We start from the raw sequence: 116,350 nt of genomic DNA on the forward strand, positions 1-116,350 counted from the left end.
ACTGTGAGCTGGTAACTTACCACTACAGGTTGTTCAGGTATTATACACTCCTGTGAGGACATACGATATGCTATTGGAGTCAGAACAGTACCTGTACCATGTGTTTGTATGGGTGCGTATCTAACCCTTGTACCATATTGGGTGAGAATGGTGCAATCTGCGCTGGCCAGTACAAGTTTTCACTTTAAAACCTTGCATGAAAGTTTACATAATCTTGCTCCTACCACATTTCCCTTGATGTTTTTGTGGACTTGGAAGTTGATGTTTTCTGCTTTAGACTTAACAGAAAACTAATGTGATTGAATATTCTTACTGTTTTTGTTCATCTTATTAGATACTCTGGTCAATTTATATTCATCCTTAAAAGGCCTAACAGATGTTTTATTACTTTAAAAGCTGTCTCTTGTGGGAATAAATTCAGCTAAAATATGGAGTACAACTTTAACTGATCGACACTCTACTGAATTCTAAAACATAGCATTGATGGGAAGGAGGTGCATCAGTGGGACCTCCGTCTTTTATTTGTTTATGTTGTCCAAAAGAAGAGAACCAAATAATAGGAAATGCATGAGATTGCAACTTTTTTTTTTTGTTGTTGTTGTACAAAAGCAGAGAACAAAATAGGAAATGCTTGAGTCCACCTGGTCACCTGTAACAAGCATTTTGTCCTAAGAAATGTCTCCCTGTTTTGCAGGCTTATCCTTGACATATCTTGGCTTATACCTAATGAATGGACATGGACAGCCTGCCCTGCTCTACTTGGTTCCCTGTACCTTAGGTAATGAACGGAATCTACTTGTTCTGGTTGTGAATATTTAAATCCTCCATTGATCTATTATGATGTCGTTCATGAATGATATCCATTTCTGGGGTTAAATTATCAGGTGTTGCTGTTATTTTGGGTGGGATAAGAGGAGAACTAAATGATCTTTGGAACTTAAGAGAGAAACATTCTGATACCAGTCCTGCTGGAGATGTTTAAGCACTACTCTGCTGAATCTCATGACAGATGTCCATCAAGCTTCATCAACATACTGATGCCATCATCTCAGCAGAAACTGCTGGAGAACTGCACTCCTTGCTACAGATTATTAGATCTGACAGAGACGAGAAAGAGTCAGGAAGCTTGTTGCTCAAAAGATGTAGCAAAGTTTGGGAACAACTTCTCCATCCTTGATAACAAGCTAATCATCATCCAATTGCTTCATCTCTTTTTTGCCATCACATGTGATGTGGTTTTAATCTTGTAATTTCACAATCGGATTGGCATTTGTGATGTTCATGTAGACAATTTGTACCATCATTGTATTTATAATATCCATCAGGTAACTTGTTGAAAGATCTTTTGTTTCTTTTTTCTACCTGGGCGCTTTCTCATCAGTTCTGCTCCTCTAATAAAAATCAATACTTCCATTTCTGACAGTCAACTGTACCTCCCCATCTGCTGAAGAACAAATTGGTCTTCAGGACTGTCAAGATGAATACCTCTTCTTCTCTTGCACTGGCAGACCATCACAATTCGATGAAGGTTTCAAATAATGCCCTCCATTGTTTCTTATTGCTTGTTGTTGCTCGAGTTACTTAACAATATCTTTTATAAACTCATTGCCATTGTCAAGATGATCATATAATAAGATCGTACAACTTTATTGAGAATTAACTCGCTCACATGACAATCATAAGTGTTTTAGAGGATTACACATGCTATAAGATACCAAGAACAGATATGGAAACACAGGACTTATTCCCACGCTACAAGATACCCAGAGCAGATATGCAAATCTGCGATGTCCTAGATAGGTAGGTGTAGGTGAACCTATATGAAATAAGGGACCGTTGCTTTCTTCTCAGAAGGCAATGGGCTCGACTAGCAATGATGTGATATGATCTTTCATTGTATCCAAAGCATGCGTGTATGAATCATACTTTCTGTATATGGTTTCCATCATTCGTGCGAGGTTGATGATCCGCATGATCAAAGACGTTGGCATGGCAGCCATATGAAGACACTCATGGTTCAGAATTTTCCATTCGTCTTCGATCATCCCCAGTAGCTTCTCACATGCCTCCTGCACTGAAGTGCCATGCTCTTTAACGTAGCACTGGACAGCCGATGAGACATGCTTCCTCTCTTGTTCAAACTACATGATTTAGAAAAGAACGTATAACTAAAACAATTATACAAAACAACCTAGAAAATGGGCAAACTAAGACCAACATCCTGGGGCTTGGCTTATAAACAAGGCATGTTCCAGCTGTGTTTAATTAGCATGCAAAAAAAGATCATGCCTGGTGTTCAGCTCAAGTACCAGCTTGCTCAAAGTGGATTGCAAGCTGAACTTGAATCCTTATAACTGACCTTGGCCTAAGCTCAGGTCAAGCTGCAGCACTCTGTATACCAAGATGATCAAGGTTAAATAGCTCAACTCATTAGCAGCCGAGAATGGCTTAGGTAAAACATTATTACCTCATTGGATACAACATCATCCAGGAGCCGGCAGATCATGGATATAGCCTTTATGATTCTTGGGAAGCTTGTAACCCAATCGAATGCCTCCTTCGTTGCTTCTTCTCCCATACCAACAAAAGAAGCGCATGATAGTATAGCATAGCAACAGGAGATCAGTGAAACATTCAGATATTCTTTAAGAGGTGGCTCGTAACCTTCATCCCTCCATTTGGCTTCTTCAAAATAAGCCCTCGATAATTTTTTGAGCTGCATCAGATTCAAATCTCAACAAAACTATGCAAATCCTACTATGTTCTCTGAGCCCAAACAGTAATAATGCACTTTCCAAGAATGACATGAAAAATGAAATAGCTAACGTTGATGGTGATTTAGTAGATATATATTTAGAGAAGGAAGATTAATAGTCGACTCAGATTCGAGATGCATGTTATCATGAGTTGTTTTTTTTTTTGACAAAAATTATTCCAAAAAAAAAGAGCTTGATGATATGATAAGGTAGTTATCGTACTGATTCTTTAAGATAGTCCACTCTATATGAGTTTCCCTCCTCTGCGAGATCGTCCTCAAATTCCTTGAATGTGTTATATAGATTAAGGAAAAGGAGTTTAAAGAACTCCTCTAGCTGATCCGCTGCCTCTATGTCCCATCTGCATGCGGGTACATCTACTGTAGTTAGCTTTTATGTCATATACTATGTTTATTGTCTATTCAACTTCCAAAGGTTTCTTTTGAAAAAACAAAAAAAAAAAAAAAAAAAAATCAAGTGCTGATAGGAGATGCTCAAACCTTTGGATTACTTCAGTAAATGTCTGGAGTTCCTCTACCGTTCCATAATTATCATAGATATCATCCATGATTGAGAGTAAAGCGATGAACTTTGTCATATAAATTCGAGCTCGAGAATAATGAGGCTCAAAATATACCCCAAGAATCCAAAAATAACACTCGACTACTCTGTCCCTGCTGAAGGTTAGCTTTTTCGCAAGGCCAAGTGCTTTCCACCACCTATATGAGATGCACAAGGTGTGCCAAATTTATTTTAAATAAAAATGCAACCTCAATAAAATCAAAGTGCCACAAAAATGCATTATGTACGATTGATGTAGGGAGGAAATACTTAAGTTGGTACAATATTACATACAAGTAACATAGTAAAGACTTAAGAGACTTCATCAAAAATAGATAAATGAATGAATGAATCTAATCAGCAACCTGATGTTCGTAACTTGACAGATGGAAACTTACATGGAGATGCTCCTGACTTCTTCTCTATGAATTGATTGCAGCACATGAAAATCCAACTTTGCGAGCTCCAGTACCACATTAATTCGGCTCTCATCTTCTTGGTAAATGGAGATATAATTCTTTGCCTCTAACCTCCCCATTCTCCTATGTAAAGGCACCTCAAGGGCATCTAATACTCGTGTTGCAAGAGGTGTTCTCATCTGCCTTTCCATGGACTTGAGATGTACTTTTGCAAAATTAAGTGCTTCATCCAATACATCATCTTCTAGGGTGCCAAGATAAGCAGCTTCATATAGGCTTAACAAACCCTTCACATCATTTCTTAAGGTAGCATTGAAACCCCCTTCAACTTCTTTGAACTTGATAAAAATATCTACATAAAGTTTGTGCATCTTATGTGAGGAAACATAAAAGAAGAACAACAAAAATAACTGAAAATTGCTTACTTGTGGATATGTTATAGCCATGCTGTCTCAAGAGTCGAAAACGAAGGGCAACAGCATGCAAATCTTCACCCTCAATATGGGCATGATATATTTGGCTTAGTATCTCATCTATCTCCTTTTCAAAGTGATATGCCACTCCCAGGCGTTGAAGTGCATCAATTAATTCCATCTCTTGCAAGTGATCATTAGCATTTTTTAGCAAGTTCTTTACTTCCTCTTTTAGCTCTCCTATCCTCTTTCCAATACATGCCTCTGATTTCTGCAAATATACACTCAATATTATGAAGAGATAAATAAAGTTACAGCATTGATCTTGGAAAGTGCACGTTGGTCATTGATGGATTGTTTCTCTGTGTAAATTGGTCTTTGTCCTTCCTTCTACATGCAGCCTCCGTTAGTAGGTTTTGTTTCTAATTCAAAATTATTCATTCAAACAAAGTTGCATTTTTCCAAGGAAAATAAGAATATATTAAGAGTTATATATATATATATGGGTTTTTTTTTTCATAGATACTCTTCTAAATATCGAATTTTACACGAATATCCTTCCAAAATTGATATTTGTATGTATACCCTCGTAAAACTCTATTATTGTACAAATACTTGCAATCGGTTGTTCTAACGGTATTAAGAAAAAGCATATTTATATTAAAAAAAATAAAGTAAAATTTTAAAATTATGCTATTGCCCCTGTATTTTTTTTTGCTATCGGGATCGCGATCTATTTGCATGTCTACCCACTAAGGATATTTTAGTCATTTTAATTTGAAACCATTAATTTTTTAACGTTATTAGATAGCATGGGTAGATATGCAAAAATAAAAATAAAAAAAAGTAGAATGACAAAGCAAGTGTTTGACAAGGGTATACGTACAAATATCAATTTTGGAAGGATATTCATACAAAATTCGATATTTAGGAGGGTATTCATGCAAAAAACCCTATATATATATATATTAGCTTTCTTGAGAAATTTTAGAGTTTACACTCTTGCTCCCTCTCTAAGATATGAGAGTAAATATAAACGGTTTAGGATCTTTGTATCACTTTTGAGAGTCCAGATAAAATTACAAAGAAAAAAGAATAGAATTAATTGACTGTCAGATCCTTGAGAGAGTCCCAAATCCTGATCAATAATAGAATATAAAATATCATGTCATGTGATTGCATGCGAGATGATTAGAACTCTAGGTGATGGTGGATCGCCCAGAGTTCACTTTATATATTGTATGCTAGAAGTTTTAAATTAGGCAAGATAGCAAAAAATATATGCAAACAATTGACTCGTCAAGTTTGATTTGTTGAGGATGTCCGTATATAGCACATATTCAGCTTACATGAAAATTGCATGAAAATTTTTAAATAGATACGCAGATTCCAACACATATTCAGCTTACATATTTGGTGGCACATATTTGGTGGCACCTTACCTCTGAAGAGAGAAATCTGACTCATGACAGTGGCACTCCTACGTACCTTTGTTGGCGACTCTCATAGATGCTGATATATATAATAAAACACACAAAATTTATATGAACTCCCTAGCATAGAAATTTGCATCAATTGAAAAAACATCAACAGGACGAGGTTGAAACAAAAACATTTTTCAGCGTGTGTCTGCCTGTTACGAGGTTCAAAGGACAAACATCTGTGTGGAGGAGAAAGAGGTAAGCTGAAGCTTCGAGAGTAATGGATAATTTTCAATGAAGTAATCACCCCAAACGGTAGGGTGGTAGTTTGCAAGGCAACGAATGGTTTCATCACCACTGCATGGCACTGAAGAATGCTGTGCAGAGCCGTGGGCTTCCATCACGCTGCTCGATATATAGAATAGAAATAGGAAGTGATGATCTTGGGTGAGGGAACCCTCTTTGACCTCTATAGCTATAGCTGGTGAGATGGGTTGCGGGGCATTATAAGGAGGTACAGATGGAACCAATGGTTGGTTTATTTGTGATGGACCTATCCTGAGGAAGTTGTTCTGAAAACCTGATGGACCACCTTGATGCTGAATAGGTTCATTCTGCTTGTATGAGAAATTTGGGTGGAATATATTATCAGGGTGGTAAACTGGGCTGAACGAGTTAGGAGTGGGCTTCTTAAAGGCAATATATGAATTTAGAGCATTTGCTTGCTCGATCTTTATGGTGGGCAGAATAGGGCAGCACTCCACTAGATGCTCCGGACTGTTACACAAGACACACAAACTATATAACTCGTGATCCACTTTCATGACGGGATTTGATTCTTTATATGACCCTGAACTAGTGGACACAGTGAAAGCATCAAACTTTTTGCCTAAATTGTTTACTCCAGTCACCAGATTGAATATAACATTTTTGAAATCTGGGTCTGCTTTCATTTCATAATTACCTGGTTTTCTAGATCCGAACTCATCTCTATTTATTTCCTCACCATAGCTACTCCAATTTTGGGCATTTTCAGCTAAGTCAACAAGAAATTCATAGGCTTGATCTGGGGTTTGGTTCATGAACCTACCTTTGTGCATGGACTCGATCATGTTTCTATGTGCCGAAGGTAGTCCTTTGTAAAAGAAATGTACTAGATCAGCCTTGTCAAGCCCATGGTGCAGGCACTTGACCAAAAAATCATGGAATCTTTTCCAAAGTTGGAAAAATTCCTCCTCAGATTTTCCATCAACTGAAAAAACATCAACACGAGGTTGAAAAAAAAAAACATTCTCCAGCGTTTGTCTGTTACGAAGTTCAGAGGACAAACATCTGTAGCGTAAAGGAGAAAGAGGTAACCTGAAGGTTCGAAAGTAATGGATAGTTTTCAATGAAGTAATCACCCCAAACAGTAGGGTGGTAGTTTGCAAGGCAGCGAATGGTTCCATCGCCATTGCATGGCACTGAAGAATGCTGTGTAGATCCGTGGGCTTCCATCGCCATGCTGCTCGATATATGGAATAGAACTAGTAGGCGAAGATCTTGGATAAGGCTGGGGAACCAAGCAAGGGGTATATATAATAATTTATAGCGGTACATACCTACCGCCATCACGCTCTGGAGAACTGTTGGCTTATGGGAAATGGAAGACACGATGCGAGAGTCTCGTCTTCTTTTCCATTAAAAAAATGAGAGCCTCACCGATATGCGACGTTGGCGGCCTGGGGTTTTCAATGCAATAATTAATGGAATCGATTTGTACATGATATAATCATGCATGCACCATGGGACTACCTTCCTCTCCTTTTTTTTTTCTTTTTTTTTCCCCCCCTTGTCATGGCCTTTGGAACGACTCTCTCCCTCTCATGCACAATAATAGCTGACATGGATGAAATTAGAGTTCTTTTGAAGGATCATCAATTTCTCAAGATAGGAAAAGGAGATTAGCGAGGTTGGATTTCTTCTATCCTATAAAAATTGCTTCCATTTAAACTCTACCTTAATTTTAAGATTTAGACGTGGCAACCAGGAAGTAATGAAAAGTACACTTTTTTTTAAGATTATGTATTCCTACTCCAATTAATTAATGAGTAGGAATGAGTGATGCCAATAACCGTTGCTGGATCTCCCTCCAGCATAACAGCTCTAGCCTGCAGAACCCGCCAAGCATAACCCAGGCTAGCCCAAGCCGCCCTCAACTCAGCCCCAGGGACTGAGGTGTTGAAGATCTGGCAACCATCAGTTGCAATTACTCTAGAGTCCGGACCTCTGATAATAAGGCCGATACTATTTCTCCTACCACCATTCAGTATACATCCATCGAAATTGACATTGAGGAAACTCGAAGGTGGGGGCTCTCAAGTGAAAAGCACCGTATGAGATGCTTCATGAGCAGAAGTAGAGCTACAGATGTCTCGAGTTATCAAAGGTACATCCAACAGATGTACTGAGCAATCTCAGCCACCAGGAACTGGGGCCGCTCCACAACGAAACTCGGCGGAGGACAACCCTCACCAAATGTCCATGCGTTTCTGGACAACTAGACCGGATGAGCCATATAGGTCATCTCAATAGCCTCCTGTCAGGTCCGCAGGGCAACAGCCCACTGTCTGAGCACATGCAGAAAATATGTTGAGTGATACCAAACATCCGGTGGAGTCGTGGCAAGCCTCCAGATTCTCCTTGCATGCTGGCACTGGAATAGAGTGTGATCCACAGACTTATCTATCTGACACTCTGGGTGAATGTCTAGGCCCCTCCTACTCAGCATGAACAGTAGGGTGGTGGCGTGCAAGGAAACGAATGGTTCCATCATTGCCGCATGTCACTGAAGAACGGCGCGTAGAACAATGGGCTTCCATCGTACGGCTCTCTATATGGAATAGAACTAGTTAGTGAAGATCTAAGATAAGGGTGTAACATAAAGCGAGGGGGCATATGCAATAAATTATAGTGGCATGTACCTACCAACCATTATCTTCTAGGAAAATATTGGATTGTCATAAATGGAAGATAAAACACGAGAAGTCTCATCACTTCTCGTCAGCAACTTGGGGGAAAAAATGATAACCATATATTATGAAGCATGCTATCCTCGAGAAAGGAGGGCCACACGTATGGACATGCTGAGTTGGGGGACCGGGGCTTTCGTACACGATTTAACCATGCATGCACTATAATTTCAGAGCACTCCAACATTGGCTGAAAGCTGCAATCTTAATGACATATGGGTGATATAAACTAAGTATTGGTTTTTGATGAGGTTACGTTAGCTTATTTTTATGCTATAGGAGTAACTCCCTTTAGCTTTTTTTCCCCTCTTTTCCTTGCCATGGCCTTGAAGGCTAGAAAAAAACTCTCTCTCTCTCTCTCTCTCTCTCTCTCTCTCACACACACAAAAATGGCTGACACAGATGAAAATAGAGTTATTTTGATAGAGCATTCTCTGGAGATAAGAAAAGGAGATCAGCACGGTTGGATTTCTTCCATCCTATAAAAATTGCCTCCATTTAAACTTTTCCTTAAATTTAGGATTTAGTAGCAACCTAATCTATAAAGTTACAAAAAGTGGATTTTTTTTTTTTTATCATCAAGAACCAAATAATTCAAAGCTTCCATTTTAATGGATAGTTTTCAATGAAGTAATCACCCAAACAGTAGGGTGGTAGTTTGCAAGGCAGCGAATGGTTCCATCGCCATTACATGGCACTGAAGAATATAGAACTAGTAAGTGAAGATCTTGGGTAAGGTCGGGGCACCAAGCAAGGGGCATATGCGATAACTTATAGTGGCACATACCTATCGGCCATCACTCTCTCGAAAATGGAAGACAAATATGAGAAGTCTCATCAACTTTTTTCCCCAAAATGGAAAATGGAAAATGTGTTGGGCCTCACTCGGAGGGGAGCTGGTGGGATGGGACTTTTATTAATTAGATGGAGTGAATTTCCCATAATGCCTCTACATTCTCTTATAGTGGCGGGGCGGGGCACCAAGCAAGGGGTATATATGTTAACTTATAGTGGCACATACGTATCGGCCATCACTCTCTGGAAAATGGAAGACAAATATAAGAAGTCTCATCAACTTTTGCCCCAAAAAAGGGAGCCTCACGTACATGCTATGTTGGAGGGCTGGGGTTTTGAATGCAATAATTGATTTGATTTACAGAACAAACTGCAATCTTCATGACGCATGGGTGCCATAAATTATAATTATTGGTTTTTGATGACGTTATGTTGTCTTGTTACGCTATGGGGACTACCTCCCCCTACTTTTTAGTTCATAACCATCCCATTCCTACTATTGGTAAGATGAGTTTTTTTTTTTTTTTTAAATTTAGAAGATGGCTTACTCAGCAACAGTTTTACATTGGTTATGTATATTGTCACGCCCCGAACCCAGCACCCGGGTCCGGAACACGACCGGCCGCATGAGCCCTAGAGCAGTGCCCTAAAGATCATGCAAGGCCTATGATTAACCAAAAATTCCAATAAATCCACAATTAATCTAGTAATTCAAATAGAGCAGTCCGACATGTCCCAATAAACAAATTAGTTCAATTACAAGATCTTCAAATGTTCATCGACATCAAAGAAGGATAAACAAACTAACTAGTTAATGACTCTGATACTTGCACTCTGCGCCCATCCCATCGAAATCTAAGCATCCTGCAACTCTGATAAAATGAAAGAAAAAAAAGGCGATGAGCTTTACAGCCCAGTAAGAATCCCTACACATCCACACCAACACAATAATAATAAAAATCTGAAAACCACGACAAGTCGAAGCACATATTATGAAGTCATAAACCGGCTATCAAAGCTCAAATAATCGATACAAGTATGTACATCAAACATCAATAAAAGTCCAGCCACACAAGAAATATATAGCATATGATAGCTCATAAACCTGTATTATAGTTTCAATATCTTTTCTTCAACTTGATCCAGATTAATTATCTTTCCGACTTTGGGTCAAATCTTGATCACATTTCTCAGCCTGTGGTGGGGCAACCAAATTATCACATTTTCAGCCTGTGGCAGGGCCTGCACATTATAGTTCCACATTTTTAGCCTGTGATGGGGCCTGCCAAAGTATCACATTTTGAGCCTGTGGCGAGGCCTGCACATTATAATTCCACATTTCTAGCCTGTGAGGGGGCCTGCCAAAGTATCATATTTTCAGCCTGTGGCGGGGCCTGCACATTATAGTTCCACATTTCTAGCCTGTGAGGGGGCCTACCAAAGTACCACATTTTTCATCCTGTGATGGGGCCTGCCATAATAACAAGATAAACCCAAAGTCCTTTTTCATACAATCCAGTTTACATCCACACATCAATTCCTTCATATTTATTTTCGGCTTTAAACTAACCACGGTCACGTTTCCAGCCCGTGACGAGGCAACCAATATCACATGGTTAGTTTAGAGCACCACATCCATCAGTCCAATTATATAGGTGTAAGTTATGCACATGCATGCATCCATCATGATACCAACCACAAGCGAATACGATCATAATATCAACCACAAGCCAACATGATCAAAATATAATTTACTATAAAACTATTTTTGATTTATCTGGATTATTGCATATCATACATATCTAAGTATAAAAATATTATATCATGCAGGATTGGCGTACAAGGATCCTTACCTTTGTTAACTCAGATAGACTAATCACCCGCCCTCATGGCCATCTATAAATCCGGATATGCAGAACCCTGCTCGGTGTCCTTTCGTCTGTTAACAGATTGTTCTCCTATATAACCAAGACAATATTAAAAATTATCCGGAGTATCTGACAACCCAAAACCCTCCATTGACCTACGACTATCCAGCAGTCTTTACAAACAATGGTCTCCTCTTATCAAACTAGAGAGAGAAAACTCCAATCTAGAGAGAGAAACTGGAGAGAGAAATAATCCAAGTAGAGGGAGAGGAACTAATAAACAAGAGAGAGAACCTAGGAGAGAGAAGAGAGGAGAGAGAAAACTCTTCCTCCTTCTCAAAACAGGGGGACCGATCCCTCCCTCTCTTCTCGGATCAGGATGGCACAGCCACCAAGGTGCCCATCGTCGGCGACGATGGCCGGCCAGTAATGGCCATCAACTGCGGCACCACCGGCGACAGTGGTCGGCCGGCGGCCAACCAATGAGGGGAAGGAAAGGAGGTGGAATCACGAGGAAGGAGATCTCGGTCCACCTCTTCCCATCCTCTCTAAAACCCTAGAAATCCCTCTCAACCAACCCACAGTCCCGATTCGACCCCCAAGACCATAGATCCGGCCAACCCGGCGGCCGGCAGCGGCAAAATCCGGAGGAGAAAAGCCGAAACAGGGGTTCCCTGTTTTGGACTCTTCTCCGGCGATCTCATCGGCCAAACCCCAACTGGCGCAACCCAAAATATAGCAAAGGATGTGCAAGGAGAGGCACCACACTTACCTCGGTCCGACGGAGTGCTCCGGCGACCCTTTCCGGCGAGAAAATCAGAGGAAACGAGCTCGGATCAAACTCCTCTCTTCTCCCGATTTGTGGATGGTCTTCACCGAAGGAAAGGAGCTTTGGGGCTTCCTCCGCGGTCAGCCGGATCTCGGAACCGTCGCCTCTCCGGCACTCAGTCTCCTCCGGCGAGTCACCCCCTCTAACGCCTCCGCCCCCCCTCCCCTCTCTTCTCGTTTTTTTTTTTCCTCCCACGATCGTGCCTAAGGCACGATTGTAAACGGGTGGATGGGCCCGATCTTTTCGGGCCGGCCCGTCCATCTTTTTTTTTTTTTAGGGGTATTACATACTCTCCCCCTTAAAAAAAATTTCGTCCTCGAAATTAACTTACTTGAAGCCTCAAATTTTAAAAAAATTGCATCCATTATATCATCCCTGAGATTTCAAATAGTCTCCCTCTCGGAGTACCTACCCACAAGATTTTGACATACAAAAATTACAGCATCTCAAAACTTAATCCTTTCTATTTATCACACGTAATAAGTTCTTTTGATCTCCTTCAAAAGAATTCCAACTCCCAACCTTGGATTAAAATGCCATAATTATATCCCAAAGAAATTAATTTCTCTTGATTCTACATAGAGATCATAATTGGCTTAATAGAAATAGGAGAAATCTTTAGTATCAAATACTCTTAATATTCTATAATCAATTTTCTTTTCTTAACTTTGCCTGTGATTAAATGATCAACCTTTATCCTAGGAAAACCGCAAACCTTTTCAAATAGATAGATTAACAATGTCAGAGCTAGGAGTCGAAGAACTATGTTAAATCATTCCAGGCCCAAGCTTAATCACAGAGCTATCAATCCGTTAACGTTAAATTTGAGATGCCCCAAAATTCTTCTTAGAATTATCAAAAATAGGAGAGCCCATAACTACTTCCAGTAGGCAAAGAATCAATGACATTCTCCTCTACTAGAAAACTAACTCAAGTCTTCTATAATAATACCCTTCAGATCAAGGTATTATCATTATTATTATTTTTTTTTAATCGGTTTCAAAATAACTCAAACCACTACACTTCCGTTGCGCACTCTGACCTAACTCATCAAATTCTTTAAAGTCGCAAAATGATTTCTGACCAAAGCATCACTTTGCACCGAGATTAAGAAAATCCAAATTTTAAATTTTCAAGTAGAACTAGAGCAAAACGTCTAGATCTTTTTGTCCTCAATTTATATAGAGTATACTTACCATAACTAACCCCCAATCCTTTAGTCAAGTTTAAGGTCACTACGTGATCTCCACAACCTTTTTAGAATCCAAAATATCTAAGTTTAATTTAAAGGGGGTAATTCTTGTATTCCCTTAGCAATTTAATTAGAAAATCTACATTGATTTTTCTTCCAACAGAATTTACTTCAAATTCAATGGGTTAGAACTGTTGAGCCAATATCACTATGATTAGAAATTAACTCTATCGATCTCCAGATCTTTCTCCACCAAAATTCTTAACATTCATCAGCAATGCTATATATGATAATTCATGTAAGCATCTCATGATCGAAGTCTTTACTCAATATGACATTTATTAGTGGCTTCATCAACAATGACAAAAGATCCCTGCTCAAATCTTAAACCTAGGCTTGAGTTTTAAATTAACACATCAAATAGTCTTCTATAATTATAAGTAAAATCCAGTAACCCAATCCAAACATGAGAATTCAAATAATTAGAATTCCTCCGTCAATATGCATACTCTATGGCCTCAAAATAATCAAATACAGCAATAGAAAATAGACCTATTTGCAATATCCAACATGCCAACACCAGATATAATCCACATACATATTCAACTTCGAAGAACATTCCTTTCAATATTATGAAATCTTCTTAGCTCATTTCAATACTATGAAAGATCTACGTACAAACTCCACTCTAATAATTAGCAAAACCAAAAGTACTATCACATCTATATCCATATCATGTTTGAACTTTCAAGTCACTTACACAACATCTAAACATGACATAACCAATATGCCAAGGCTAACCTTCCTATACTTGCCTTAGGTCTAATCCTCTTTTATCATGATCAAAGACAATTTATCCGGTCCTTGTATACTTGTAGAATATCAAACCCAATACTTACATCATAAGCATTGAATTTAATTCTACTACTTTTGTCATATCCCAAGTGATCATAACCTTAAGCTATAATACATTTTTGTCGCAAACCCAAGTGATCTTAATCTTATGCTTTGGTTCTAATTTTGTCACTAATCCCAATGATCTTAAACCTCAAACACTGATGCCACTTATGCTACAGTCCCCAGTGGTCTTAAACCTTAAACTCTGATTTCATTCCTGTCACAATCCCGAGTGATCTTAAACATATGCTCAAATTCCAATTTTGTCACTATCCCCAATGATCTTAAATGTCAAACTCTAATGCCACTAAGGCCACCGTCCCTAGTGGTCTTAAACCTTAGATTACAATATAATTCCTGTTACAATCTCAGGTGATTATAAACCAAGACTCTGATAGTTTTCCTATCATAATTCCCCACTCACACTCACCTAAATCTAAAGCCTAGGATACTTTACCTTAAGCTCTGATACCACTCTGTCACGCCCCGAACCCAGCACCCGGGTCCGGAACGCGACCGGCCGCATGAGCCCGAGAGCAGTGCCCTAAAGATCATGCAAGGCCTATGATTAACCAAAAATTCCAATAAATCCACAATTAATCTAGTAATTCAAATAGAGCAGTCCGACATGTCCAAATAAACAAATTAGTTCAATTACAAAATCTTCAAATGTTCATCGACATCAAAGAAGGATAAACAAACTAACTAGCTAATGACTCTGATACTTGCACTCTGCGCCCATCCTATCCAAATCTAAGCATCCTGCAACTCTGATAAAATGAAAGAAAAAAAAGGGGATGAGCTTTACAGCCCAGTAAGAATTCCTACACATCCACACCAACACAATAATAATAAAAATCTGAAAACCACGACAAGTCGAAGCACATATTATGAAGTCATAAACCGGCTATCAAAGCTCAAATAATCGATACAAGTATGTACATCAAACATCAATAAAAGTCCAGCCACACAAGAAATATATAGCATATGATAGCTCATAAATCTGTATTATAGTTTCAATGTCTTTTCTTCAACTTGATCCAGATTAATTATCTTTCCGACTTTGGGTCAAATCTTGATCACATTTCTCAGCCTGTGGTGGGGCAACCAAATTATCACATTTTCAGCCTGTGGCAGGGCCTGCACATTATAGTTCCACATTTCTAGCCTGTGATGGGGCCTGCCAAAGTATCACATTTTGAGCCTGTGGCGAGGCCTGCACATTATAATTCCACATTTCTAGCCTGTGAGGGGGCCTGCCAAAGTATCACATTTTCAGCCTGTGGCGGGGCCTGCACATTATAGTTCCACATTTCTAGCCTGTGAGGGGGCCTACCAAAGTACCACATTTTTCAGCCTGTGACGGGGCCTGCTATAATAACAAGATAAACCCAAAGTCCCTTTTCATACAATCCAGTTTACATCCACACATCAATTTCTTTATATTTATTTCCGGCTTTAAACTAACCACGGTCACGTTTCCAGCCCGTGACGAGGCAACCAATATCACATGGTTAGTTTAGAGCACCACATCCATCAGTCCAATTATATAGGTGTAAGTTATGCACATGCATGCATCCATCATGATACCAACCACAAGCGAATACGATCATAATATCAACCACAAGCCAACATGATCAAAATATAATTTACTATAAAACTATTTTTGATTTATCTGGATTATTGCATATCATACATATCTAAGTATAAAAATATTATATCATGCAGGATTGGCGTACAAGGATCCTTACCTTTGTTAACTCAGATAGACTAATCACCCGCCCTCATGGCCATCTATAAATCCGGATATGCAGAACCCTGCTCAGCGTCCTTTCGTCTGTTAACAGATTGTTCTCCTATATAACCAAGACAATATTAAAAATTATCCGGAGTATCTGACAACCCAAAACCCTCTATTGACCTACGACTATCCAGCAGTCTTTACAAACAATGGTCTCCTCTTATCAAACTAGAGAGAGAAAACTCCAATCTAGAGAGAGAAACTGGAGAGAGAAATAATCCAAGTAGAGGGAGAGGAACTAATAAACAAGAGAGAGAACCTAGGAGAGAGAAGAGAGGAGAGAGAAAACTCTTCCTCCTTCTCAAAATAGGGGGACTGATCCCTCCCTCTCTTCTCGGATCAGGATGGCACAGCTACCAAGGTGCCCATCCTCGGCGACGATGGCCGGCCAGTAATGGCCATCAACTGCGGCACCACCGGCGACAGTGGTCGGCCGGCGGCCAACCAACGAGGGGAAGGAAAGGAGGTGGAATCACGAGGAAGGAGATCTCGGTCCACCTCTTTCCATCCCCTCTAAAACCCTAGAAATCCCTCTCAACCAACCCACAGTCCCGATTCGACCCCCAAGACCATAGATTCGGCCAACCCGGCGGCCGGCAGCGGCAAAATTCGGAGGAGAAAAGCTGAAACAGGGGTTCCCTATTTCGGACTCTTCTCCGGCGATCTCATCGGCCAAACCCCAACCGGCGCAACCCAAAATATAGCAAAGGATGTGCAAGGAGAGGCACCACACTTACCTCGGTCCGACGGAGTGCTCCGACGATCCTTTCCGGCGAGAAAATCAGAGGAAACGAGCTCGGATCAAACTCCTCTCTTCTCCCGATTTGTGGATGGTCTTCACCGAAGGAAAGGGGCTTTGGGGCTTCCTCCGCGGTCAGCCGGATCTCGGAACCGTCGCCTCTCCGGCACTCGGTCTCCTCCGGCGAGTCACCCCCTCTAACGCCCCCCCCCTCCCCTCTCTTCTCGTTTTTTTTTTCCTCCCACGATTGTGCCTAGGGCACGATTGTAAATGGGTGGATGGGCCCGATCTTTTCGGGCCGGCCTGTCCATCTTTTTTTTTTAGGGGTATTACATATATGGATCGGATATATAAAAGTTCACAAAAGTTCAAATTGTTATAAGAAAGATAAAATTCTAATGGATTGGAGATGTTAATGAGATGTAGGTCGAAATTCTTTTTAAATAGAGTCCAAATTGGTTTAGGATGTCTAGAAGAAGCCATGTAAATGAACTCATTGGTTTACCCCCATCTGTCTGAATGATTGGTCTCAACTCGGGAGGAAGAACTGGTAATAAGCACAAAACCATCCATTCTGGTTCTACATTTGTTCGAATAAAATGTTTAGCTAATTCCATGCGTCTAACCAAAAAATCCTTTCTTCTTCTAATTTTTCTATCTTCCCATTCATTTCCAGTGGACCCCTCATCTCCTAATTCCTTCCATTCTACCAATGAATTATCTATAATAATTCGCAAATCTGAATCGGATAATTGTTCTCTGATAGCACCTGCTCCTGTAGAGATTTCTCGATTTCGAAATGTCTCGAAGCCTTGAGTAGTAAAAAAAAGTGGGATGCTGTATTTCCGGGATGGGAATTCAATTCAATGAGTAATTCAAAGGAAAAATTCATTTTTTGTGAATTCGGGAACGTAGAATGTCAGAGAAATTCAAATTATGTAACTCCTGTACGATAACGAAAAAGTCCTTCGTCCTACACTCGCTGACTTCACGTCGACCTAAAAAAAAAGTAGTGAACTCCACGTGTCTGCCTTGCCTTCATTTCACTTTTTTGTCTCAGTGAAGGCGGAAGAGAAGAGTAGAGTGAGGGAGACGACATCTACTCTGTTCCGAGGGAACAAAGGCACAGTGGTCGAGTGAATTCATGAAGGGAGAAAGAGGAGACCTTCCGTTTACGCTTCAAAACTACACGTCCACTTCATTGAGTAGTGAGTCGTTGTGACGCAAGTGGATACCACCGAAAAAAGGCTTCGACCTTTGACCACTCAGCCACTTTTTTGGTAGTAGCAAAAGTAGCGGCATAGATAGCCGCAATAGCTGCAGTAGATGCGGGCTACTTGCTCCAGGGTCTACTATTTGAATTCAGTCCTTTCTCCCCCATTTGTTCCTACCCAGTTGTTGATCCATATGTTCAAGAAATATCATGGAATAAGATTTGATCTATTCATGGGGATTCCGTAAATATCCCATTCCAAAAATAGAAAGTTCAAAACAATTGGGACTTTTTCGGAGATTGGATGCAGTTACTAATTCATGATCTGGCATGTACAGAATGAAAACTTCATTCTCGATTCTACGAGAATTTTTATGAAAGCGTTTCATTTGCTTCTCTTCCATAAATTAATATACTCAAAAATTTCACATTTCTATTTTGTCATAAGTAATTCATAAAATTTTTTTAAAGTAAAAAAAAGAATGAATCAATGAAAGGTTGGTCCTTACTGGGAACTTGAGTAAGGAGTAGCTCTTTGTAGGGTAGGGTTTTATCGAACAAAACAAAGTTTAAAAATAATAAAGAACCCCCTTTTTTTTGCTGTAACTACTTGAGCCGGATGAGAGGAAACCTTCACGTCCGATTTTAAAGGGACAAAAATAGATAGAGATGCCCGTAGATTATATATTTAGCTTCTTAATATATTCATAAAGAGAGCAACTAAAGGTATCCTGGTCAGAAAACTTAACAGATGGGGTCTGATATGGGATGTATTTCTTTCATTTAGAATTATAGTGTGTGTACATGTGTGTGTGTATGTATGTATATGTATGTGGATACATATGTTACGTATATGAAAAAGGGTTTCCAGAGTAGTTAAAAATGAATAACCATATCCATGCATGTCTACTCATTAAACATATTAGTATAAAATTTTAAACAATCTCAAATATTCAGTTTAGTAGTTTATAAGCATTATATTATCCTTTTCTTGGTAAAATGAAAGAATTTTATATTTATTCTGAAGATGGCTTACTCAATTGACATTTTTGCATGGGTAAGGTATATATTTGGACAATGTACATAGAAATACAAAATATGTGCTATTATTTATGATAAGACACTAAGGTAATCAATCTGCTAATCACAATGCATGGTGGCCCGGAGCTAGCAAACAGTAGACATATAGATGAGAAAAGCCAATAATTTCATTATAATCTATGAATCGTTTTGTAGTTTTGACTATGAAACTGGTCCTTTCCTGTAATCTTCCACTTTTATCTTAATAAAATTCAGATGGAGCCCTCCCCTTCCTTCCCCTCAAAAAAAAAAAAAAAAAAAAAGACAATGAAACTCTATATTCTTGCTTCTTTTTGGTTCGGCCAAAATTGTTGGATGGTTGCAGTAGCTTTCCCTAGGAAAAATGATAGCGATTCCTTAGCAACTATTAATATAAGATATTAGATTTTCACACATAATAGAGATGCACTATTTAGAGCTTCGTGCTAAATATATCGTGGTTGCTGGCGAGGAGTCTCAGTCACCATGTTTGGCTATATATTACTAGAATTTGGGATTGTCGGTTGGCTCCCCTCTCTTTAGTTAGTATATGCCCAGAAAAATAGAGTTCTTACCATATTTTCCAAAAATATTTTCTTTTGATCACTTCCCCAATACAAATAATTTTTATAGCAAAGAAAAAAAAACCTAGAGGTTAATTTCATAATCTGAAAATTGGAGCTATAATCGTGTTAAGAAAATGCAAAAGTAGCTTAGCCATCTCCATGGGCACTTGTGCTGGGAAATCAAATCTCACCCTCACATTTGCGATTTTTGATTTATTTAGAAGATGGCTTACTCAGTTGACATTTTTGCATGCGTATAAGATATAAGCATCCAAAGATTTGGGTAGATTATTGGATAAATTTATCTCCGGACCATGCACGAAATTTTTAAAATAAATTCCCAAATCACACGGATCCCAACCACATATTCAACCTACACATTTGATGGCACATTTGATTTTAATTAGATTTATCCAAGCCTGTTGACACGTTACCTGTCAAGAGAGAAATCTCGGTGGCACTTCTACTTTTGTTCGCCACTCCTTCTCATAGATGCTGATATAATAAAACACACAACTATATGTATCTTTAACTTAAAATTTATGTTGATATCTGTCAACTCCCTAGCACAGAAATTTGCATCAATTGAGAAAGCATCAATTCAAGGTTGAAAGAAAATCAGTCTCCAATGTTTATCTGTTAAGAGGTTCAGGGGACAAACGTCCATACAGAGGAGGAGAGAGAGGTAACCCGAAAATTCGAAGATAATTATTTTTTTTTATTTTTTTTATATGCTGAAACGTATGTATCATACAGAACGAGTACAGATACGGTCAAAAAGTTGAAAAATAATAGATCTTGGAGCACATCAGGCAACTTCCTCTCCTTAATCCAAAGAGTGTCACCGAAGTGGTTGGTCATATATGAGGCCACCCAATCCATTGCCCAGTTGGCTTCTCGATACACATGCTTCGCGTGAAAGACCTTCCCATCACAGACCATAGTCAGGATATCTCTAAGCAGTGAGTGATGCCAATAACCGTTGCCGAATCTCCCTCTAGCATAATAGCTCTAGCTTGCAGAACCCGCCGAGCATAACCCAGACCAGCATAAGTCGCCCTCAACTCAGCCCCAGGGACCGAGGTATTGAAGATCTGGCAACCATCAGCTGCAGTCACTCTAGAGTCCGGATCCCTGATGATAAGGCCGGCACCACCTCTTCTATTGCCATCTAGTACACATCCGTCGAAATTGACCTTCAGAAAACTCGAAGGTGGGAGCTCTCAGGTGAAGAACACCGTACGTAATGCTCCATGAGCAGAAGTAGAGCTCCAGATGTCTCGAGTTATTGAAGGTCTATCCAATAGATATGACTAAACAATCTCAGCTGCCTGGAGCCGAGCCCGCTACACTTCCGCTGCGCACTCTGATCTAACTCATCAAATTCTCTAAATTCATAAAATGATTTCTGACTAAAGTATCATTTTGCATTGAGACTAAGAAAATCCAAATTTCAATTTTTCAAGTAAAACTAGAGCAAAACCTCTAGATCTTTTTGTCCTCAATTTATATAGAGTGTACTTACCATAACTAACCCCCAATCCTTTAGTCAAGTTTAAGGTCACTACGTGATCTCCACAACCTTCTTAGAATCCAAAATATCTAGGCTTAATTTAAAGGGGGTAATTCTTGTATTCCCTTTGCAATTTAATTAGAAAAGCTACATTGATTTTTCTTCCAACAGAATTTACTTCAAACTCAATGGGTTAGAAGTCATTGAGCCAATACACTATGATTAGAATTTAACTCGATCGATCTCCAGATCTTCCTTCACCAAGATCCTTAACATCCATCAGTAATGCTATATATGATAATTCATGTAAGCATCTCATGACCGAAGTCTCTACTCAATATGACATTTATTAGTTGCTTCATCAACAATGACAAAAGATCCCTGCTCAAATCTTAAACCTAGACTTGAGTTTTAAATTAACGCATCAAATAGTCTTCTACAATTATAAGTAAAATCCAGTAGCCCAATCCAAACATGAGAATTCAAATAATTAGAATTTCCCCATCAATATGCATACTCTATGGCCTCAAGATAATCAAATACATCAATAGGAAATAGACCTATTTGCAATATCCAACATACCAACACCAGATATAATCCACATACATATTCAACTTCGAAGAACATTCCTTTCAATATTATGAAATCTTCTTAGCTCATTCCAATACTATGGAAGATCTACGTACAAACCCCACTCTAATAATTAGCAAAACCAAAAGTACGATCGCATCAAAACCCATATCAAGTTTGAACTTCCAGGTCATTTAAATAACATCTGCACATGATATAACCGATATGCCATTGTTGACCTTTCTACACTTATCTTAGGTCAAACCTCTCTTATCATGATCAAAAACAATTTATATTTCCTTCTACACTCATCGAAAACCAAATCCGATGCATACATTTTATCACAATGCCCAGTGATCTTACACCTTAAGCACTGAATTTAATTGTCATATCCCAAGTGATCATAACCTGAAGCTATGATATATTTCTGTCACGATCCCTAGTGATCTTAAACATATGCTCAGATTCCAACTGGTCACATTTTCCAATAATCTTAAACCTCAAACTTTAATGCCACTAAGGCCACAGTCCCTAGTGGTCTTAAACCTTAGATTATAATATCATTCTTGTTACAATCTCAAGTGATTATAAACCAAATCTCTGATAGTTTTTCTATCATAATTCTCCACTGATACTCACCTGAACATAAACCCTAGGATACCTTAACTTGGCTCTGATACCACTCTGTCACGCCCCGAACCTCGCACCCGGGTCCGGTGCGCGACCGGCCGCATGAGCCCTAGAGCAGTGCCCTAAAGATCATGCAAGGCCTATAATTAACAAAATTCCAATAAATCCACAATTAATCTAATAATTCAAATAGACAAATCCGACATGTCAAAATAAACAAATAGTTCAATTACGAGCTCTACAAATATTCATCGACATCAAAGAAGGACAAACAACTAACTAACTAATGACTCTGGTACTCGCACTCTGCGCCCATCCCATCCAAAACTATGCATCCTGCAACTCTGGTAAGAAAAAGAAAGAAGAAGATGAGGGTGAGCTTTACAGCCCAGTAAGAATCCTTACACATCCATACCAACACGATAATAATATGAATTCGAAAACCACGACAAATCGATGCACATTTTATGAAATCATAAACAGTTTCCATAAGACTCAAATAATCAATATAATTATGAACATCAAGCATCAATAAAAGTCCATAATTATACATCAAACATCAATGAAAGTCTGGCCACATAAGAATGATATAGTATATATATAGCTTATAAATCACTATGACTATTTTCAATGCTTTTTCTTCCCATTCCATGTTAACTTGATCCGGATCAATTATCTTTCCGACTTTGGGCCAAATCTGGGTCACATTTCTCAGCCTGTGGTAGGGCTACCAAATTATCACATTTTCAGCCTGTGGCGGGGCCTGCACATTATAGTTCCACATTTCTAGCCTGTGATGGGGCCTACCAAAGTATCACATTTTTAGCCTGTGGCGGGGCCTGCACATTATAGTTCCACATTTCTAGCCTGTGAGGGGGCCTACCAAAGTATCACATTTTCAGCCTGTGGCAGGGCCTGCACATTATAGTTCCACATTTCTAGCCTGTGAGGGGGCCTACCAAATGATGGGGACATCAGAGCCCTTCATCCAGATGATCCTGAGCCCCCGGATTGAGCCAGACTCGTTTATTTGCATATTTATTTTATTATTTTATTTTTGGGCTTATTTGCATTCTAGGGTTTATTTGTAGTTTATTTTATTTCTGGGCTTATTTGCATTTTAGGGCTTATTTGTGTTATTTGTGGGTTCATTAGGATTTATTTCTGTGTAAGGGGGGTTTATGCAAGTTGTGTATTTGGGCCCTATATATAGGGAACTATTTTCATGATTAGGGTTTAATGAATGATTAAGAATTTCTTTTCCCCCAGATCTTATTCTTCCTCCTCCTCCTCCCCTTCTCTTCTTCCTGTGTCTCTAGAACCTCTTCTTCCTTCTTCCTCTCTTGTTCTTCCTTCTTCTTCTCTTCCCCGCACTGGTGCTGCATCAACTTGGTATCAGAGCAACCGGTTTTGCTTCTATTGCCAAAGCCCCGATCCGTCAACAGTTTTTCTTTCCCTCGGTTACCATCAACAACAAGAACAGACCCCTTCCCTCTGTCAGTCCGCTCACCAAAAAAAAAAAAAAAAAGGATCACTGCCGAGTCTGTGAAGGCCCAGATCGACAGCCATCCGCATCCGACCCCCCCTCTCTCTCGGTCTGTGTCTTCACCAGAGCAAAAAAAAAAAAAAAAAAAAAAGTTCTGCAGCCGAGAGAGAAGAAAGAGCCACAGCCCCTGCACCAGACTCTCCTTCGCGTCTCTCTGACTTGATCCATCAGTCGCCGCCGCTGCCCAGTGAAGGCCCGAGCCCACCGTCGGAGGAGCCAAATCCCACCACCCGTCGCGCCCACGGCCGCCTTCACCCTGCGCACAACGTCAGCAGCGCCACCAGCTCGCCCGCGCCGCCCACGGCCGACCCGTGGCAAACCCGGGAACACCAGCCATCCCCCGCTGCAGGTCACGGAGCCGCAGCCGTGACTGCCGACGCGTCACCGGAAGCGCCGCCGGCCGGAGCCCGTGACCGGCCCCGCCCGCCGCCATAGGTCCCAGAGCCCCGGCCACCGCCATCGCCGTGAAGATCGGAGCCTTCTCCCGAAACCATCGGGAGGTTGAAGAAAACAAACCTAACGGGTAAGATCCAAACCCGTTACCCGTTTTTCTGCTAGCCCGGATCCATTCCAAAAAAAAAAAAAAAAAAATACACGTGCCTTGCACGTGAGGAACTAACGGGTTATCGGAGCGGTTCACGCCCGACAACCCGAATCCGACCGGATCCAAGGTTATAACAACACACGTGATCTCACGTGTCTCAAAAAAAAAAAAAAAAAAAAAGAAGAAGTCGGATCACGTGACCTGCACGTGTTTCCCCTCAAAAAAAAAAAAAAAAATACCAACCTCTGTTCTGCCGAAAAGGAAACCCTAGGGTTTCCACTGTCCCCTTCGCCGCCGTCGCCGAGCTCCGCTTGCAGCGCCGCCTCTGGCCGCTCCGCCTTTCCTCCTCGCCGCCGTCGTGCCACCCCTTCGCCGCCGTCGCCGAGCTCCGCCTGCAGCGCCACCACCAGCCGCTCCGCCTTTCCTCCTCGCCGCCGTCGTGCCAACCCCATTTCCGCCGCCTCGCCGAGTCTGCCGCCGCTCATCTTTCGCGGCAGCCTTCTCTCTGCCGCTCCATCTCTGTTGCGCCACCTCCGCCGGGCTCCGTCTCCACCGAGCCTCGTCCGCCGCCGCCGCCGTGTCCGCCTTCACTGCGACCCGAGGACGTCTTCCGTGAACGACACCGGACCCACGCCATCCTCGCCACCGCCACCCCGAGCACCACCACAGCACCTCCCCGACTTCGGCCGCCATCCCAACCGTCGCCTCCCTCATCTGCTCTCCCCCTTGGCCATCACCGTCGCCTCCCTCATCTGCTCTCCCCCTTGGCCATCCATCTTTCCCGCACGAACCAAGGCCCCAGCCGCTCTTGCTTCTGTACTGGCCCAAGCCCGTGCGCCATCAATTGAGCGCGGCCCAAGCCCAAGCGGCTGCAGGTCCGATCTCAGGCCCAAACCAGATTGTTCTTCAGCCCATTTCAACAGCCCCGGAAGCCTTGTGCTGTAGATGCAGGTCCATAACTCCAGCTAGCTCTGCCCGGCGCCAACTTCGTGTCCGAGACTCCACGAGCAGACGATTCTGGTTGACTGCATCCGCCACAGGTGATAGGTTTCTACTTTTTCTGGCTTGTTCATTTAATTATGTTCTAGTTCTCTTGCATGATAGCCACATTTTGAAAACTTATATTGCTGTTATAATTCAGAACATTGAACCTCTCACTTCCGAACCCGTCCTATTACCCTTTAAATCTTGACATTAAATTAGCACACCCTAGTAACAGGACGTTTCTCAACATTATTCGATCATATTGATTTAGGATCAGAACAACTGTACTACTTGATTGCAATCTAATTTCTTAAATTGAATAATCTTAATCCTTAATTCTGAATAACCGAAGTAAAAATCAGCAACATTTAAATTTAAGCTATTATTGTGAAGACTTGCTGATTTCTGAAATCATAATAGATTGCATTAGTAGGTTGTCCTGCATCAAATCTGGTCCTGCATCATACTTATAAGGGTTTCATTAGTGACACTACATTTCACATCATCACCCAGTGTCATCAGTGCAAGCCAACCTGTAGTGATATGGAGCACTATCTCAATCAACCTAAAACCCCTGTAGCTACCATGAATTCCGACATTTTGAGGTCTCTCTTAGAACAAATCGTTGCCATGCGGGCTGGAAACAAGGAATTCCAACAAGAGATCCGTGAGCTCGTGCAAAATTCTAGGACCCCTAAATCGCCAACCCCTGTTACAGCCCAAACTAAAATCGGTTTGGTCGCACCACCTGTAGTCCTTCCCCACTCTCCTAGGCACCAAACCCAATACTCTAGGTGTCAACAATTCGGCCATATAGCGCCCCAATGTTCCACTAAGACCTACCCGATTACTGAACCAGAAGTTAGGAACCAAGAGGCCGAATATGTCGAAGAAGTCTATGAACCAAATATAGAAGACTATGAAGAAGACTTTGAAGACGAACCTACAGAATTAGACTTTGTCCAAAATGATTCCCAAAGGGAGACTATTGATCTAAGTACAACCAAGCCACTTCACATCACTATTGTGGAAGAGGTAGTGACAGATATTGAGAGCAAGTCACCTGAATTGGCACTTGTAGCTAAAGATACCCATGCAGAGTCCAACCTTGAACATTCCCCAGTAGTAGTTTCTCTTCTAGAGGAGTTTCATGATGCACTCCCTGATGATCTTCCGGATGCACTTTCTCCAATGCATGATATCCAACGCGCAATCGATCTAGTTCCCGGAGCATCTCTGCCCAACCTTCTACATCATAGGCTCAGACCGAATACATATGCTAGGACCTGGAATTTAATGTTACCGACAGTTGAGTTTGCATGTAATAGTTCGGTTAACAAGTCCATAGGTATGAGTCCATTCGAAGTAGTGCATGATTACAAACTTAGGCAACCCATAGACCTGTTTTTCATTTCTCATCAGTATAGAGTCTTTGAGTCTGCACAATCAATTGTATCACATCCAGATTCATTGCATCGAGAAATCAGCAATTGTAGTCACTTTAATAACTTAAAATATAAATCCTTTGCTGATTTACACAGACGTTATAATGAGTTAAGTGAAAGAGATTACATCATGATAAGAATTAGGTTTGAACGACTTTCTTCGGAAACGTTTAAGAAATTGCAAATTTGTAGTGCAGAACAGTTCAAAATCTTAAAGAAAACCAGTTCGAATGCATATGTTGTGGATCTTCCTGATGACTATGGGATTAGTGCGACATTTAATATTGAAGATTTAGTCCCATACAAAAAGATAATATTCCTGCCTTCCGACCCCTTTATTGATATACCTGCCTATGTTGGATACCCTGCCCTATTACCTGCTGTTGAGCCACCACCTCCCAAATTTCATGCACGCAGAGAACAAATAGAACATATATTGGATGAGCAGGTTATTTCAAGCAGGAACGGTGGTTACCAACGTTACCTTGTTCGGTGGAAAGGTCGACCAAAGTCTGATGTGACGTGGATTTCCAAAGCACAGTTGCAGCGCATTGACCCCGATCTTCTGGAGCAGTACGACAGCCGGCCAGACCTGTACTCGACGGGGTCGAGTTTTTCTCACCCGGGAGGAGTTGATGGGGACATCAGAGCCCTTCATCCAGATGATCCTGAGCCCCCGGATTGAGCCAGACTCGTTTATTTGCATATTTATTTTATTATTTTATTTTTGGGCTTATTTGCATTCTAGGGTTTATTTGTAGTTTATTTTATTTCTGGGCTTATTTGCATTTTAGGGCTTATTTGTGTTATTTGTGGGTTCATTAGGATTTATTTCTGTGTAAGGGGGGTTTATGCAAGTTGTGTATTTGGGCCCTATATATAAGAAACTATTTTCATGATTAGGGTTTAATGAATGATTAAGAATTTCTTTTCCCCCAGATCTTATTCTTCCTCCTCCTCCTCCCCTTCTCTTCTTCCTGTGTCTCTAGAACCTCTTCTTCCTTCTTCCTCTTTTGTTCTTCCTTCTTCTTCTCTTCCCCGCACTGGTGCTGCATCACCAAAGTACCACATTTTTAGCCTGTGACGGGGCCTGCCATAATAACAAAATAAACCCAAAGTTCCTTTTCATACAATCCAGTTTACCTCCACACATCAAATCCTTTTTATTTATTTCCGGCTTTAAACTAACCACGGTCACGTTTTCAGCCCGTGACGGGGCAACCAATATCACATGGTTAGTTTAGAGCACCACATCCATCAGTCCAATTATGTAGGTATAGGTTATGCGCATGCATGCATCCATCATGATACCAACCACAAGCAAATACGATCATAATATCAACCACAAGCCAACACGATCAAAATATAATTTAATATAAAACTATTCTTGATTTGTTTGGATCATAGCATATCATACATATCTAAGTATAAAAATATTTTATCATGCAGGATTGGCGTACAAGGATCCTTACAGAAATTGTAGACTGACTCAAATACAGATCTGGATCACAACCTACGAGCTGGGGTGCTGAGTCCCCTGATCAAAACCTCCTGGCACCGCTGACTCTTCCCCTACAACATCAATTATAAATCACAAACTAAATTATTTAATATTTAAATATTCTAAACCATAATTCACATCTACTATGGGGTCCATCACCAGGTCCCCAAACATCTCAATCCCTCCAGATCTAGGGCAGTCGGGGTGGCCCGACTCCCACCTTGTACCATCGGCCTATGTCGTCGCCAGCCGTGGCCGCAGCCATGCCGGCGACGATGGCCGGTCCCGATGAAGAGACCAACATAAAGGAATGATTCCTCTCTCTTCATGGTTGGGAATACATCTCCCTCCCTCAAATCTTTTTGATCCAAGGCCAATAGCCCTGATAGATGTGCCCTCTCCTTCCCCAACCCGACAACACCACTGGTCGAACCATCGCCGGCCGCCACTGTTGCAGTCGCCGGCGATGGTGGCCGGCCAAGAGAGAGAGAAAGAGGTGGTCCCTTCCTCTTCTTCTCCCAAGAACCGGCATGACCTCTTTCCTCCCTTCCCCCCTCCTCCATCATCAACGGCAGACCACTCTAATGGTGGCTCGGCTCCCCCACCCGACGGCAGCCACAGTGGCTCTCACCGTCGTCACCAGTCGGCGGCCAACCGACGAGAGGAAGAGGGAAAGGGGATGGGATCACAAGGGAGAAAGCCTCGGATCCACACTTCCCATCTTCAGTTAACCCTAGAAATTCCTCACGAAAACCTCCCACAGTCCAGATTCAACCCAGCTTCCATGGATCCGGCCAACCCGGCGGCCGGCGGCGGCTACAAAATCCGAAAAAGAGAAGCCGAAACAGGGGTTCCCTGTTTCGAACTCTTCTCCGGCGATCTCACCGGCCAAAAACTTCACCCACGCCGCCCCAAATCCAGGAAATAAAACACAAAGGAAGGAACCATGCTTACCTCGGTCCGGTGGGGGTGTTCCGGCGACCTTTCCGGCGGAAAATCGGAGGAGGAAGACCCTCGGATCCCCAAGCTTCTTCACCCGATTTGTGGGGATCTTCTTGAAGGAAGGAAGAGTTTTAAAGCTTCCTCCACGGTCGGCCGGTTCTCGGCTCCGACGCTCGGTCTCCTCCGACGATCGCCTCTCCCCGGACGCTGCCGCCGCCGCCGCCGCTCTCCCCCTTCCCCTTTTTTTTTTGTGGTGTTACTCCTCCCACGATCCTGCCCTAGGCACGATCGTAAATGGTGGATGGGCCCGGTCTTTTCGGGCCGGCCCATCCACCCCTTTTTTTTTTTTTTTTTTTTTTGGGAGGGGGGGGGGGGGGGTATTACAGTTACCCTCTAGGAAACTATTGGATTGTCATAAATGGAAGATAAAACACGAGAAGTCTCATCACTTCTCGTCAGCAACTTGGGGGATAACCATATATTATGAAGCATGCTATCCTCAAGAAAGGAGTGCCGTATGGACATGCTGAGTTGGGGGACCGGGGGTTTCAATGCAATCTCATCATGCAGTACTTGTCCTACTAAAAAAATCTCCTCCTCCTCCTCCTCGGTGAGGAGTCTCATCATGCAGTACTTGTCATACTAAAAAATTAGGTGGGCTTAGGTGAGGAATCTCAATCATAATGTTTGGACATGTATCCTTGGAATTTGGAATTATTAGTTGGCTCACCTGTGTTTAACAAGGATATGTCGAGAAAAATATAATTCCCACTATATTCTCCAAAAATATTTTCTTTTCTCCTCTCTAGTACTTTTTTTTTTAGAAAAGGAAAAAAAATAGAAGTTAATTCCATTATCTGAATATTGGAGATATAATCATGTTTTTAAAATGCAAAAGGAGCTTAGAAGACACTTGTGTGGGTAGTGATCTTGCATTTGATGGATTATTGTGGCACTCTCATTGTTATTTTTCAAAAAGGAAATGCAAAGAAAACTAATTTGTGCAGATTTAACTAAGACCTGGAGAGAATTTTGTAAAGTTTAAACTATATATATATATATATATATATATATATATATATATATATATATATATATATATATTACCAGCATTGAGCATGTTAGATACATATGATAAGGAGAAAGGAGGATGATTATGATAATAGGATATTTAAAATTTATATAGATAATTCAAATGATAAATACATTATCACTATTGGTTGCTACGGTTTCTTTGTTTATCAATTAAACAAAGACGAGAAAGTGCTCTCTCACATGAAGTCAATAAAAATATACCTAGAGAAATGCCTTTAAAAGCAAATGATAGCTTCTTTTATATTTTAATAAGACATAATCAATTATAAAGAAGATCAAAAAGAAAAATGCAACTCTATTTTGAATTTGAAATCTTCCTATACATTTCAATGTGATATGTATGGTACAATTTTTTTCTCCATTTCTCACAATCTATGAAATGCAATATACATAAGAGTTAAATATGCAAATTTCTATTATACATTAAATAATGAACTATTATGACGATCAAACAAAAACTCCTATCATGAGCACTAGTGTCAATGATACCGGCTTCCACATGGAAAACAAAGAATTTTGCAAATCGTGTAAAAACTCCTGTTATTAATATCGACCCTACACTTTGCCCAGGGTATAGTTTTTTCTTATTTTTCAATTATTTTCAAATTGCAACATAACAATGTAAATTACTTAGAAGGCTTTAATAGCCAAACTTCTATTGCATGTTAAGCAATAAAATTTAATAATGTTGAGCATATTAATGCAAGCATCATTAGTATCTATTGCAGATCAAGCAATAAATTTTTAATGATGACTAGCATATTAATACCAGCATCTATATGACGAATAGAGAACTCCAAAAAAAATAGAATGGTTGAGCAAAAACTCCTACCATTAATATTGTCATCACTGATATCAGTATCCACATGGTAAATGGAGAATTCTATACAAGTTGGGTCTCCATACAGAAACACCATCATCAATATGCCCTACGCGATGCGCAGGACATAACTTTTTCTATTTTTTCCAAATGTTCTTAAAATGCAATACAACAATATAACAAATTATAACAAGTAGGAAACTTCAAACCTAGAATAGCCAGGTGTGGAAGCGAGATCAGCCATTGTCTATACATGGGTTCCCCTCAACATTTAGTAAAGTTAAATATAATGAAATCATATTTTCTTTGAAATCATTGTTCCTTCATGAAGAAATGGTGATTCCACACTTAAATAGGAAATAGCCATTTCAATAAGAATAAAAGTATATTTTGATAATAAACTAGTTAATAATATATTTGACTAAATAATTTTCAATACTTATATTTAAAATAAATAATTTAAAATATATTTAATTAGAAAATATTATTTTACAAAAATAAAGTCACACATAGTGTAATAGTATATTAGTTATTATTTAGAGATTGACTATTTGCTAAATGCTAGCAAATGGGCATTATGCAATGTATATTAAGGATAAATTAACAAAAATAAAAAAAATCAATAAATAATATTAAATACAAAATAAAAAATATTATAAAAATGCTAAAATATATTGAAATAATAAATTTCAATATCAAGTATGAAATAAAAATTTAGTAAAAATATCATAAATACCAAAGAAAATGGAATGAGAATCTTAGAAAATATGTTAATTTAAGATTAACATAGGAATAAAATAGGCACAACATAATATAAGAAGATTATAAATAAAAAATCTAAAATAACAATACGAATTGAAAATAGTGAATATAAAATAGATACTAAATATAAATAAAATAAAAAAACATGCAATCAAAACATAAAATAGAGAATCAAGAGTATATTAAATTATAATAAAAAAATAAAAATAAATTAAAACAAAAAATCAATAAATTGGAAGCTAAAAATATGAATAGAAATAAAGAAAGAATAAAATGAGATAAACTATGAATGATTATAGGCATTATAATATAATGGATGCCAGTTTAAAATTCAGCCAAGATATATGATACAATAGAAGGCTCCGAAAAACTATAACAAACAACATTATAAAATTTAATTCCGTTCCTTAATTAAAGATATACTTAAAAATTAATACAAAATTAATTATATTTTAACATATGACTAGTAAAATTAATACTATATATTTCTTTATTTTGCATCTTTAATTGAGTTTCCAACATAACTAAACAGATAGATGAGCTGCCAAGCATAATCAGTACTAGAGCTCCAAATAAGTTTTCCAACCTAACCATAAATATCACCGACAGCAGATACAAACATAACGACACTAGCAGTGATCAACTCTGGTGAGAATTCAAGTTCAGTCAGCACAGAAAACTATAATCAGGAACACATGTTGCAACCTGGAGAACAAAATCTGCTGACTGAAACACCCTCAGCTCAACTCAACTAAGCCTTGATCTCAAAGTAGTTGGGTTCAGCTACATGGAAAATAAAGTTCACAAAAACCAAAATAATGAGTAAATTTAATAAGACAGATTACTCGTCCTCTTGGCTGCGAAGCCATGCAACCTTGTGGGTGACAACAATGTCAAGTTGTGCAGCGCGCTCCACAAACTCCTCGTGCTTCCTTGTAGAAACATCGTGTGCAATTTCGGCACAGTGAGTGCTAGAACGAATCATGAAGTCAAACATGGTCAGATAAGATTTTTAACTATATCTTGATCGAAGTAGATGCTGAACAACCAATGCATTTGATGTTTACAGGCCATACATTAGTTCAAAATATCACAAGCATAAGTACATGGCAAATGCAAGTAGAAGAAAAAGAAAAGAGGAGATAGAAAAAAACAAACCTGTTGTGCATCACGTAGGATTGTAAGTTCTGTTACATAACAATGGGATGCATGCCTAAAAGTTCAAATGGCAACCATTGTAACCTGCATTTGTGGAACTGAGGATAGATCGACATCAGATGGATTGCACAGGGAAATGCAGTCCATTCTATCCATATGACCATATATTGATGTATGTGGCTCTAAATCCATTTTTTCTTCAAAACAAAGGTCAGTTTAGCCTTCTACAGCTAAAGTCAATTTAGTTTCGAAGGGAAGCATGAGATGGTTATCAGGACAATATAGCTTTCAATTTCTCTAAATTGAGATGTTGCAAATGTTATAAGAGTTGCATGTTCATTTACCTAGCTTGTTATTTTTTATAGGGCAGACCAGTGGATCAATCACAATACAGAAAAAAAAAAATCTCAGTATCACAACTTTCATTCATATGCTTGTGGGTCATAATTTGTGTTTATATATTATAATATGAGAAATTGATAATTTTTTCGATATAGATCATCAGTTATGTGTATATACTGAATTATGTGAATCATCAATTGTGTATAATGTACAATGCTACAAAAATAGGATTTTCTTTTTAAATTTAATATATATTTTCTAAACTATATTCATTTATGATCATATCACCAAGAGAAGGTGACGATGTCGGACCTCATTTTCATCACAAAATCCATAAACATGTCCTTTCCTCTAATTTAGTATAATGAAATTTTGCTCAAAGCCAATGGAATTAGAAAAGGATTCAAGGAAGCTTGGGAAGGGGTGATATTTCAGCAACCTCATGCTTCCATGCTTATTCCCTTTTTCACAGCTGATGTGAAGGCAACCTTGTCGGAATAACAATGGCCAAGATTTATTCCCCCCTGCATAGCCACCTGACAAAATACTATCATGACAAAAAAATCCCCGACTTATCCACCTATCCAAACACCTAACTTTTCCTCTTTTATGGAATAAATCCTATCCCTCCAAGCTTATCCAGCACAAATTTTATTCAGCAGGCGAACACTACCTTTTGCGTTAGGAACAGCCTGTATAAGCGCCATATTAATTGATATTTTTACATGTAACGGCTATTCTAAATTCTGATGGAAATCAAGAAGCATATAAATTTTGTGATATTACCATCTATGTCAGGTTAATATTCCTGCATTATGTATAGAAATCAGCACATTTATTTGCCAGAATCTATGTCAACTAATATATTTTTGTTTAGCTACCAAAAAAAATAAAATAGAAATGTAGGAATATATAGTAATTAAAAAATAAATTTATAATAGAAAATGTAAATAAAAACCAAAGGATACGACCATTTTAACATTTTAGTGGTTCTTCTTTAAAGTTTCGCATATTAAAAGAATTGCAGCAATCATTTTTATAAAATTTGATTGTAGTTAGTCAATTATATATTCAGAAAATCAATATAAATCTATTTCATTCTAGCATACAACTAAATTATACATTAAAATGGACTGCCATTCCCTCTCCATGGGTTCCTACGTTCTGTCTGCTTCTGAAAATTGGAATTGGAATGAGGATTCGAATTCCATTCCCATTTAAATTCTTCAGCATTCATGATGAGATTTAAAATGTTCCTTGGCTGGAGTAGGTCACCAACTCTACCGGAAGCCATGACAAAGGCTACTGCAAGACTCCAACTTCGAAAAATTTGAGCAAAGGTTGATCTGGATATGTGAAATTGTATCATTGCAAGGTAAGACTTGATTCCAATCAATCCACTCAGCATCTAAACTTACAGTTCACTGATCAATCTAAAACTCCAATCCAAAGCAAGAATCAACTGATCCATGCCCAAAAGAAAACAACCCTTCAGCCTGTTGGGTCTTTAACTTCTGTTTTGAATCATGTGTTGGCTAAAATGCATGATAATAATATACCCAATTAAACTGGGTTAACCAAGAGTAAACTAGTTTACCCAACAATCCAGAAAAGCCTTGCTGAGAAAATGGACATTAATCACATTCAACAACAATTTTCACAAGATCACTTGGCAAATTTACTTGAAATACAGGGAGTATTCTACCTCATGTTCGAGGATAACACAACTGTACTAGGCATAAATGCGGAGTCCACAGACTCATCCAGTTGATACTCGAGGCACTAGGGTGGTAGTCTGTAAGGAAACGAATGGTTCCATCATTGCCGCATGACACTGAAGAATGGTGCGTAGATCAATGGGCTTCCATCGTACAGCTCCCTCTATATAGAATAGAACGGGTTAGCGAAGATCTTGGATGAGGGTGTAACCCAAAGCGAGGGGCATATGCAATAATTTATGGTGGCATGTACCTATCAACCATTACCCTCTATAGGAAACCATTGGATTGTCGTCCATGGAAGATAAAACACAAGAAGTCTCATCAACAACTTGGGGAAAAAATGATAGCCATATCTTATGAAGCAGGCTATCCTCAAGAAAGGACAGCCGTTTGGACATGCTGAGTTGGCGGACCAGGGGTTCCAATGCAATCTCATCATGCAGTACTTGTCCTACTAAAAAATCTCCTCCTCCTCCTCCTCCTCGTTGGTGAGGAGTCTCATCATGCAGTACTAGTCCTACTAAAAAATCAGGTGGGCTTAGGTGAGGAATCTCAATCATGATGTTTGGATATGTATCACTAGAATTTGAAATTATTAGTTGGTTCGCCTTTGTTTAACAAGGGTATGTCGAGAAAAATATAATTCTCACCATATTCTCCAAAAACATTTTCTTTTCTCTTCTATAGTACATTTTTTTTATATAAAAAAGGAAAAAAATTAGAAGTTAATTCCATAATCTGAATATTGGAGATATAATCATGTTTTTAAAATGCAAAAAGGAGCTTAGAAGACACTTGTGTGGGTAGAGATCTCGCATTTGATGGATCATTGTGGCACTCTCATTGTTATTTTCCAAAAAGGAAATGCAAAAAATGCTAATTTGTGCAGATTTAACTAAGATCTGGAGAGAATTTTGTAAAGTTTAAACTATATATATATATATATATATATATATATATATATATATATATATATATATATTACTAGCATTGAGCATGTTAGATACATATGATAAGGAGAAAGGGGGATGATTACGATAATAGGATATGTAAAATTTATATAGATAATTCAAATGATAAATACATTATCACTATTGGTTGCTACGGTTTCTTTGTTTATCAATTAAACAAAGACGAGAAAGTGCTCTCTCACATGAAGTCAATAAAAATGTATCTAGAGAAATGCCTTTAAAAGCAAATGATAGCTTACTTTTATATTTTAATAAGAGATAGTCAATCATAAAGAAGATCAAAAAGAAAAATGCAACTCTATTTTGAATTTGAAATCTTCCTATACATTTCAATGCGATATGTATGGTACAATTTTTTTCTCCATTTCTCACAATCTTTGAAATGCAATGTACATAAGAGTTAAATATGCAGATTTCTATTATACATTAAATAATGAACTATTATGACGGTCGAGCAAAAACTCCTATCATGAGCACTAGTGTCAATGATACTGGCTTCCACATGGAAAACAAAGAACTTTGCACAAGGAAAGTCTTCGTGTAGAAAGTCCAGTTATTAATATCAACCCTACACTTTACACAGGGCATGGATTTTTCTTATTTTTTAAATATTTTCAAATTGCAATATAACAATGTAAATTACAATAAATAGAAAGCTTTAATAGACAAACTTCTATGGCATGTTAAGCAATAAAACTTAATAATGTTGAGCATATTAATGCAAGCATCATTAGTATCTATTGAGCAATAAATTTTAATGATGACTAGCATATTAATACCAGCATCTATATGACGAATAGAGAACTCTGAAAAAATAGAATAGCTGAGCAAAAACCCCAGCCATTAATACTGTTGTCACTAGTATTAGTATCTACATGGCAAATGGAGATCTCTACATAAGTTGAGTCCCTATACAAAAACACCATCATCAATACGCCATACGCGATGCATGGGATATCATTTTTTCTTCTCTTTCCAACTGTTCTTAAAATGCAATACAACAATATAACAACTTAGAACAAGTAGAAAACTTTAAGCCTAGAATAGTTAGGTGTGGAAGTGAGATCAACCCAAATTCATACATGGGTTCCCCCTCAACATTTGGTAAAGTTAAAATAATGAAATCACATTTTCTTTGAAATCATTGTTTCTTCATGAAGAAATGGTGATTCCACACTTAAATAGGAAAAAAATCATTTCAATAAGAATAAAAGTATATTTTGATAATAAAATAATTAATAATATATTTGACTAAATAAATTTCAATAATTATATTAAAAATAAATAATTTAAAACATATTTAATTAGAAAATATTATTTTACAAAAATAAGTCGCACATATATAGTTTAATAATATATTAGTTATTATTTAGAGATTGGCTATCTAAATGCTAGCAAATGAGCATTATGCAATGTAAATTAAGGATAAATTAACAAAATAAAACAAATCAATAAATAATTTTTAATACAAAATTAAAATATATATTATATAAATACTAAAATATATTGAAATAATAAATTTTAATACCAAGTATGAAATAGAAATTTAGCAAAAAATCATAAATACCAAAGAAAATGGAATGAAAATCTTAGAGAATATGTTAATTTAAGATTAACATAGGAATAAAATAGGCACAACATAGTATACGAAGATTATAAATAAAAAATCTAAAATATACTAATTGAAAATAGTGAATATAAAATAGATACTAAATATAAATAAATAAAAATCATGTAATCAATACATAAAATAGAGAATAAATAGTATATTAAATTACAATAAAAAATAAAAATAAAGAAAATAAAAATCATTAAAAAGGAAGCTAAAAATATAAATAGAAATAAAGATAGAATAAAATGAGATTCATTATGAACGATGATAGGCATTATAATATAATGGATGCCAGTTTAAAATTCAACTAAGATATATGATATAATAAAAGGCTCCAAAAAAATATAACAATCAACATAATAAAATTTAATTCTGTTCCTTAATTAAAGATATAACTAAATTAATACAAAATTAATTATATTTTAACATATGACTAGTAAAATTAATATTAATATAAATATATATGTTATACATTTCTTTATTTTGCATCTTTAATTGAGTTTCCAACGTAACTAAATAGATAGATGAGCTGCCAAGCATAATCAAGACCAGAGCTCTAAATACGTTTTCCAACCTAACCATGAATATCACCGACAGCAGATATAAACATAACAACACAAATAGTGATTAACTCTGGTGGAAATTCAAGTTCAGTCAGCACAGAAAACTAGTATAATGAATAATGAATAATGCATTTTGAACTGTTTGATAGGTATAGAGGATTTGTCGGGCGAGATTAGGGTTTTGTGAGCGAACCAAGTAACTTGTCACAAATTTTGTTGATTTCAAATTACTGAAATTATTTTAGATATGAAATTATAAATTGTATGATTGATTATGCATTTTCTGATAAATTATTAAGCAAAATTTAGCAAGTGTTTCATGATTTTGAATAAATGACATCTTTCATGAATACTATATTGTGTACACATGAATTATGATGATGTAGAAAATTGCATGAAACTGATGTTTGTAGAATGATTATGCATAACAACGCTATTATTTGTTTTCCAACCTATTTATGATGTATGGTTTATAAAAAGTATGAAATAATTTATGAACTCTCAGATCGCTATGTACGACCTTCGCTAGCGGGTATAATAGCTCAGTATAGGTCCTCGCCAGTTGGTATAATAGCTCGGCATACGACCCTCATCTGGGGTATAATAGCTTGGCATATGGCTCTGCCAACAGGTATAATAGTTGGCAAAGATTACGGCCTTATCACAGGTTATAATAGTGACCATAGCTACACTACCATCTGAGAGTATGATTTTTAAAACATGGAATAATGGGAGCATTTAAAAGGCAGTATTTTACATTGCATCTCCATGCTTATGAACTTGCATAATTGAGCATGCATTGCTTTATGACCTGTTTTAATATATGAATTATGAAATACTTATTTTGGAATATCTGTTATTTTGCTTAAATATGCACTAGCATGTGAAATATTATGCTTGATCCGGTAAGATGGTGCATGGTTACTTACTGAGCCACATAGTTCATACGATTTTCGTTGTTTTTTCAGATAAATAAGGTTGCTAGGATCAGGGCAAAGTAAAAGAAAATGGGTTTGAAGCATAGATACAAGATTTCATAGATGTAGCCATATTAATAAGTTAGGATTGTAATCTTGCAAACTCAAATACTTGATTTTGATACCTGCTTTCTATTGAATTGCAAATGAAATTGATGAAATTTTATCTTGTTACATGAAAGAATTATTATCATCACGGGCTTCGTGTTATTGTAGGCAACACCCTATTGTAGCACAGCCGTGTCACGGGCTGAATTTGGGGCGTGATAAATTATGTCCGGATCCAGGTCATGACAGGTTCCAACCGCTGTGAGGAACCGAAGGAAGGCTCCAGCGACAAGCGTCGGCGGTGGGGCAGCCGAAATCGAAAGAAACATGGCCATTTTTCCGAAAATAGAGGAAACAAGGCATCGCCTTTTTTCGGCTAAAATCCGGTGATCACCGGCCTAATTACGGCTCTCAACAACCTCGAAAAAAGGAGAGAGAAAGAGTTAGCTCAAGGCAGACCGGGTCCTTACCTAGTTTCTGGCGGCGAAAGGCAGCGGAAGCGGCGCGAACGACAACCGTGCTTCGAAGAGGAATTCGAAGAAATCTCCAGCGAAGAGCTCCTATTGGGGCCAGGTTTTTGGCGGGAGAGGATGGAGAGGATGGGGAGGAGCTCTTATAGAGCTCGGCTGCGACTGGAATGTGACCCAAATTTGGATTCCGTCCGAACATCCAGAGGAGAAAGAAGACTCCCATCAGGAGGGAGTCTTCTTCCCTCCAGGCATGTGCGCGGCACGTGCTATTTTTTTTCTTCTTTTAGGCCAAAACAAACTTCTGGGCCGGTCAAATGGACCTGACCTAGTTTAGTTCTAGGCTTTAAAAGGCCTGAGTATTACACATGTTGACCTATTATTCCTTCGGTTATTCCATCGGTGTGATGTAAAAAGCCACAAATGTCCTTTTTCACACTTTTTTGTGGATAAAATAGCAGTCCAGCTTAATGGTTATTGTTGCTTATAAAAAACATTGGATCATTTCCTAAGGCCCTGTTTGGGGGAGCTGTTGGCAGTAGAGCTGTTAGAAGTAGAGCTGTTGGAAGTAGAGCTGTCTCAAGTAGAGCTGTTATAAAAAGCTGTTTGCTGTTTGGTAACTACATTCGTAAAGTGCTGTTGTACTTTGTTTTGTGTTTGGTAAACAAATTGAGAAAGTACTTTTGTATGACAAAATTACCATAAAGGACATTGCATAGTATTATACAACAGAATATAATAAAACATAACATAAATTAATACATAAATATACAATATAGTATAATATTATTGTAATATAAAATAATATTATGTTAATATAGCATAATAGTAATATAATTATTAGAGTAAATTAATATTTGGTAATATAACATAATATTAAATTATTTAACATAACATATTAATGTATTATGATATAATATAATATATATTATATTTATAGTATAATACAATAATAAAAGTTAAAATATTATAATTATTACTATAAATTAATTTTCCATAATATAACATAATATTAAATTATTTAAAATAACATATTAATGTATTATAATGTAATGTAATATAATATAATATTCATAGTATAATACAATAATAAAGTTATAAAATATTATAATTATTAGTATAAATTAATTTTCCATAATATAACATAATATTAAATTATTTAACATAACATATTAATGTATTATGATATAATATAATATGATATTATATTTATAGTATAATACAAAAATAAAGGTATAAAATATTATAATTATTAGTATAAATTAATTTTACATAATATAACATAATATTAAATTATTTAACATAACATATTAATGTATTATGATATAATATAATATGATATTATATTTATAGTATAACACAAAAATAAAGGTATAAAATATTATAATTATTAGTATAAAATAATTTTTCATAATTTTTCATAAAATAATTTTTCGCGGTCCAGGGGCTCTTCTTCGTGGTCCACGCTCGAGGAGGACCTCAGCGTGGGCCGCAAGGTTGATGATAAAAAAAAAAAAAAACAGTAGATTGATTTTGGAAGGTATGGAAAAGGATTAAAAAAATTTTCTTCTAAAATGTGGTTCAAGAGATGAATACAAAAATTAAAAAAAAAATACATTTTCTTATGGAAGGGAGTCTGACGGCTAGGGTTCTTGGCTCCAGCAGATTTTTAGGTTTATAAAGGGACAAACTATGTAATTATGTTATTTTAATATGGGCATTTTTGTCAAAAATACAGCTTTCCGAAAAAGCTGAAACAGCTTCCTCCCAAAAGCTCCAAATTGGAGCTTCCTCCCAAAAGCTGTTTTCAGCTTCCCGCAAAAGCTGAAACAGCTTTTTGAAAAATTTACCAAACATAGTTTTTTATCTAAAAGTACTTTTGGAGGGCCAGAAAATGCTTTCTGGCCCTCCAAAAGCTCTCCCAAACAGGGCCTAAATGCCTTTAATATGGAAGGGCATAAAGTAATCGAATCTAGCTCAAATTGGTCACGTTGAAACTAAATGCACAAATACAAATTTGCCGGAAGCACTGCTTTAAGTCTCAGCACTGGACTGTGTGCTGGTAACTTACCAGTACAGGTTGTTCAAGTATTATACACTCCTGTGGTGATATACGATATGCTATTGGAGTCAGAACAGTACCTGTACCATGTGTTTGTATGGGTGCGTATCTAACCCTTGTACCATATTGGGTGAAAATGGTGCAATCTGCACTGGCCAGTACAAGTTTTCACTTCAAAACCTTGCATGGAAGTTTGCATAATCTTGCTCCTACAACATTTCCCTTGATGCTTTTGTGGACTTGGAAGTTGATGTTTTCTGCTTTAGACTTAAACAGAAAACTAATGTGATCAAATATTCTTGCTGTTTTTGTTCATCTTATTAGATAATCTGGTCAATTTATACTCATCCTTAAAAGGTCTAACAAAGCTTTTATTACTTTAAAAGCTGTCTCTTGTGGGAATAAATTCAGCTAAAATATGGAGTACAACTTTAACTGATTGACACTACTGAATTCTAAAAGAAGAGAACCAAATAATGGGAAATGCACGAGACTGAAATTTTTTTTTTTTTTTGTACAATAGCAGAGAACAAAATAGAAATGCTTGGGTCCACCTGGTCAGTTGTAACAGGCACTTTGTCCTGAGAAAAGTCCCGCTCTTTTGCAGGCTTATCCTCGACGTATCTTGGCTTATACCTAAATCTAATGAATGGACATGGACAGCCTGCCCTGCTCTACTTGGTTCCCTGCACCTTAGGTAATGAACGGAATCTACTTGTTCTGCTTGTGAATATTTAAATCTTCCATTGATCTGTTATGATGTCGTTCATGAATGATGTCCATTTCTGGGGTTAAATTATCAGGTGCTGCTGTTATTTTGGGTGGGATAAGAGGAGAACTAAATGATCTTTGGAACTTCAGAGAAAAACATTCTCATGCCAGTCCTGCTGGAGATGTTTAAGCACTACTCTGCTGAATCTCATGACAGATGCCCATCAAGCTTCATCAACATACTGATGCCATCATCTCAGCAGAAACTGCTAGAGAACCGCACTCCTTGCTACAGATTATTAGATCTGACAGAGACGAGAAAGAGTCAGGAAGCTCGTTGCTCAAAAGATGTAGCAAAGTTTGGGAACAACTTCTCCATCCTAGATAACAAGCTAATCATCATCCAATTGCTTCATCTCTTTTTGCCATCACATGTGATGTGGTTTTAATCTTGTAATTTCACAATCGGATTGGCATTTGTGATGTTCATGTAGACAATTTGTACCATCATTGTATTTATAATATCCATCAGGTAACTTGTTGAAAGATCTTTTGTTTCTTTTTTCTACCTGGGCGCTTTCTCATCAGTTCTGCTCCTCTAATAAAAATCAATACTTCCATTTCTGACAGTCAACTGTACCTCCCCATCTCCTGAAGAACAAATTGGTCTTCAGGACTGTCAAGATGAATACCTCTTCTTCTCTTGCACTGGCAGACCATCACAATTCGATGAAGGTTTCAAATAATGCCCTCCATTGTTTCTTATTGCTTCTTGTTGCTCGAGTTACTTAACAATATCTTTTATAAACTCGTTGCCATAGTCAAGATGATTATATAATAAGATCGTACAACTTTATTGAGAATTAACTCGCTCACATGACAATCATAAGTGTTTTAAAGGATTACACATGCTATAAGATACCAAGAATATATATGGAAACACAGGACTTATTCCCACGCTATAAGATACCCATAGCAGATATGCAAATCTGCGATGTCCTGGATAGGTAGGTGTAGGTGAACCTATATGAAATAAGGGACCATAGATTTCTTCTCAGAAGGCAATGGGCTCGACTAGCAATGATGTGATATGATCTTTCATTGTATCCAAAGCGTGCGTGTATGAATCATACTTCCTGTATATGGTTTCCATCGTTCGTATGAAGTTGATGATCCGCATGATCAAAGACGTTGGCATGGCAGCCATATTAAGACACTCCTGGTTCAGAATTTTCCATTCATCTTCGATCATCCCCAGTAGCTTCTCACATGCCTCCTGCACTGAAGTGCCATGCTCTTTAACGTAGCACTGGACAGCCGATGAGACATGCTTCCTCTCTTGTTCAAACTACATGATTTAGAAAAGAACGTATAACTAAAACAATTATACAAAACAACCTCGAAAATGGCTTAGGTAAAACATTATTACCTCATTGGATACAACATCATCCAGGAGCCGGCAGATCATGGATATAGCCTTTATGATTCTTGGGAAGCTTGTAACCCAATCGAATGCCTCCTTCGTTGCTTCTTCTCCCATGCCAACAAAAGAAGCACATGATAGTACAGGACAGGCAGAGGAGATCAGTGAAACATTCAGATATTCTTTAAGAGGTGGCTCGTAACCTTCATCCCTCCATTTGGCTTCTTCAAAATAAGCCCTCGATAATTTTTTGAGCTGCATCAGATTCAAATCTCAACAAAACTATGCAAATCCTACCATGTTCTCTGAGTCCAAACAGTAATAATACTCTTTCCAAGAATGACATAAAAAATGAAATAGCTAACGTTGATGGTGATTTAGTAGATATATATTTAGAAAAGGAAGATTAATAGTTGACTCAGATTCGAGATTCATGCTATCATGAGTTGTTTGTTTTTTTTGACAAAAATTATTCAAAAAAAAAAGAGCTTGATGATATGATAAGGTAGAAATCGTACTGATTCTTTAAGATAGTCCACTCTATAGGAGTTTCCCTCCTCTGCGAGCTCGTCCTCAAATTCCTTGACTGTGTTATATAGATTAAGGAAATGGAGTTTAAAGACCTCCTCTAGCTGATCCGCTGCCTCTATGTCCCACCTGCATGCGGGTACATCTACTGTAGTTAGCTTTTATGTCATATACTATGTTTATTGTCTATCCAACTTCCAAATGTTTCTTTTGAAAAAACAAAACAACAAAAAAACAAAAATTCAAGTGCTGATACGAGATGCTCAAACCTTTGGATTACTTTAGTATATGTCTGGAGTTCCTCTACCGTTCCATAATTATCATAGATATCATCCATGATTGAGAGTAAAGCGATCACCTTTGTCATATAAATTCGAGCTCGAGAATAATGAGGCTCAAAATATACCCCAAGAATCCAAAAATAACACTCGACTACTCTGTCCCTGCTGAAGGTTAGCTTTTTCGCAAGGCCAAGTGCTTTCCACCACCTATATGAGATGCACAAGGTGTGCCAAATTTATTTTAAATAAAAATGCAACCTCAATAAAATCAAAGTGCCACAAAAATGCATCATGTACGATTGATGTAGGGAGGAAATACTTAAGTTGGTACAATATTACAAACAAGTAACATGGTAAAGACTTAAGAGACTTCATCAAAAATAGATAAATGAATGAATGAATCTAATCAGCAATCTGATGTTCGTAACTTGACAGATGGAAACTTACATGGAGATGCTCCTGACTTCTTCTCTATGAATTGATTGCAGCATATGAAAATCCAACTTTGCGAGCTCCAGTACCTCATTAATTCGTCTCTCATCTTCTTGGTAAATGGAGATATAATTCTTTGCCTCTAACCTCCCCATTCTCCTATGTAAAGGCATCTCAAGGGCATCTAATACTCGTGTTGCAAGAGGTGTTCTCATCTGCCTTTCCATGGACTTGAGATGGACTTTTGCAAAATTAAGTGCTTCATCCAATATATCATCTTCTAGGGTGCCAAGATAAGCAGCTTCATATAGGCTTAACAAACCCTTCACATCATTTCTTAAGGTAGCATTGAAACCCCCTTCAACTTCTTTGAACTTGATAAAAATATCTACACAAAGTTTGTGCATCTTATGTGAGGAAACATAAAAGAAGAACAACAACAATAACTGAAAATTGCTTACTCGTGGATATGTTATAGCCATGCTGTCTCAAGAGTCGAAAGCGGAGGGCAACAGCATGCAAATCTTCACCCTCAATATGGGCATGATATATTTGGCTTAGTATCTCATCTATTTCCTTTTCAAAGTGATATGCCACTCCCAGGCGTTGAAGTGCATCAATTAATTCCATCTCTTGCAAGTGATCATTAGCATTTTGTAGCAAGTTCTTTACTTCCTCTTTTAGCTCTCCTATCCTCTTTCCAATACATGCCTCTGATTTCTGCAAATATACACTCAATATTATGAAGAGATAAATAACGTTACAGCATTGATCTTGGAAAGTGCACATTGGTCATTGATAGATAGTTTCTCTGTGTAAAACGGTCTTTGTCCTTCCTTTCACATGCAGCCTCCGTTAGTAGGTTTTGTTTCTAATTCAAAATTATTCATTCAAACAAAGCTGCATTTTTCTAAGGAAAATAAAAATATATTAGAGTTTACACTCTTGCTCCCTCTTTAAGAGATGAGAGTAAATATAAACGGTTTAGGATCTTTGTATCACGTTTAAGAGTCCAGATAAAATTACAATGAAAAAAGAATAGAATTAATTGACTGTCAGATCCTTGAGAGAGTCCCAAATCCTGATCAATAATGGAATATAAAATTTCATCTCATGTGATTGCATGCGAGATGATTAGAACTCTGGGTGATGGTGGATCACCCAGAGTTCACTTTATATATTGTATACTAGAAGTTTCAAATTGGGCAAGATAGCAAAAAATATATGCAAACAATTGACTCATCAAGTTTGATTTGTTGACGATGTCCATAGCTTGTTTTGCCAAACAATTATAATAAAAGTATATAGTATTGAATTTGAGAAGAAGAAGCTCAACAGAGGAAAGCACTCCTTGAGTTCTAGAAGCCCTGAAAATAAGTACCAATTTTCTAGATAAAGTGGTTGGATAGGGATTGCAGTTGATTTCTGTGCATGCGTATATCTATGTGTGTAAAAAAAAAAAAAAAAGAAAGAAATATAGAACAGAGGATGGCGATCCCGATCTTCTGCTCGTGCTTTACTATTAATGGTGTGGTTTATGAAAAATAATGAAATATTTTAAAAGCTCTCAGATAGCTATGGCCGCCTCTAGAAATAGAGGCCAATCGACATTTTGGAGCTAGCATTCAACAAAAATGGCCCTCTATCGACGAGTTAAAGTTGGTATCGAATATGAATTATGAATCTCTTCGATTACGAAGACGGCCATGTCATGGAATTATAGTGACTATAGTAGCACGCTAATCTATCAGCAAGGTTTTAAAATGTGATCAGGCTAAATGGCAGAAAAAGAGAAATGAGTTATGCATCTATATTGCAAAATAAATTTGAAGCAATGTTTATGGAAAGTAAATAATTCATGCATACATGATTTGCTTATGACATATTTTAATATATATGCTATGAAATGCTTACTTTGGATTAACTGTTATTTTCTGTAAATGATGCATTGACATGAAAAAACACATGCTTGATCCAGTCAGGTGGTGCATGGTCACTTACTGAGCTGCAAAGCTTATATGCCTCCTTTAATTTTTTTTATATTTTAGATAATTAAGGTTGCTAGGAGCGGGGAAGAGCAAAAGAAAATGAGGTTTGAAGCATAGATACAAGATTTTATAGATGTAGCCATATTAATAAATTTGGATTATAATCTTGTAAACTCAAATACTTGATTTAGATACTCTGTAGCTACTTCCTATTGAATTGCAAATAAAATTGATGAAATTTTATCTTGTTACATGTAAGAGTTATTGTTATCACGGGCTTCATGTTATTGTGGGCAATACCCTACAGTAGCACGGCTGTGTCCTGATCCGGGTCATGACAATAGAGGCACAAAAATAAATAGACATTTATGTAGGTTATATATTTAACTTCTCAATATATTCATAAAGACAGAACTAAGGGTATTCTGATGAGCAAACTTGACAGATGGGATCTAATGCAGAATTTACCTCTTTCATTTAGTGTCATAGCGTGTGTACGTGGATATATGTATGTATGTACATACATATGTATAGATAAATGAAAAAGGATTTTGAGAGTAGTTAAAAATGAATAACCATATCCATGCATGTCATTTCATTCAACATCTTAGTTTAAGATTCAAAACAATCTCGAGTATTCAGGTTAGTAGTTCATAAGCATTCTATTATCCTTTCATTGGTTTTTTTTATTTATTTAGATCCACGTACATAAAAATACAAAATATATGTATGCTAACTGTATAACATTCCTCAAACCACGATGCCTTAGTACTATATGCTCAGTTTGTTATTCAGTCAGCAGCTTGATTTGCTTCCAAACAGTTATATATAACTTATATATAGAGATAGTGGCTTGAAATTTTGGAGCCAGCGTTTGACAAGATCTTTATAAGGAGTTGCGGTCATCTACGGTGCATGTTTTGCACAGTAGAGGGCTATACAACTCTCGATAGCCACCATGTCATCCCATCATGGAGATAGATGACTATTTTGGCACCCTAGCATGATGCACTATGCTTGGCACCTAAGTTGTTCATCTTTGTGATGAATGATATGGTGATCATTGACGATCCGAACTCTCTTGATAAGGGTATACATACCATGAGAGAGATTCCCAACCCGCCTCAAAAGCTTCAGCAGGGTGAGGCAATCACTCTCCATCACCACCCTATTTAGGTTGAATTTTCGAGCTATATATATATAGAGAGAGAGAGAGAGAGACTCTTGTGAAGAGCTGAAGTTTCTGTACAAGGAGGGACGAGTAAAGAGAGAGTTACCTTTTCCAAGTTAGTGCAGCTATGAGATTAGCAAATGAGACATGTCCAACTCCAAGCATCCAAGGATTTGGATAGATCATTGGACAAATTTATCCCGAAACCATGAGAGTGGAACATTTGATTTTAATTGGACTTATCCAAGCCCTGCGGCACCTTACCTCTGAAGAGAGAAATCTGACTCATGAGAGTGGCACTCCTACGTGCCTTTGTTGGCGACTCTCATAGATGCTGATATAATAAAACATACAACTATATATATGTATCTTTAACTTAAAATTTCCACGAACGTCCAACAACTCCCTAGCATAGGCATCAACTGAAAAAACATCAACACGAGGTTGAAAAAAAAAAAACATTCTCCAGCGTTTTGTCTGTTACGAGGTTCAGGGGACAAACATCTGTACTGTAAAGGAGAAAGAGGTAACCTGAAGGGAGAAATCTGACTCACGAAAGTGGCACTCCTACGTACCTTTGTTGGCGACTCTCATAGATGCTGATATAATAAAACACACAACTATATATGTATCTTTAATTTAAAATTTATACGAACGTCCAACAACTCCCTAGCGTAGAAATTTGCATCAACTGAAAAAACATTAACACGAGGTTGAAGAAAAAAAAACATTCTTCAGCATTTTGTCTGTTATGAAGTTCATCAGAGGACAAACAACTGTATTGTAAAGGAGAAAGAGGTAACCTGAAGATTCGAAAGTAATGGATAGTTTTCAATGAAGTAATCACCCCAAACGGTAGGGTGGTAGTTTGCAAGACAGCGAATGGTTCCATCGCCATTGCATGGCACTGAAGAATGCTGTGTAGATCCGTGGGCTTCCATCGCCACGCTGCTCGACATATGGAATAGAACTAGCAAGCGAAGATCTTGGATGAGGCTGGGGAACCAAGCAAGGGGTATATATAATAATTTATAGTGGTACATACCTACCGCCGTCACGCTCTGGGAACTGTTGGCCTATGGGAAATGGAAGATATGATGCGAGAAGTCTTGTCTTCTTTTCCATGAAAAAAATGAGAACCTCACCGATATGCCACGTTGGCGGCTTGGGGTTTTCAATGCAATAATTAATGGAATTGATTTGTACGCGATTGAAGAGCCAGCTTGATCCTAATTACTGGGATTTTATTATGGTGTAACACAAAGCGAGGGGCATATGCAAGAATTTATGGTGGCATGTACTTATCAACCATTACCCTCTAGGAAACAATTGGATTGTCATGATTGGAAGATAAAACACGAGAAGTCTCATCACTTCTTGTCAGCAACTTGGGGGAAAAAAACGATAACCATATATTATGAAGCATGCTATCCTTAATAAAGGAATGCTGTACGGACATGCTGAGTTGAGGGACCGGGGGTTTCGTACACGATTTAACCATGCATGCACTAGAATTTCAGAGCACTCCAACATTGACTGAAAACTGCAATCTTAATGACATATGGGTGATATAAACTAATTCTTGTTTTTTGATGAGGTTACGTTAGCTTATTTTCATGCTATAGGAGTGGGTGGTTCTATATACACCCCCCCCCCTATTGCTCAGGACACCCCCCAAAAATTAAAAAAAAATTAAATACTCTCTACACCCCCCCATTTGCTAAGGACACCCCTAAAAAATTAAAAATTCCTAAATTACCCCCCACCCTCCCCACCCCCTCACCTAAATTGCTCTCTACACCCCCCAAACCCCCCCCCCCACCCCGCTCTTCCCCTCCAAAACACCTCGCCAACGCCCAAAACCCCCCCGTTCCCCCTTCTCCCTCTCGTCGCCGACATTCTCCCGATCTCCGACCACCTCGCCGGCTTCTCCCGGAACCACCTCGCCGGCTTCTCCCGAAATTTTTTTTTTCACGGTTCGTGCTCCGTTCGGCACTGGATCGCCGAACAAAAGGCTTCTGTTCGGCTGAACAGTGCCGGACAGAAGCCTTCTATTCGGCACTGTGCAGCCGAACAGATCTGTTCGGTTGAGGGTTGCCGAACAGAAGGCTTCTGTTCGGCACTGTTCAGCCGAACAGAAGCCTTTTGTTCGGCGATCCAGTGCCGAACGGAGCACGAACCGTGAAAAAAAAAAATTTTGGGAGAAGCCGGCGAGGTGGTTCCGGGAGAAGCCGGCGAGGTGGTCGGAGATCGGGAGAATGCCGGCGACGAGAGGGAGAAGGGGGAACGGGGGAGGAGGGGTTTAAGGGGGGTTTGAGGGGTGTTTTTTTTTTTTCTTTTCAAAACGAAACGGAGGAGGAGGAAGGGGGGGTGTATGAGAAAATTTCAAGGGCAATATGGTAATTACACTAAAGGTTAGTTTGGGTATTTTTTTTTTTGGTTTTTGGGGGGTGTCCTGAGCAATAGGGGGGGTGTATATAGAACTACCCTATAGGAGTGCTTCCCTCTAGCCTTTTTTCCCCCTCTTTTCCTTGCCATGGCCTTGAAGGCTTGAAAAATACTCTCTCTCTCTCTCTCTCTCTCTCTCTCTCTCTCTCACGCACAAAAATGGCTGACACAGATGAAAATAGAGTTATTTTGATAGAGCATTCTCTGGAGATAAGAAAAGAAGATCAACACGATTGGATTTCTTCCATCCTATAAAAATTGCCTCCATTTAAACTCAAACTTAAATTTAGAATTTAGTAGCAACCTAATCCAGGAAGTTATAGATAGCGGATTTTTATTTTATCACCAAGAACCAAAGTAATTCAAAGCTTCCATTTCATCAAACAAGTAATACATGATTAGCTCACTCTAAATAAAGAAATCATGGGAGAGTAGCTCTCCCCCCCTCCTTGGTGAGGAGTCTCATCATGCAGTACTTGTCCCATAAATGAATACTAAAAAATTAGGTCGGTTTAGGTGAGGAATCTCAATCATAATGTTTGGACATGTATCCCTAGAATTTGGAATTATTAGTTGGCTCGCCTCTGTTTAACAAGGGCATGTCGAGAAAAATATAATTCCCACCATATTCTCCAAAAACATTTTCTTTTCTCTTCTCTAGTATATTTTTTTATAGAAAAGGAAAAAAATTAGAAGTAAATTCCATTATCTGAATATTGGAGATATAATCATGTTTTTCAAATGCAAAAGGAGCTTAGAAGACACTTGTGTGGGTAGAGATCTTGCATTTGATGGATTATTGTGGCACTTTCATTGTTATTTTCCAAAAAGGAAATGCAAAGAAAGCTAATTTGTGCATATTTAACTAAGACCTGGAGAGAATTTTGTAAAGTTTAAACTATATATATATATATAATTACTAGCATTGAGCGTGCCATTAGATACATATGATAAGGAGAAAGGAGGATGATTATGATAATAGGATATTTAAAATTTATATAGATAATTCAAATGATAAATACATTATCACTATTGGTTGCTACGGTTTCTTTGTTTATCAATTAAACAAAGATGAGAAAGTGCTCTCTCACATGAAGTCAATAAAAATGTACCTAGAGAAATGCCTTTAAAAGCAAATGATAGCTTACTTTTATATTTTAATAAGAGATAATCAATTGTAAAGAAGATCAAAAAGAAAAATGCAACTCTATTTTGAATTTGAAATCTTCCTACACATTTCAATGCGATATGTATCGTACAATTTTTTTCTCCATTTCTCACAATCTTTGAAATGCAATGTACATAAGAGTTAAATATGCAAATTTCTATCATACATTAAATAATGAACTATTATGACGGTCGAGCAAAAACTCCTATCATGAGCACTAGTGTCAATGATACCGGCTTCCACATGGAAAACAAAGAATTTTGCACAAGGTGAGTCTTCGTGTAGAAACTCATGTTATTAATATCGACCCTACACTTTGCCCAGGGCGTGGTTTTTTCTTTTTTTTTCAATTATTTTCAAATTGCAACATAATAATGTAAATTACTTAGAAGGCTTTAATAGCCAAACTTCTATTGCATGTTAAGCAATAAAATTTAATAATGTTGAGCATAGTAATGCAAGCATCATTAGTATCTATTGCAGATCAAGCAATAAATTTTAATGATGACTAGCATATTAATACCAGCATCTATATGACGAATAGAGAACTCCAAAAAAAATAGAATGGTTGAGCAAAAACTCCTACCATTAATATTGTCATCACTGATATCAATATCCACATGGTAAATGGAGAATTCTACACAAGTTGGGTCTCCATACAAAAACACCATCATCAATATGCCCTACGCAATGCGCAGGACATAATTTTTTCCTTTTTTTCCAACTGTTCTTAAAATGCAATACAATAATATAACAAATTATAACAAGTCGAAAACTTCAAACGTAGAATAGCTAGGTGTGGAAGCGAGATCAACCGTCGTTTATACATGGGTTTCCCTCAACATTTAGTAAAGTTAAACATAATGAAATCACATTTTCTTTGAAATCATTGTTCCTTCATGAAGAAATGGAGATTCCACACTTAAATAGGAAATAGCCATTTCAATAAGAATAAAAGTATATTTTGATAATAAACTAGTTAATAAAATATTTGACTAAATAATTTTCAATACTTATATTTAAAATAAATAATTTAAAATATATTTAATTAGAAAATATTATTTTACAAAAATAAAGTCGCACATAGTGTAATAATATATTAGTTATTATTTAGAGATTGACTATTTGCTAAATGCTAGCAAATGAGCATTATGCAGTGTATATTAAGTATAAATTAACTAAAATAAAAAAAATCAATAAATAATATTAAATACAAAATAAAAATATATTATAAAAATGCTAAAATATATTGAAATAATAAATTTCAATATCAAGTATGAAATAAAAATTTAGTAAAAATGTCATAAATACCAAAGAAAATGGAATGAGAATCTTAGAAAATATGTTAATTTAAGATTAACATAGGAATAAAATAGGCACAACATAATATAAGAAGATTATAAATAAAAAATCTAAAATAACAATACGAATTGAAAATAGTGAATATAAAATAGATACTAAATATAAATAAAATAAAAAACATGCAATCAAAACATAAAATAGATAATGAAGAGTATATTAAATTATAATAAACAAAATAAAAATAAATTAAAATAAAAAATCATTAAATTGGAAGCTAAAAATATGAATAGAAATAAAGAAAGAGTAAAATGAGATAAACTATGAATGATTATAGGCATTATAATATAATGGATGCCAGTTTAAAATTCAGCCAAGATATATGATACAATAGAAGGCTCCGAAAAAATATAACAAACAACATTATAAAATTTAATTTTGTTCCTTAATTAAAGATATACTTAAAAATTAATACAAAATTAATTATATTTTAACATATGACTAGTAAAATTAATACTAATATAAATATATATATTGTACATTTCTTTATTTTGCATCTTTAATTGAGTTTCCAACATAACTAAACAGGTAGATGAGCTGCCAAGCATAATCAGTACTAGAGCTCCAAATAAGTTTTCCAACCTAACCATAAATATCACCGACAGCAGATACAAACATAACGACACTAGCAGTGATCAACTCTGGTGAGAATTCAAGTTCAGTCAGCACAGAAAACTATAATCAGGAACACATGTTGTAACCTGGAGAACAAAATCTGCTGACTGAAACACCCTCAGCTCAACTCAACTAAGCTTTGATCTCAAAGTAGTTGGGTTCAGCTACATGGAAAATAAAGTTCACAAAAACCAAAATAATGAGTAAATAATGTGCTTCCTTGTAGAAACATCGTGTGCAATTTCGGCACAGTAAGTCCTAGAACGAATCATGAAGTCAAACATGGTCAGATAAGAGTTTTAACTATATCTTGATCGGAGTAGATGCTGAACAACCAATGCATTTGATGTTTACTGACCATACATTAGTTCAAAATATCACAAGCATAAGTACATGGCAAATGCTAGTAGAAGAAAAAGAAAAGAAGAGATAGAAAAACACAAACCTGTTGACTGTTGTGCATCGCGTAGGATTGTAAGTTCTGTTACATGACAATGGGATGCATGCCTAAAAGTTCAAATGGCAACTATTGTAACCTGCATTTGTGGAACTGAGGATAGATCGACATCAGATGGATTGCACAGGGAAATGCAGTCCATTCTATCCATATGACCAAATATTGATGTATGCAGCTCTAAATCCATTTTTTCTTCAAAACAAAGGTCAGTTTAGCCTTCTACAGCTAAAGTCAATTTAGTTTCGAAGGGAAGCATGAGATGGTGCTTATCAGGACAATATAGCTTTCAATTTCTCTAAATTGAGATGTTACAAATGTTATAAGAGTTGCATGTTCATTTACCTAGCTTGTTATTTTTTATAGGGCAGACCAGTGGATCAATCACAATACAGAAAAAAAAAAATCTCAGTATCACAATCTTTCATTCATATGCGTGTGGGTCATAATTTGTGTTTATATATTATAATATGAGAAATTGATAATTTTTTCGATATAGATCATCAGTTATGTGTATATACTGAATTATGTGAATCATCAATTGTGTATAATGTACAATGCTACAGAAATAGGATTTTCTTTTTAACTTTAATATATATTTTCCAAACTATATTCATTTATGATCATATCACCAAGAGAAGGGGGACGATGTCGGACCTCATTTTCATCACAAAATCCATAAACATGTCCTTTCCTCTAATTTAGTATAATGAAATTTTGCTCAAAGCCAATGGAATTAGAAAAGAATTCAAGGAAGCTTGGGAAGGGGTGATATTTCAGCAACCTCATGCTTCCATGCTTATTCCCTTTTTCACAGCTGATGTGAAGGCAACCTTGCACCTGACAAAATACTATCATGACAAAAAAAAACCCGACTTATCCACCTATCCAAACACCTAACTTTTCCTCTTTTATGGAATAAATCCTATCCCTCCAAACTTATGCAGCACAAATTTTATTCAGCAGGCGAACACTACCTTATGCGTTAGGAACAGCCTGTATAAGCGCCATATTAATTGATATTTTTACATATAACAGCTATTCTAAATTCTGATGGAAATCAAGAAGCATATAAATTTTGTGATATTACCATCTATGTCAGGTTAATATTCCTGCATTATGTATAGAAATCAGCACATTTATTTGCCAGAATCTATGTCAACTAATATATTTTTGTTTAGCTACCAAAAAAAATAAAATAGAAATGTAGGAATATATAGTAATTAAAAAATAAATTTATAATAGAAAATGTAAATAAAATCCAAAGGATACGACCATTTTGACATTTTAGTGGTTCTTCTTTAAAGTTTCGCATATTAAAAGAATTGCAGCAATCATTTTTATAAAATTTGATTGTAGTTAGTCAATTATATATTCAGAAAATCAATATAAATCTATTCCATTCCAGCATACAACTAAATTATACATTAAAATGGTCTGCCATTCCCTCTCCATGGGTTCCTACGTTCTGTCTGCTTCTGAAAATTGGAATTGGAATGAGGATTCGAATTCCATTCTCATTTCAATTCTTCAGCATTCATGATGAGATTTAAAATGTTCCTTGGATTGAGTAGGTCACCTTCTCTACTGGAAGCCATGACAAAGGCTACTGCAAGACTCCAACTTCGAAAAATTTGAGCAAAGGTTGATCTGGATTATGTGAAATTGCATCATTGCAAGGTAAGACTTGATTCCAATCAATCCACTCAGCATCTAAACTTACAGTTCACTGATCAATCTAAAACTCCAATCCAAAGCAAAATCAACTGATCCATGCCCAAAAGAAAACACCCCTTCAGCCTGTTGGGTCTTTAACTTCTGTTTTGAATCAAGTGTTGGCTAAAATGCATGATAATAATATACCCAATTAAACTGGGTTAACCAAGAGTAAACTAGTTTACCCCACAAACCAGAAAAGCCACGCTGAGAAAATGGACATTAATCACATTCAACAACAATTTTCACAAGATCACTTGGCAAATTTACTTGAAATACAGGGAGTATTCTACCTCATGTTCGAGGATAACACAACTGTACTAGGCATAAAAGCGCCAAACACAAGGCTAACAAATTTCGGCGTTCATAAGCAACATAGGAATTGATAATATAAGCATCAGCTTTTGAACAATGAGCTCCTGCTTTAGTTTGTTGTGCCCCCCCCCCCCCCCCCCCCCCCCCCCCCCCCCCCCCCGCGACAAAGATGAATGATTCATGACTAACTTATATTGGCAAATATTTTCATAAGAAATCATAATAGAATTAGATGCACTTGAACTCCAGTAAACAAGATGGAACGACCTGAATGATCATGAGCAGAACGTCAAATAGCTTCCAACCTAATGATCAACAATCAACAACAGTTACAGAAGAGTGCATAAACATAAAAGTGAGAGCAACAATCAGGCACTGGTGGGAAATGATGTTCAGTCATTTAAAACAAGTAAACCTCAAAACGATCTGTTGCCTAGAGGATAGCACCCTACAGAAAGAAAACCAAAACCAAAATAGTCCATTACTATAAAAGTTGAAATTTCCAGAACTAGGTCACTCATCCTCCTGGCTGCGGAGCCTCGCAAGCTTGTTCGTAACAGCAATGTCAAGTTGTGCAGCTCGCTCTACAATCTCCTTGCGCTTTCTTGTAGAGACATCGTGTGCAATTTCAGCACAGTAAGTCCTAGAAAGAACCATTGAAGTTAAGCATGGTGAGATAAGATTTTGCAACACCAAAAGATACAGATATAGGATCCCATATTGGATTAGCACATTTCTTGCAGCAAAAATGGGCAGGGAAAAAGGCCATAAAACAGAAGAAGAAATTGCAGGTTCATTAGCTTCATTTTCCAAGAAATCCATGCTACTAATGGCAAAAGCCAAGCAACTCCCCAAAATTTCTAATTCCATTTCAGGAGCCATGACATTTTTGTTGTTGCAAGGTTGCTCTTAAGCTTCTGATAAATATACTCTTAGTTTTGTGCATGTCCATTAAAATTGCATAATTGAAGGGAAAAATATAGTGCAATAACCTAATACGCATACCTCTCACAAAATTCCCTTTGATATACTCCTCCTAATAATAATTTACACAAGAAGCAAGGGTTTAGGGCGAATTTACGTGTGCATACATTTACATGCATTCAGACACTTGCACATTTCAAGTAGAAAGCAAAAGAATACATCTATAATACTGCATGTACCCGGAGCAGATGCTAAATATCCAGTCCATCTGATCTTTACCATGCAAACATTATAATCAAAATATAGCATGCACCAGCATATAGCGCATCCTAGTAGAAGAAAAAGAAAAAAGAAACAATACATACCTGTTGTGCATCATAAGCAACTCTAACTCAGAGACATTGTGAACCACAAACTTCTTGAAACGGTTGGGCAGATAATGCCGGGTCATCTTGTCAGATCCATAACCAATATTGGGCATCAAAGTGCATCCCTTGAACTTCCTTCTCACACGAGAATCAATACCCTTGGGCCTACGCCAGCTTGGCTATCATATAAAAAATTTAATAAAATTAATAAAGAAAAACAGTAAAACAAACAAGCAGTGCTTCATAAGATTCAGAAATATAAGACAACACATGGTACCAAGGCTAATGGCAGACTTGGAATTAACAAACATAGAATACATAGTCATAAGCCATTTCATCATGACAAACCTGAATGTAATGCTCTTTAGCAAGTGCTTCAAATTACAGCCATGTTGGATTCTTACCGACAATTCAGTTCAAAGTATGCTTCTAAACAGTGTAAACAGGTATCACCTCAAATTGGATATAACACAATTTAATTTCCAGCAAGGAATTTAAAGGAAAATGAAAGATCTAGTAAAAAAATATATTAAAAATCCTCTAATTGAAAGATCTCATCAGGCTCGATGCAATGAAGTAACTTGATACATAATTTCCCCAGTCCCAAGATCAGCTAAATTTCAGAACACTTCCAAACTTAGAAGAAAGTTATCTTCCTCTCACAAAACCCACAGAACCCTCAGTTACATTTCTATCCTGAAAACAGAGAATAAGCAATACCAACATATCTTCCATGATGGAGCCTTCATGTGCTCCATGAATGCACCAAATATTAAGTGAAAAGTTCTCGAGAGTCTACTAGTAATAGACCATATAACTAGATTCACACTCAAGAATGTTCTAAGTCATATATCGACCTAATATTATGACTATGATTTTGAGTGCTAAAACAGAACCTAATGAGGACAACTAAGATAATTAAAAAAAAAAAGAAATTGCTTATAACAAAACATAATTCTTAAACGATGGACTCGCTGTCACCAGTATACTATGAATTTATACTAGCAAGCTAAGTAGTGTAAATGCAAGATGGAAAAAAATCACTTGACAGGGATCAGGACTTTTTTTCCTGATCACGCTGACACATCAAATTAGAAAACAAAATCTAAAAAGCCATAAAATGCCTCCTAGATCCTAACCTTCAAACGTATGCCATCTCAACCATAACAATCTTAGCATACTTTTCGAAGACAACGCAGGCATTGGTACCACATTACATGATTGGTGAGCTCCCCAAAAGGCAATTAATCCCAAGTGCTCATGACACCTTAATTCTATCAACTAAAAATTACTTCAAAATAGCGTTTGGAAATCGTGGAATGACTTGCAACTATGTCTAAAAACAAAGTTCAAAATGTGACAAGGAATCCATCAACTTTAAATACGATGCTTCAAAAATTAACCACGTCATCCCAACCCGAAAGAATTATCACATATAGGATTTGCCAAACCAATCTGAACCACCTGAACCGAACCGTTATGGAAACTAGGTCAGTTTTGCTTATCGGTTCGGGACTTGATATGAATTACCCAAACCACTCCAAACGAAGCGGAACTGCATAATTCCGCTTAGCACGACTTGTTTTGAGTCAGTTCGGGCCATCCTGCAACAAAAACGAGAGAAGGCCATGGGATGCCATTCCCCCCTCTTTTCTTAAAACTCCATAAAGAAAATGGTGGATTTTACGAGATAAAAAATCATCAAAGAAGAGTATGTTAGTTCTGAGGCCATATTTGGAGGAATTTGGAACTTCCATAAGCCCCACACAGACACGCCGCCTAGGATCGCAGATCTCCGCGGCGTACTTCCCCCACAGCCGGCGACGGACACCACGGAACCTCGGGGCCACCGGCGAGCCAGGCTGGTCGCCGGAGGTTCCAAGGACCGGCTTCTTCTTTTCGTCTACCTTCCCGGATCTCCCTTTGTCACCGGTAGCGGAAGCGGCGCCCTTGGCAGGGCAGTCCTCAAACCTAATCCCTTGGACATAGCACTTCATGCAGCGGTGAAGGTAACAGCACTCGTCTTCGTCGCTGGAGGAGTCGGTGGCCTCGTAGTCGCCGCAAAAGATACGCACCATCCTCCGGCCCGCCAACTTGGTCGGTTCGCCGGAGCTGGATCTTGACCGTGGCCGCGGCTTTGGAGTCACGTTAACGTGCTCTGTTCTCTTAACCGGCGACGAATACATCCTGTCCATCGCTTCGAAATCTATTTTTTTTGCATCTGTCATAATCCACCATAACACAACAAAAACCAGAAGCCCATTCAAAAAAAAAAGCCCATGGTAGAACAGAAAAAGAGGATTCCTAATATCTACAGGGGAATAAAAAGGGTTAAAAGAGATAAAGTTGTGATTTCTAAGGGAAACAGTGAAATTTCATGGAAAAGCTAGAAGAAAAGAGACGAAAACGAATACGGATTCATGTCTAGGAAGACAACGGATGCAATATAGATCATAAATCTCCACGGAAATGGGGAAAGAGAAGTCGGAGTAGGAGAGGGGAGGGGAGAAAGGGAAAAAGGCAAGAAAAATTTCGAGAAAAGCAGGGCCTAACAAAAAAAACTGACTACCAAAAAAAAAGAAAGAATTAAATTGTTACCTCAAAATCAATATGAAACAAACACTAGCGAGTTATGGCCGAGCGGTCACCGTAGCACTATCTTCCAGGGGAACAGAAAAAGCACAAACTTGTAGTGCAATCCGTATAAAAGAGACCGAGAGAGGGGGGGAAAAAGGGAAAGAGACAAGGGAGGAAGAGGAATGGAAAGATAAAAGAGTGAAAGCAAGAGCTCCAGAGAGAACGGCATTGAGAGAGAGAAATTGGAGAGAGTTATGCTGGAGGCTGGGGACACCGCGATTCGTCGTGTTTTATAGGACCGCAAGACGCCGAAATCGGATAACTCGGCGTTTATTTTATTTCCTAAATTATTTTGCCCACTTTCTCTATTCCAAGTTTGCCCCAGGCCGTTTCTCGCAATATATTTTTTGTTAGGAATCTTGATTTCATTTGGGGCGCCTTCCTTGATGGTCAAATCCTTGGTTCACGGATTAAAACTTTGGTAATTCGTGGTGTTTTCTATTAATAAAAGAGCAGCCAATGCTTCTGTGCCAAAACCTTGATTTAGAGATTTGTTATTGGTATTTGCCAACTAATTGAATATTTCTCTGTTTCAAACTCATGACTAGCTTTATCCCTGCAGCCAATACACGAGGCTGTTTGATATGAAAAACCTGTCTACATAAAGGTCATAAAGCTTATTTCCATATTTCGAACCGTCGATGAGTTTTATCCTTATAGAAAAGCTGCTTTCATGTTTCGAATCTATAATATTCATATAAAAAATGGAGCAATCTTACTATTGCGCTAAAGTCCGCCCTCTAGTAATTTTCTCTTAATCTCTCAATGCAAAGAATTTTCTTCACTTGCAATTTGCAAGTTATGTTTAAATTGTTGAGATAAAATTAGCAAGATAGGAAACGATAATGTTGGATTTCATAAATATTTGCTTCCATGGACTTAGAGATAAATTGAAGAAGTTGGTATCAGAGCTTCGGTCATCTATATCTATGGGAGCTTCCATAAGTCTTAGGTCATGAATTGAAGAACTTTTATAATTTGTCTATATCTATGGGAGCTGCTTACACTAGTCAATGTCAATATATTATCGTAGCAATCAAATTTGTTCAGAACCACCATAGATGTCCATCAACTTGATCCGCAGACGAAATGAAAAGGACTCAGAATCAGAGTTTTATCCAGTTCAGCAAAGTAAAATGGGAGACCTTTGTATCTTGTTGAACAAGTATAAGAACATCTAAAAATTATAATAAGTTTTGCATATTGAAATGCTTAGAGAATGTGCAAGACAATGGTATATAGGGAGTTTTGCAGAAGCAACCCGTTTTCATATTTTCAGAAAAGGCCACATCATCAGCTTTCACAGAAGCAGAAAAGTTCGTGTATTATAATTATTGTTATTATTGAGCCATTATGCGCCTAGCCCCAAATAAAGGCATAAATTTATCACATAGTCCGTGCACATACATTGATGATTTTATACATAATACTAGTTGCGCAGCCTTGAAAATATTCTTGTAATTAGTTACGAGAAAAGGCAAGTAATGCTAGATTCAAGTAGCCACCCTCTTGTTTTTTTGGTGCTTTTGCACGGCAATCTTAGAGCAGCGGTTTCCCACAAGCAAGATATGAATACATTTTGAAGTGTCCATTCACTCCTAGTTTTTGAGTGACTTGCATCGACAAGAAGATTAAAAATCTTAGGACTTAAGTAAATTAGACTCGACCAAGACCCAACAAATATCAAACCTTACAAGATCCTCGGACCAGAATCTTTTTTGAAGAAAGGATTTAAAAACAAATCCCACGACTGACATCAAAACATGAAACACTACAATATGTTGAAGATGGCATTCCAAATTTCTGTAGTTAGAACTTGTAGAGCCGGACAGGTTGGCCAGTCAAACAAGGCAGAGGATCAAAAAACCTGGGCCCGTTTAGTAGATGGGCTCAGGTTGGTCTAAACATTTACCATTATAAGAATTGAATCCTTCGAATACTTTGATTTTGGATGGGCCAGGCCAGGTCCTATTTGGGCCTCCATTTAAAGGAAACGAGGTTGGCTAGTTGTACTGTTCTGCCTCACTGAAAACCATAGTTCTGATGATGCTAAGATGATTACAATGTCGAGTTTTAAAACTTTTGATGGTTGACCTTCCTATTCTTCCACATGGATCAAAGAATGTGATTTCTCTCGGAGGTGATGGAATCTCTTGCGTATCAGAGTAAGTAATGATGTTAATGAAGTTGGTAGTTGTCCTGCTAAACTCTTGAAATCAATTGAGAAAAGGAGGGTCTCTAAAGATATGTTAACATGATTTTCAGGAATATAAAGCTATGTATCTTGTCAACCATTGATGTCTCTGATCCACCCATTGCTATGGATATTTTTTTTTTTGAGGTAAGTAGGAGGAAGGAAGACCTTCCCTGAATTTATTGAAGAATTAGAAGACAACCTTTACAGCAGAACCAAGATGGTTTACAAGTAGGTCAGTAATGTAAAACTGGGACTCATGGCTAGGAAAGAAGATGAGAGCTTGCCAAATTTGTGAATGAGTTTCCTTCGTTTTGGAGTGCACAAACTGTCCCGGAACTGAAGTAATTGCAAAATCTTGCTCAAAACTAATGTGCTAGATGATCTTTTCTGCAGAAATACTCTACATTTCATTCCGTTTAGAAATGCCAACAAAAAGCTAAGACAGGTTGAACCCAAGAACTTCTTTAATCTTTAGCGCGACCCTTTTTATTCTCTTGCAAATCCTAAGAGATGGTGGCCAACAATTCACATTAAGGGGTTCTTTAGAACAAACCATAAGTGTGAGAACCCGTATAAGCATGTATTTAGTCCATATCAGTTATATATTTGAGAGATGTTTGATACTCATATCAGGCTAAGGACACTAGATAATACTTTTTAACTAGTCTTTTTAGATGAGGTAATGGATTGTTATCTATTGCCTATATAACTAGGGGATCATGCAGCACAAACCTTCTTTGGATTGACCATAGACAAATTGTGGTGTTTGTGGATGTATGATCGATTTTGACTAGATTTAGATCCTTATAGCCGGGCAAAGACGTCAGAACTAAATGGGGTGTATGTTTAGTCCTATGTTACTTATACATAGAAGAGATCTTAGTATCTATATAGAGCCTAGGAACTTAAATAATATCTTCTTACTAATTGTTTTTAGATGAGGTCTTGAATTGTTATAATAAGTTTTTAGCGAAAGGACATTGAAAGAAGAGTTGATTTGTATTCCTAAACTTGACCACAAACATTGCAACCAAAGCTCATTGGCAACCTTTTCCTATATGTAGTCAACCTTTAAGGGCAAGCCACATGGATAGCCTCATTTAGGCACTAAATTTCTTTATAAGGGTTTTATAATGGACAAGCAAAACTACAGTTATTAGTGAAATGATAGTAAGATCCAATTGAGCATTCACCATTGTAGGTTAGCTTCGAGATCAGGACATCAGCTACTCTTAAAGGTCTGATGCTTGACCAAAGCTTGCTAGTTGTTCATATTCTCTATGATCTTGTAGAGATAATGGTTCCTTTAGTTTCATGACCTAAGGCTTCTTCAATTTCAAATTCCTCCAAATATAAAATTTTGCTTCCATAAGTCGGTACAAGGGAGTTCCCGTTTTGGGTCCATTAATAAGATATAGGCTATAGGAGAAGCCGGTCAATGATAGAGGTTGTTCGTAAGGATAACAGTTAGATAAAGCTTGTATCATAGCTATGCTCTTACCTGGTGGAATTCCAACTTGATCTGATCAAATCAAGTTGGTATCAGAGCTTCGGTTATCTATATCTATGGAAGCTTTAGTGCATGGTTCAGATGTGTGAGCGGCACAAACAGTCTGGAGAAGCGTTATTCGTGCTTGAAGTACATTGAGAGATAAAGACGAGTATGACTGTTACTTCTATCTCAACGGATATGAGATGATGGAACGTTTCACATAACTAGAGAAAAAAGATAGCCCAACTGAGATCGTGTCTCGATTGGCGACGTCTTCAACACAAGCACTAACAACTCTATCTTCGAGCAAAGCCAAGTGATTCAGCCACGAGGTAGGAAAGTATGTTTTTTTTATTTTCAGTTCTGATTTAGCAGGAGCTAAATCCCCTAAACGAGGAGAGCTCTGATCCAAGAAGATCACCGAACTCGATGTAGACTACTTTAATTACTACAAATATTTAAGAAGATCACCAAACTCGATATGAAATACTTTGACTACTACAAGTATCCAAGAAGGTCACCAAACTCAATATAAAACACTTTAGCCACTACGGATATTCAGGAGAATCACTAGACTCATATGGAACACTTTGGCCACCACGAGCAAGCCTGGATAGGGTTCAAAAGCAAGATCCACCACATTGAAAAACCGAATCGCAGGTCAAACTTCAGGAGGCCATAATTTGATCATACGATGCCCGATTGAAATGATCTTTTTTTGAAATCTGGTATCTTTTCGAGATCTACAACTTTGAAAGAGGTTGAATCAGGCTGAAATTTTATCGTTTAGGCCCTGAAATGGGATGATCAAATCAATTTTTTTTTTGAATAAGACTTTGACCGAGCATAATTCCCTATCTGATAAGAATTCGGCAGAGCGATAGAAGGCAGAGTTGATGTAGAAGTCAAGATCTATCTCTTTGCGATTTTTCAGTTTTTTTTTTACTAAAGATGTCCATTTAAGAAAAAAGGGTACTTATCTTCGTTTAGTGTGAGGTGCCAATGTACCAAAAAAAAAGAAAAAAAAAGGTCCTACTAGGATTAGAAGAGGAATCCGATCCAAATTATGTTAGGACGTACCTCACATTATAAATAGAGGCTATGCGCCTCATTTTTTTAGGATCAATGAAAGAAAAGAAAACTTAAAGCCCGACTTTCGAGATTCTTCTATCTTCTTCTAGTTTTCTTTTGAGAGGTTTGAATTAAGCGGGTTGAAGAAAATCTTTCTTCTCTCCGATCGAATCAATGTTAGAGGCCTTTAACAGCAACAAGGACCACCATTAACCTAGACCACATGTCTTCCTTAGAAAAGACTCAAAACAGCAAAGAATTAATTATATCCCGTCAACAATAAGAAAAAAGACATATGAAGAGCTATTACCTCTTGATTCTACTACACCCACATCCTTGCAAATGTCGTAAACAACACCTAGTACTCTTACGCAATCAGCTCCATCCAGAAAGTCAGTCATGGTGTCGATTCTTCAGGATCGAGGGATATATATGGTAAAGTACTTGATCATAACAAGAGCTAGAGAGATGGATAGCCTCCTACCAAAACAACTGGAACACCTTGTATGACATTGATGTATGATGATCGAACAAGGCTCAACAAGAGAAGTATCATCAATTTGTTGATATATTCTGACAAGAAGACATTCTTTCATCAATCAGTTGATGCTTTTGACAAAGTACACAATATCAAATATATCCTGAGTTTGATGGAGCAAGTAATTGATCAAATAGAGTAATATGTCGTTTAGGTGGTTAATAGACAAGCAAAGCTTGAGGGCCAATAGCAGTAGCCAAAGCTTAATGAACCAAGATCACCACTTCCACTGGTTATGTCACAACTAAGAAAACTAGGATGAATGCAAAGCAGTGAGTAGATCAACATATGCCACGCTCACAACCAACTAATGCCCAGCATTAGAAGCCATCATAGAGGTGATGAGGGAGCCAATTGGGATTGCAAGGCTCTATGTTTGAAACATACATCCAGAGATTTACCAAAGAGATGCTAAAGAAAGGTCACCATGACACCCAATCCAGTCAAGGACGTAGGACCAGACAAAGTGATGAAAATGGTCGAGCCATTGGAAAAGCCAATTAGGCAAGGGCTGCCAGAGAAAGAAAATAATTTCTCAAAACAGCAAGAAAGGGAAATGGAAAAAGCTGCAAATTCATCCTTCAAATACAAGGTTACAAACTCATTTAATCAATGATTGTTTTACTAGAACAAACAAATTCATAGTTGCTCGCCAATTCTAAACGGCGACCCTATATCCTTGTAATTTCCACAGATATAACATCTCACATCAGACAAACTAAATTACCTAAAGAAGACAAATGAAAAGCCGTCACTAGTATCCAATACTTCCTAGATACACATATCATACATAAGAATCAGAAAACATAGAACTAATATATGTAATTCTCGAAAAAGATAAAACTCAAAAAAAACCAAATAGTTACAAGAATACATTGAACCATTAATCAAAAAAAAAAACAAATCTAATCCTTTCCACAACATAAATTTCTACAAATAAACTGCAGGCAGTCATGGCCACTTGCTCGAATATCACAATATATATATACAAAAGGAAAAGCAGAGAAATTTACCTTGACGGAAATCTTGCGGTCACTCTGGGCCCTCTTAAACTTCTTGACACGCTTTTTAACGATCTTCTTCGCAAGCAACGGAACCGCCATTTCTTCGCCATGAAAAACAACAAAGATAATAAGAAAAATCTGGATTTTCAAAACAACGGCAGAGGGGGAAAAATTAAAGAAATAATACAGCAAAACCCTACATCCATAACAATAAAAATTCCAAAACACTGAAGGAAAAAACATCCATAAATCAGAGAGTTTCGAAAAAAATATTAACAAGCGTATGAGATCAATTCCAAGCCATCGATCGCAAATTCCAGCTGAAATGATATCGGGATTCGAAACGCGAAGCAAAAGAGACGAAGAAAGAAGAAGAGAATACCTTCGGATCGAGGCGGGAACCCTGACCCAAGAAAAGAGAGAGACGATACGAGAGGGTTGCAGCGTCGGCGGCGACTCCTAACGGAATATAATGGGCGGCGGAAAAGTTAGGGTTTTCGGTGCGTGCGCGGGGGAGTGGCGGGGCGCGCTGCAATTAGGATTGGGCTCGATGCAATTAGGATTGGGCTCGACCCGATTCCGAACTGCCTAATCCGCTTGCTGGATCGGGTTGGACGAAGGTTACATGAACTTGGGTTACAGCTTGCGCTAAAACAGCTTAATAAATGAATAAATAAATTTATATTCCAGATTAAATGTCTAGCTGCTTTGTTTAACAAACTTTTTAATTAGTATTGTACAAATGCACTCAAGTAAAATCACGAGCTATTGAATATTGACCAAAAAAAAAAATCAAACCTTCTCCCCTCTTAGATTACATACACTGCCTGATGTCATGTCATTAATCCAATCTAACTTCACCCAATCTGATAAATTAAGCTTGTTCAGATGGTTATGCCTTTTGCTTAACAAATAGAGATTCTAAATTTGTCTAAATTTGTTTCTTCGATAGTATTATTCTAAATTTTTGGATTTACATTTAAATAAAAACTACTATCACCCATATTACTATCATAGCGATCATTGTTAGCCTTCACCATATTATCGATACCACCATTGCCACTACATTCGTCGCTACTAGCACCACCTCCACCATCATCACTATATTTATGTTTGTATCGTATATTTATATTTTTTAAAACTTTAAAAATAGAAATAGAATTCTTGCTTTCTATTTGTAAAACCAGAGAAAAATAAAAGGCTATGCGAGATGATATGCTAGTTTTATTTTTTTTCTCATCTCCTCTTCTTCCTCTTTTATATTTTCTTTCTAAAGGCCAAATTTGAACTCTTAACATTTGGTCGACTTATCATCTCAATAAATTGGCACTTCACATACAAACACATTTATGGTAGGGCAAACAAGTTGATCCGTATTGGGCCGCTTGAGCTCTGATTCTTTTATGCAAGAGTTTTTAAGGCTTGCCTCAACCTCAAGAGGGCATAGGAAACACAATTCAAGCTTGGCTAAAATAAGATGTAGGTATAAGCTTCTGGCTAGCTGAGCCAAGTCTCTATATTATCTTACAAATATTTTTAAGTTCAAGCTCGACTTCTTTGGAAGCCAAGCTCTTCAAAGCTCAGCTCGTTTGCCAGAGGAGTTGAGCCTAAACCAAGCTGAGTCAAGCGGAATCCGAGCTACTCGTGAGCATTTTGGACTATTTGCAGTCCTAATTATGCAATGGCATGGTGAATTGGAGCTCCCACTTGACGGGCTATCCTCGTGGTTTTGTTGTATTGGAGCTTATCAATTAATATAGTCTGATTTGGTAGCTTAAGTGGAAGGCTCCATCCACATAACCATGATGAAGTGAAGGAGGAAAATATACCAAACTGTTTGTATTTTTTGCTTTCTTTTGATTTGGCAGGATGTACTCATGAATTGCCGTTTTCACCAAAAAAAAAAAAAAATGGAGGAAAATATACCAAACTGTTTGGCTCTTTTTTGTCATCAATCAAAAGCATCAAATTATACAAGTACAGATATAGCTTCTATGTATGTATGTGTGTTGTATATTATAGTCCGAGTAGATAGTATAGGAAAGTTCAAATTATACCATACGACACTAATACAACTACCATGTGGAAACAAGGGCATCACAACCCAGCTCCTAATAAACTATATATATATATATATATATATATATATATATATATATATATATATATATATATATATGAGCCCCAAAAAAAGGCTCTTGAGAGGGGGATGTTAATCCTGCGCCTTGAGACACCAAACACCACAGCCTCATCGGCACAATAACATACCATTTGTCCGCATAATTTTAAAAATTATAAAACAATATGTATCAGTGCATAATATTTTTTTATTAGCGTGATTCTGTATCGGTCAGTATTATTATTTTTAATTAGTATGATCTTATTAAAATAATTTTATATATCACATAACAACTTGTATCAGCGAGTAATATTTTGCTTTGTTAATATGTTATATCAATCTATATTTTTTTTTATTATCTGTATATGAATATATATAACTCTTAATGTATACTGAATACGATGAAACTGGAAAATTTAAAAACCACTACTAGCTGAGTTGGTTTACGAACAAAGCTAGTCCAACTCTTAGGTGAGTGAGGCGGTCGCCTAAGGCCCTAGCCTAAAGAAGGTCCATAACAGAGAAGGCCTCAAAGACAAAACAGAAAGAAAAAAGGTCTCTCTTAGTGAGTTCGTCTTAGGCCGGCCCACTACAGAAAAGACCTCAAAAATAAAATAGAAAGAAAAAAAAAATTTTTAGTGAGTTTGCCTTAGGCCTCCAAATGCATTGGGCCACACGTACGAACCTTTTATCTTCAGGATGCCATGAAGAAAAGTAGACCACATCACACCCCTTGTTTTGGCGTTAAGCCAGAACCCTGTCTTACCAATTTGACCAAAAGCATACATATAACATGACTTTGCCTGATTTTCCCAAAAAAGACAAAGTTTTTTTTTTTCTCTCATGTATATCGTTATACATCGAGCTGACGCAAACAGAACCAGCCATGCTTGGATTTCGTCCACAATTTCCTCCCAAGCTCCCACGTCCATGGACTCACGGACGTCCGACGTCCAGAAAACTTGACGAAGGGGTTAAATTGGAGTCTTAGAAGCAACGTCACGCTATCGCCACACTGACGTAGGACGAAGGCGAGAATCGTAAAACGACCCCGCGTCTTCCCTTCAGAACATTTCTTTTTGACTCCTGTGGGACCCGCTCTTCGCTCCAGTCTTCCGCTCTAACCGCCAGAGATCCTCTCTCCACCGTTCGATCGTTGTTGGCAAATTTTCGGATGCGCTTTCGTTGTCCCAAAGTAATTTGTACGCATTAAATTAGCTCACCTCCTTTATTCCCCTTTCCTTCGGAAGTAACTAATCGCAAACATATCAATTTTAACATTACACCCCGCGTATCTCTGAAGAAGCAGACGGAAAGTAGTGTGGATTGGAAAACGATGGGGTGTATATATATCACACCAGCTTCTAGGCCATCTGCTTTAACGCATGCACACCAAAAGACTGTGAGAACGCGTTACTCGCCTTTATATACAGCCCACGTGGCGGCCAATACCCTAAGTCGACCAACAAAAAGGAAACACGTGTAATCTTTTAAAGTCACTAGTTGGTTCCTGCGGATCAGCAGACTCGGGCTTCCTTCTCTCCGTTATAAATTGTCGAGCAGAGCCGCTCACTCTTCCATTAAGAAGTCCTCTACACCGCTGATTTTTTACAGCTACGTCCCTAAGCAAACGGCAAATTACAGTCCAACTGCTCTATGAAATCTTGATAGGTTTTCCATTCCCGGACCCGGAGGAGGAGGAGAAAGCGAGGGTTCTCACCGCCGCCCGTCATGGCTTCCGCCTCCGCCGCTTTACTGCTCCTCTCTGCCGCCATCGCCGCCTTTTGCTTCCTTTCGCCGGCCGCGGCCGCGGCCGCAGCCCAGGGCTGCGCCTCCCAGAATCTGGGTTCCAACAGGGTCTTCGCCGCCTGCAGCGACCTTCCTCAACTCTCCTCCTCCATCCACTGGACCTACGACCGCGCGGCCGCGGCGCTCTCCATCGCCTTCGTGGCGCCGCCGGCTACGGCGGAGGGGTGGGTGGCGTGGGCGATCAACCCGACCGAGACCGGCATGGTTGGGTCCCAGGCGCTGGTGGCGTTCCGGCAGGCGGACGGGAAGATGGGGGTCAAGACCTACAACATCACGGGGTACGCGCTCAAGGAATCGAAGATCGCGTTCGAGACGTCGGATCTGGCGGCGGATTATGCCGGCGGGGTCATGAAGATCTTCGGGACGTTGAAGCTGGGGAAGGAAATGACGGTGGTGAACGAGGTGTGGCAGGTGGGGGGATCGGTGACGAACGGCGTGCCGGACAAGCACGCGTTCGTAGCCGAGAATTTGGGGTCCAAGGGCCAGTTGGATTTGGTCCGGGGGGTGAGCTCCGGATCCGGGGGTTCCGTCACGAAGGAGAGGAATGTAAGTATTTGTTTTTATATAAGCTTTTGGGAGATTCTTTCATTTTGTTTAAGGAAAGAAAAAAAGATGATTTTTTAGGGTTTCTCATGTGAAAAAGATTTTTGTCCCGTAAGCAATTGCTGACTTGATTGGAAAAAAAAAATTGAGTGTTTGGTTGGTGAGTTCGAGGGTTTTTCATTAAAATAACCAAAAATTAAAGTTTAATTTTATTTTTTTAAGTTTGAGACTAAAGGATGAGTGAAGATGGACTCCTTGCCACAAGTATCTGCATCTAAAAAACTTCAAGATGGTGTCAGGAGAGTATTGATGGTTAAATTAGAACTTCAAGTTGGAAACATTTTGGGGGGTTTTGAAGATAAGAACATTTTTTTTTTTTTAAAAAAAAGAAAGAAATCGTTAAGACTAAGGGACTAAAACGGAGATGCGGGTGCCCTCTGTTTTTTTTTTTAAAAAAACAGTGGATAATTTACTAGCTGCTATGTAGCATACTTTCTTTTCTTTTAAATAGAAAATTTTGGAATTAAATATAAGATTCGGATAGTTTTATTATTTTATTTTGTTATCGCTCTCTCTTTTTTGAATTCCATAGAGGGTTCTTCACTAAGATTTATGGAGTATTTGATGAGAGAATATTGTGGGTCAGATTTTTTGCTCTGATTCTTCGAGGATGTTAATTCTTTCCCTCGTTTGGTATGTGGTCGCATGTATAGTAAATGTCGTTGACTATATTATTTATTTATTTTGGCACTAATCGTGAGATTTTGGTAGTTCTGTTTGACTTGTGGTTATTTTTTTTTTCCTGCTGGAGTCGGCTGGAGTCGCATCATCAAGCTGCATGCCATAGTGATTCTTTTGTTTGTTTTTGATAATATCTTTTGATTTTTCTCTGCCGTGTTCTATCGTTTGTTTAGATGCTTTGGAATACCATATACCTGCCTTTTTATTTTTTTATCGGAGAAGAAAGCAACCTCAACTACTCTTCATTCCGTCAACTAGTATTTTTAATTAGGAGGAAAAAGAAATCAACGCTTTGCTTCTGTTTGGACTTCAATTTGTGTTAGGTAGTGATACAGTGATAGATGTTCAGCAGTAGCTTTCAAATTGTTCTGTACATAGAACCTAAGTTTATATTTGTGAAAAATTCCATTTGTGATACACTGTTCACTTTGCAGTATAATTGTTACCTTTATCACTAAGATTACAGATAAACTGTAATCCGTCCCAACCACCCACCTATTTTATGGTTAAATGCTCTCTATACACGGAATGCATGTTTCTATCAGTCACCATCCTTACATGCAAGTCTCCAAATACAGTGAGTGGTTGTTTCGTTCAGTATCATCCTTAGAATTACATCTTTCCCAATGAAACACCAGGCCGAGTTCTCCCTGTAATCTCGCTAAAAAACTAACCTTGGGACGGATTGAGAAAACAATGGCCTGTGCTCCTTTGATGAATGTGTACATCAGATGGAGTTTATTTTCCCTTTTTTTTTTTATTTTGCAACATGTAGTTGCATGCAAGGTCTGCAGTAAACCATTGATGTGAAGTTACTGTTGTATGTTAGGGTTTGAAAGATGAAATGGGTTAATCAAGAGATAAACATTAATTCTCCCAATCTCATCTTGCTTTGGATATATGCATTGAAGGACAATTGGAGGCCTATAATGAATACTTATAAAAACTTATAATTAGCCTTTACGTGACCATGAGCAGAATTGTTCTCCTGTCCTCTCCCTTTTTTCTAGTCATCTTCTGTTGATAGTATTTATATAAACCTGTCTCATATCTTTATTTAATTTTGCTATTTAGATACATGGAGTTTTGAATGCTGTGAGTTGGGGAATATTGCTTCCAATTGGTGCAATATTTGCAAGATATCTGAAGACATTTAAGTCAGCAGACCCTGCATGGTTTTACCTTCATTTGTCATGCCAGCTTACCGGTTACACCGTGGGGGTTGCGGGCTGGGCAACCGGTCTCAATCTTGGGAGCAAGTCTAAGGGAGTCCAGTACACCACCCATCGGAACATTGGGATCACCCTCTTCTCTCTTGCCACCTTACAGGTGAGAAATATCCAACTCCATATCCCCTGATGTATTGGTGAACTTTGAAAGTATAGATTATATTTTTCTTCAAGAAACTAGATAAGGAATTATCTTTTCAATGCTCAGTTTTACATAGCCATATTTCTCCTCTATCTCTAGGATCTCTTATACATTGGCTATTTCTCTGGAAACTCTGGCAACATCTTAACTGTCTCATAAGTTTGACCTCACAGTTTTCAATCTATCCTTCTTAATGGAGTTGTTCAAGGCTTCCTCAGACACCTAGTCAGCAATCACTTAAGATTTCTTAAAATTACAAACTATCTGATGATATCTAATAAACCGAAGTTGGTTTTTTGTAGGTTTTCGCATTGTTTTTGAGACCCAGCAAGGATCACAAGATTCGCTTCTACTGGAACATCTACCACCACTTGGTAGGATACACAGTCATTGTCTTGGGTGTTATCAATGTCTTCAAAGGCCTGACAATCTTAAGCCCTGATCAGAAGTGGACTACAGCCTATATCACTGTGATTAGCATATTGGGTGGTATTGCCTTGCTGTTGGAAGCCCTTACTTGGATTATAGTTCTGCGGAGAAAGACACACAACTCCACAAAGCCTTATGGTGGCTCCAATTCTACCAATGGGCACCGTGACGTGCAACAGCCGCTGTCTGTCTGATCAAATCTGCTCTGTTCTGGGTTTTATTAATTAGTTTAGATCTTCAGTTTCTCTTATGAGATATTGAGTGTTGAATAGTTTTTTTTCTTTCTTTCTTCTACATTTTCACCTTCTTGTTGGGCTGCTTAAAACTTAAGATATATGCTTTCATACAAATTTTCATAGTCAATATGTATTTTGTTGTGTGTGAAAGAACTTGTTCAGATTGGCAGAATGATACCTTCTACCATTATTTTCATTCTTTAGTATCCATGGCATTAAACTTCCATTATTGATGGGGATTTAAATGAACATTGGACACCATCTTCTAGTTATGACAATATTCTTTGGAACACAATAATTGTGGTATGGACTATGGAGCCCATGGCTCTTGGGGGTTTGCTAGAATATTGGGAGTCAAACAAAGAAGTCAGTCCTTGCTTTGAGAATTCATACACACCATAGGAGTAAGTCCTTGTGGTACTTTGAGTAAATGTAAGATAGTTTATGGAGCAGAGAAACTTGTCTAATGGAGATTCCACTGATCGAGCCCCTTATTTTTTTTTTCACATGACCATCGGTGGAGTGAAACTTTAACTAAAACCTCATGCTCCACCTACTGACTGAAGTGTGAGAGCTGCAAGAAAAAGCCCTTTTTAGCCTTGGCTTGTCAAATCTCATAGGTTTCTTCATGCCTACGCACCTGCCCTCATGGTCCTCACGTTCGCACCTACCATTATACCGCCCACGAGCTTCCAATGTTATTGGTTAAACAATAAAGCAATCTCTTTGGTCCCAAAAGTGTGGTAAAAGAAGGGAACAAAAAGGGAGAAGAGGTCCCCAGCACTTCCATTATATAGCATCAAGGTCAAAAGTCTAGAATCCGGTTTTATAGTTGGGAAATGATATAGCTAGAGGAGAAAATTGAAATTTTATTAAAAATCACCATGGCTGGCCGCTATAAATTAATGAAAAAAAATGTAAAAGCATTATTATTACCAATTTACATGAAACATTGGGGGCGACAACAGGGACAGAGTTGTATCTTTCGCACGAAATTAAGAAGAATTCACCATTCTCTATACGAATTAACAGTTCGTTCGTGTAATAGTTGCTTTGTGATCTTTGCAAGCTTCTGTGTAGATCGCGATCCGATGGGTGATGCCGTGAAAGAAGAGCGATCAATTTTTCGTGCGAACCCTATTCTATACATGCATGCATGCATGCATATACTGCTTTAAGAAAGCCTCTGTTTCTTATAGATGATGGTGATTTCAACAAAGGGAAAACACATTATTGCATGTCTGATAGGAGATAGAGAATCATGAACATTTGGTGGGTCTCCTGTGTTCCAGGTTTAATTAAAGGTCAATATCACCAGAATGAACACCGTTTCTGCTATCATCATCATTATTATATCATTGCTGTCGATTGATCATTCTAGTGGGAGCGGTGGTGTTTGATGGTGACTTCTTGCCTGTGACTAATGATATCAGCAGTGGGCTTCAAGAACCTTTTAGCTGGCCATTAGAGAGGACAATAATTTTGACGCCATACCAGGATACAACATGAAGTGCTCATCAGCTGGTGATTGAAGTTATCTATGATGGACCATAAAATGGTCTTGTTCATAAAAACCTTCATAGGCAGAGCAAGTATTGGTAAACCTCTAGATCACCGCTGCACACCTCCTTATACCTCTACAAAAATTGTGGTTTTAGAGGCAACTTCTTATCCGTGGTCATATATTTTGTCTAGAAACAAACAAAAAAAAAAAAAAAACTTGCATCACTACCACGTAAAATCACTAGCACTGGTGTCAATCCACATTCATCCATCACATCAATTATTTCGATATTGTGATCAATTCCTTGATATAAACTGAAAATTTGGACATGATCACCCCATAGTATCGACATTGTCAGATGCACTAACCCTGCTCTTGCTTTAGAAGTAGCTAAATTTTAAATAATCTCACATTTACAATGCACAACCCATTCCATAATCATGAGGGGAAGACAGTAACTAATGCCTTAATTGTATGAGTCGAGCTTGTTGATTATTATAAGCACCAAGTAAAATTTTGTGGAAACTGAAAATTTCGAGACTACAGATCGAAAACATGCAAAACAAGTCAAATTCTAGTAACAATCCCATAATTTTTGCAAGTCTCAATTAACATTTCATGAAACAAATACTTAGAGATGGTTACCCTTGGCTCTGCCATTGACAAATGAATTAACACCCTAGTTTTAAAAGTAGCCAACATTCAAATCTTCTCACATTTATATATCACAATACATTCAATAGTTGTAAGGGAAAAATTTTATCTCAATTTCAGTGGAAAGCCCACAAAGCGTGCCATCCCTAGTAACTAATTCCATAATTGTAAAAGACAAGCTTGTCACTAATTGCAAATCTCTAGTGTTATTTTGCGAAAAAAAATGGAAAGCAAAAATCCAAAAATGGCAGAAAACCTGGAAAGCATTTAACTTTAGATTCTATTATCTAATCCCATAGTTGCGAGGGCAAGCTTATTGTTCATTGCAAGTCTAAATTTTCATTTCATGAGAATGGAAAATTCAGCGACCGTTGCCCTTGGCTCTGCTACTATTAGATGAATTAACTCGGCTCTAGTTTTAAAAGTAGTCAATACTAATTATTCTCACATTTACACATGGCAAGCATTTCACAGTTATAAGGAGGAATTTTATCTAAACTTTGATAGAAAGCCTTCATAGTAATCCAATATCTAAATATCTGGTTTTAAAAGCATGCATCCAAAGCAAGTGATCTCATAATTATAAGAGACAAGCTTGTTGTTTAGTGCAAGCCCCGAGTAGCTTTTCATGAAAATTGAAAATTCCAAAATAACAAAGAACTTGGAAAGGATGTCAACCCCTAGTAGATAATCCAATATTTGTCAAGAACATCCCTTATCATTTATCGCAAGTCTCAATTGACATTTCAAATAGAAATTTCAAGGACTTGGATTTATCATCGAGAAACGAATTAACTCAGCTATCTAGTTCTAAAAGTAGCTAATATTTAATTGTTCTAACAATTACACATTGTAGTCAATTCCATAACTATTAAAAAAAATAAATTTTGATAAAAAGATCCTACAAACTATGTCAACCCTAACAAGCAATCCCATAATTGTAATAGGCAAGCTTGTTGTTTGCCCTAAACCCCAACTAGCATTTTGTGGGAATGGAAAATTAAGAGATGATAACAAATCTAGAAAGTTAGACAATATTTACGTGAATTTGAATAGATGTATTTTTACAAATCTAAATTAAGAGACTATATTTCATGTAAATCTAAATTCAAATTGAATAAAATTTGAGTTGTGTTAGTTAGACTTAAGTTTCACCCTAAACATAGTTAGGGATATAATTTTTGTATAACCATTTTTTTTCAGTGAACAAGTGAACAGATGCATCTCATTTTATTAAATATATAATTACAAGTATATTTATCACTACCAACAATAATACCGGTAGCAATTCAGATAAGAGGGTTGTAAAATGCAATACCTTTATTTATTTATTTATTTATATTCAAAATAATTTTGGTAAGTAAACTTAATCTAGACAACATAAATAGTTGCCCTACTTTTTTTTTTGGTACATTGGCAGCTTACACACAACAGATGTGATTACAGCCCAAAGAGTCAATAGTTCTACTCACTGGCAGTGGGAGTCACATAGAATGCGACTAATTGCTGCTATATAGTTGTTGTTAAATATATATATATATTCTTGTAGAAAAAATTATTTAGACACTTTTCAATTTAGGATAAGTTTTATTTAGTACATCTCAAATTTAAAAAAATTTAAAATAATTTCTGAAGTTAGTTAAGTACTTCAATATGATCCTACCGTCCATCTTCGTTTACTTGAACTTATGAAATTCATCATGTGATAGTCAGGCGAACTTTTAGGACAAAATTGTTGTTGATTTTGCTGACACTTCTTAATGATATTGTAGACGAAGGTAGTGGGGTTGAAGCCAGGGCTTCGGCTCTTGATCTCCGTGTAGCGTATGACCAAGGGTACAGAATAGGACATAGAGAAGATGACAGTGATGGGAAGGGTGGTATAAGAGATGCCATAGATAGGGTCGAATGTAGCAATACGGCGACGATAGCGACGACGAAGAGGTCGGTGACATAGGAGAAAAAAGAGGTGAAGGAGATGATAAGGTTGGGGCCGATGGGGAGGAGGTATGAGAAGGGGAGTGGGTAGAGATTAGGATTGTGTTGGATAAAGAAGAGGGATAGAGAGGATAGATGAAAATAGTTGTAGGGTTTAGAGAAGAGGAGGAGGAGGTGTTGGAAGAGGAAGAGGTGGTAGGAGTGCGATGGGCTCGGGACCAGATTAGATGGAGAGAAGAGATGAGAACAATGGCTGAGTTTAGAAAGGATGAAGAGATGTTTCTGGAAGAAAAGGTGGTGGAAGTGGGCGGGGCTTGTGTGGGGCTTAGGACTAGGTCTAATGAAGAGAAGGGATAGAGATGAGCAACAAGGACATCGATGAGGTTTAGAAAGAGGATGAGGTCCTGAAAGAGGAGGTGGTAGGAATTGGAGCTCGGGACCAGATTAGATGGAGAGGAGGGATGAGGTAGCGGTGGCGGTTTAAAGAGGAGGAGGAGGAGGATTTATTGGAAGAAGAGGAGGTAGTGGGAGTGGATTGGGCTCAAGATAGAACTAGGTTAGAGAGGAATGGAAAGGAGGGATGAGATGATGATGGGGTTTAGAGAGATTGAGGAGGAGGTAGTGGTGGGAATTTAAAAAAATGAGAAGAGAAAGAGAGCATTTTTTTGATAATAAGCCATTCTAGTAAGAAAAAAATTGTTCGAATAGTGTTGGATGTTGCATGTGTCATAGGATCATATTGATCCACTCAACTAATTTTAAAGATTATTTTAGAATTTTTAAACTTGAGAGGTACTAAAGAAAACTGATCCTAAGTTGAGAAGTTGTCTAAATAATTTTTTCAGTCATTTAATTTTGAAAAAATTACACTGACACCTCCTCAACTTTAGGCCAATCTCAAAAATACCCGCTCAACTTTAAAAAGTTTCAAATATATCCCTAAAGTTTGCAAACTGTTTCAAACTGGTCTTGCCATTCATCTATATTAATATAACTACCACATAGTAGCATATAATATAATGACTAAAGTATCCTTCGTATCATAAAAGGATCCACTATTTGATCAGACATTGCATAGTGGTGTTAGGAATCACATTCCTTTGTGCAAATCCACTATGGAATCATCCATCGCACAGATCTCAAAAGTGCTCCAAATTTCTTTATTCATACATATGCACAAATCTCAAAGTGCACAGTGCATGACTTAGATCATCTATTTACTTGCACAGATCTCGAAGTGACTAGTGGATGATCTAGATTATTCATTAATTTGCACAAATCTCAAAGCAACTAATGGATGATTCAGAATATTCATCCTTCTACATAGATCTCAAAGTGAGCAGCGGATGATTAGGATTATTCAGTCGCTTGCACAGATCTCAAAGCCTAAATTATTCATCCATCCACACAAATCCCAAAGTTGGGTGGATGACCTAGATTTGTGTGAACAGGGAGATGGGGGAGGTCCTCCTCCACCCCAATCGCCGTTGGAGCTGCCCCCTCGCTTGATGGAAGGTTCTAGCTGTTCGAGATCACAACGTGTCAACAAAGGCTGGTTGGGGGGGGGGGGGAGGTGCTGTGGATGGTTCAAGCCTGAGATATTAGGATTTGGTGGGTAAGAATGGATTGAGGCAGCGAGAGGTCGAAATTAGACCGCACTGGAGATCATTGATGTAGAATTCGAAGCTGAAGATTAAGAGATTACAGAAAATTGGAGGAAAATTAGGGTTTGGGCAAGTGGGGAGCCTTGGTCTTTGGGAAGAAGAGAGGGATTCACCATAAATGGGGAAGTGGTGCGTCGATGCTATTAGTGCTGCCGCGAGAGGCTCACCAGTGCAATCATGTGTTCTCTCCACCGATTGTTGGCAATGTGGAGAAAGAGGTGATTCGAGAGGAAAAAGGGGATGATGCTTGCACAGATGTCAAAGCAACCACTAATGATCGAGATATTCATCTCAAAGAAACCATGGATGATCCAGATATTCATTCGTCTGCACAGATTTCAAAACAACCAGATCCAAATATTCATTCACATGCATAGATGTTAAACTGATTAGTGGACAATTAGGATTACTCATCCATTACATAAACTCAAAGCAATCTAGATATTCATCTGCATGCACATATCTTCAAGCAACTACATGATTGATCCAAATATTATCCACCCACATATATCTCAAAGCAATTAGTGGATATTTTGGATTATTCATCCATCTGCACAGATCTTGAAAAGATATTCATCCAATTGCATGATAATAATTCCAAACAATGACCATAGATCTAAAATCAGAAAATATCCTTTTAAACAAACCAACATATGGAAGATTTTTTTCCCCCTAAGTTCTACGAGCTGAATTTTTAACTTCTAGCACGTAGCCAGTTCTCACATATCTATCCCAACAATGGAATAAGGTTCTGAAAGAATTTCCTCAGCACATCATATTACAAGACCTCTATACAACCCTTGATCATCACAAAACTTCAACATATAGCTCACAGAACATCACTATTGAGAAGAAGGATGCCATGTAGGCTAATTGGCAGTCACCAATCAGGCCGGAGACGTGGGCCGGAGAGAGATGCCGGAGGTTAGGGTTGAGATAAAATTAATTATTTACCAAATTTTTATTGGGCTGGTCTATAGCTGACGTGGTGGAGGAATTCTACGTAATAATTTGTCTGCCGCCCCATTAGCTAATTCAAGAAAACAGTACCTCTTTTGTCTTTTTCCTCTACCTCGTCCGGCCGGCCCGAGGCACAAGCCTCCCCGCCGACGCCTCCGGAAACCCCACGGTCCGGCACTTCACCTCCGCGCCGCCGCCTCCAGCCATGCGGGCACCGGCGGAGGATGGCAGAGTGTTCACCGTTCGGCGGTACGGCCCGAGCCACTTGGCGAGCATGTATCGGCTCTTCCGCCACGGCGGCACGTGTAGCCCCTGGCTCCGCAGGGATCGGCGGGCCGCGTCCGCCACCACCCGCACCACCTGCCGCACCGCCTCCGTCCGCGCCACCGCCACCCTCGGCAGCGCCGCCAGCACCCGCCTGTAATCCTTCGTCGCCCGCGCCACCTCGAAATCTGCCGCGAATTCCATGTCCACGATGTACCTCACCTCCCCCGCCGCCGCCGCCGCCACCACGTCGATGTACTCGTAGGTTCCGGCGGTGACCCCACCGGAGCTCTCCCACCTCGCTTTGCAGATCCCGGCATTGTACCCCGCCACCCTCAGCGTCGCCATCACCGCCCTCCGGAATGCCGATCCGTTCTTTCTCACCCCGGCAAAAGCCTCTGCCGCCGCGAGGACATCGGAAACCAGCCGGGCCCGGAACGGGTCCCTCTCCACCGGCGGATCGAGCAAATCCCGAACAGTCTCCTTGGCGGCCGCAGCGCGGTCGCCGGCATCGTCGTCGTCGGAAGCGCCGCCTACGTCGGAGGCGTAGCCGCCGGGGGCGGCGGCGGAGGGGGCGCCAGCTGCGCTCTCGAGGAGGAAGGCGTGGACGAGTCCGGAGAGACAAGGGGTGGCCTCGTGCTCGCTGCCGCTGCTGCTACCGGCGTAGCCGGTCATCCAGCGGGCCTTCGCCTCGTCGTCGCCGCGGAGGCGGGCCTTCGCCTCGTCGTCCAGCGGGTCAGTCACCCTCTTCGCCCGGATGGATACCGCCATCTGCCAGTCAGAGTCTCAGAGCTTCCTTCTTTAAAAGCTCAAGAGAGCTGATGGTTGGGGAGTGGGCTTTATAGGAGGAAGGTGAGATGATGAAATAAATTTAATTTCTATCAATTTTGGGGGTGGAATTTTGCCGTGGAATATTCCTTGTCCCTCCGTCGTTTTCTAATATTTCTTTTTGTTAACGAAAGTAAAAAAGATAAGATGGGGAAGGGATTATCCGATTCAGGTCTGGAAGGTTCGGGAGAGGATATTCGTCCGAAGGCCACGTGGCGGTATATGCCGTAGCACCCGGCTTCATTCGAGTGGCAACGTGGAGGCGCGGGAGCGTGGTCCGGATGGAGGGAGGGCACGTGCGAGGTTCCAGTAACGTGGGGATGGCTCTTCGGGGAGCGGTGGGGGCGCGGGAGGCTGCCCCTTTGACTCGTGGAAGAGCCCCGGCTCGCCGGTCCAAGGTGGCAATTGGCACGTGCGATCGCACGTGCAAGAGGATGCAGATGGATGGCCATGGCTTTTTTTTTTTTTTTTTTTTTTTGGGTGCAACTTTGCCAGACATGGTACAACCAACAAAATTAGAAGAAAAAAATGACAGAGAGACTAGGGCACTGATATACCCTCGCCTCAGATGAACCCTCCTAAGTGGTGGGCCGCAAATGAGGTCATTCAATCGGCGTGAGTGGCTCACGAGAGACTATTCTCGCCTAAAAGTCTACGAACATCACAAGGCAGCAAGCTCGAACTCTCACCGAGTCCCCGACCTCGTATCCACTCTATCACCGTGACCGAGTTTTCCTCAAGTAGAATGCAGTCCGCACCCAGTACCTGCCTCACATAGGTGACTCACTCTCATGCAGTCCTGAGCTTCGCGCAAACTACGGACGTGTCGAAGATCTGCCGGCCTCCTGCTGCAACCTGTTGAGCCTCGTGGTCTCTGCTAATGAATCTGACGCTTCCAGTACACCCTCTCTCTCCGACACTACCGTTAAAATTTTACCTTGAAAAAGTCAGGAATGGAGGATCCCAGAAGACCTGTACAGTTCTGGAAGCTACATAAGCGAGAGGGGAGCTCTAGATTTTTTCAGTCATCCCAAGGGGCAACGGTGTGATGGCGCGGAAGATCTCCTCCGCATGACGAAGGATGGCCATGGTTCATAATCAGAGTTAAGTAGTCATTTTCAAAATTAAACACCAAAGACTGGGCGGCCATTGGGTTCCACAATGGCCGCTTTAAGACCTCTACAAGCCGATGAAAGAAAGTAGTTAAAATGATTGATATTGCAAAAGAAGATTAATGCAATCAGAATCCATTGCAAGGCTGTCGGTGGTAACTCGCAAGCTCAATGCATATCATTCTATAATTTTGTCAATAAAAGGACTCGATCAAGGTAGAAAGAAAGTGTGCATCAATCCATCTAGGAGATGCCACAGAAATTAAAATCGGTAGGCCATTATGGGTCCATATGTAAGGAGTGGGAGCATGATTTTTTTAAAAAAATTTGCCTCTGAACTGGAGTCTTTCTGATGATGACCGAAAGTAGGACAATCTTCAACATTAATTTCAAACAAGCAATAGCCTTGATACCCAAATGAGATTAGCATACCAGCACCCTCTATACAACTAGATTCTCAATTACATCATAACACCACTTACAACCAGAATTTCAAATACACCACCACATCCAATCTAGTTGTCTAATAAATTACATATCACTTGTTAGATTATAATAAAGTAAGCTTGATCCCTGCCACAAAAATAAAACCAAATATTATTATGGCAAAAGGCTACAAATTCCATAAACCCAGCCACCCTATCATCTTAAGTATTCTAAAGTTACAACCAATATAATGACCTGTTTGACATTGGATATGCAGCAAAAAAAAAGAAAAAAGAAAGGTTTCATGCACTTCTTTGTCCCAACCATGTACTCAGAATTTTATAGATGGGCATTTGCTATTCTGATTATTGGTTAGCAGCATACTAGTCAAGCACTATCGAAGCAAAAAATATCAATGTTATCATGATGGTTCATGTCTCCTGATATAATTAACCACAAATAACATCTTTTTATATGAAAAAAAAATGATTAAATCTTGCGAGGAATGAAATTCATCATGTGTTATAGCATTCTGATAGATATGCATGCACTATATTTCATGCAGTTAAAATTAATAAATAATAGATAATTTGGAGTGCAACACCAACTATAGTCCAAATTTAAAGGCATTGAATCTTAACTATATTACACTTTCAAATACACTACAGCCATTCGCAAATGAACATTTTAGATGAAATATCATAAGCCCATGATATAGCCAAATAACAATATAAAAAAACTGCTCTTGTTATTCCCCTTCCAAAAAAAAGATGCTTTGTTAACCAAATGTAAGTGCAGAACCAGCTCCTTCTTATCCTTGAAATTGAAAAGAAAAAAACCCGAATGGCTTAGATCTTGTTCACTGGAATAGGGATGATTGGATCACAGCTTATGCAATCCGATTCATATTACAATCATGATAAAACTGATGAGAGAGAGAAAGAGAATATATGACAAAAGAGAAGCCTAGTTTATGCTTTCTTGCAATACATTATTAGTTGAAACAAAACAAGGTAAACTATGTCATAAAATCAGATAACATGTTCAATATTTAATATTGATGAAACTTCTTCGGAAGGTAACAGAAGCAATCTTGATAAATTCAATCAAATAGAAATAAGAGCTTTGTTTCCTTGTTAAATAATGTCACTTCTCTCTTTATCATAAGGTGTTCTATTAAAATGCCTATTTCATATATGTGCACATCTACTTGTGAGTACTTGTTTTCTTTTCAATGTGCATATGCCAATGTGTTTACTAATTGTTTGTCTATCCACCATTATGTTTGTTCGTCGATTCAACTTGTATTATTTATTTGAAGTATGAAGGACATGAGTCCCATGTATAATGTTAATGGCAGATACTAACATGCTCTCCATGATGGCCAGCTATAAGTGATTGATTAATTCAACGAAGCAAAAAGTTGTAGAGGATGTACTTTTCATATGAAATCGATTATTCTCTACCGAGTTCTTTTGGGTTGGATATCGAAAAGAAAAAATATGACCCCGTTAAGACATTAATCAAGATCAGCAATGTGGATATCATTTGCGCATACACTGTTTAAAAGGGTTAAATGATAGAGAATAGGAGATAATGAGCGAAAAATAGAAGCCTAATTTAGAGTTAGTAGATATTGGCACTACTTCGTCTCAAGAAAAGTAGTCAAAGATATGGACACTCTAAAAGAAGCTTCATAAGTTATCCTTGTCTCTAACACCAAGACTAACAACCCTACTCGAACATAGTTCACCAGGTTTTCTTGAACTACCCAAAAAAAAAACGCTAAATGACGCACAATAAGATATGCCTTTCTTCTCAATCTTAGAAGACAAAATTTGTCACATGTTAGATTTTATAGATTGTTAGATTTTATATTGTAATTATTTACAAAATATAAGTTTCTTTCTTAACAAGAATTTTCCAAAATTTGACAAAAGTCTTATCTTTCAAACATTAAAATAGGGTCCTCAACTAGTTTTCTTTAAAACTATAACAACTAAATTGAAGTTTGCCAAGGGGTTATATGGAACAATGCCAAAACACTGGTCATAGCAACGCCGCTGCCATTATTTTTCGAGTTCCCCGAAGGGTTTGTTTGCCGAGCGAGAGAACGAGAGAGAGTCCCTCGTCGCGGCCGGCGCTCTGCCAAAATGGGTAAAACCCTGGATTTCTTCCTCTCTCGATCGGAACGACAGTAAGATCGCTTGGATTCCTTCACGCGAGCTCGCTCTCATGGCGTTTTCTCTTCGCCTTGCAGGGATTTCCCGGGACTCCATGCACAAGAGGCGCGCCACTGGAGGAAAGAAGAAGGCTTGGAGGAAGAAGCGAAAATAAGCTCCCCTTTCCTCCCTCTCTTCTCCGATTTCATCGATTCATCGGCCTTAGGCATCAAATCTTAGTGCCCTCATGTTATAGATTACTTGCTTTTTTTTTCCTTTGAACTAGATCTGTTTGGGGGAAAAAAGTGGAATAAGATAATATTTTAAATACCTTCCCTGTTTCTTTACTGTTTTTCGCGAGGTTTCTTAAGGTATTTTTAATGTAGAATAGGCTCCTGTCGATTGAATTGTTGTTGTAAAAGTTTCGATTTTGATTCGTTGGTGTTGATTTTTTTTTGGTTTTTGTTCTCGTTTTCGCTGGAAGGTATGAGTTGGGCCGGCAGCCGGCAAACACGAAGCTGTCGAGCAACAAGACGGTGAGGAGGGTTCGGGTGAGGGGAGGCAACGTGAAGTGGAGGGCCCTCCGATTGGACACTGGAAACTATTCGTGGGGGAGTGAGGCTGTGACTCGCAAGACCCGTATCCTTGACGTGGTGTATAATGCCTCGAACAATGAGCTCGTGAGGACGCAGACCCTTGTGAAGAGCGCCATCGTGCAGGTTGATGCCGCTCCCTTCAAGCAGTGGTACCTCCAGCATTATGGTGTTGAGATCGGAAGGAAGAAGAAGGCGGCTGCTGCCAAGAAGGAAACCACTGAGGTAGCTTTTTGCTGATTTCTTCTCTCTGTTTTAGTATTCCCGTTATGAGCGGCATCAGTTGAATGGCACTTTGGATATTGCTTTAAGTTATTTCATTTTGCTGAATATTTGTTTGCATATATTGATTCAGTATGACGACTTAGCTGTTGTCTGACCGTATGTCCACCTTGTTTTCTGATTCAGTCATTGGGATTTGATTGATGAAGTTTGACCACATTTGCTTTAGTAGTTGATTAATTGATTTTTCTCCCGCAAAGTTTATTGTAGACAGGTACATGCTCCTGGTTTTTACTACTTGGAACTTGTATGCGTATTTTATTCAGTTTTGCATCTTGATATTGGGTCATATCAAATTAATCCAGATGCGATTCAAATTAATAATTACGACTGTAGATAAGCTTTTTCTGGGGATGGATGAATATGGAATTTTTTCTAGAGGCTGGAGACAGGTCATTTGGCATCTAGATTTATCTGAGCTAGAGGGTTCTTAAAATGATATGCCATCTAGCAAGTTCTCTCTTTTTCTGGTCATTTTCTAATGGGCTCATTGAACTCGAAGGCACCGATGTAGGACTAAAGTCTCAAACGTGTCCTTTGTTATGCACTTATGATGATAGAATAGATGACGAAATAGTGCATGTGCTGCCTGAAGAAGAAGGCATGGTCATCAACAAACATGATACACCTATGCACTATCTATAGCACTTATGAACCATTTGCACTGTTTGAGGATTCTCTGAACTCTCAAACAAAGTTAATCTAAACCGATACTTTGATGCATGCAAAGGTAGATGCGTGCGAGTATCTTTCTCATGGCATCAAAATCACTCTCGATGAGATAATACTTAGGAACAGATATTAAAACTTTGCATCCTATTAAATTAAATCCTCCTAACTATGTAGCTCCTTATACATGCATATTCTTTGCACTGAAATGCCTTCATGTAGTTCTATTTGGAATATATTTATGTTCAATTTGTTGGTCACTTATACATAGGTTCTACTCCCTGTTTGATTCTTGGATAACCTCCGGTTAAGTGGTGGTTATTCAGTGAATGCCCACTTGCCCAACTTGGTTAAAGATATTTCCTAGTTGGGGGAGCGGGGAGATGGGGGAGGAGCATAACTTTAGCAGCCTAGTTAAGCCCCATCCTATCATTTTTTTTCTCCCTGATTTACCCTTCTCCCCTCACCTTTTGCCCTTATTTATTGCTACATTTTCTTGTTCATATCATATAAAAAATGTGGCACTTAACCCATACTTTTTCAACCAAACAGCTTTTTTACCACATCAACAAAAAGGGCCGGTTAAGTGAGGAGCAACCAAATGGCAATTTTTCCATTTTCATGGTTGACTGATTAAGTGGTGACTACCAGTGGTTAATGTTATTCACCCCCTGGTTAGCTATCGAGGAACCAAACACAGCCTCTAAGTAGAAGTACATAAATTTACTAGCTTGTCAAGATGACTCTACCATCATGTTAGTTATTTGCTGGCATATGACATAAGCTATCTCATCTCATTAAGATTACATGCATTTTTCTCAATCTCTTTGTTGTAGTTGGAATTGTTGATCCTTGTATTCTTGTATCTGCCCCAAAAACCTTTTTGTCGTTGCATATCTTTTTATGTGATTGAAGCCCGCCGAACAGTCAAAATTAGTGAATAAAATAATTAGTTTTTTACTTGTTCATGTCAATGATTCCTTAGGCTACATCGGTTGCATATTAGGGCATGCCATTGACCTCAAGGGTAAAAGTTTCATATATTGACAAATGTCATGTATGCGAATTGGAAAACCATAGCCCAACCCAGAATAGGCTAGTCATGTTCATTCTTCCAATTTCACAGCAAACTTCATACTTGTTGTGTAATCCTTTTGTCTGTTCTCTTCTTTAATTAGCTATGATGACCTATTTAAAAAAGGAAATGTATTAAGAATTTAAATATTTCAATCAAAATAGAACTTCATAAAGAATTTCTTATAGGAGTTGGACATAACGACATTTAAAAGAAAAACTGAAGCATACAATGTAGCTATCAGGATCTATAATCAGGTTAACTGCATGCTTGCACTAAAACCTAACAATCTCATCTTAGCCTTAATATGCTATGCACTTTGTTACAAATCTTCTATGTTGTAGCAATCTTAGTTAAGTTTTGTGGTATTGTATTTGCCCCAGAAATTTTAATCACTCTGAACATGTCCTTCTATTTGATAGAACCAATTGACGGATTAAATTCCATAAAATGTATTCAAGTTTGATGATTCTGCAGATTTTTTTTGGTTTCATCTTATGACGCCAGCCTTAGCTTCAATGGTGAGGTCGTTGTTTTTGAGGAATATGATGCATTATTTTTCACTTAGTTGCAGCTGTCTCCTTGTTACCCCATGCTAGCATCTATGCTAGGCTTTCGTGCTCAGTTTACACTTTATGTACATTTTTTTCAACATATCCTTCTTGAACTTGCCTCAACATATCATTGATAACATGCTTTTAGTTTTTCACCGTGTATGGTTACATCCCCATTTTCATTTTCAGATACTTTTTGTTATCTCAATGCTTCTTGTTTCACAATAATCACATTCCACTTTCGTCAGCTGCTAGATCCATGCAAGCATGTTTATTGATTCATTACATATGGCTTGCATTTAAATGCCTGGATCACTTCCTTTCTCTTTTCATCATGTATTTATTTCTTGGCGACATCATTTGGTTGGGTAAATGCAATTTTGATGGAAGCCACACATCAGATATTTTTTGATTTAACCCATAGCTTTCGTGCAATATGCTGATCACAATATGCATCAAGCCTCTGTTTTTGGATCTTTTTAAGGAAGCATGTTACATCTTTCCAACTTAAATCCTATTATGTCTTCATTGATGAATTGAAACCAACCGACTCAAAAACTTTATTAATACATCAATTGAAAAACTTTATTGATGTATTTATTATTATATCAATTTAAAAAACTTTCTTTCATGTCCAACTTTGGGGTAGCATGTTTTTTCTCACTCTAAAATCTGTGTCTTGCCCAAATATCTCAAGTTGTAATACATGTATTTTACACTTTATGAAGCCCCCCAACTCCCACCTCAAATTCTGAAAAGCAAATAAGAATTTCTACACTATTGATATTTGACATTAATTAAAAGAACTCATGCTTTGCAGAACAATTTGAACATTCTGGATTCATCTTGAGATGGATTCCATTAAACTTCATGGTTGGCTTTGAATTTGAGTAAGAGGATGCTTACACCAGCCATATAACAAATGCTGATTATGGGCATTCGCATTCGTATCAGACAATACATGCACTTGTAAAATATGTTTGTATGATAATTTTCATGGATGCCAAGTAATGTTGATAAAGTTTATTCTAGGATGGACCTTATTTTCATTCTTTCATGAGATTGGAATGAGCGGTAATGGTTCTATTCTTTTAAAGAGATTCACTAATTTGGGCACTCCATTCATTATCACTTGATAAATGAAAGTGGTGTAATAATTAATTTTACTTGTATCTATGATTTGAAAGAGGGTGTGTACTCTCCTTCACAATTAGTACAGTTACGACACTGTGATTGGAAATAATTAGGATAGGGCTTATCAGCCATAGATGCAGTTAAATCTGGTGCATCGTACAATCTTTTCTTGCTAACCTCCTCTTTTCCTGTTTGTCACCTTTTTCTTTGACTATATTCACAGATAGAAAAATGTTAGAAATAGTACTAACATAGTCAACAACTGACATCTAAGATTTGATGAGTTTCAGTTATCGTACTTCAATTTGTCCGTTTGATGGTATGTTCAAACTTCAAAGTTTCAAGGTGTTTGTTAAAGCTGATTCAAAAACTAGAAACTAACCAAGCTTAAGGTGTTTCTGGTTAAGGTGTTTGTTAAGCTTTAAGGGGATGGTTAAGGTGTTTGTTAACCAGAAGGAAGAGAAGACTAACCAAGCTTGAGAAAGAAAACTAGAAACTGATCTAGGAAAAAGATCCCTCCTTAGTCCTTATCTTCTCCTCCAGTGCCTGATGGCCATTGAGAGAGAGAGAGAGATTTTTTGTCATTTAGAGATAATTGTTAACTATATTCTTGACAAGATGGATGGTAAGGGTTGCACTGCAACAAAATATAACATCAGGGATCTAATTAATTTTTTTGACAAAAAAAAGTCTCAACTCTCAAATATCCCAAGGCCAAAATTGAGAAGTCATTAAGTAATTCTTCCATATATTTACGTTAATATTTAATATAAAAGTATTCATCATTCTTGATAAATACTCTCATCCAAAGATTGGATGGACAAGATTTCTTGTCTTGGTTGGCCAAAAAGCACTCTAGACTGTAAAATGAATCATACTTTGACATGAACACAATGGATGTAGAAAGAAATGTTGAAGTGTATGCACAAACCATATCCAACTTATCAATTGAGTCACACCTACTAGCCAAGAAGGTATTATTCCTCACCAGTTTTCTCCGAGTATCATTTGTCACTTCATCAAATAAACAAATTAATAAAGCATCCAGATTCCAAAATGAACTCCAAATATCAGTAATTAGTTAACATTCCTTTCCATTACACATACTTGGTGGGTAAAAAGGGGGAAAAAAAACTAAAAAGCTCTAGAATAGTAGACATCCAAACACAACATAGCTCAAGCTCAAGCCCTATTTTTTTTTTCCTTTTATATATATTTATATAAAAGACTCAAGACTGACTTCTCTTACCGCCTATATATATTTATGCTGCAAGTCGTACACTTGAGTCTTATTCTCAAAGCTTCCTTCCAACGGTGACCGCATCCGATTTCAGTAGGCGGAGGAGGGGGCAAAAGAAAGGAGGAAGCGGGAGTCGAGCCAGGGGCCTGACGACGACGACGGCGTCGAAGGTTACCTCGCGGCCGTCCCGGGCGGCGATCTTGAGATAGTATTTGATCCCAGACACGACCTGGCGCTCCGCCGCCACCACCCGCAAGAACGTCAGGAGCTCTTCGCCGCCGACGCGTCGGCGGTGGTTGTATTCCTCGACGCAGAAGAGGCCGAGGTCCTGGACCTCCTTGTCGGACTCCACGTTCGGCACCTCCTTCCGGCCGCCGACCAATTGGAAGGTCGCGGCGGAGAAAGCGACGGCGAGGGAGAGAACGAGGAGGAGAAAGAGGATGCGAGAGGAGGAGGAGGAGGAGGAAGCCATGACGAGCAAAGAAGGGAAAGGAAGAGGGTTTCGGTAGGGTGAAAGGGGGGAGTAGAAATAGGGGGAGAGAGAGAGGGGATGAGGGTGATGCAGTTAGGAGGGTGACGATATCGGACACGTAAGTTGAGGTCCGGCCGGGGCGAGCGGCGTGCCGCGTCTCGGGATGGCGTGGACGGTTCCCTTGTCCTCTTTCTGCCTCGCTCGCTCTTATCTCGCGCATCATCTATGGGCTGGAGACATGGTTTCATCACTTTATATATACACCTATACATACATACATACATATGTATGTGTGTATATACATACATACATATATATATATATACACACACATATACATATAGATATATATCACAGCATTATCATGTTAGGATGGGACATCCGTTGTGTAATGTTGTGATATAATAATATGAAATATTTTCATACGTAAACTAGGATCATGGAGATGTTCTTTTTTGCCTTCCATCAGAGAAGAATTTACTTTCTTTTGCACCCATGCAACGTTAGATTATACGCTGCTTGTTTTGGGATTTGTGCAAGTAAATGAATGATAAAGTTTGGAGCACTTAACTAAGTATTTTTAGCCTTTTTGTTAAATCTTTTTCGTCTTTTATTCGACAAATCTGTTCAATAGTACAATTGTTATGTGCACCACCACCCCCAAGTGACAATTTCTGATATATCTCAATGTGCAAGTTCAAGAACTGTAATGCTTGGGGTGACATGCAATATTGTTAAATGTCAGGGGATCCATTTATGAAACTGCCAATATTATGAGAAACAGGAGACATTAGTTATGATCTAAAAGTAATCATAATAATAAGAACAATTCTCAGGCATGGAGAACCTACCAGATAACCATCAAAAGATTGAAACAAAGTGGATGACAGGCTAAAGGATATGCCTCCGGCAGCAAGCACTTGCATCAGCAGCAGCAGCACCAGCCTCAATTCTAACACAAACAAAGTGCTCTTTTTCTGACCCTATCCGGAAGGCAATCTAAAACACATCCAAAACCCCAAGCTAGCATGAGATCACGCCTCCCAATAGCATGAGTTCATTTCTGACACTAGATAACGACAATGCTGACAACGATGAAGATGATAATACACTCAGGCACACTGGATTCCAAATGCTTCGAAAGAATCTCAAAAATGCGTCTTTTCTCTCTAAATATTGTATGCATGTCAGATCCTTATCAGAAGTATCGATTTTTATTTCGAGAGATCATCATTAATTTTCTTTAGAAAGCATTTGCAGGTAAATCTACACAATGACAAGGAATCCTTCATCAACTCACTCCCTGCCTTCTCCATACTTATGAAGTCTCATCCATCATGGGACTGTCAACCTATGTAGGCATAAATCAAGGAAATGTTGGATGTTTTTGTATTCGCGTAGTCTTTGCTTCTGATGTCGTTTGGGGAGGGAGTCTATTTTCCCTTTTTCCTTTCTGACCTCCATATCTGCTGCTTATTTCATTGTTGCAATGAAGCTTGAGGTGGCGTTTCAGCGTTTTACCCTTTTTTTTTCTCTTTTCCTATAAAAATAACTCTAGAGAAGAAAACTTAAGAGACTCCGCCACCATTTTCTGCATCCAATCTTTTGCCTTATCCAATACTTCGCCAAGGATTTTCACAGAAAAGGAATTAACAAGAACTCAATCAGAATTGCACTTCTGGAGCGGGAGCAAGATTCTGAGGAAGTTCATAACCAAAAACAACACAAATTTACCAGAATCCAGCACTATTGAATTGGATGGTCATGATTAGATCATTCATGCTAGTAATATAATTTGAAAGTCCAGCGTTTATTGTATAATATTCAAAGGTATCATGTTTTCCGGCCGGAGAGATTCACCGGCACAATGCTCCTCCCAAAAGAAATATAATTACTCTTGATTCCAAAACCAATAGTAAGATATATAAATCAAAAATATATACCATTAATCATGATTTATAGCACTACAAGTACATAGAAACCAAACATCACATATTTTGGTAGTAATAACCCATATATCCTATAAAGACAAAAATCAATAGTTTCCACTGTATTAGTATACTACATCATAAAGTATCTAAATCGAAAAAAATCCACCTACAAACAATGATGTACATTATTAAAATATATATAAGTAAAAAATAATAATAAGCGTCAGTAAAAATTAGTATATTTGATGTATAAGTCATAGCAAAATATGATATTGTACTATTTTAACCATTTAATTCTTACACCCATTTGCTACATAGTTTAGAGAGCCAAATCATGTATTTTTGATTTCTAGACTTTTTAATGATATAGATCAAACTCAATGGGATCCACAATTTGGATGCCCCTTATTAATTTTGTTGTTAATTTTGGAATAGAGAGGAATGGAAACCTCTCCCCTTGAGAGAAGTACAATCAATCCCTATATAGAACAATCAAATAGCACTACTAACAATATAAAGGCTTCATGCAACCATGCAGCCTCTCCCCCGATCCCCCATGAACATATTAATGAAAGCAAATTTTATTCCAATGTTTGCTAACCACCCTTTTCCTCAGATGCTCTTCAAAGATTCTTTCGAAATATCATGGTAACAATAACATGCCCATCAAAGTCAACATAATTGCAACTGTAACAAAATATACTTCATATAGATGTTAAATTTTGGATATTGAGTGATGTCAAGACCCTTCAAATACAATTCCTGCTTTTTAATTCAAATATTAAATTTAGATGTATAGACTGGAATAACGGTAGAGGGTTATCCACCCCTTACCAATACTTCAGATATCTGGTTCTTCAGAAAGGGCAAAACCTAAGACAATCCTTGCTCTCCTTCCACACCACAGATGTGCAAATACATCCCAGTGCATCTTTGGAATATTAACTACAACACTTCTTGTGATATGCTGAACCTCTTTACCTATTCACAAGGCCGCCTCCACAGAATTGTCAGTCATATGGGAACTCGGCATCATTTTCAGTTACTTTGAAAGGCTGTGGATGCCTACCAGAACTGTACAAATTCCACATTTTGAAGTATGCCCTCTCCAGATTGCACACCTGCAGTATTTGAATTCATTCAGTATTTTGTCCTCATATACTGTGGCTGAAGCATATATTTGCATGCATGTTTGGGTGTTCGTGCATACAAACACATGCGTACATAATACTCACTAATCAACGATGTATGCGTAAGACGCTCCTGGCAGGAGGGAAAAGAAACAAATTCGCGACGACTAAATAGCATATTAACTCACCCATCTTGCTGTGTCAAATAAAGGACAGATCATTCGCGCCGCTTTAAGTTTATTGGTAAGAGCTTGGAGCTTTGCAGGATTTTCAGCCAGAGCTACAGCCTTTTCTTCATATTCTTTTAGGCTAGAAGAAATACGAAAAATAGCATGAAGTTCAGTAGTCATTCTACAAACAATAAGAACCAGAATATGCTAAATAAAAGCTACCTGCTAACAATCATGCCCTCCCCAACTCCAGTAGCTAGACACAATGAACCAGCAACCCTGGTAGCCATTTTTTCTAGGGGAAGTGTTATCATGGGCAAACCGGCCCATAATACATCTGTTCCTGTTGTGTGACCATTGCAAAGGGGCCTGTCCATTCAAACCACATATTACCAGTATAAGGGCCAAGTTGATATTCCAAATCAATTGCATACTTGATAAAATTATTCAGAGAAAAATTGCTCACGTGTCAAGAAAAAGATCTGCTAAAGCACTGCGTCTGATATGCTCATTCTTCATAGCAACATCCGTGAATATGATCTGATCAGGTCTCACTCCACGTGCAGCAGCATCTGCATAAGAAAGATTACTTGTGTGAGAGAAAATATTACATGAAACAATTTGTATGGAATTGTACAAGAGTTTGTCATAGGGAGATGGACAACCCTACCTTTTCTACCCTATACCCACCCCACCCTCGAGGGGCTGACTCCAACCGGAATCAAATCCCCGCACCCTTGCCCCAGTAGCAAAAGGTGATACCATCTGAACAAGCACTCAACAGTTCTCTATCAACAATGAAAGACTAATCTACTTACATGCAACAGTTCTCTATCAACAATGAAAGACTAATCTACTTACATGCACGCAGTCTCATTTCACCTGCTGCTGGGAATCTCAGCAGCCACAGTGCACCATTTGGAACACGCTTGAGAATATTGCACCTGCAAAGTGATGGTATGAATCAGCTTCTCAGCAGGTATTGTGAAGACTTGACCGCCAAATAGGTAAATTTATCTTTTGTACAATATCCAGGTACATACCCTCCATCATGCATTACCAACTAAAGTGTAATGTATAATCTCAATTATAATAACAAAAAAGAAGCAAAACGACAACTACAATGACAGATGCAGCTCCTGTGATGGATTAAAAACATTACCAAGTATTGAATATATCGGGGTCCATCTTGTAGAGCTGATTAAAACATGCAAAAATAAATTTATCTCCGGGTAGACCATAATCGGCTCGCTTATGAGGACAGACTGGATCCAAAACATCACGATTTTTCTGTACATTATATTTAAAAAAAGCATTATAATAAGTCCCGCACTCAACAACAGAGCACCAGTTTACACGTGTTACATGTATATTACCTGTTTATAGTCATTCACAAAATAACAATGAGGAAGATGGACAAGCTTCTCCGAGTAAAAATGTGAGAGACATGTGGGAGAAACAAACTGTCATCAAAGAAAAATGAGACCATAAGGAAAACAGCAACTTTTAAGCATGATAAGAAAGTAAGAAGGGCATCTGTTGGACCTCGTCGGTAATCAAGTAGTCAATGTAAGTTGCACCAGTCGTCCCAGGGAAACCCATGTAAGAGACCTGGATAGGCGCTGGTTGCATGGCAAAAATTTCATTCCTTGCACCCTGAACAACAGAATTACAAAAACGACTTGGAACATGAATGAGGGAGAATAATCAACTGTTAACATGAATACAAGAGAAGATTATCTACATGGCAATTGAAACTTCTGAAACTTTCATTTACATCCCCCCCCCCCCCCCCCCCCCCCCCAAACAACACACACACACACAAAAAAACAAAAAAAAAAACTTAAAACTAAGCTTGCACTTAACTTAAACAAGCCACTGTTTTCATTTCGTCACTAAAATTAAAAGGCATCAGATCCCGTAAGCATAATATCACATGCATGCAGTAATTAATATTTTTTTACCAGTCCATTCCTTAACGCAGCACTTTCATGTTAACCATCCACATGGGTTGTTTGACACTCAAATAAATGAAAGTGCCCAAGGTTATCGCAGGCAGCCACATAGGCACCTAGTTGGTCCGACCTAGGAACTTGGGCAGCACCGTGGCCAAGGTGCATAACACTTTGCAAGATACTATGTGAGGTGCACCTGGCACCAATCAGACACCTTTTTACCTGGTAGGCACTCCATTCCAATTCTATTGAACACTTTAAAATTCAGTCATCTTTCAACATATATTCTATAAAGTGCATTTATTATACATTGAGCTTGAAAATTTACAAGGATTTAGTATTATTGTCCTTACTTCGCTACTGATTCGTACCCAAAGTCAAGACATCGATATGTACAGTACTTTCAGATTGACAATTTTTTTAAATTTTCATCAAACCAAACCATAACCTACAAGCTTCACATGTACAAACCTATTCAATTTCTCAGGCTTTTACTTTCATGATAAACCAACCATCATGCACCACCTAAAAAAAAAAGAAAAAAACCAACTTCCTTCCCGTCCCCATATAACTTCATCGCATGCATTCACAAATAATCAACACATATAAGGACATTTACATATATAGAAACATATACCCAAATGTATATGTATATGTATACCTGCAAGTACATAAGTATGGATGGATAGATGGATAAATAGATACATGCATTAATGGATGGATGAGAAAACATATATCTATGTATATCTCCTAGAATAATAGTGGACGCAGTCGATCTTGCAATAATTTCAAAGGCCAACAACTTTACCTTGTCCAGTCGTATGGTTTGCAGGTTAACATCAGAATATGGAATGAGCTATCAATATTTTAAAAAGTTTCCACGTTCATAATTTGTTGAATACAAAAAGTTCATTTTTTTTCTAGATTGAAGGGGTAATTTCTCCATATCCTCGAAAAACAAAAAAATTACCGAATATTTCAGTGAATCAAAGAACAAGAAATATAAGCTATTCCTTCTACAATTTTAAATTACCATTTTCTCCCTTCTCCCTCTTCATAAATAAGTTGCCGACCCATCTAACGTATGAAGTGGGAAGCCCAATGATATTTCGTGTAGATTTTCTCTTCAGTGATAATTATGCACAATAGCCTCTCTTTGACTTGACTTCATTTCATAATCTATCAATTTCTGCTTTTTCCATTTCTATTCCTTTTTACCAAGGTCTGCCGTACCGGCCCGTACCACCCTAAATCGGTACCAAATCAGCGTAAAATCCGATACCGAAAGCTTATCGTTGGAGAACCAGTACGGAACCAGTATGAGACCGGTATGTGGAACCCCAAAATTCGGCCATTCAATGGAACCGGTACAGGCCGGTATGGAACTGGTACGGACCAATACCATACCGGTACCGCCCGCCACCGGTACGCCGACCGGTACCGGTACAGTGGAACTTGCTTCTTACTTTGTTCCAATGTGTTGGGTAAACCAAATTCCTATGCATAAGTATACAAGGCACATATATTTATCCAAGCTTAAGGAATATAAACTTTTGACACTCAAATATATGAAAATTAAAGGTTTTATATGTTCTCCATTTTTTGGAGATCCTTTAGAGCCCATTATAGAATTTTAAGCCATGGTCATGCTGTTTTTTTTTTTGCATTATTATCATATGAATATATATTTTCTTCTTCAAACATCATAAAAAATTATAGGGAGAAAATATAAATTACTAATTTTATGTACAAAAATTACAAACAATAGGAAATTCGAACTTCAGACAACTACTTAACAAAATGTTTAGTTAGATCAATCATCACAATTGCATCTTGGCTAACTAGTTTGGGAAGTCATACTTGGCAAATAACTTAGCATGACAGTATATGGAAATCTGGAAGAATGATAAACTGAATCCAAGTCTTAAGGTTTGTGGCAAATCATGTTATATTTCCAAAACAAATAAAGATTAGATTTCCACTCCTGAGATTGCTCGATGGTGATGGACCAAACTGCCATTGGGCATGGTTCCATTGACTACATTCAGATCTATAAACAAGAAAATTATCACATTGAAAGATTTTTTTATATATTTTTTAATGGCTAACCATGTGTTGAGATTTTTCAACCCCTACATGTAACTTTTTGGGCGGTGAAGACCAAATAGTTACACGTATAACATCAAAGAGAAATGATACAAAAAGAATAAATAGGGGATTACAAATTTGTTGCACCAAAATCAAGCAAAAGAGCACTAATTAAAGATTGTTGCTTAAAGACTCTGAACTTTGAATGTTGCTTAAGGAATGAATATAATGAACAGTCACAGATATATCAAGATATTTTAAAGGTATCTGTGAATTGCCAACACTATATGTTGCAACAAATGAAGAGTAGCATTACAAGATCCGTCTGAAAATAAATTCAGGGAATACCTTGGTATAGCCATTAAGGTTGATTAGGATCTGTATTTTATCTTCATTGATCATTCTAGCAATCATGTCAGATGACATGGAAGAAACATCGACAAAATGTTCTGCTTCAGATTGGATACGTTGCCTCCATTCACTACCATCATTTTGACTCAAGGCATAACAGAATACCTGCAAAATAAGCTTGTCGATAAGAGATGAACAGAGAGACAAAAGTAAAGTGGTCATTGAAAGGAGAGTGAATGAAAATCCAGTGAACCTCAAAATTCTCTCCGTTGTGCATTCCAAATACAGATCCCATAAGATGCGAAAGAGGGTGGTTACCAAAGTCACTGCTCACATATCTGCAACCATGGACAGTTAAATAAGAAACACAGATACCGGGTGGGGGCAATAAGCAGAACATGTAATATACCTACCCCACTCTGAGTCGCCCACTTCCACCTTCAGCCTTCACAGGAATAGGAAGGGGATGTCTGAAGGCAGGAAGTCCATAACGAGAAGCAATTAAAGAGCAATGCATTGCATACTTCCGGCTAGAAATGAAAACAAGATGACACAGCTTCAGATATATATTTTACATAGTTGAACGGTGAATTTAGGTTAAAGTAAAAAGGAGAAGTATAGTACATCAATGAAGGTTTTCAAGGATATATCTTACCAGAAAAGAACACAAAAAATAATAAACTCAGAGAAAAAAAAAGGTCACCTAATTTCCAATGCAAGGATCGGATCAATTGGGTAGCCTATAGCATGAAATGGTTGCACGCTAGGAAGAACTGACATCTGAAGGTATAGCTAGCGTTAGTAAAAATCGTTATAAAACAATTCCAACACACAGAGGAGAAAAACAAAAAACATCAAGATTACAAACCTTTATCTGCCTTCTAATGATTCCCTCAACTTCTGCAAACCTGTTGTCCCTATCATCCCAGTCACACACAAACTGAACAATGATATTTAAAACAGGAGTCAGATAAGGAAAGCAAATGGGTGACTCACTATTGAATCCATAAGTGATCATAATTTCACCTACTGTAGCTTAGACCCTAATGTCTAACTCCAAAGCATGGTAAAAATGGGTTGGTAGCACAAAATGGACCAGGACTTCTTAGAAAGATTCTTGGCCTGCGGATAGTTTCTAGCATGCTAAAATGTTCAGAAACTTGTTTGAACTAATATACCCCAAACACCTGCTAAACTGCATAGGTGTCGATCATATTATTTCAAATACCAATCTGTCTATGATGTCTTCCACAACCAAATTTCAAAATAAAGCTCCCCTAGGACTACCAGGGGAAGCAAAGGGAGAAAAACACTACAAAGAGTTTTTAACAGTTTATTGATTACAAAATGCCATTGTTTTAAAATTCAGCTGCTGCAGTCACTATAGTGGTTTCGACCCAAAACTGCTACACTGAGCATCATAGTGGTGCTCTATGACACTTGGGTACGAAGCACCTAATATATTGGGGGAAGACCCGCTATACTGGCTGCTACTCTGTGGGTTGAAAACAGTTGATTTATTCCATAGCAAGCTGAATTGATTTCCAGTCAGGTGAGTCAGATACCTCTAGTTCTGATGCTCAAGGAGCATACCACCCAGAAGTGGCAGATGACGACCGACCAATGAGATGATCAAGCATCAATCTGTTATTTGACTTTTTTGCCGAAAGTTTAGTGGAGTATTACCTATGATGATGTTTTGTTTGGTGAATTATGTTATATGATTGTGGCATGTTTCTTCTATGGCTGATATCAAATGATTATGGACATTTACTCTATCGTTGATGTTATATGACTGGGGACGTTTTAGCTTAATAGTGATATTATGTTTGGTGGATGATGTTATTTGTCATTAGATGGTAGACCTTTACTTGACATGATATTATAATGTTTGGAAGATGATGTTTTATCGCGTTGACCTTGAAATTTTTTCATTAATTTTTGCATGAAGATATAAATATAAATTTTTGATACCTACTAAGAAAAAATATTGTTAAGTTTTAGCAAACCATTTTGAGATAATAGCACCCGCTATGTACTATCCCCTATGAAACCCTAGCCGCCCTTTTAATGCATTGTGACATGCACATTGAGACCCGGATATGCTCACCTGTAAGGTGTGCAGAAGATTACATATAGCTTCAGGAAAATCTGGACGTAGCAGCAATGCTTGTTTATAACTCTTAATAGCAGCTTCCACATGTCCACTGCAAATGATCCCACAAGTGACAATGTATCAAAATATTCTTTTTAAAAAATAAATATTAACAGTCTATAAAACCAGTTTTGATAAATAAATAAATTTCTAAAAAAATATTACGTGTCCTTGTATGCAGAAGCTAAATTTGCATGAGCTTCAGCCATAGTTGGCCTGATAGTCACTGCCCGAATATAATCCTGAATTGCGTCACTAACTCTACCCATTTCCTTGAATGTGTTTCCCCTATTGACGAGTCCATCAGCTGCCAAAGCATCTATACGAAGGACTTCATTGTAGCATGCTATAGCTTCAGCATAATTGCCCTGTTATTAACAAAAGAGGGATCCAGGAACTCAGTTAATTTCATATGGCAACAAAGATAGTTATAAAGTGAAAAAGAATGGATAGCAATATCAATGGCCTCATCTGTTAAAAAGTAAATATAACATGATATACTCATAACTATAGCAAAAAAAAAAATCAACGCATGTGGAAACCTGTTGTTTGTAAATCACGGCTAAATTGTTGAAAGGAGCAGATAATCCAGTAGTAACAGATATAGTTGCCTTGTAATATGAAGCAGCTACACTCATCATGTTCCTGCATGCTCAGAATATTTATTCTAAGTTAACCACAATAAATTTTATCCATGTAACAACAACATCAAACTTTTCTGAAAGCTCACCATTCCATGTGTATGTTCCCAAGGTTAGTAAGAGCTTGTGGGTGGTTAGGTTGCAATGCAAGGCATGACTTCATAAAATTCATACAAAAATACTTCAGAAGATAAGGGATAGAAATTATATAAAAAGAAAAAAGTAATCATAAGTTATGGAAAAGAAAAACCAAAGTGAGAGTAGAGTTACCTGATAGCAGCTAATAGCCTCGTCCACTCTGCCAGCATTTTTCAGAGCATTCCCCTTTTAGTAAGACAACGGAAGTCAAAAAATATTTTTGTTCGCAAAGAATTCTATGCTCAAAAGATTGTATTATAAATTACTATTCAGGAAGCCGAAACTAACCAGATTATTGTATGCCTCCACATAAGCTGAATCACAATTGATGGCTTGCTTGTAATGCAGAATTGCTAAATCCAGCTGACTTTGTTCATAGTACGTACTAGCAAGGTTTCCTGCAGCAAATATGTCCATTCTACTATATTGTTGATGATATACACAATTGGCATCCACTTCAGCATATTTTCCACACATTTGTTTTCCCCTCTAATTTAAAAAGAAGACAACTGATATGCATATCAAGGAGAAGATTCTGATAGATACGATATGTAATGCAATTCCACTGTTTTATTTCATATGCTAGGGACTACTAGCTGTCTCTCCTCCTTGGTATGTCTACCCCAACTGAACTTATTGCACCCCCAATCACTACCATCTGTGAAAAGATCACTAAAGTAGCACCCTCAGCTTTAAATTTTCATCAACTTTAATAACATGAATTGGAGACCATAAAGCTCAAGACCAATTTATGCAATTAACAAATGAATTTACTACCACATTAAAAGTTTTGTATAGGGAACTTTTTAATAAAAAACAAAGACAATTTCTGAAGATTAATTTTTACTGAATAATGTGTCTCTAATAGTGACCCACACAGAAAACTGTGTGCCAATTACAAATGCCTTTGTGGAGCTAGATGCAAGTACTCACCGTAAGCCATTGCATAGTCTGGGCGTGCTTTCAGAGCATGCTGATAGCATATGATAGCCTCTTGACACATACCTAAAGCCTGAAAAAACCAAACAAAAAAAAGACTTATTCTTCTCCAGATACTGTCTCTAGCAGTTGTTCCAACCTGACATTATTGTTACCATAAATGAAGGCTTACCTTGTAAACATTCCCTAGGTTCAGGTAGGCATCAGCAAATGTTGGCTTCAGCTTAACTGCTTCCTGAATATATATAGAGAATAGTCAGAATCATTGAATATATTGCATGAAGCAGTTTTTAGTGGAGTATATGAAATCTAAAAAGACATTTTATTAGTGGCCTCTGCTATGCCAACAGAAATGAAATCCAAAAGCTCTAGTACAACAGTTTTAGGAACACTAGACTCATCAAACATGTTCAAGGGAACTCCAAGGGTTGTAAGTAAAGTACGAATATCAGATGCTAAAAATCAGCAATTGAAGATTTGAATGTACTCATGGAATGAGCAATGTTGTGCAACAGCACTCACAAAAGAGAAGGATTAACAAAAGGAGCCCAGCACCATAGTGAACTTGACAATATAAAAGGATGGTTTTTTTAATTTTCTCAAAGGTTCTGAAATTTTCTACAGTCAGTAAGTAAGAAATTCCATTTCTTTAATTTCTCAAAGGTTTCTTTGCAATTTTATATTCCACATGATCTTGCTGAAAACTTTATTAGAGAATTCCACTAAAATAGACTTCAACATAGGCAACTGTTCTTAAGCGAGCAGAGGCCCTCAAGTTCACCAGGTAAGTCACGCAACCAAAGATTGAGGCAGCAAGGGAGGAGGCATAATATAAATACTTAGCAAGGCCCTCCAACAGTTTCACCTTTTCTAGATTGTCTTACTATCTGTTGTGATCATGTTTCCATGCGTTCAACTAGTCAAATCTGTAAATTCATTTCTCAACAAAAGCTAAGAAACACAGGAACCATGTTCCTGTTATTTGTTCAATATATTTCCAATGGACTCAATACCTACGATCTTCATTAGGAAAAAAAAAATCAAAATAAGTCAACTCACGAGATCGATATTTTTCTATTATAATCTTGATAAATAACAGAAAAGCAAGCTTTAGAGGCAAGATGATGACTTTCTGTTTTTAATGGTGTTATCAATTCGTATGTTTCACGTCTTTGTATAAATTTTACACAATCGCTATTGATAAGCACCTTGTCAGCATGGGAGCTTTGTCATTTCTATTCACATAAAATGATCGACTTCCAGAGCATATCCAAATGCCTGAAAGAAACTATAACATAATGATGGATCAAGGTAGACAAGGGAAAGGGATTAGCCTTCAGAATTCTTCTTTGCAACACTATAAAAATGACAATTATACACTCCCAGAACTACCGATAGCAGCTTCTTTGAACCGAGAGGAGGTAAAAAAAAGTGCAGCCCAATGCACGAGGCTCCTATCATTGCAGGGTATGTAGAGGGTCAGATGTACTACAATATTATCAAAGAACTAGGAGGAAGTAGAGAGGAAAAATCCACATCGGACTAAATGCTTAAATAATAATAATATCAAAGGAGGAGAAAAGGTCTTCTTACCTTATAGTACATAAGAGCTCTATTGAGATCTCCTGCCTCCATAAAGAGACCAGCTAGATTAGACCAAGCAATTGCAAAAGTAGGTTGTATGCGCAGAGCTTCCACATAGCACTTGTAGGCCTGCAAAAAAAAATTAACAGAACACAAGCGTGAAGCATAAATTTTGGCACCTACCGGTGAATCGCCATGATATAATAATAATTATATACAAAGACCACAAAAATTAAAGTTTTTATCTTGGAAAATCACGGGAGAAAAAACCTTTTGCAGTCACTTAGTCTCAATAACTAGGACGTATGTGGCCATAACTTCAAGCTGGTTCTTGTCAGATATCAATGTCAAGAATTCAGCTATAAGCTATAAGATACCCACTTATCATCTCAATTTTGACAACAGATCACTAGAATAAAATTAATTTAAATAAGCAGCAAATATAAAGAGTCATAACTCATAGGTAAAAATGCCAACAAAGTTATACCAAAAACCTGGGCAGCCAGCAAAGCGGTAATGCATGGAAGGTTAAAAGTGTGTAATGATTGTTAATATTAATTCAATGTTCTCTTTTTCTATCCACAATAAATAATTGATAAACAATAGGGCATACAAACCAAATTCAAAAAACACTAACGAACAATAAGTCAAGCATTATGAAAAGATATTATTATCTATGATATCTTACTTCTTGAATTAATCCTTGCACTTTCATCAGATTTCCAAGGTTGCTATGAGCATCAACCTACATTTTTGAAAGGGGTCAATTGTAGTTTCATGAAATCAGAAGTGTATCAAATAAAAAGAAGAAGAAACAAAGAAGCAGACAAGTAGAAAAAATTAGTTACCAAACGAGGATTAAGTGCAAGAGCCTGGCGACAACACTGTGCTGCCTCATTAAGTCTTCCATTTCGCGTGTATGCACTAGCTAAATTTGACCATGCATCAGCAAAGTTGGGCCGCAGCTATAAAAGCATAATACCAGCACAACAAGGTTAGGAGATAATCCAATTTAAACAACAAATTTATAATATTAGAAGAAAGAAAATATGTATTCTTTGCAATAATAATATGTAACAAATGACTTTCTGACAATAAATAATGCTCCCAGCAGATATAAAACAATAAAACATAAAAGGCGTGCATATGCATAATAACACGGGAATAATTTGCAGGAATAGCTCCACTCAAACTTGTTCACACATAGTTCCCCTTTTTGGAATACCAATGTGCACAACCTTCCACAAATATTTGGGAAAAAACGATCAAGAAAACAGTCAATTTCTAGGACCAAAATACATTTAAAAAGTTTTACAAGAAATTAGTGCATAAAAATAATACAATTTGATAATCGTTAAGCTCATGTACACTGCAAAATGATAAGACACCTAGAAAACCCATTTTCTTTAGACGACAGCAATACCATGCTTCCACAAAATGATATCATTTTAATCCTATATCAAGAGAAAACTCTCAATTGACAGCAATACCATGCTTCCACAAATTTGTATTTTGTAGAACAAACATTTCTACAGACATCTCCTGGATAAAACAGTCCATATGGACTGGAGGGACGGTGTTCAAGACATCCTCAGCATAGTGTTAACAGGAAGAAGCCATACCTTCCTATCCTTTTTAGCTACTGCAGATAACTAAGTATTTGTAAATTGAAAATAATTACATATTGGTACAGTTTATGAAAAACATACTGTCCTCCACCAGCTTTGCAAATTCAGGTACCTTATGATACATACATGCACCGTGTCAAACAGGAGGAGATAAATAATTGTTCCATTCCCCAGAATGCAAGTGGGACAACAAAGATACTCTCTAGAAGAAGAGATGAAAAAAACAGAAAAACAACTAAATGGTTGTTTCTTGTGAACAAAAATGACTTAGGACATATTGTAAATGCATACTATGGGTAGTACTCTAATTGGCAAGAAGCCGCATTCTCAAACAACCAATTCAAACAAAGCAAATCCCATGGATAATTTCTCACTTCATTATGACCAAGTTTAAATCCCAATACTTGGCTGCCATATCAATCTGAACCCAGGTCAGCACGATGCAAAGATGCTACCATCCTGACTACTTGGATTGTTTGGCATCCCCATACCGCATTAAGATGCTTTCTTTTGTTTTCTCATCATTTTTGTTTAACATTTGTTGTTTTAAATGAATTTGTAACGAATATTTAAATGTTTTAGGCTGCATTTGGCTTAAAAATAAGAAGGAATAAAGTCATTGAACCTAATTATCCTATCCCTAAGCCAAAGACTCATCTGATTTTTGGTCAAATCACTTTTACAAAAAGCCAAAACAGATATTTTTGAAAAGTCGGTAACCAGGATTGGCGAAACCATCCTGAACCGAGTGGTTCAGGCCGTTTCAAGCCGTACTGGTGGCTCACCATTACGGTTCCAGCAATGAAAAAAACCACTGCCGGAGTTGGAGAAGGAGAAGGAAAGAGAAACGAGCGGAGGAGGGAGGGAGAGGAAGAGGAAGGCTGGCAGAGAGTGGCGAACGCCGACAAACGCCGCGGCCTCTGCCAACCTCCGCCTCCTGCGGCCTCTGTCGGCCTCCACCTCACACGGCCTCTACTGGCCTCCGCCTCCCGCGGCCTCTGCCTCCATCTGTCGACCTCCTTCTCCCTCCTTTCTCTCTCTCTCTCTTTTTCTCTCACGATCTGTGTGTCCTCTTCTTTGTTAGTACAGGCCCGGCACAGCACGGCGCAACTCCGTACCAACTCGTACCGCCAAAAAATGATACGGTCCCCGGTACCGATTCCACCAACCTTGTCGGTAACCAATAAATACTTTGTTTTGCCTTCGTAACCTATTTACCCCAGCTGACCAAGAATAAGTTATTCCTATAAAAAGGAAGAATAGTTTAATCCTCCATTTTCCCGTTCAACTTGCTCAAATTAACCCTGTTATCCTGAATTGTTTACTCGCAAATCAAACAAAGCCTTAAGGTCCTTAACCATATTTGAGTTGATAGTGAGGTGAATGGTGCAAATAATACTTGTGCCTTGAACAAAATGTAATGACGCTCTCTCTGTATATAATATATATATATAAGAGTCTTAGCCCCTAATTGTCCCATGATTGAAGCAAGGAGAAAAGAGAGAAACAAGGGTCAAAGGCTCTCTTTCTTTCAAAACAACGAGACTCGACCAGTACCAACCAAACTTGCCAGCAAAACATCCTCTCCTGACCGCTACCGACCTGGAGGCTAGGGCACCTTGATCCATACTTAACAAGCCCTATCAATATAATAATGTTCCTTTTTCCCTTCTATTAGAAGGCAAACATTATATGCAGGAAAAGTAGTCAAGAATTAAACTCGAACAAAAAGAGGATTTTGGTACAGAATAAATTAATTATTCAGCAAAAAGAATACCATCTAACTAATTTTTGAATAATCCAATTATGCAAACAAAATGAAAACATTTGCACTTGCATTGTTATTGATTCAAGAAACCTCAAACAATTGTTTCAGAAAAGCTGGCATTACTTGGACAGGAACTATCCCATGAACCTCTCGAACTGCCCTCAATATCATTATGGTGAACTTGGAATATACCCAAATATCGCACTGAACTTCAACTGCACCAACCTCAATTGTATCACAATAATCAACCATACCATGCTGAATGGAGGAGCCATAATGCTTGTTAGACCCTTAACTAATGCTCTCATAACTAAAAAAACCATATCTTCTCTTCCATTTCCATTTCCTGTGAATGATAATGAAAAGCAAGTAAATGTCTTCTGTTAGAAGCAGAAAAAAAGCATGGCTAGTTGGCAGTTTCTGTCCTCAAGCCCCAACTCTAAACAGTGGACTCAATTCATCTATGGAAACCCGCCACTGTGCTTTGCTCCCTCCCTTCAAACTATATGATTTATCACCAGTTATTTAAATTGCTTTGACTGAACTCTTCTAGTGCACCCTTCTATTTTTGCTCATTTGAATCTAAACTACAAGGAAGAAAATAATTTGCAACATCATATAAGATAGTAGTTTTACTTAATATTTCACCAGTTCACCACTTTGTTGGAATTTTGTAGGACCCTAATTCACTCCTTAAACACCCAAGCCCCACAATTATTGTGGATCAACCGACTATAATATCACAAAAGTAAATTATTAGTTCAGCCCATGTTTTGACTAATTTCATTCAAAGAACATGCTTGAAATGTTTTATATGTCAACTTTATGGTGCAGATTATAACTTGACAGTTTCTAGTTACCTTTCACAATCTATATCTTTACAAGTTAGGCGCTTTCCTATTTTATTTTGTTTTACTAGCGTAAGTATTGCAACATATCTTGCTCTACAGCTTCATAAAAAATGGCTTGCTAATTTGCAGCATGCTTTGGAGGCAAAATATATGCATTTAACATAAAAATTGTTAGATAGTATCTCTGGTTTGTTGACTCCAAGATTTTTGGTAGAATCCTCCAGCTCCTGGCTTCCTTAACCACATATTTGGCATCATATTACATATGTTTGACATCATGCGGCAGTATGTTACAAAAAAATTATTTAAATTTTCTTCTATAATACTTGACCCATAGACAATGTCAAACCTTGTAGCCTTAAATTCTTATATGTGAGTCAATTCATGTGCATGAATCTTGGTACAGCAACAAGAAGAAATCATATAAAATAACCATGAGTGGATTAAAGAGTTGTAATTTGAGAATGCATACCTCAATGGCAATCAGATAATAATGGATGGCACGATCAATGTTGCCTTTCTCCTGCACCAAGAGATATGCATATAATTTTTCCATGAGAAATCGTTATGAATAAACATACTGCTAACAAAAGTAGCTAAATCTTTTCCATCACAGGAAGCACCCAGTTTGGGACTGCCCCTTTACCTTCCAAGCATTTGCCATGTTTCCATAGCACTCCGCAAAATTTGCATCAATAGCAAGAGCTTCATCATTCTTTGCAATGCACATGTCAAAATCATGCAGCTGAAATGAAAGAACAGAATTGAACTCCCCTAAGCTTAAGAAACAAAATCAATAAGAAAGAAACACAATCAATAAGAAAGAAAGCATACTAAAACAACCCAAGATGCTGTTAAGAATCTAACAGAAAAAGATAATGTAAACATAAATCAACAGATAAACAGCAACATCAATAACTGAAAGAGTTAAAAAACCTCGATAACATGAAAAAACAAACCTGATAATAGATTGCACCAAGGAGAAGAAGATTGTCAGTGCGCTTCGGATTGTTCCTATAAATAGCATTGCAGTGTTCCAATGCTTGATTATAGTTCCCCGCTTTATAATTCTGATGAGCAAGCGCCAGATGCATGTCCTCATTGCCTAAATCATTTAGATGTTAAAGTTTCATCACCCATCAAGCAATCAATTTTAAGAAAAATATCATCACTACTCCACAAAAAAGCATCTTTTCAGAAGGAAAGGATAACATTCTACCTCAGCATCCACAAGCAAAACGGATATAGATGTTCCAAACTTATATCCCCATAACAACAAAAAAAAAATCCTTTTCCCCGTAATGTAGATTCGTAAAATGATCAAAAGAAATCAGCGATCAGAGAGCGCCCAAAAAAGAATTTTTCCTTCAAGGTATCAAAAATTCCAAAAAACGATAAATACAGAAAGAAATGGAAGAAAAACAAAGATTTGAAAGAACAAATGGAAAGAGGAGCAGAAAGAATTGGGGAAGAAGAAGCAAAGATTTGAAAAAACAAACGGAAAGAAGAGGAGAAAACCTTCGATCGGTTTTGCGATCAAGGGCTTGATATCAGCGGAGACATCGAGCAGTTGCAGAGAGAACGACGTCTCGTCGAGATCGGCGCTCCCGAGGGGGACCCTGTGGAACCCCAGGACGCCGGCCGCATTCGCCCCAAAGAGCTGCTGCAGCTGCGGCGGCGCCACCGGCGGAGGCGGCGGCAGTTGCTGCTGCAGCTGCGCCGCAGGTTGGTGCTGCCGAGCGTCGCTCTGCAGCGAGAGCATCGTTTCCGCCGGCCAGAGCCTAGAATCGACGGCCAAGATCGATGGTGGACGCCGGCGAGAGACCGGACAGAAGTGCGACCCTCAAAACCCTAAAAGGATCGGATCGGAGGAAGGGGAGCGATCGGGAGATTCGGACGGATTCCAGAAGAAACCCACAACCTAGATTCCCTGATGCGTCGATGGTATCTAAAGTCCTCGTCCATCACGACTCTACTTTCTCCGCGTCGCCTCCACGCAATAGACGGGGATGGTAAAAGTTACGGATACTACGCATAGAATTTTGTGTATGAGGATAAAGGATCAGCCGTTCAATCGGCTCTATCGGCTCACTGGATGCTAGGGTTTGGGGGCGCGGGATTGGGCCGGGCCGGCGCGGGGATTGGTTTAAAAGTGGGGCCCCATGGCAGGCCCTCTTGTTAGCTTCACATGAGTTAATAGCGATCTTGAATAAAAATTTTTGAAGAAGATGCTGGAGGGCTCTACATATATATGCTACTAAATTTTTGAATAAAAATTTTGGAATTTTATTGTTGCGCTGGGGATCGGCTTGATCCAGATGTTGAGCATGAGGAGATGCTGGAGGGCTCGGCAATAAGCTGCTGGGATCGTACGAAGCCGTGATTTAGAATGGATGGTTATATCTAGAGTTCTGATCCACAACTAAGCTCCAACTTAAAACAACAAAGACGAAGAAACCTTCTTGTTGGAGTAGGTTCGGCGGAGGACCCTGTGATGCTTAAGTCAGAACAATATTCAGAAAACAGATGAGGTTCTTAGTAGATGATAGCTGTCAAGACACCATGGCACTTATCTGAAAGATCTCCTGAAGAGTAGGTTGTATAGGCAAAGGCAAATCCATATCACCCAAAAAATTGGGCATGTAGATCGATTGTGATTGGCAGACCTTGGCATGTTTCGAGAATCATGTATAGACATATCACACGCGTATCATACCCCGCTCGTCTCACTAGTGTGATTTTGAAAACCGAGATCATAGTCAAGATGTCATCAGCAGCAAGGTGTTTTGAAATTTGAAAAGTCAGGCTTGCAATGTGGCGGACTCTGGTTGCACTTATATATATATATATATATATATATATATATATATATATATATATATATATATAAGTTCTACTAAATTTTTGAATAAAAATCTATCCTTCTAATCCCACCGGCCACTGAAATTTTAACCCATTTATTTTATCTTTTTGTACATGGATTTTATCTCTGCGTTATTATCACTCTCCAACTCCCATGGTTCCATACCCCAATTTGTTACTTATCCTAACCTCCTCCTATCATGCTATCTTATTGTTCCTTCTCACCCTGACGGGCCAATCGCGACACTTCACTATTCATCTAGTGAGAGTCATTTCAACAGTGTGGAGAGTTTCGGGTTTGTCTTTGGATTTTAGATCTATTCATTAATAGAGGATCCTATTGGAGGTTGCTGGATCAACTCTCGATTCCATCATTCAATCATTCATCCATCTATTCATTGGTTCATTTTATCATTCATTGAATATATGACTTATGAGACATTACAAATTTTGCGATCCACCACCAAACACCAACTAATAGTCTAGTATAGATGGATAAACTATGACAGTGGTACAAAGTCCCTTCCTTTCACCTGCAACTTTCTGTTTTGTTTTATAGAGTTGGAACCACACTGTTTTTATACAAAGAGATTTCAGTCGCAAACTTTGAGATTTCAGAGCTTCTTCCATAGAATATGAATAGGTTGGGGATCTGTATGATATATAGTTCTCCATGACTTGTGCACAGTAGCTTATCCATCAACCATGGACTTCTCTCCGAGAGGAAGTTCACAGAGGAGCTTGAGGAGGCATTGCAGACAGCAATGCAGGGGCATGCCTGAATTCTAGAGCAGCATGTACGTGGCCCTGCTTGGAAGGCACTGCAAGATCGGTGATGGGATCGCACTATCGCAGATGTAAGGAGAGCAGCAGCAAAAAGAGGGGTGAAAGGTGCTGAATCTAAGTTTATCAACTTCTTGTGTTTATGTTGCCTGCATGCACACATATTCATGTATGCCTGCCTGCTTGCATACAATACAATGTATGATGTTATCAGTGTGCATGTGTATTGTATTTATCTTGAGCATTTGTGCAAATACCCCCTGCTATGGTATTTCTTTTTAATGCTTTATAATTCCAAACACCACATTTACTTGTTAAACTTTATTGGAATTCCCCTGACTACCCTCTCTAATAGTGTTTAAAGCTGTCTATTATTCATCTCAAAATATAATGTCAATGTGGTAAATGGTCTTATAAGCCACTTTCAAATGGAAGTGTAATCCTGAAAACTTTCCATCTGGAATCCTTGATGTATACTGACTGTTCTGTTGACATTTCTGTATTTTCTCATCGAAAAATACATTTTTTTGTTTTTGGAGCATTCCATGTTTATGCTACAAAAGCTTTACATCACACTGCAGAAAATTCACAGTAAAGTCCATAACAGTTTAAAACCTTCCATTTGAACAGACTGCGTCACATTATTTAATGTATGAATAAAATTGGCTATATTTAACAATACTCATCAGTTGCAATATAAGCTATTTTGCTATTGCTCCATCATCTGGAGAAAGAACAATGATAAGCATATGATCTCTGGAAAGCTTAGATTAATATTTGGAGACTATACTAGTTTTCTTGACTTCAAGAAACTAGAACTTATGAAACAAGTGTCTCTGTGCTCCAGTTCTCAGATGCTAACTCCAATATCCACAGAACTTTTCCTCCTCATTGCTTGTTTATAGAAGAAGAAAAAAAAAGCTAAAAGTACAACTATGAAATAACTATTCTTCTGTCTTCCAGTTTTGAATGCAGCTCTCAGTCTTGACCTTGACTGTGATAAATATTGGTAATTGGTATTCTTCCAAATAGGGACATTTTAAGCTCAATCTTATTGGTAGGTTGGCAAGTTTCTACAGGATGACTAAGACTGCTGCAATCTCTTATTTGGAAGGCTTCTTGCTGACTAATTTTGAATCGGTTGCATAATTTTGCCCTTCTCTATTTTGTTGCAGAAATGAGCTTTGGTGGCAGAGGAAGAGACTAAGAAGGCTTATGAAGAGATTGATGACTTTTAAAAACATAAAATAAAATAAATAAAGAGGGAGATCTATACATTGAACCAGTTCCTTTCTGAGTCACACTTGCCAAAAGAAGCTTTTGGGATGTGCATTTGCCAATTCTGATACGGCAAAGTATGATGGTGGTTAGAGGCTCAATGATCAAATGTGGGAGGAGGAATCCGTAATCTTTTTTACAAGGCAAAGATGATGACTTTTCAAGAGGAAATAAGCCCTACTCATGGCATTCTGGTTGTGACTGATGCAACATCTAAAATGATCAATCCTGACTTCTGTACACCCTAAGCAATTATAGTATCTGTCATGCATCAGTATATCAGCAATGAGTCTCACATTTTGTGAGAATTCTTGGTGATTTTCATCCACCTCTCTTCCCATCAAATTCTTCCCTTGTGTGATTGCTTGCTTCTTATATTGCAATCCAGTCATGAATTTTTCGTTCTTTAAAAAGTTCCATTTTTTTGCAGAGAGCAGTTAGCTTATCAAGCTTCATCTTGGTTTTAAGAAATCTACATGAAAATTTTATTGGAATTGAGAGCCATAAAATGTATGTTAGAGAATCTTTGTATCGGATGTGTCTCTAATTTCTTATGAACTGCTGTCCGTTAGGCATCTAGTGAGTTGATTACTAACCTGAGAATTTCTGAATCTGTAATATGAGTGACTGTAACATATATGGTGACTACTTTTAGGGCATGTTAGGTTCGTGGCCGAAATCAGATGGATTGGCATAAAAATCGGAACGGCCATATCCTCCGACGTGTTTGGTTCGTTCCTGGTAGAATTTGAATACTAGAGGAGAGCAGGGATAAGATTTTGGAGAATTGAGGCATTCCTATTTCCTTCTGAAATTGGAATGAAAATGGGATTTCCTCTTACCAAATGGCTGGAATAGTAGTTGCTTTTTCTTATTTTCATTTCAGAGTCCAACTCCCTCCAACAAAACATGCCCTTAGAGGAATAAAAGAATGCTAATTTTCTTTACCATATAAACCTTGCGTCGATCCATATGCCTCTTCTGTTTCTGTTGGCTGGGAATTTGGGAAGTTTTATCAATGGATTTGTAAATGTATCGTTGAAATGCTATACTTCAGCCCACTTGGGCTCCCTTCTAGCAAATGACATAATCTATTTTTCTTATTTTGTATTTGAGTTTCTGTTTCTCATTCTTTTGGGCCCTTCTCCCAGCTACCAGTCAAGCTGTGAGGGTCTTTGGCAACTTTCCTCCTGCCTGATTTATGGTGAAATCTTTTACTACCTCCACCGAAAAATAAAAAGGATGATGTACATCGACATACAATTATATGATCAAAAAATTCTCCTCTTTATTCATCTTCTTTCTATGCTCTGTAATATTCTGAATGTCTCCATAGCTATCTTGTATTACCAAATGCAAGGTCCTGGCTTTGAGCATACCCCACTTGATCATCTGAGGACAACATGAAATGTTTGGTCCCATAGTGCAGTTGGCTGAAATGATATTTTTCCACAAACTTGAGGCCTTTAGGTGCTGGGATAGATTGTCCATGAATACAGGAATGAAAGAGAATGCATGTGAATTGATGGAAAGGGTCCACTTGTAAACAGAGATGGCCTGTTGAAGATCCTAACATGACCTTTCATGCTGCTCTGGATGAAAAGAAGATAAGGAGACAAACCTTCAAGTGGATCAGAGCAGTGTCTGATATCTCCTGTTGATATAGATATGCCAATGTAGACAGCCCACCTACACTTAATTCTGCAGCCTCCCAACAAAAGAACAGACCGAACTCAGGAGGGATCCATCATGCCAACCCTGAGCCAGGAATGCAGACAGAAGTTAATGCCCTGTCCGATATGAATGCTCCAGTGGACCAGATTTTGAACATTAAACAGAATGTGATGAGATATAAGCTTCGATGCCGATGTATCCGAGCTTGTTTAACTTTCAAAAGCAGGGATCGCATGGTTGGTGAATGAATTAGTAGCACTTGCTTTAGATTAGCCACGAGGGCGATGCGGTTTTAAGAGTGATGGATAAACTAACTACAAAATTAGTAGAAGACCACATCTCTTATCTAATCATAATGTTTCGACTACTGGGAATAGTAGAGAAAGGAGCATCTGACAGTGACACTAATGCATACAATTATGCAGCTGCAAAAGATTATATTCTATAAGAAAGGAAGAGGTTTGATGCTGATAAGAGTGCTGAATGATCTCAATCACATGACACTCTTCATTACAGTTGGAAAGCATTTCAGAAATACCAGCACAACAACTGTTGGCGAAGCTACTAATACCTGACAAGGATGGCCAACCCAGATTAAAGCAGTCTTTGAAGCAAAGGATAAAGAAGATGTTCTAGAACTAATAGAAACTATGACAGCCTGGTTGATTGGTACATGCCATGTTCGTTTCAACCCTGCAAGCAATAAGTCTATCTCCAACCGTTATTTTGCTTAGGACCACCAACCATCACTTCCTTATCCACTTTGACACCTTGAGGTTTATCCAACAAGCTGTGGTCCAAGAATTGTTGCAGGTTTTTATACAGAGATTCTATGTTTTGCTGCAATATGTCATCTTTCTTCACCTCCATTGCCCATGTTTTTTTTGTGTACTGGTTTCAGTTCTAGGAAAAACTTCACTACTACATCACCCTTCCATTTGTACTTACACTCTAAGCCTCGAAACAAAAGCGCAGGTTAATTCTTGTATAAA

General features: G+C 38.1%; 8 protein-coding genes, 1 long non-coding RNA gene and 1 pseudogene across 17 annotated transcripts in view; 4 read left to right on the forward strand and 6 right to left on the reverse strand.

The window, feature by feature from the left end:
- Nucleotides 1–1,339, forward strand: part of LOC103715213 (signal peptide peptidase-like 2) — a 52,780-nt gene extending 51,441 nt beyond the window's left edge. For 3 of the 6 annotated variants that reach the window (XM_039128361.1, XM_039128362.1, XM_008802774.3), the window contains 3 exons: nt 38–112; nt 695–778; nt 885–1,339. In XM_039128361.1, the coding sequence (XP_038984289.1) occupies nt 38–112; nt 695–778; nt 885–982 (257 nt within the window). In that variant the 3' untranslated portion in view covers nt 983–1,339. The remainder of the gene's footprint in view (nt 1–37; nt 113–694; nt 779–884) is intronic. The other 3 variants (XM_008802773.3, XM_039128363.1, XM_008802775.3) reach the window with 1 other exon arrangement.
- A 287-nt stretch (nt 1,340–1,626) lies between these two features.
- Nucleotides 1,627–7,127, reverse strand: LOC103714132 (alpha-humulene synthase-like). The gene is made up of 7 exons (XM_039128360.1): nt 6,930–7,127; nt 4,162–4,420; nt 3,716–4,088; nt 3,257–3,475; nt 2,979–3,117; nt 2,468–2,716; nt 1,627–2,141 (listed from the first exon to the last, which is right to left on the reverse strand). Exons 1-7 carry the CDS (start codon nt 7,071–7,073, stop codon nt 1,848–1,850), a joined length of 1,677 nt encoding a protein of 558 aa, XP_038984288.1. The 5' UTR covers nt 7,074–7,127; the 3' UTR covers nt 1,627–1,847.
- A 35,163-nt stretch (nt 7,128–42,290) lies between these two features.
- LOC120111369 lies at nt 42,291–43,072 on the forward strand. The gene is made up of 2 exons (XR_005512594.1): nt 42,291–42,510; nt 42,617–43,072. It is a non-coding gene; the product is annotated as an uncharacterized LOC120111369 (long non-coding RNA).
- A 279-nt stretch (nt 43,073–43,351) lies between these two features.
- On the reverse strand, nt 43,352–49,334 carry LOC120111368 (alpha-humulene synthase-like). The gene is made up of 7 exons (XM_039128364.1): nt 49,151–49,334; nt 45,650–45,908; nt 45,204–45,576; nt 44,745–44,963; nt 44,466–44,604; nt 43,954–44,202; nt 43,352–43,872 (listed from the first exon to the last, which is right to left on the reverse strand). Exons 1-7 carry the CDS (start codon nt 49,304–49,306, stop codon nt 43,579–43,581), a joined length of 1,689 nt encoding a protein of 562 aa, XP_038984292.1. The 5' UTR covers nt 49,307–49,334; the 3' UTR covers nt 43,352–43,578.
- Nucleotides 49,335–56,688: 7,354 nt separating this feature from the next.
- On the reverse strand, nt 56,689–67,194 carry LOC108511551 (60S ribosomal protein L32-1-like). Its single transcript, XM_039128365.1, has 4 exons — nt 67,036–67,194; nt 66,663–66,754; nt 57,712–57,893; nt 56,689–57,065 (listed from the first exon to the last, which is right to left on the reverse strand). The coding sequence occupies exons 2-4, from the start codon at nt 66,750–66,752 to the stop codon at nt 56,936–56,938; spliced, it is 402 nt and encodes a 133-aa protein (XP_038984293.1). The 5' UTR covers nt 66,753–66,754; nt 67,036–67,194; the 3' UTR covers nt 56,689–56,935.
- A 3,151-nt stretch (nt 67,195–70,345) lies between these two features.
- On the forward strand, nt 70,346–74,073 carry LOC103714173 (cytochrome b561 and DOMON domain-containing protein At3g25290-like). Its single transcript, XM_008801339.4, has 3 exons — nt 70,346–71,127; nt 72,940–73,194; nt 73,539–74,073. The coding sequence occupies exons 1-3, from the start codon at nt 70,504–70,506 to the stop codon at nt 73,857–73,859; spliced, it is 1,200 nt and encodes a 399-aa protein (XP_008799561.1). The 5' UTR covers nt 70,346–70,503; the 3' UTR covers nt 73,860–74,073.
- A 6,098-nt stretch (nt 74,074–80,171) lies between these two features.
- On the reverse strand, nt 80,172–81,729 carry LOC103714174. Its single transcript, XM_008801340.4, has one exon. The coding sequence runs from the start codon at nt 81,654–81,656 to the stop codon at nt 80,730–80,732; it is 927 nt and encodes a 308-aa protein (XP_008799562.2). The 5' UTR covers nt 81,657–81,729; the 3' UTR covers nt 80,172–80,729.
- Nucleotides 81,730–85,297: 3,568 nt separating this feature from the next.
- On the forward strand, nt 85,298–89,627 carry LOC103714175 (40S ribosomal protein S8). Of its 2 annotated transcripts, none has more exons than XM_017844509.3 (4): nt 85,298–85,408; nt 85,512–85,584; nt 85,898–86,231; nt 89,407–89,627. In XM_017844509.3, the coding sequence occupies exons 1-4, from the start codon at nt 85,405–85,407 to the stop codon at nt 89,434–89,436; spliced, it is 441 nt and encodes a 146-aa protein (XP_017699998.2). In that variant the 5' UTR covers nt 85,298–85,404; the 3' UTR covers nt 89,437–89,627. The 2 variants fall into 2 exon arrangements, with proteins under 2 accessions (XP_017699998.2, XP_038984297.1); XM_039128369.1 differs by lacking the exon at nt 89,407–89,627 and adding an exon at nt 86,415–87,836.
- A 1,125-nt stretch (nt 89,628–90,752) lies between these two features.
- LOC120111370 lies at nt 90,753–93,412 on the reverse strand (annotated as a pseudogene).
- Nucleotides 93,413–94,041: 629 nt separating this feature from the next.
- LOC103714177 (probable UDP-N-acetylglucosamine--peptide N-acetylglucosaminyltransferase SEC) lies at nt 94,042–110,771 on the reverse strand. Of its 3 annotated transcripts, none has more exons than XM_039128366.1 (28): nt 110,280–110,771; nt 109,721–109,866; nt 109,408–109,506; nt 109,234–109,284; nt 105,363–105,479; nt 105,203–105,259; nt 104,524–104,643; nt 103,103–103,165; nt 102,925–103,003; nt 102,280–102,389; nt 102,124–102,177; nt 101,943–102,010; nt 101,755–101,857; nt 101,378–101,580; nt 101,168–101,264; nt 99,926–99,997; nt 99,761–99,837; nt 99,471–99,587; nt 99,311–99,395; nt 99,055–99,222; nt 96,209–96,319; nt 96,040–96,126; nt 95,826–95,953; nt 95,525–95,607; nt 95,130–95,235; nt 94,886–95,032; nt 94,682–94,802; nt 94,042–94,484 (listed from the first exon to the last, which is right to left on the reverse strand). In XM_039128366.1, exons 1-28 carry the CDS (start codon nt 110,521–110,523, stop codon nt 94,374–94,376), a joined length of 3,024 nt encoding a protein of 1,007 aa, XP_038984294.1. In that variant the 5' UTR covers nt 110,524–110,771; the 3' UTR covers nt 94,042–94,373. The 3 variants fall into 3 exon arrangements, with proteins under 3 accessions (XP_038984294.1, XP_038984295.1, XP_038984296.1); XM_039128367.1 differs by having other exon boundaries at nt 109,408–109,540; nt 110,280–110,770; XM_039128368.1 differs by lacking the exons at nt 94,042–94,484; nt 94,682–94,802; nt 94,886–95,032; nt 95,130–95,235 and adding an exon at nt 95,346–95,428.
- Between the last annotated feature and the right edge of the window lie 5,579 nt (nt 110,772–116,350).

This window comes from Phoenix dactylifera, chromosome 7 (assembly GCF_009389715.1).
Source record: "Phoenix dactylifera cultivar Barhee BC4 chromosome 7, palm_55x_up_171113_PBpolish2nd_filt_p, whole genome shotgun sequence".
In the NCBI taxonomy this organism is placed as follows: Eukaryota; Viridiplantae; Streptophyta; class Magnoliopsida; order Arecales; family Arecaceae; genus Phoenix; species Phoenix dactylifera.

What these genes read in the sequence shown, in the direction of transcription:
- LOC103714132 (XM_039128360.1), bottom strand. Translation starts at nt 7,073, where the DNA reads ATGGCGATGGAAGCCCACGGATCTACACAGCATTCTTCAGTGCCATGC. An exon ending in TGGACTATCTTAAAGAATCA is followed by an intron (nt 2,717 to 2,978) that starts GTACGATAACTA and finishes AATCTGATGCAG; the next exon opens with CTCAAAAAATTATCGAGGGC. An exon ending in ATGATGTTGTATCCAATGAG is followed by an intron (nt 2,142 to 2,467) that starts GTAATAATGTTT and finishes TAAATCATGTAG; the next exon opens with TTTGAACAAGAGAGGAAGCA.
- LOC120111368 (XM_039128364.1), bottom strand. Translation starts at nt 49,306, where the DNA reads ATGTCGAGCAGCGTGGCGATGGAAGCCCACGGATCTACACAGCATTCT. An exon ending in CATTACTTTCGAATCTTCAG is followed by an intron (nt 45,909 to 49,150) that starts GTTACCTCTTTC and finishes GTATATTTGCAG; the next exon opens with AAATCAGAGGCATGTATTGG. An exon ending in GAAGTCAGGAGCATCTCCAT is followed by an intron (nt 44,964 to 45,203) that starts GTAAGTTTCCAT and finishes CATCTCATATAG; the next exon opens with GTGGTGGAAAGCACTTGGCC.
- LOC108511551 (XM_039128365.1), bottom strand. Translation starts at nt 66,752, where the DNA reads ATGGCGGTTCCGTTGCTTGCGAAGAAGATCGTTAAAAAGCGTGTCAAG. An exon ending in ACCGCAAGATTTCCGTCAAG is followed by an intron (nt 57,894 to 66,662) that starts GTAAATTTCTCT and finishes TTTATATGATAG; the next exon opens with CCAAGCTGGCGTAGGCCCAA. An exon ending in TTGCTTATGATGCACAACAG is followed by an intron (nt 57,066 to 57,711) that starts GTATGTATTGTT and finishes GGTTCTTTCTAG; the next exon opens with GACTTACTGTGCTGAAATTG.
- LOC103714173 (XM_008801339.4), top strand. Translation starts at nt 70,504, where the DNA reads ATGGCTTCCGCCTCCGCCGCTTTACTGCTCCTCTCTGCCGCCATCGCC. An exon ending in CCGTCACGAAGGAGAGGAAT is followed by an intron (nt 71,128 to 72,939) that starts GTAAGTATTTGT and finishes TTTGCTATTTAG; the next exon opens with ATACATGGAGTTTTGAATGC. An exon ending in TCTCTCTTGCCACCTTACAG is followed by an intron (nt 73,195 to 73,538) that starts GTGAGAAATATC and finishes GGTTTTTTGTAG; the next exon opens with GTTTTCGCATTGTTTTTGAG.
- LOC103714174 (XM_008801340.4), bottom strand. Translation starts at nt 81,656, where the DNA reads ATGGCGGTATCCATCCGGGCGAAGAGGGTGACTGACCCGCTGGACGAC.
- LOC103714175 (XM_017844509.3), top strand. An exon ending in GCTTGGAGGAAGAAGCGAAA is followed by an intron (nt 85,585 to 85,897) that starts ATAAGCTCCCCT and finishes TTTCGCTGGAAG; the next exon opens with GTATGAGTTGGGCCGGCAGC. An exon ending in CCAAGAAGGAAACCACTGAG is followed by an intron (nt 86,232 to 89,406) that starts GTAGCTTTTTGC and finishes CATGCTTTGCAG; the next exon opens with AACAATTTGAACATTCTGGA.
- LOC103714177 (XM_039128366.1), bottom strand. Translation starts at nt 110,523, where the DNA reads ATGCTCTCGCTGCAGAGCGACGCTCGGCAGCACCAACCTGCGGCGCAG. An exon ending in GAGCTCTTATGTACTATAAG is followed by an intron (nt 103,166 to 104,523) that starts GTAAGAAGACCT and finishes ATATATATTCAG; the next exon opens with GAAGCAGTTAAGCTGAAGCC. An exon ending in ACAACGGAGAGAATTTTGAG is followed by an intron (nt 99,223 to 99,310) that starts GTTCACTGGATT and finishes CTTATTTTGCAG; the next exon opens with GTATTCTGTTATGCCTTGAG.